Here is a 144,179-nt window from a genome sequence, read left to right as displayed (position 1 = left end):
GGAGACTTTCAAAATATACATAGTTTGTTAATCATTTAAGGGTTTTTGTCCTTGGCGGTAATAAAGTTATTTGAAGATTAAATCATATTTTTATTATTTATCGTAGATAAAGTTTTTGTTAAGCCTACTTAAAATTTCCACGCTTTAAAAAGATAACTGTTTTTTTTTTTAAGTAAAAACACTATAAAAAGTGAAAAAATATGCTAAAGTTTCATATTTTTTACCAAAGACAAATAATAAATTCTTTTTAAGGTAATAGGGAAGCTTCAATAGCTCTTCTCACAATTTCTGAAGACGCTTAATAATAAGAGGCAAAAATTTTTCCTTTGTATTTAGTTTTTATAAAACTATTTATGAAAATACTGACCACTCGATATATTTTAAACAAACAAAAATTTATCAACCACAATAATTTCTAATAATCTAGTTAATCTACTAGGACACTCCTTTTTGTTCCATTAAAATAACAATTACTATCTTTATAGTTCGGCACATGTCAATAAAAAATGTTCTGACCTGATACCCTACTGCCATCATGTCCAAACGATGCAGGGGGTAGAGTTTTTTCGACGACCCAAATATCTCAAAAATAATATGGGCAGACAAATTTTGAACGCAATGTTTTCTTACGTTTACCAATATTACTTTTAACATATTTGTATCTAGGAAAATAGGAAATCGCCAATGTGACAAATAATAGTAAGGAAAAGTAAACTTTCTGGTACTGTAGCCATTTAAAATATTATAAAAACAGATTTTCTGGCGTCAGAACGAGGCGCTACCTGAAAGTCGCTATTATTTAACAATTTCAAAAAAAAATTGTTTTCCGATTTAAAAAAACACACGCTTGAAACGGCAATAGATTATACTAACTCGTAGCTATATGTGGCTAAAAATAAGCTAGAGAAATTTACTTTCTTTTTATTTATAGGTAAATGTATTACAGATATGATATATAAATTCATACTGATCAAAATTAAACCTTAATATTATATCTCTAGCGTGTTTTTTTCTAAGCGGCCCATATTTAGACTGCAAGTCTATTTTTCGTGCCAAGTTACCACGATAAGCTTTAAAATGAGGTGTAAATCATAGAAATAGATAAAGTATTAAGGTCGATCTCACGATGTGACAGAAAAACAGATAAGAGAAAATAATATATAAGATCGACAATATTATTAATACAAACAGCTCTCTCCTGTATCGTTTTAACATGATTTCAAGTCGATCCCTTTTTTAATACAATGTGACGGTCTATATAATTTATAGATATTAGTTTATATTTTATAATTTATTATATTTTAAATTTTATTTTGTTGCAGGTGAGTTTTATATACAACGTCACGTCTACGTTTTATTCATTTAATTGATGGATATTTTATCGCTGTTACTTCTTGATGTGGACGTTCATGAATCGAGGGGAACTTTAACTGAAATGCGGTTTGTTTACATTGCATTCTTATTTATCTTTTAAAATGTTTACATAATTCAAGCTATTATTCTGATAAGGTAATCATTAAAATTTGTATACATAGGAAATACAAATTATTTTACATTGCATTTTCGACTAACTAAAATCTTAGTTGATCCTTTATATTACACATATCCCAGAAATTCAGAAGTTTTAAATTTTCAACTAACTTAAATGTGAGTTATCGAGATCTAATAATAACCAATGTCGATTAAAACAAAAGATATAAATGTTTTAATTTTAAAGATTAAGAATTAGATTCGTCATAAAAACTGAACTTAAAATTTATGCAAAATGACCAGAGAAAATATCGATAAAAAAGTTTTTATGTATAACAATTTTACCCGGATATGCTATAAATTTTACCGGCTATACTTCGATAAAAAATTTTTAATTAAAAAGTGCGTTTTCTATCAAAATCACTTCTTGCGTTAATTTTGGGGAAATCTTTAAAAGTTTTTTTCTCAATTGAGCATCTAAAATGAAAATTTATTTACCAGATTAATAAAATATTCAATTTACAAAAAACAAAAAAAAATATTAAAATATTTTCCAACCCAAAGGAAAGTGAAATTATCGCTTTGCTAATTTAAATTCTTTTCGTGTAAAAGTATTATAATTAGTGAATACATGAAAGTTGTGTAGATGCTTGCTCTTATCAAAGTTTTTATTGTAAATTAACCTTCAAAACAGCAATTTTGCTCATTTTTAAATTAAATAATAACTATACTATTACATACTTGTTCTGGGGCTATTGTGAAATACTTGCAAAATTAATTAGGTCATGTAAACTTTTTTTACAGTGTGTCAACAATTTAAAAAGAAAATGCAGCACATATAATAAACTTATCCATCAAGTTAGTTATTCCTTAAAAAGAGACTAAGAGGCTTTATAACCTGATCATCTTAGTCAAAAAAGTGGTCAACCTCGGAATCAAACGGAATAAGCTGAATTTTTGAACACACCTTTATTTTGATAGTACAAATGTCGTCTCAAAGGTCGCGAAAATCAATTTTTTTGTTAATATCTTGTTTCTTTTGTCTTCAATCGTATTAACATTCTATTAAAGTTGTAGAGGATAAGCTACAAATTTTGTTTGAAACTTTTTTTTGTATATTGAACCGTTTTTGAAAGAGAGGGCGCAGAAAATGGAGCGCTAAGCTTTACGTATCAGTGCTGGACCTTGTATTTATTGATTGAAATATCACTGAAGTACGTTAAGTTGAGCGACGGTCTGAAAATGAAGCTCGCCTTTACTCATCTGTGTGCTTCGTATTAAACTGCCTTTATACCAGGCATGGGCGAGATATTTTAAGTCGAAGTCACCATTGTTATAGGTTTATTGCGTGCCATAAAGTTTATTGAGTGCCTCTTTAAGCAAGTCCACATTGTTCAAAGAGGAGGAAGCGAGACGGGTACACGACTCTTCTACCTATCACAGTTTCTCTTATAGTAATGAGATAGGTAGGAAAAAAATGTTGTCTCTCTTTCTTACTCGTATTATTGGTTGACACTGGTTAGGGTATCACTGTATTACTCGTATGTTAGTTACAGAAGTCTGAATGGCTTCTCTAAGCCACGTTTGCCCATGCATGCTTTATACTACTTCGCAAGAGTGTGGAGGAAGCTTTTCTTAAATAACTGTGTCACTCAGTATAATGAATACATGTTTTCTGTGAATAAAACAAGGAAATTCTCTTAACAATGATGTTATAAAAGTTTTCCATTTTCTTACATTCTATTATTTTCTTTTCATTTGTCTAAATAACAAGTATGCAAATTTTTACCTGAAAATTGAAAACTTTTATACCATATACCTGCGAGAGAATTTTCTTTTAAGATAGATATAGATAATACAAGTGACTAAAAAATATAACTATATCGGATTATTAAAGAAAAATGTCAAGCTACCTTCTTTAAGTTATCCTTAGGATTTACAAGCAAAGATAGAATAGTAAACAGGGCGGTGCAAAGAAATATGCGACTTTGAAAACGATGTAAAAAGAAATACAAAGTAATAATTAATAATTAATATACAGAGAATTAATTGCGTTTTTAAAATAAATTTTCTTAATTAAGGATGTACGAGCACCATTGATTTTTTTTTTATGAAGTTGGACTAAGTCTAAATCAATTCTGAAAATTTAAAGAGGAGGGTTGCCCGATTATTTAAATAAATAAATGACTTCAAAAGTAGGCATATTTAACATTGATTTTATGATAAAACGGTGGATGGATGATATATTTTTATAGATTTCTCCAAAACTTTTCGGTGGAAATTTTTTTAATTTATAAATTTAAACTATTTAAATTATAGTTAAAGCCTTATTAAATTATTGAAAACAAAATAACGGTTTTGTCCGACTAATTAAGGATGTAGTGGAGACACAAATTAAAAAAACATATATTTTCAATTTGGATGGTGAATTCTGTTACTTGATAATATAAGACGAAAAGTCGGAATAAAATTTTTCGATGTCTGGAGTATTTTTTAAAATATCGAAAATTTTGTTTAATTATTTAGCTTTCGATTCTTAGGACCTTTTTTGTAGAGAATATCAATCAATAGTGTAGTAGTTATTGCAAAAAACAACTTTAAACCAAGATGGCGGCTTTGCCCCAAGGAGTACCATCCCGTCTTTTCAAATTTAAGCTTATCTTTGACCACCCTAACCGTAACCAAAAAAGTCGGGCTTTCCCCCAAAAATAAGATTTAAAAATCGGGTTGACTGTACTATAACATTACTTTCAAAGTCACATGACGGTATATTTATACTTTTGAAAAGACTTTTGAATGCCGTCAGAAGACAAACTTTTTTATCTGTTTAAAATGTCTATATCTATAAAGTTTATTTTTGAATATATATTTTTATATAAATAATTGATAAGCAAATAAAGTCTGCATATAACACTACAGTTACAGATTAAGTTATTGAAGCGTTCATATATGTTTGAATTCGAAAATGTCTGATACATATATTATGTTTCAACTAAATATTGACTGATTTCAAAATATCAGATGCGAATAGACAGTGAGTCTCATAAATAGATACCTACACTTGCAGTAGTTATAAAAGTTTCATAAGTAGTTATGCATTCCATTTTTTTTCATAACGTGGAGCAGATTAAAAAATTATTCAATCACTTTTCTTCAAATGTTGATGATGTTGCAAGAGGTTTAAGCCACCAAAGATGTTGTAATGTTGTTTTCCCTTTTAGCTACGAAACTTACACAACGATTTAAAAACTGAAAAAAAGGTTTAAAACTCAAGATTTTATAGATTATCGATGTCAAATGCTAAAAACGTAAACGTATACTAATCGTATACTAAAAGGGAAAATTTTTTAGTTTTTTTGTCAAATTTTCTCTAATATAATCGGAGAATTACCTACGGGTATAAAGTTTGCAAATATTTTTTGAATCTATTTACAAAAATTTGTATAAATGTTACCCATACAAATCTCAAGAGCGCCCCTGTCTTAAAAGAACGGCGGATGTTTTAAGTACAGATTTATAATCATATTTCAGTTTTTGAGATCAAAATGTATCTTAACACCATAGAAACAAAATAACAAACATTGTAAAAATATTATGCCTAGAGCACGTATAGCCTAGTTGGCTAGGGCACTTAGCGTGAATCCAAGGGACCAGAGGGTTCAACCCCTGGTTCGTGTGTATTTTTTCAATTCTCTTTAATCAAAGTTATTAACTCGGCGAGTTATTTGAACCTTAGATTTTACGCCATTGTATCATAAAAAAACATCAATTATAGTCGAAAGACTTTAAGAAAAAATGTGTATACAAGATTTAGTAAACAAACATGCATAAAAAAATTGATTCTGGTGGACAGCCCTATTGGATACTGTAATATTACTTATGCTAACATATATACTATAGTATATGTCTCTATAGCATACCAGCATTGTAGTAAACGCCATACATTTCTTACCGAGTATCTAATAAAGTCCTTGAACACCTTGTATGCATTCAATACAGTCTCTCTTGCGAGTTTAGAGATATTTTTTAAAATACTGTTTACACTTTTATCAAAAATGTTGTTATTTTATTTAAAATAAATTCTGTATGCATGAATCAATATTTACTATCACTTCACAAGGATAAAAATGAAACGTACAGCTTTCAATAGCAAATAGGATTATCTAAAACTAAATTCGATCGAAAAATTTGTTCATTTTAAATTTTTTTTAAATCATTAACAATTTTCTACACATAGTGTCTGCCTGTTTATACGCTAATTCTTTTTATGCCATGCAACGGATTTTGAAACAGTTTTCATCGTCATAAACATACAAGCATATTATGTTCCTACTTGACGGTAAAACGCGGGGTGCATACTTGGTAGTGAGTACTTGTTTGAGAGCTGTTTTCAAGGTCGTGTTTGAAATTTCTAAAACGAAAATTTTACCAATTTCGAACTTCTATTTCAGTGGGCATCTAAAAGTAAAATTCAATTTCAAAATTTAATGTAACAGTTTTCACTAGAACCATAGATATTATTGGGAACCGTGGCACAAGTAATCCTTAAAGTTTCATTCAAATAAAATATTTAGGCTCAAATGGTAGAACTGATTGAATATTTCAGACAAATACTGAAATTTATTTGCCATTTTCATTCAAGCATTTTTATAATTTTGTAAACATTTTCATTTGATAATGAAAAAATTTCATTATGGTAATGGAAATTTGTTTCTTTTTTCTCTACGTATACAAAAAAATTACATCATCGATAAAACCAAGTGAAAACAGACAATTGAATGAGTTAATTGTTGAAATACCATGTATAGACAGTGTTGATTACGCTATCGTTTGTTTTTTGACGACTCATAAGTAAAGAAAGATATCCACTCTTAGATAGCTACACACATGTAAGGGATATTCCCATATTATAAGTACATACTACAAAATGTGAACGTAATTTGCACCTTCAAAACAAAGTTGTTTATTTTTCGATAAGGGACATTTTTTATATTTAAACATTTGTTCTATCTCTAATGGTTTACATGATGGGCTCTACGGACCCAAGACCCAATTGACCTACGACGCTCATTTACGAACTCGACCTCACTTTTTAAATTTCAGCTTGATATCATTTTTCGTTTTTGAGTTATAATGTTGGCAGACAGACGGACAGACGACCGGAAATGGGTTAATTAGATGATTTTATGAAAACCTATACCAAAATTTTGTTGGCAGCATCAATATTTTTAAGCGTTACAAACTTGGGACTAAACTTTATATACTATGTATATTTCATATACATGGTATACAAATATCATGACTCAAAATAATAAATATTTGTATTTTTGAGAGTTTATATCTACATTTTATCATCTAGTAAGTAGACACATAGAAAAATATAATTTTTGTTTAAACTTTTTTCTGTATTGTATACCTATAGAAATAAATAAATTCCGAGTTTTCAATGGATATTCATTTCTTAAGGACACCTTACTTCATTGAAACTTTTTCATTGCAATTATAATTTATTTTTGCATCATACTTAGACCATCCTATAATCTAATGGGATCGATTCCTCATAAAATTTCATCAGTTAAAATTTTTGGGTAATTTATATCAAAAATTTCTGTTTTTACTACATTAAAACTTACTATTCTGTTCAAGAGATTGTAATCTATAAAAAAAAACATATTTCATACCTCATTAATTTTCATGAAAGAGTTTAATTTAAAAAATATATTCAACGTATAATCCTCGAGTAACGAAATGTGAATTTGCAGAAAACATTTTATTCCCAGGCATTTAAATTCCTAATTTTATGTTAAATATAAAGTGAATTCTTTAAAAACTGGATTCCATCGTAATGACTTCGTTATATGGTTTAAAAGGAAGTTACAAATACCGTGTGAAACTATAAGAAAACATTTTAACATATATATTTTAAGCAAGTAATTATTATTACAGAATTATAAATACGTGTATATAATTTTGTTGAGTGTTCGATGTCTTATATTTACAGGGTGTCAAATAAGTACAAATAGAAGAATGCCAGCTTCTAAATCGAATTTCCACCAAGAAATTCATTTTGCATTTTTGGGATCCGATGTACTATTAACGATAATTAATGAACCCATAACCAAAATCTAAAAAATCTGAAAAAATTTGAAATTTTATAAAAATTTGTTTGTAAAATTCATGTTTTATTTTATTTGATCATACGGTTTAACAAGTGGGTCAGTTTTTCCGGATTATCTTACTTACCTAGGAATAGTTTTGTCAAGTCACTCTAGCTTGTGTCTGTATTGATTGGCCACAAATTTTACAAGTGCGGATGGCAAATCACAAGCAAGGTATAAGGTGATAAAATTGGCCTTTTACATTTTTAATTTTAAATATAAACAAAACAGTATACGATATCAATATGATTTCTTTTTAATTACAGATATTAGATCCTGGAATTTTTTTCTCGGCAACAAAATGCTATTTTAGTTTAACCTGATTAATGAACTGCAATCTTAACTCCAAAGCACCAATTTTACATGTAATTTTTATCATCAATTCTTTAATGAATTCCCGTTTTTAAAGGTAAATATCAGCCAGTTTGGTTTGAGATTTTGTAATAGATGTACAATCTAAGAAACTCGCTTGTTTTTACCTCGCGGGGTAACATTCATATGCATAAAATCATTTTCAAGTAAAACTTTCATGATCCGATGTGTAAAATTTAAAAAAAAAAAAACCATATTGATATCCCATACCATTATATTTTTATTCCAATTTAAAAATGTATAACTCTTATCTGATCATTCCCCGAAAACGCTTATCCCTTATTTTAAAAAATATCTAAAGAAGCCTACTGTATAGTTAATTTTTCAACGTATATCATACCGTAGGTACATACCTAAATATTTTATATGATTTAGATAAAGGATATTTGCATCATTGGTTAATAACTTGACTAAACTAAACATTTGAATTTCTGTGAACTAAAAAACCCACAAAATACTCGTGCTTATAAGACCATAAACAATTACCTAATAAACTTTAATCTACATAGGTTTGATTGGTTACATTTATTTATTTGATTACAAATCTATCAAGAAAAAAAAGATATGTATCTACACGATCACCTCAATTATAAATAAAATTAGATAATGGAGTAAAAATTAAAAAGTTAAAACCGACTTCGCAAAAGTTAGAAACAAATAAAATTTAATAAAATTGATGGAAGGTTAAAAATAACATTAAAAATTTGTTTCCAAAAAGATGATACACTGAACGGATTTTATTATATTAGTTTTTTACTCGTTATTTATTCTATACTCGAACAAATCTAGATTTGCATCATGAAAAGGTACGGAAATTGGAAATCTCCCAAAATTTTCCGAATTGATTAAAAAAATCCGGTATATTTACCAAACTATGAGAGTAACTCGTAATTATGAAATGTATAAAACATGATTAATTGATAACCGACTGTTTCCCAGGGAAACCAATTTTTTCAACGTTTTTTATGATCCAGTATTCCAAATATTATTTGAAATATGGGATGTCACTCTTGTTTTAATGTCTCGTGTATCTTACTTTGTGATACATTCTGTACGTAATAATATTTAAAAGACATTTTCGATGATAAATATGGTTTACATAACAACCGCACGTCATAGAAAATTGATTCATATCTTACAGATGATTGATTTTACTTGTTATGAATAATATTTTTCCTCCATGTTGACATATTATAGATATTTCTATGATGTACGATCGAATATATAACTTTTTTGTTATTTTTATAATGTCAAGAAATACATACAGCATTTACTCGCCCGCTCCGCCAGACTATTCAAACTTTCCACAAAAATAATTATCAAAATAATGTAAAGAATGATTAGAGAAAACTATATGCCAAATAGATTTTCCCCTCTATATTTTCTCTGTAATTCTACATCATTCTACATGCAACACACACTTTTTTCTCTCATATATCTCTTTCATTTTGGCTTCAGTCTTCGACCTCAGAGTAGACAGGTAGAAGTACTTTCGCATTTGTAACATTGATTTAATTAAAAAATCTGAAGCTTTCTCCCACCCGATTTCACTTCTCTAGAGATTGTATTTTTTAAAACAAAGTAATCTTTGTTCACCCCTTCGATTTCATGGATATCTATGCTGAAATTTTAACCACATATTCTTTGAGTAAACGTCTGTCTATAAAAAAATTTTGAGCCTTTAAATCAAACATTGTTGTCATGCTCATACATCCTTAAGATGAATTATTCTTTCATTTTATACGAATTTGTGACCAAAAAAAAATTAATAAGTTCTCTATTGCATGAGCGTGTAAAACAACCTCATCACTTTTGATTTATATTTATGTCAGATTTTATGAGTATATTCTAGAACAGGGCTTCTTAAACTTTTGTAATTCACAAACCCATTTATAATTGCGAGTTTCTTGACGACCCCATACAAATATAAAAGAAAAATAAATTAATATTTTTTGATGATTTATTTATTAGGTAACAATATACATATACATATGAAAATATATAAGTTTAGAATTCGTTTTGAAACATACAAAAATCTAAAATTAAAAATTGCACAAAAAATTATAAAATTGTATTTATTATAGTTTCAAAAATAAAAGTGGATTCTGACCGTCTTAATTCTCTCGAATATATTTCAAGTAGTTGCGTGGTAAGTATTAAAATTAAAGTATAAGTTAAAAATTTAATGAGATGGATGTGCCTGTTTTTTGTTGCATACCAAATCAAATCTTGGTGGAATGTTTGAAACTGCTGGACGTAAGACCTCTTCAACATTTTTTATCGCTGAACGATATTGGGATTTAATATGTGTTAAAGCTGTTTCTTTAGCAATAATACCTAGAAATTTTGTTGATAATTATTTCTCGGGATTATTTTGGCTTTTAGAGATTGACAAAAATAACATTTCATAATTCATAGTAAATGTTACTCAAGTTATTATAATACTCTTAATAGAAATGCAGGTACAAACAATCTTTCCGAACTAGAAGATTTTATGATATATTTATCTACGATAATTGTTATTTTATCTTTATAACAATAATTTTACAAGTTAAAAAACATTTTCTGTTAAATTGTATTTTTACCTCTCGCGACCCCAGAATTTTGCTACGCGACCCCAAATGGGGTCGCGACCCATAGTTTAAGAAGCCCTGTTCTAGAAAATTAAAAAAATTTTCATCTTTTAAAAATAGTATATTGATAAATTTTATTTTCAGTAAAAAAAAAATTTAGATTTTTCTATTTTTGTTGTTATTGCCTTTAAAGTCAAATTAAATTGCTTGGAAATGTCTCTTTCAAAATGTCAGTTTAATATTAATTGGTCTAGACTTAAACGAAGACAATTTTCCAGTTGATTTGAATAATTCTCTTCTTCTTTTTATTATATACGGAAAATATCGTTCGCAATACTTAATAGAAAAATTCAAATTCTACAGGCTGGTTCATTATAAACGTAATGAAACAATATTGTAGAGTAAAAAAATTGTTCTCAACAAAGCATATAATGTTCAATGGGGGGCATCTTTTAGAAACCTTAAATTTTGGAAACCCTGGATCTTACTAAAAGTAAAGAAGAACACTTTAAATTAAAAAACCCTTACAAGAACCAAATTGGCAAAAAAGCAATGCGTTTGTCAAATATAAATATAAATATTTACAATAATTTACTTCTGCAGAAACATACATAGAAACAAACCTTAAAGTACGTAAAAGTTCATCGAATTGGAGATTATATCTAACAGTCTGTTTTTTTTTTTTTATGTTTCGCTGACTATTATAAGAGTTTAAGAGGAAATTTTCACTTTTTCTGGAAAATTGTATTACCCAAGAAAACAAACAAGCATAAAAAATCAAAATAAAGATGCTTAAGAATTATATGAATATGAGTATGAAGACTTCCTTCATACTCCGATTTTATTTCCTCATTTCTCTCTTTTTTAGGCCTGCTCAGAACCTACCTATATTTATACAGAATGTTGATATAATTTACTCTGTTAGTTGTAATAATTGTTGTTTAGGAAATTTCATTTATTTATTACGACGCATAAATTAGGTTGCTGATAAATCGAATTCATTCAATAAATGTTTTTAAACAATTTTTTATTTACACATTCTTTTCGATTAATAAGCATAAAAAATTATTATTGTGAACCGATTAAATTACATATTGCAAAAGTATATAGCATGAAATTGCTTATTAAAACATAATTAACAGAAAAAAACACATAAAAAGGGAAAGCAAACAATTGACTGAGTTAATTCTTGAAATACCATGTATAGACGTGTTGATTACTCTGTCATATTACACATACATACATTTCACACACATATAAGGACGTTCCCAACTAAGTGACGAAATTATTTGAGACTTCTAGCTGTTTAAAATTATCAAGGTGAATTCTATAAGATCTGGGCAAAATTAGGCGAAAATTAAGATAAAATTTGTTCGATATAAAACGATATCTTTCTAAATATCGATGTCTAAAGATTTAAAGGAAAATCACTTTTAGAAGAAATAACACACAAATGCCATTCATTTCATCATTTTTAAATGTATTTTATGAAAAAACAGTTCCTCTTGTTATAATTTTCTTTATAGGGAAATATTTGTAATTTTTTTTAACTAATCAATATTAATTTTCTAAACTAATCCTAAGAAAGTTTCCCTTGTAACATAATAAAACATCACTTAAAAAACATTCCAAGATAGGTTAAAAATGCAAACTTTAACAGCTTCAAGGTATAAATTTAGCACCGTAAGAGGTATTAAAATTTTATCTGCTTATAAAGGATATTAATGAGAATGCTTATACACGATTTAAAGATGATCCTAAGAAAACGTGATTTTTTTTGCCCTTCATTGCGAACGTCCTTAAAAAGTATGGTATACACTACTCATTGTGTTTAAAATATATATTTCTACTCTTTAAAATATTAGAGAAAGTTTATTTAATAACGATTTTCATATAGAAATGTAGAAAATTTATTGCTACTATTATAAATCATTCAGTAAAGTTTTTGGTATATTGTTTATTGTTGGACGAGTTGGTATTAAAAATATATTTTTAGTTATTGTATGAAATAAATAACATACAATTGACTGGATTCTAACTGGTAAAACGCATGCAAAAGCGGATGAGCGTTTTTTATTGTCTACACTTCCAGAGCAGAGTTTTCTCATTCGTTGAATAGGAGCTAGCTAAGCGAATTCCCTCAGAGATTGAAAACTAAATAACACATTTTTCTTATAATCGAATATTGCATTTTTTTTTTTTTTTTTAATTTATTTGCTGCACTTTCAACAGCTAGGGTCATTTGTACAGCTTGCATTTTTAATTTTTCAGAAATTTGTATTTCGAAAACTAAGCACGTCAAGAGAAAAAATCACAAGTGTAGGTACTTTTTTTCTTAAAACTGATCAAACAAATGAAATTTACAAAATTTAAAAACCCCTGACAAATGCGATTTATTCCTTGTAAACCGATTTTTGGAAACTTTGCTATAAAATGTTCTCAATCGAGTCGGTTCGGCCGTTTAGGGGCTATGATGCCACTAAGAAACACATAGACGCACAGATAAACACTTTAAACTTATAACACTCCTTCTTAAATCAATATCAAAGTGATGGTCAAGGACATCAGATGAGATGAAAAGGATACATAGAGAGCTATCATTTTTTGGGAAATATTTTAATTGAAATTGAAATATTTAAGTTGACTTTGTTCGTTTGAATTATTGTTTTGAATTACCTAATTATTTTACCATTTCACTTTTCGAAATGAATTGAGCCAGATTTATTTGACCATTCATTTCTATAGTAATTATTTATATGTTAAAATTATAGATCATGCCTTTTCCAAACTGAATCGATTTTGAAGATCTAAGCTAAGAACACTCTCCGTTAAATTGGCTTTCACAGACAGACAAACACACAGACACACACACATAGCGATTAAGCTTATAACACCCCTTTGTTAGTTCTGGGGTTAAAAATACAAAAATATTTTGAAAAAATTCAAAATTTTGTACTTTGCTGCCCCAGTAGCTTTCTACTGCCCCAAAATGGTGTCTCATCAGCTTTTGTATGCTCAATCGTGTTTAGTTCCTGATTTAAAGTATGCATTTTTCGTTATTTGAAATAAATAAAATATACCTACACAAAAATAAATATTTTACCGAATCGATTTACAAAAACTTTTTATCCTATTGTTTACATAATATCTATGATTTTCTTTTTTTAAAGACGAAGAAACAAATAGAGATTCGCTAAAATTTTAGAATTAAGATAAGAATATACGGGGATTGGGCTCAAGAGGGCTATTGTGAATAGCAACAAAAACTCAGAAAAACCATTTTTCTAATTTTCCGTTTCATTGTGAAAAATGAAATTTTTCGAACTTTTCTGTTTATTTGACTTTATTGGATTGATGAAAATCCCATCTTTTTGGCATGAATAGAGCAGAAAATTTTTATTTTTGGATAGTTTTTCGAGCGCTCTCTTAACAATTACCAGTCAAGCACTTAAAATTAAATTGGACCGAAAATTTTTTCGGGATGTTGTTAAGCTTTACATTAGATATAAAAATTGTACACATATATGGTACTGTTTGAGGAATAAAAATCGTAAAAATTGCGTCTTTTCAAATTTTACGAAATTTGAATTCGAAAATTGGAGAGTTTAGAGAAAAATGTGTAAGAACATGTTTTGTTTATTTTGACCCCAATTATATGATAAAATTGAATATTAATTATTTGCCTGAAAAAAAATTATTTCATCAATAACCTATCCGATTACCCATCACCAACCTTGGTACGTTCAGAAGCATTTTTAAAAACGGTATTCTGCAAAAAAATTTTACATGCGAAAATTATTCATGCTCAATGACGGATTTTGCCGTGTCTGCAATTAGTTTAAAAAAAATTAAATGTGAATTTAATACGAGTATCTTAATAATGATCTAAAAATACGTAATTATACAGCCATTCTAGTCTATCGAGTTAAATTGAGATAGAAATGAAGTCCGTATAATTTTTTATTATGGGAATTGCTTTATCAGCACGACATTTGAAAACATCACTTTTAATAATAATATGTTATATAGTCAGGGTTATTGCGCTTCAATTGCTTGCACATTTTGTCTCACATTTGTTATAAGCATTTTAATGATATTTGTATGACGTGTACATACTACAATGTGTCCTAAAAGTGTGGTGATATATCGTTAAATAATTTTTTGTTTTTCTAGAATGTTTCACAAAACCACTAGTTGAAGTTAACCTGAAAATAATCAACACACTTTTTTTATAGTTTTGGAGAAAATGGACACCAAAGGTTTTTCCTAAGTTTCGCCCTTACGGGTGGTAAACAATGATATTTACGAAAGAATGATTCAAATAAAAATTGTTAATTTTTTTATAAGGAATTATGCACAAATACTTTAGATAGAACTTTTAATTGAATTTATAACTTATTAAATCATTGTGCGTTTCAGCTTCTAAACTGTTTTTTTTTTTTTTTTAAATTGGCATAGAAATTTTTAACAGTGTAGACGAAATATAACGGTAGTAGGTACATAGTTATCAACTTTTAGTAAAATTAAAAATATGTTATTTATTCTAATGTCTCTGTAGAATTTTATAACACAAAACATAAAATGGGTATACCGAGTGGTTAAGAATTTATTACCACCTGAATTTTTCTCTAATCTATAAGTTTTCAACCTGAAAAAAGTTAATAAGCAACCGACTTGGTTTTTTCATGAGAGGGGGGGGGAGTTCATCTTAGAAGTAAAATGCAATTCACTAATAGTTGTAAATGACTTTCATAGTCATCTACAACTATTTAAAAGTAATCCTTGATAAGAGATAGAATCAAAACTTTTAATTGAAGAAATACGTTACAAAAAGTCTATTTTTCATAAACCAAATAATTTCACAGAAATTTAATGAAAAAATCTATGTAAATTTAAGAATCATTTCGCTCCAATAACTAATCATGATAAAATTGGCAGTACATAGTCGGTGAGGTACTCAAGTCGTGTGTGCGATCCCTGTAGTCCACACGACTAACTTCCCAGAAGGGGAAAAAACATTAAAAAAAAGGTCCTGTTGTCCTTCATAGATTATTCTTCGAACATGTGCTGAAGCTTATGCTGGAGCGATCATTATCTCCATAGGTAAATGATGACTTTTCAGATTCTGTTTATTCAGTTTTCTCCAGTTTTTTAAAAACTGGCTTAAAAACGGCTCAAATAACTCTTTCAGTTATTAAATACGCGATTACGCGTCGAATAAGCCCAGTCACATGTTAATGTCATAACTGGTTCGCGAGATAATCAATACGAAAGAATCCGAATGAACATACGCACATACGAACATACGTACACACACACACACACACACACAGAGACATCACATTGAGAAGGTTTGATTCGGATATTGCGGCCTTGAAACCGCGAAAATATGTGAAAATGTAGGTTTTCAAAATCGGCCCCATTACATTAACTTCTTCTGGAAGTTAATAAGGTATAAAGAAAAAGTTACAAAATTAATCTTTAAAAAATTAGAATTTTGGTTTTACATGATGCCGAATCTATTCGTTTGCCAACAAAAAGCTTCAAATAAAAAATATTTGTTTTTATTTGTTTTTTGAAATGAAAATTTCTTTAGCCCCGTTGAGTAATTTTATTATAATAGCTTCTTTTTTTTTGAATGGGTGAAGCTTCGAGTTTGGTGTTGACCATGGTTTGGATCATCAACTCGGAAGCGACATACCGCATGATATGCATATCACGTTGCAAACACCGACTCTCTGAAGTTAAACAACATTGGATATACTCAATACTTTGGTATACATTGAATAAACTTTGAATTTAAATAAATAAATGACTTCAAAAGTAGGCATATTTAACATTGGTCTTACTGGAAACGGTAGGTTGATGATGTTTTCATAGATTTCTCCAAAACTAATCCTGAGAAATTTAAAAAAAAAAAAAAAAAACTTTTTAAATTAAAGTTAAACCTTAATAAATACTTAAAAACAAAAAAAAAAAAACGTTGTGCCCGACTAATTAAGGATGCATGAGTACAGAAGTGGGGACAAAAATTTTTAAAAATATATATTTTCAGTTTTAATAGTGAATTATGTTATAACTTGACAATATAAAACGAAAAATAAGACTAAAATTTTTCAATATCTGAAATAATTTTCAAAATATCGCAAGTTTTGTTTAATTATTTAACTTTCGATATTTCGAAAACCAAGGCAGATACGGAAAAATTTTATTCTTATTTTTCAATTTCATTCATGAAGTTATAACAAAAGTCATCATCAAAGTTGAAAATAAGGTACAAATAATTTTAACTACAAGTCTAAACTTCCCCTGGCGCTCGTACTACCTTAAGGTGGTACTAGTCATTGAACCACTCGTTATTATGCTGATAAGCAAACTGTTCGTTTTAAACACCAATAACAATGGTTTCCATTATACGTTTTTTGTTATATGTTCACATATTGTTGTATAGAGTTTGTTATTCAGTTTGTTTGTTTGTTCATCAGTATATGTGTAGTGTATATACAATTGATTATATACACCAGAGTTACAATAATAATCTTGATAGTAACAGCCAGCCACAAAACTCTAAACAACGATTTCATCTAATAACAATAACAAATACAACAAAATCTCACACAGGTGTACAAAATGAATTTCAAAAAATTGAAACTGTGAAAATTGTTTTAATTTTCGAATAAAATGTTTGCTCAGTTAATGTTATTAAAATTTAATTTTGAGTATGAGGTTGCTCTGTTAACCAATTTTCGTTTTAGTAGCATATACCTTGACAAATTATAAACGTTATACAGTGTGTCAACTTAAGTTTGCTCCATATAGAAAACTTTTTTATTTTAAGATTCACGAAAAATATTATTCGTTACATCTGAAGTACGATGACATGGTTAATTAGGATAAGGGATAACGTGTTTTATAAGTAAGATTTGCAAAATTTAATTTAAAATTGAAGTGATTTAAACATTCCTAGCGTTAATCATTTACTCCTAAACAGTCATTCCTAAACAGTCTTATCAATCTTCAGTTCGTTTTTTTGCCTCAACGTAGCCACCTTTGCGTTCCATACATGTAAGTATAGTTAATCTCTCACTCCTACATATCTCGGGAACTTTTTTTCGTAAACCTTGTTTTAAAAAAGTTTTCATACGGAGCCAACTTAGGCACGCTGTACATATAAGGCTTAAATATAAAGTTAAAAGATCCCGAACTTTCCGTTTGATAAATAGGTTTCGATCAAACTTACTAAAACTGTAGAATTTAAAAATTTTTAAATTCAAAAATCTTCGTAGGAGCAAACATTCTATTTATCAAACAAAAAAGTCCTAAATATTTTGATATGTTCGTCTGGGTAATCGCAAAAAATAGACTCGGAGTATTGTTGTAATTACGAGTTGGTTGGGTTTTTTGTCGACTATAGAGGAGTTGGTTGGGTTCTGAAGTTTTTAGTCATTGTATTCTAAAATGGCACACTATTAAAGAAATTTTTTTTCGGTCTATTTTTTACTGTCTATTTTTTCCTAAATCCGTTCGCCTGTTATATCCATAAAATTTACAAATGACAATTTTTCTTTCTTAACAAATATTGTATGAGATATGGCAAATCGGGTAATTTTAAATAATATAATACAAATCTAGATGTAGATCCCGTCTCATGCAAAAATAACGCCAGGCGTAAGCTCAAATTTTACTCAAAACCAAATTTTAACAAAAGGAATAATACAAAATGTAACACGGGGATAACTCCACACAAATTTATTTGTAATTTGGACGCATTACCTATACCTGAAAACTTAGCTCTGACCTGAATAAGAAATAATTTTGTTAAATGGATTTTATTTTTACAAAAAAACTGGAATTTTATTTTGTGTATTTTATTTCGACTGATAATTTTTTTATGCATTGCAATTGGTTAATTTATTTTTTAATTTGAGTGTACCTTTCCTTTTCTATACATTCACTAGTTTTTTAACTTTATTTGCAACGGTGGTTTCTGCTGACTATTATAAGCTTAATTCCAGCCACATTTTATAAATATTGTTTTTTATTTTATTTTGTGTAAATTTTTTCAAAATTTTTTTGCTATATAACAACAAGTAGATACTTGTATTCTATATACTAGGTTACCGATTCGGATTGAAATAATTTTCAAAAATAATTTTGATCCAAAAATGCAAAAAAACGAATTCCAATTAATGAAAATTAAATTTTTGAGCTTTTCAAAATCTTAAAATCATCAATAGGGTTTCTAGCAACATCCGCGCGGGATGTTTATTTACCTATAAGCTTTTCTGAACAAGTATCAATTGTCAAAATACGGTCCCCGATTTTTGCACACTCAACTCTATCTAGCGCCTGCTCTATCAGATTTAAGTGATTTTTTTCAAGTAAAGTCAAATGTTTTCAAGTAGGCAACGAAAAAAAAGGTCTCTTTTTGTATAAAAAGTAGATAAAATTATTACTTATTCAAAAAATTCTAATAAACAGTGTATTTATGTAGCTCCCACCAAAAAATTGTTTAGATGCACAGTTGAAATTCCCACACGTTTCTGAAAATCGATTATATTAAAAAATTGACTCTTCGGTTAAGAAATAGATAACAAAATTGACAAACAAAGTGCCCAATTAACGCAGCACCATATGGAAAGATTTATTTCTGTTAAAAAGTTCTGCATGGCCTAAAACGCAATATGATATAATCAGATATCAATCGAGGTTTGTCGAAAAATGAAAATTTTCCACAGGAATAAAGTTCCTAAGAGGAAAGCTGATCCTAATTAAGAACTACAGTCAGATATACAATATTATCCATTTACCATGAAAAAAAAAGATTTTGTTATAGTTATTTAAATAGATACCACGACTTATTATTTCTATAACTATGTCTCAACTCTAAGTTAACAAAAATTCATCCTTATATAGATTTTGTTTTTTTTACTAACTCTTCTCTTTATTAACATTGATAATTTATGTTTACAGATTGACATTTAATCTAGGATGCACTTAAAAAACACATTAATTTTTGATAGAAAAGGCCAAAACGTTTGATTATATGTCGATTTGAAGACATAAATTATCAAGGCTAGTACACAGAAGAGTTAGGAAAAATAACAAATCGAATTTTTCATGGTCGATATGGATAATATCTGACTGTAGTTTTCGATTAGAATCAAAACAACACATATTATAACACACTTTATATCTGAACTAAATTTACAATTTTCGACAAACACGTAGGTATACGATTGCAAAAAAAATTACAGAACTTTCTATCGGGAATAACTATTTCTCATAAGACAAATTATAAGAGTCTTTTTCATATGGTGCCGGCTTAATTTGACACACAGTGTCAAAGTATAGATTGAATATTACGAAAAAAAAAACTTTGTTTTTATCTTATGAGACAAAAAAAAGTCTTCAAATAACAAAAGAGAAATCTGATGAAATAATTGATAACTCATTCACTCATAGAGAGTGATTTTTTCTTAAGCACTCTTTTCATGTTTCATGATCTTCTATTAAGCACTGTTTGAGCCTACGAAAGTAATTTTACAAGCTTTTCACCTTTCGAATTCACCATTTGGGAGTTTGAGTGATTTTATTAAGTAGTTATGAAGTATTTTACTGCTTTTTTAACATTTAGGTTGAATTAGATTTTGACCTTGAACTGGAAAATTATTCAAGTTAACTGGAGTTTGTAATTGATAAATGACTGAAGAACATATTAAATAAGAAAATAGTTAATAAAACTTATACAAATCTCTGAATCATAATTGCTCTCAGCCTCAACGGATAATTTTGATAATTTTCACTTGGAATTAATAAAAACAAATTAAAAAAAAAAAGAAAAGAAAAATAGAAAGTAAACATATAAGCAATGGCATAAAAAAAAAATCAAGTGTCTCCTCCATCCGTATAAGGGATGTAACAGCAGGGTAAATAAGGGTTGAACTTATTTTTATCTTATTTTCAACTTTGATGATGAATTTTGTTATAACTGCATGAATGTAGGCAAAAAATACGAATTAAAATTTTCGATATGTGCCTTGGTTTTCGAAATATCGAAAGCTGAATAATTAAACAAAACATTTAATTTTCGATATTTTGAAAATAACGCCAGATATCGAAAAATTTTATTCGTACTTTTCGTCTTATATCGTCAAGTTATAATATAATTTATTATCAAAATTGAAAATGTATATTTTTTAAATTTGTGTCCCAACTACCGTGCTTATACACTTCACTTAACTAACGTAGACACTTCATTCATAAAATAAAAATTTCTCATGAAAGCATCTAGAAAATTATTTAATGTCATACAATTAAATCATTAAATTATAATTAATAATTATATTTTATTAATAGACAGGATATTGGAACTAGTTTTTATTACTAAGAAAAAAAAAACGATATTTTTTTATATGAGACATTAAATTGTAGATTAAATAGAGTAAATCTGTGCAAAATATAAATACTCTTACTTTCTCATCAATAAATACAGATACGTTAGGTAGCTAATCCAGTTATATTTGATGAGAAATTACCTCATTTTCCACAGGGTGTTCAAAAAATATCGCATAAGTAGGTAGAGTGGAGTAATCATAGAGGATGAAATTCTATAAGAAGAAAGTTGCAATAAAGTTACACCAAAAAATTAGATTTGACAACGAAAAAATTCAAATAATATATTTTAAATGCTTAAATCCTTAATTTTAAGATATTTTATTTTTTACTTCTTTGTTTATTATAAAAAATCCCAACTTGACTAATATTAATAGAGCAATTATTAATATCACCAACGATATTGTCAAGAAAAATATATATTAAAAAAAAAAAACTTTTAACAAAAAGAAAACCGACTTCAAAAGAAAAACTTTTCCAAAACAAATTAATATACAGTTAAAAGTAAAAATATAACGATAATATAATTTAGTTAAAATTATTGTTATTTTTGGAGTCGGTGTCAGCCAAGGAAACAACTCTGACAGAACAGTTTGCTACATTAGCTTAGCTGACACCGACTTCAAAAATAACAATAATTTTAACTACATAAAATAATATTATTTTTTTACTTTTTAGTGCATATTAATTTGTTTTGGAATAGTTTTTCGTTTGAAGTTGGTTTTTTTTTTGTTAAAAGATTTTTTTATTTTGTGATTTTTAGTCAATCCGAAGTAGGCTGACTAATTTGTCACTAAAAAAAGAATCATCGAAATCGGTTGGCGTGATATTGAGTTATTAGTTCTCTTGTCGTGCATACTTAATGCAAATTTAAGACTTTTAGAAATTGACCAAAATGAAATGATTCTACACGGGAAGCACCAGCTTTCAAATAGATAAAGAATCATCAAAATCGGTTCACCCAGTCGAAAATTCTGAGGTAGCAAAAATACAGTCGAAGTGAGAACCTCCTTTTTTGTTTGAAGTCGGTTAAAAAGTAACTTTATTTGCTAATTATTTTACCCTTTTTAAATATTGAATTAAATTTGAATAATATGGGGCAGTAATTACAGGAAAACGAAAATGACTTTTCCTGCAGTTAATAAAATTAAATATGCATAATATTCTAATAATATCCGTTTCATTTATCATTAAAAAAATTCATTTTCTTACTTTTTAATACGTGTATACAGAGTATTTTTTTTTTAAGTTGACATATGTTTGAAACTCGATAAATAAATTTAATCAAGGAAAATGCTTCACACGAAAAATGTTAGTTCTAAAAGCATACACCTTATACCAGTATCGAATTCGATCTAACTTTTCAGGTTCAATTAAAGCCTCCATCTGATTCATAGCTGACAAACATTAGATGAACGCTTTAAATTCGCAAGTTTTTCTTTTTAAACACGCGAATTTTTTTGTAAACCGAATAGTTTAGAACGTAATTGATAGCAGAAATTTACCTTTTTGAGCGTTTATTCATTCAACTCGAACAAAAATAGTCTTTACAGAAAAACAAACCGAAGTTTTTTCGAAGTGAAAAAAAAAAAACAATTTTTGGGTAAAACTTTTCAGTCCGTTTCTGCCTAAACTGTACTGTTTGCGGGAAAATGTTTCGAACAAAAAATGTTACTTTTTTATTCAATAGCATCTTTCGAAATTTAAAGTGTTCATCTATCGATTATCAGTTATGGAGTAAATTGAGCTTAAAAACCTAGCTAACTTAAAAAAGAACCTTTCATAGGTTGTAACCGCTTTCAAATAACGTAACAATAGAAATAATAAAATTATAACTAGCAAAATTTAGGACAAGAAATATACTTTTTTTTGTTAACAACTTAATGAAATCGTTTTTGATTTATGTGAATCTATCTAATTGTTCATTACGTAGACATTTTAAGAATGAATTAAAGGATGATTCATCTGAATTTAATGATTTCATTTAAATAACGATATAACAACATCTTATAATAATAAATTGAACATAATTATATAGACATTGTAATATTTAATTGCAATTAATATTTCAAGGTCACGCGATTGTAATATTTTATTATTGACATTATTTAACGTGTTAACAATGTACGATAATACGTAAATGATTAGAACTATGCTCTTATAATGAAGGTACTCACTATGCGTACTTGAAACTTATAAGCTACCCAAAATTATATGTAAAACTGAAAATGGTATAACAACATACTTACCAACAGCTTCCAATACTTACCAATAGCTTGGAAATAGACATAGATAGTAATAGATATGCATCAAAATTTTTTACTCTTCACAAAAAAAAATTTATTTTTTAATTTATTCGATAACAAAGTCACTTTGACAATCAGTCTTTAGCCTACCTGCATTCTCATAAAATACTCTTATTTCAACATCTGTATATACAAAACAGATGATTCAAGATATATTTAAATAATCTCAATGAAAAGAATGTAACGTTAATTAATTTTTTCCTTAGAAAACTCGAACTTAGTCTTCCATTTTATTCATTGAGATTATACCTTGCGTTTTATTACATCAATTTGGATACTTACTGGTTCACGAACGTTGGACTAAATTAAAAACTTGTTTATTATTTATTAGGTGGCATTTTCAACAATTTTTAGATTATAACAGAGTTCTTAATTTTTTTATTGCACGGTATTTTGTAAATTAATTACTATTTTATAAAATTAATAATTACAAACAGAAGCAATAATACAGATATTTAGTTTAATTATGTAATAAATATTTCACATTATATTTCTGACATTTTAGAAAATTTTGCAAGAAAATTTTAAAAAAAATTTTGTTTTGTTTTGTGATAATATTTTTATTAAAATGATATTTTAAAACATTACAAAATATAAGTAGGTAATTATGATTTCTCTAAAATAATGACTTTTATATATCATAATAGTTTTTACAGTTTAATTGTAAAAATTTAATAAATTAATAAAATTAATAAATTAATTTCTTATAAATAATGTAATTTTATTAATTTTATTAATACGAACAAATTCGTTCATGGTACTAAATCTAAATCGATATTTCTCAAAAAAATAACTTCGATAACTAACTATACTTGAAATTGGAACTTTTATAAATTAACAGTTATCTAAATTTTTAAAATTTCACAAATTTTTTCAATTTTCTATTCATTCAAAATTCATTAAAATTTGCATAGGTACTTAATTTGGTGTCGTAAGTAAAATTCGAGTAAGGACTGCAGCGTAACTTCAATCTTACCGAATCGCGAATCTAACGAGAAAAAAAAAGAATGTAGTAGTGAGCTTAAGAATATAAAAAAAAAGAGACGAGAAAGCTAAAAACAGGAGTTCGGATATTACATACGACCAAATAAAGTAATAGGAAATAAATACAATATAAATTAAATGAACGATATTTCTTTAATTCAATTGTTTTTTCTAATATACTTAATAAAATGTCCATAATAGCGAAACAAAATGTAATCAATAAAATTGATATGACGTCAAGCGTGGACAATGAATTTAATATGAAAAGTAAGAAGTTATCATTATTAACTTCCTATAGAGTTCCTATAGAGAAGTTCTTATAAAGGGTAGGAAAATTTAAATCAAAATTTTCAATATATCTTTACGTTTCATAGTCAAGACAATAGGGTATTCCACTATTTTTGAAAAAGTACTTCAAAATGTTGATTTTGCTAATAAAAAGCCACCAAAAATTTATTTCGGAAAAATACACACGCTTTCTTGCCAAAAACTTAAATTAAATTTTAAAACTTTTTTAAACTGTCAAAAACGCGGGCAATCCAATTGAGAACTCTAAACGGTCTATAAAAGACGACGAAAACGGATACTAAGAAATGAATTTTGCTAAAATGCTAGAAATGCTTCCATCAAAGCATATGTTTGAAGGAAGAGTTTTACAGGCGAATACGTTGGGCAGCAAACTTGCGAGTGAGTAATAAATAACAAAATGGGCTATAATATATGCAAGCAGTTGGTACTATATTTATTACCTGCTGATAATAAATAATATTATATCGGATAAAAATTAAATTGATATGAAATTCTCTGCGTACTATCGATTATCTATTTTCAGGAAGAAAAAAAAAGTTATTATTAGAATCAATATAATATAACATCACGGCATATCATAACAAACGCAATGAAGCCTAACGACCGACAATATTCGTCAAATTTAATATTTTCCTTCCGTTACACATATTTTTCTTTCCTATCCTAAATAATATCAACATACGTAAATACATAAATTATTTATAGTCTGCAGTATAAATTCATTATCTACACCAGTTGAGTAAGTTAAGATTCTGGCATCTAGCTTCTATAGTTCTTTTGCAGTTAGGTTAATTTTGACGACTTATTCTAACAGACTGTTCATGTGAGTGCACCTCTTATGGTCCACAATATTAATTTCCCAGCTGACGAAAATAACTTTCCATAATGGGGAATACCATTGGTTTTACAATCAAGATAGAAGTCATCAATATTTGCTTGTATCTCTTTCTAGGAAAACAGAGATGACGTCAAGTACCAAATTCGATCTCTGTCTATTATCTGTCTACTTAGTAATTTATATCAGACGTATTTCTTGGCCAATTTTACTTTTAATTTCACTTTTTGTAATCTCTTTTACGGTATTTTCATATTTTGTTAAAAAGGGCGAAAAAAAAATCATCGATTTTCCCTATTGCCTTAAACACTGCAATATTAATTATTTTATCAAAACAAAAAAAAACGGAGCGCAGGAGCTGCGTTAGTGAATCCCCTCAAAAATCTAATATTACATTATTAGTGTTTGAAAAATTTACATTTCGAAAACTAAGCTTCTAGAGGAAAAATCACAATATTACTTTTTTTTAAAACTGATTAAAAAATACAAGAGAAAATTTTCTTTTGAAAAATTCAAAATTTTGTACTTTACGCAAATTGGCAAAATCGCAAGAAATCGTTAACGAAAAAAACATAAATCTAAAAGTTGTGTTTTATACATTGTTCTGACTAAACGTAAAAATATGTTGAATATTTCGATTTGAATTTTCTTAAACTTAAGGCCTCCGTGTTACAAATTTTTTTAGCTGAGTGCCATTTGCATTATCCCTCTAATCTATGTTATTAATATTATTATTATTATCTAATGGAATTTGAGAAAAAAGGTAAGAGACATTTCCCAACTTAAAATGACTCAAGAAATATATAACCGTTAAGGCTTAGACCTGTATTCATAGAACCGCCTGTATCTAAAATAAATTGGCAAATTATATTTTATAAAGGAAAAATTTCATTAAACAACTTTTTTCTATACTTTAACAAACAAAAAAAATAAGAAAAAGTATAAAATGAATAATTTTTTTAAACAATTTTTTTCTTAGTTTACGCTTCTTTTAACGAATTGCCGAAGAAAATGTAGCTATTTTGTACTGATGATGAAATTTTGAAAAAAAATTCTTCGAATATTGATTGATCCTACCTAATAGATGTCAAAAATGACTAGCTAATATATAAACATATGAATATACGTTGCAATTTAAGTCTGATTTGAATTAAATGTGGTATCAAGAAGGGTTTTCATATTTGAAAGGTCAGTTAATAAGAAAAATCGACAGATAGGGGGGGGCAACAAAACAAGGGGGAAACAAATTAAAATATTTGGAATTTTTTTCAAAATACAAAATATTTTTCTATTTTTTTATCAGTTTTAAGCAAAATAAAGTACTCTTGTGATTTTTTCTTTAAACGCTTAGTTTTTGAAATAAAAATACTTGAAAAATTAAAAATGCAATAATATTCGATTTCAAGAAAAATGTGTGATATTTTTTCAATCTCTGAGGGAATTCGTTTAGTTAACGCAGCTCCTGCGACACCGAATTTTTTTATACGTATATACCTACACAAAAAATGATACTTTTCTTAACAAGATTTCGTTATTTTTTAAGTTGATATAGTAAATTATTTTTTGTAGGTGAAAATATTTCGAGTTTTTCAAATAATGAGTACCTAAGTATAATTTAGTAGAGACAAATCGTATATTCCACTCAAGGTTATATTTTTATTACCCTAAATATGAAATATATCAGAGTATATTAAGTTTAGTCCCAAGTTTATAATGCTTACAAATATTGATACTACAAACACCTAATCACCTAATTAATTTGTCTGTTCTTCTGTTTTTAAGAAATTTTAAGCAGAAGATTAACCTTGAGAAATATAAATTTGCTCTATAAAGTATTCTTTTTTATCTTTATTAGAGTTTTTATTAAAATACACTTCTCAAACTTATTCCATACCCTTATTCCATCCAGCTCCTCAATTCAGATCTTATTATATAAATTCTTGTATATTAAATTTGCATTTCAAAATTTAATTAATAATTTATTAAATAATTACTGAGAATAACTTGCATATGGTTGTTAAAATTACATTGACTACATCATATTCATCCATCATCGATGGTAACTAGAAAATAGATCTAGAACAAGGATATACGGGCAATCGTTATACTTATAGGGTAATGTGTAGTACCTAGTTCATGAATAATGCCACCATAAGTCACATTACTCGTTTTGAACGGGACCTTTCTGGAGTCTCCCGATCAAATTTGGAGAGGTGAAAAAAACTAAATGAAGCCAAAGTTTACTTAAAATTTTGATTTTACTATTCGATTTTCTGCAAGAAGGCTATTGTGTTTTATTTTTTAAATCACGTTCTATCTAAATCTCTGGCATGTCAGTGCATATTATTTTATGTCATATTTCAGCATCATGTACCTTTGGTCAAATGACGTACTCCGCCACTGATCTATCATAGTAAAAACTCACAAAATTTTACAATTAATAGGAAATATCCATAACAGGAACTTGTAGTCTTTTTTTTTTGTAATGTGCCACTTATACGCATTGACATCTCCATTACCATGTTTTAAAAAATGGCATAAATATAAATATGGATCCCAGGTACTACGCTGTTCCCTCTTATTTAATGCAAAACTAGACATCAATAGCAGACATATTGACGTCTGTCTATAACATACAAACAACGGGATTATAATAAATTATTATGGTTATTTGAATCTATATGCATATAAAATACTATATCGGTTACCTGTCCGCTTCGATGGAGAATTAAACTTTAAAAACCAATACCGATTAGTGTACCGAGAAGGTGAGGTAACTCAAGGTGGCTGTTCATCCCCCTGAAAATACCATAGATTTTAACTTCCAAGTGTGTGCTTATGCCAAAATACAGTAGAATGGAATTTTTAGACCATAAACTTCTGATTTACCATCCCGCCCATAAAATCCAAAAATTCCTGTTTGCTCCTCATTGGACCAAATGTTAGATACGCACATGCCAATAGCACCCCATAATATTTTCCTTCGAATGAAAACTCCTTGTATACGTCTTGATCGTCGTCCCCAGAGATCGCTCCCCTTGGTGGTACCAAGTCAGAAACCTGCAAATTATTAAACTACTACTTATAAAGCTTTCAATAAAATTAAGATAGTACGAGCGCCAAGGCAAGTTTACACTTCTGTATTGAATGCTAAATAATTGAACAAAATTTTCAATTTTCAATATATTAAAAATTACTCTAGACATCGAAAAATTGTATTCTTACTTTTGGTCTTATATTGTCAAGTTTTAACATAATTCACCATCAAAATTGAAAATATATTTTTTTTTAATTGGTGTGCCCCATTACCGTGCTCATACACCCTTAATTAGTCCGGCACAACGGATTTTTTTATTTTCAATAATTTATTATGGTTTTAACTTTAATTTAAATAGTTTTTTTTTAATTTCTACCGACTAGTTTTGGAGAAATCTAAAAAAAATATCATCCATCTACCAATTTTCCAAAAAACCAATGCTGAATATGCCTTCTTTTGTAGTCATTTATTTATTTAAATAATCGGGCAACCCCCCTCCTAAAAATTTCAGAATTGATTTAGACTTTAATTTTTTTTTAAATCAAGACTTTTATCCAAAATTGTACTGGCGCTTGTACATCCTTAAGAAAACGTAATTGACATGATGTCCATTCAAGTATACACATTCTTTCAGGTGACCAAGTTATTAATTACATTCCGCAGTATTTAAATCCCCTATCGTCATTTCTGTTCTTTCAATGCTTTTACTGCTGGTGGCAGTAAAACATAGCCTATTCACAGTCTTTAAAAAATTAACCCGTATAATATTTAAATTATACTATAATGAATCAAAAATATTAAAGTTGTTCTTTTCGTTTTAATTTCAGAATGGCTGAAATGAATTCGAATACAATGTATTCAACAATTTCATGTCCAACATTAGAAAAGACTGCAACACTCTCTGTACATGGACGAATTAAACAAAATCCTGATTATGCGATCAGACAAATTTCACAAAAATATGATTCATATCAAGCATTAATTTATCATCATGCTGGTATACCACCACGACGTCGGCTATCATCCACTGGTGATGGCAGCGCAGGTGATTCCAGTACAACAGCTTCAGGCAGTAGTTATGGTGAACGTGAAGAAGGCAGTGAAGGTCCACCAGAATCTGATGAGGCTGATCGTGAAGAATCTGATACAATGTCACAATCAGGACATGTTACAGAAAACGAACGTTTACAAGTGGAAACATTTTTTAGAGGTTTAAAAACACAGGTAATTTTCAGTTCATACTTTTTGTCCCTTTCCAAAATGCAAAGCAATGTAAACACAAGTAGAAACCAGCCACTATGGAAAATGTAATTGACTATTGTGGTCCACATAAACGCCGATGGACAAAGCCCAAAACTATCTTAATCATTGCAATTCATATTGTTTTTCATTTGGCACGCTTCTTATTGCGACGCTCATTTTTGGAATTCTTATCTGATGAACCGCTTGTCGAATAATTTTTCGAGGAGATTTAATGAAACCTTTCCATGATTGCTATTACTCTTATGGAACAATTGAATGATTGTGGCCTTTGGGAAGGAGTCTTTGAACATTTTGGGTAGTTCGTCCTTCCTCAAACATATTTCGCTAGGTCTAATAGAGAATCACGTTGGTGTAACTATTTGAAACTTCGATCAGAATTGTACTTCCTCAAGCTTAGCCTGACTTTAGCAATTTTTTATTCTGCGACACCAGGAAAAGGGCAAAATAATATGATATGTGATCATGAGCATTAAAAATGTGGATACATTATTTTGGAACATCCTATACATTTCGACTTTATACATAACAATTCTTGTATCGATAAGCCCATTCACTCAGTTTTGAATTTTAACAGAATTGTGTGCTCATCTGCTCGTTTCTATTTCGTGAGCGAAGAAAGATGGGAAATAAATATTAACTAAAATGAACGGAGACATGGAAACTGTATTGATATTATTTCCAATAATTTGTTACCCATTTCCAGAACCTAATCTTAATTTTTATGGGTCTAATACGATATCCACCCATCTACTCTGGATTAGCAGAACATTTGTAATATGTTTGAAAGTTGCCTTGCTTTCTTAGAAAATCGGATAATTCATTCAGTAAAATGGGAAACGAATTTTTTTATATGTGTATAAGAATTCAATGTCTTTAGTTTTTCTGCTAAGATAATTAATGCCTAAGTTCCCAATTTTGACAATTTACATCAAAATTAATATCTCAAAAAAAAAACGGTATAGTGTTATTTTTTGTTTTTTGTAAAGCATTCCTTTCAACTCTCCTTCTTTTTTTCAATTCTGATAATTTTTTTTATCGTAAAAAATAGCTGGAAGGACAGTGAGTTTTACATGTCTTGAATGGGGAAATCGCTAACTTTGCAGATGATTATCTCGCAATCTAAACAACCAAAAATTCTGCAACTTCGGGATCTCAAAACTAACATTATTCTGAGTCTGTGAAATAAAATAGGCTAATCTGTCGACAAGTGATTACCATGCTGGTAATACCTTACACAAAAGAGGCAACATAATACGTAAAATATATCACTATCAGTACCCGTAAAAATATATTTTGTCATAATTTGACAGTAAATACAGTAACTTACTCAATTAGAAAATCGCCGAACCACTAAAGGTGATACTTACCCATGCTAAATTCTGCTAGTTGTTACCTATTATACTCAATAATTTATCACCGCACTTGAAGAATGTGTTTACATAATCTAGAGAAAAAATTAAATTTAATATAATTAATTTTTATTTTCAGGTATATGTCTGCAGTTCATTAGCAAACCTATATGTCGGCACAACAGCAAAAAATTCCGAATGGGAACTTCGTTACACAGGCATTCCAGTTGTGCTGTTAGACACAGGTGAAACACGATCACGTGATAAACGCCGTATACAAATCCTGTTAGCAGAACGTGGTACATGTTTTACATTATGGCGTGACACAATTGATAATTTAACCTCATACAAAGTATCTGGCCGAGCATTCCATACAATGTATTTATCATCTGATCATAGCCAATTAATTGGATTCAGTTTTGATACAGCACAAGCAGCACACGATATGTGGACACATATCGAACGTCTTGTATCTGATCCAGAAAATATATCACTATCAGTACCCGGTAGAAAGAAAAAGAAACAACCAAAATTACCAAAACCTGCACCTCTACCACCAAAATCACACATTTCTCAGCCATGTTGTTTTCAACATGTCACTTCTGTCGATGTAACCGATCGAAAACGTTATTTTTCAATGCAAGCTTTGGTGCCAATTATCAACGATGTGCAATCAAGGCAGTTACCGCCAACTGAAGAACAATACTAAATGTTCTTTTGTTTGTTTGTTTTTTTTTTAATAATAATATTTAATGACAGCGTAACAACTTCAAATGTAAAAAAATATTTTTAAAAGATTACAATCATGATGTAAGTAGAGACAGCTTAGCAATGCCATCAAAGATTAAGCATTCGTCAAGCTAATGTCGTAATAAGAAAAAAACTTTTAAAAGCAAAGAAATATACCATGAACTTTTAAGAGCATTCAAGAGATAAGCGACGTAAAACCCTGGTGTTGTGTTAGGTTACATTAGCCAATCAGAAGTATGTATGTTACGTAACGTTACAAGTAATGATATCTGATTGGTTAACGCTACTCAATGGAATAAGTATAACTGAAGCCTAATCGTTAGGGTAATTTACTTTTATTAAAACATAAGTAAAAAGGAACGAGAAGTGTCGTGGGACACCCAGTAAGAACTGGATGTTCTAACTATATTCCTTTCGTACCTTGGTGCATTATAAAAGTAGCGCTTACGTTTTTTAATTTCAAGGTATTTTCTGAAAATTTACGGTATTTTAGAAGTCAAATACTTGCTTGATTCGTTAGAAAATTTAATTTTATAGCTTTCTTATTTTTACTGTATGAATTAATTGTAGTGTTAATTAAAAAAAGACATTTGATTTAGTAGTCAACCCAATATGTGCGTACATTACGTTTGATTTGATCAGGATATTTATTATGACATAACATAAAAATTTCATTGTAATTACTTTAAATTATCTCTGTTAGTTTTAACTTCTGAAATTGACAGTTATAAAACTATTTTTGCATTTTCTCAATATTCATGGCGGGATCCTTATAGGTTTTTGGTGTCGCTTTTTTTTTTCTTTGTTGCACTTTTTTCGGTTTTACCTCTCAACCAGCAAACAAACCAGAACGAGAACGTGCGTTAAGGAACATAATTCCAAAAACGAGAATTCAAAAAATTAAATCCCATATACATAATTATAAAGATTCAGACACAAAAAAATGTGGGAAGGTATACGCTGGAAATTAGGACACCATTTCTACTTACATCATGATTACAACGTAGTTTTAAAATAATTATCTTGAAAATTTTTAATAGGAATATTTAATAATAAAAAAAAAACCTTTATTTTTAATTGAAAATTGTAAACATATTTTTCTAAAATTGTAGGGAAGATTTAAAATTGTCTTTTTTAATTCAGCTGTCGTTCGTTTTGTTTATTGCTAAATCCATGTTTACATTGATAACTTTAGTACGTTTACATTGAAAGTTTAACTGTGAAAAATTAACTCTAATCTAAGCGGCATTATACGATTTAAAGAATTAAAGGAAACAATTTTTCTGTTATTATCTTTACTTTTAAAACCAAAAATCGTCTTCTTATAACCATTTTTCACAAAAACCGATATAAACTTTGAAATCTACTCTCTATTTTATCATTTGTAATATAATATCTTTGTTTTAAAATCCTGTATTGGTTAGAATAAAATTTGTTTATTAGCAAAAACATTGTCGATTTCAGCAGGAATTACGGAGAGGGGCTAAAACTTAATGTAAATAATGCATTATATTGTGTAAAATTTAATTAATGTAAATTAACCTTTATAAAAAGAAATTAGTGTAAACATGGCTTTATGTATAAAACGTTTTATTAAGTGCTGCTTACTTAAATCATTGAACGAATTTTGTTCAGTGACAATGAATGTATTTTATACGATTTTCTCGAAAGATAAGAGAATTTTCAGGTAAAATTTAATATCTCGAATTCACATAGGTACTTTATATTTGAGCCTGAAATTAGTGGATAGACATCCAATAAAAATATTTTGTTCATGTAAAAACATTTCAATAGTACCACTCAACGTAACTTCTAAATAAACTTTTTAATATTTTCACTTTTTTTTATTTCAAATTTTTGGTTTATGAAAATTTTGAAAACACTATATTCTGATCACGAATTTTTATGGTGTGATCGTATTTTTTGGATTCTTTTATCAAATTCGTCTGTGGACACTAAGTCAGTATAGTGTAAAACAAAATAAATAGACAAACCAGAAGAAAATGGTACAAAAAGTTTTATTGTTTTAATAGCTTCATTTGTAGAACAATAACACTATCCTAGGGTTTTCCTCCATCCCCGAGGGGTTTGTGCTAAAGTGAAAAGGAGTATTTATGCGGTTTTAGGGTTATATATCCTAAAGGACTTAGAATATCGAAAACATGGTCAGTATAAAAATTTAAGAACACTAAATTCTAGAAAAGTTTGACCAGTTTTCCACATTAATGAAAAATTGTCGTTTTAATTTTTATTGTAGAATGAGCGACTTTTTTTGAAAATAAAAGTTTATATTATTTGCTGATAATAAAGAATTCTATGGATGTAATCATTTTCAAAATCGGTTCAGTAGTTGCGAATCAAAAATGACGGATTTTTATACTAACTTTCATCACTTTTAGGAGTTAAATTTCCACAAATCCTTTCTTAGGGAGCGTCTACATCGCGAAATGAGTAGCTTTGCTCAATTTCAAATCAATCGGGTGTATAGTTTCAGATATCAGTGAGTGGTATTGTGCCTAGGATAGTGTAATTGGGCTACAAATGAAGCCATTAAAACAATAAAACCTTTTGTAGCAATTACAGTCAAGCCTGGGTAAGTGAGAACTGGATAAGTGCGAAAACTCTATAAGTGAGAGTAATAGCCAGGACCCGTCATTTTAAACTCCCAAAACCTCTATTAGCGAGAAACAGAAACCTCTGTAAGAGAGAGTCGTTCCCTCATGGACCTCCGTAAGTGAGACTGCTACTTACTATATCTATACCTCTATAAGCGAAAGTTTGCGACTAATTTTTGCTTTGTTTTTGTAAGCATCTTGATACCTACCCTTATAAAGTATGTAAATCATATTACATATTTACTACATTCGTACTTGCTGTGACTTGTTATTGCTGCGTACCTCTATAAGAGAGAAACGCTACCCATGTACCTGCATTAGTGAGAAACTCGGGTTAGTGAGAAACCTCTATAAGCGAGAATGAGATTGTGCTCCCTTAAACTCTCGCTTTTCCAGGTTTGACTGTATTTCCTTTTTCCGGTTTAAATTTAAATCTACTGGCTTACACAGAGTACCTATATTCAAAACTATTAAAATGTTTTTCAATTTTTTCTTCCTTTAAATTTTTCAAGAAATTGTGTATATTTATTATTTTAATTATAATATTATTTCTATTATTAAATTAATACTTAAAAAAGCAACACTAAAGCTAAGTATGTAGTAGATTCCGTTTTTTTTTTCTTTTTTTGTAAAACATTTCTTTTTTAATATTTTTATCAAATAGTTATTAATTATTTTTAATAAAATAAACTTTAATTGTAAGAAAATGATTCGTATAAAACAAAACACGTAGAATTTATTATTATACTTATTAATTATATAAAATAATATAAAAAAAAAAAGAATGTTACTTATTTTTCGCTGGGATTTATATGCAATTATTTTGTACATACAATTTATAAAAATTGACGCTTTAGAATAATCATTTCGTATTTATACTATTTTTATTCAATTAGTACAGTAAAAATTAATGTCTAGGTAGTTAAATGATTTTTGAAAATTCAGATTTTAATCCAAAAAAAAAATTACAATAAATCGACTGTTTTTAGATTGTATATGTCGCAGTTAACTAGCTTAATTAGCCGTTCAGTTAACAGCCTAGCCGTTTTACTAAACAGTGCCGTTAAAATAGCGGCCTGAATGGTATTCAGCGTGTAATACAACATTCAATGAACTAGCTAGCATCCACAAAGAACTTTGTTTTTAAAATAAGCACATCTTTTATTTTTAGAATGCCTGGCCACCAGATAGCAGAAAATGGAACTAATTTTAAATGACTAAGCTAGACAAATAGTTAAGTGTTATCAATCCCAGTCATTTGCCTAGCTATTTGATTGAATAGTAAATGGCTAGGATGTTAATTGAACGGCTATTTAAACTAGTTGGCTGCAACATATATATCATCAAATTTGAATCTTTAATAAAAAAAACCAATTTTATTTCGCATAAAACATCCTTATTTTATGAAATTGAAGAAATAAAAACATTTTAAACATTTTAAAAACGAATTAAAATTCATTTTTTTTAATGATAAACTGCTTTTTTACTGTTTATTAAATAAAATATTACATAATAATTATGTGCCAGATTTATTAGGCGATAATAGTTTTAATAAATATTCCACCTAAAATATAGTTTTTTAGAATTTAAGTTATAAACATTTCAATTTTTTCCATTCCTTGCTAACTTTAAAACAACTGTTTTTAATTATTGTTAAATTTTTGTATCATCTTTTACTTAATCTTTTTTTAAGCAACGAAAGGGGTTCTCTAGAACCCTATACGTTCTTGCACAATATTTTGTAAGAATATGCACATAAATCTCAGCTTTCTTACATTTTAAATATCTTTTGTATGTGAAATAAGTTACCATTTTATTTACGTAAATCCTTTTCTCTCTAAAAAATAGCCTTTTTAATAATTATGGACATGAGGTTATAGAGGGTGTCAAAAAAGTTCGAACCCCTCTGAAGTTTAGAAAATAATGATTGAAAAAAACCAAGGCAAAAGTTGTAAGATTTAAATTATTAAGACCAAAAGCTGGGTACGCCCAGCCCCTAATATACGCCCCTAATGCAATTATTGGAATACTTAATTAATTAAAAAATCAAACATACAGAAGATATTTTTCTTTAATCATAATATCATAATTAATTATTTAGATTTTCATTTATTCAATCAATAACTATCGAAAACATTCCATATCCGAAAATTGGTAGATACATATACTATGAACTGTAGAGATAAGTAACACAATCTCTTATAGTTGGTTGAATCAAAAAGTGTCCACGAAATAGCATTAAATAAAGGGGCTATAATGGCGCTAGTGTAGCAAAGGATATTTATATCATGGACAAAGTAAAAGAAGGTACGGAGTGTAATTGTACCAGAGAGTGAGAGAGTATTATACAACTTTATACTCCGTCCCTACTTTTACTATGCCTATGATGTATTGCATGGTACCAATGCTACACTAATGCCATCTTAATATAATGCAATCTTAGGGTCACTTCTTTAGCACAGAGGTTGTGTTACTTATCTCTACATTCCATAACATATACGGCGACTCAAATAGCAGCCCTTACGATTTTTAATTAGTACCAACCTTCAAACGATACACTTCTACCACTTGTTTTGGAGATATTGAAGTTTTAGTTACTTTAATCTTGCACCCAGCAACTATTACTTACCTGTTCGAAAATCTTGAAAGCATAAGCATAGGGGTAGTATCACCAATATTGTTTCAACGTTAGCAGTGTTGCCAACACTTTAATTTTTACCCCCCCCCCCCCCAAGATTAAAGTAAAACCCTAAAATATCGTCCTTCTATACTTTGGTGTACTTTTGATAATTATTTTGTCAGTTTATTTCTTCAGGTGTGGTAATTAATAATTTGAAAAATGCATGAAGAAAAAAATTTATAAAACCTTAAAGTGGTTTTTTTTAAGTTGTTTTAAAATATCAGCTATTTTTTGGGTATTTATCAAAAATTTTTCCCCAAAAAATCTTTAGGGGAAATCCTAACAAGACTGACCAGTTGTTACCACAAAGATAATAAAGGTATTGGGCCCGCCACATTGGTACTAAGCATTTGTCAAGCCCAGTGATACCTTCTTATGTGGAAATTGTTGAATGTAACAGTGTCTCATTTTCCTTGATTATCTCCATGATTGTTTCTATCTGAAAATCGTATACATATGCTATAAGAGTCGCCATTTATACGTCAGCTCCGGAACTTTTCGAACCATCTATTACCAATTGGTATCTTTGTGCTGAAAAAAATATATCTATACTTACCGATAAATACGATAATTATTGTATGATTAAATGAAAACGTATTTTATTTAAGAGAAGAAATATAATTAAATTTGTACACTTTAATTTCTATAATTTAAGTGCTATGTATCTGTGATATACAATTTATTTTATAAAATAATTTAATTATTGAAGAAAAAAAAATATTTACTAGGTAATATTATTACATAAAATGTTGTGTGCAAATTATGTAAAACACACATACAAATTATAGTGGACTGAATTCATAACAAGTGGAAAAAAAAATTTGTAATTTTAAAAAATTATTATTATTATATCAATATCAATAAATAATATTCAATGTCAACAAATAAATAAAAAAAATATGTATATGAATATTTTTGAAGTTTTATTTCTTGATGAAGAACAAAGTAGAACCTGAAATAAAAGCTATAAGTTAAATTCAATCCTCCTTCAACTCAGGTGCAATTTTAGACGATCCGTATAAATGACCTTCATCTTCACCAACAGTTTTACAAAATAAAAAGGTTCATTCAAATCGATATGAAAATTGACCGAAGTAGTTTTTTTGTTTTTACTTGATGCCGTCATCAATATTTTGCTACGTTTTTTTTTTTTTTTTGTAAATCGTTTATCAGCTAGATCGATTTTTCGCTCCTGAAACCCCCTGCATACTTAATTTCATAAAATTGATTCTAGCCGTTTTCAAGATAAAATTTTTCCGAGATAAAAAGACGTTTTTTTTTAAATGAAAGCTTGCTAGATCGATTTTTCGCTCCAAAAACCCCTGCATACTAAATTTCATGAAAATCATTGGATCCGTTTCCGAAATTCCTGATAAATATATACAAGAATTGCTGCTCATTTAAATATATAAGATTAAATATGTGATCCAACTAATTTGTATATTTAGAGAATTACTCCAATAAAAGGCTGTATTTGTACCACTTTGAAATTTATCAAGGCCTTTTGTCAATGCCAACTTTTCAGCCCATTTTATCGCTTTTTTATGTAGATATAGCATGTTTTCAAAAACTGGAGGAATAGACATAAATCCCATTCAATAAAAACCATCTTTCAAAGCAGAGACTTGACTTACTTTTTTTTCCGCCCCTTTGATACTATCGACTCTTTCGCCCTTTATTTTTAGTCTTCGTAAATTTGCTTGAAAACTCCTATCTCTTTTTTTTTAGCCTTCGTAAATCTTCCTATCTTCTCCATACGAGCCTTTTGTCGTATGGAAGCTCACATCCTAAAACCTTGTTCGCATCCTTCCCTTTTTTCCTTATTAGAGAAAATTATACTTTCATAATTAAAAAAATATTCTCAACAATTTTTTAAAAAAAATTTGGATCCCCTGGACAAAAATGATGCAAATAGGGGATAATCCTGATGTCGAATTGGCCATATTACCCATAAAAATGTAAAACTAGACTTGATACACTGACAAAATTTGAAAGTGAAAGTTAAATTGATTAAAAAACGAAGAAGTTATAAGCAATCACAGATTGCATTCAAAGGTTGCCCATCTCCTTTTAGCAAAACAAAGTTGTATATGTAATCTCTATATCTCTATAGGTAATCGATACCCACATATGACGTCACTAGTGGATATCTGCCTCTTTGTTTAATTAAGAATTTAAAACTTTCATATCTTGCATATAGTCGTTCTATCAAACCAAAGTGGCACTAAGCAAGAGAGAGTGTAGATATGAGTACACATACATATTTATTCTCTTTCTCAGTGCCACTTCAGTTTGATAGAATTCTACTAGTAGAGATTTTTAAAAACCAACTTCGCTTTTCTATTTGAAAAGTGAGAATTCTTCATCTGAAGTGATTAAAAAAATTTAGTCCAATACCCTATTGTTTTCAGACTTCTTTACTTGTTTAAAAATGTCAAATTTTGTACTAAATTACGTAAAAATTAAATAAAACACATAGACACTTTTAAACCTTAAATTTATTTCATTTCGGTTTAATACAAATCAAACTTTATGTTTTCTGTATAAATAATATTTTTGAAATAAGACATTTGTAGTGGAATGAGGTTTCAACAGAGAAAATACTACACAAAATTTTATACACAATATGTAAGCCGATTCCACATGGACGATCGATATCCAAATTGCTAAATCGCCTGAAAGTATGTTTTTAGAATCAATCAGAAATTGTTTAAAACACAAAAAATGTTTATTGCTTTTGTTTAAACTACTCCCATCAAATTAGGTGTTTATTTGAAGTTGAAGTGCAGTCACCTATGCCAATTTTTAGCTTTTTACCTGTAGAATAAAAATTTTCAAAAGCGTAGGAAAAAGAGTGATTCCGGAAAAATCAACGATTTTCCACAATTTTTTGCGTATTTAATAATTACGGGACGTAAAATTTCCGATCAATTTTTTATGTATAAATTTTTTCTTATCTAAGATATTTTTAGAAAAATTTACATCAATGTACAATTTTCCGTGTTTTAGGGAAAAAATTCTTTGAATGCAAGTTGTTGAACATAAAATTTCTTACCAATCTGTTGATTGTTCCCTATCTTTCGCATTTTCGAAAAAATCGTTACTTAAACTTTGAACTGACCTATTTTTTCTTTAAAATGCATGTTTTTCGAGTTAATTACAAAAAATTGTGAAAAATCGTTGATTTTTCCGAAATTTTTTTTTTTTCTGCACATTTGAAAATTTTTATTCTACACGTTTAAAGCTAAAAGTAAATGGTGGATTGCCGCACCCAAAACTTCAGTGAATCATATGAAATCTAATTTAATTTGATGGGAGTATGCTTGACGAAAATCCATTATGAATGTAAAATCAAATCAAATGTTTTAGTTTTTCTTAAAATTTGATCGATCCATTCACTGCCAGAAAGTGTGTTTCCTTTACATAGGTGGACAGGAACGAAGAAATAAAATAACCGAATAATTAATTCTGCAAAATTCATTCAATTTTCAAAATAAATGTTATCTATTCTTACCAGTTTTGAAATTTAGTTGAAGTTTAAATGATTCAAAGCTCAAAATTAAAAAATATGGTCATTTTCCATAATTTCCCAAATTTCTGAAATCAGATCAGATCAGGTGCGATTCTTTTCGATTTACAATAATTTCAAAAATAAATTCAATAAATATATAGGCGAATCGGATACTTTTTTGCCGTTAGAAAATCGAAGGGACCAGTTTACTGTCTATTTTTGTATAAAACAATTCAAAACAAACAATTGACTAAGTTAATTGTTGAAATACCATGTATAGACGCAATCACTTGATGTAAATTTAAAATATATATAATACCAGTATACATACCTACTATATAATGTTTCTGACCTTATTTTCGCCCTCACGGGTAAACAGTGACGTTTACGAAGAAATATTCCAAACAAAAGTTATTTATTTTTTTATAACGAACATTTTTTTTACATTTTAACTTTTGTTCTATCTCTTACAAGACCCAATTGATCTATGTTGCTCATTTACGAACTGGACCTCACTTGTTACGTCCTAAGCACGCTTTAAAGCACATTTTCAGCTTCATAACTCTTTTCGTTTTTGAGTTATCGTGTTCACAAACAGACAGACAGACAGATAGGTAGCCGAAAATGAACTAGCAGTCCATAAAACTAAGACTGCACTTTGATTAGTAAAACCGTCATCCAAACTTTATCACTTTCCCATTTTAACCAGTTTCCATAACGATTACGTCTATACATTATAACATTCTCGATAAACAAAAATATACAAATTTCGGAGAGAATCGAACCCACAACTTCTGGCATTTGAGACAATACCTTTGAGCCACGATATAACGTGTACATTTCATTATTGTTTGTATAAACTGTACCTACTAATTATACCGTGGTAAAATATCGTCATGTGTGTCAGCCTTAAAATATGAAAAATGCTAGGGTTTTTGTTTTCTAAAATAAATGTATTATATAAAATTAAATTAAAGCTGTTCTATACACATTTTTGATTGGCGTCAAACTTTATAATTTTTTTAAGAATCCTCTGAAATATTCATTGGTTGAAAAAAAAGATTTACAAAGAAAAGCAGTTTTCCAGATAAGAATGATTAAAGTTACAAATGAATTTCAAGCACTGCGATTATACCCTTTACTTTATCGATTTGAAATTTGGACATGCTACCACTACCTACCCTGAGTAATTTTATTTTTCGAAAATCCTGTTAATTTTCCCAATTTTTCATTGTTTATACGCAGGTACAGTGGAATAAGAAAAAGTACCCGGATGTCAACAATGAAAATTGGGAAAACTAATAGGATTTTCCAAAAATAAAAGTACCCAGAGTAGGTAGGATATGAATACCTACTTATAAAATATCTAAATTTGAAATCGATAAGGCAAGGGTATAATAGCAGTGCTTGAAATTCAATTGTAACTTTAAAAATTCTTATTTTGAAAACTGCTTTTCTTTATAAATTTTTTTTTCCACCAATGAATATTTAAGAGAATTTTTAAAAAAATTATAAAATTTTACGCCAATCAAAGAATGATTTTCAATCAAAAATATGTATAGAACGTCTTAAAAAAAATAATTATTCCATGTCTGCAGTAAATAAAATTCGAAATATAGAATACAAATTTTAAATTCGTAATAAGATTAGTTTAAATAAAAAATTATAATTTCAAATCGAACGTATAATTTAAAAAATTTTAAAAACTGATTTCATTTTTTTTTTTGTTTTTTTTTGTTTTTTTTTTTGTTTTTTAAATACCAATTTCAGTTATATAAATTACACCATACGCAAGGAAAAATTGTATGGAAATATTCTGACTAATTCGTTAAAAAATATAAATTTATTTAAGCATTTAAATAATTTGATATTGAATTTTGTATTTACTGAGGTAGAAATGGTCATTAAAACTTTCCACAAAATGTAAACAACATCAGAACTATTTCATGACTTAAAGATCGAATTATTGCGAAACATGATTATCAACTACAATATATTAGTCCACTTAATACGCCGGAAAGTCTGGAAAGTGGTGGAACAGCTTCGAGTTTAAAAATTATTGTTTATACGTGTTTTTTAGACCTTAAGGGACATTCATCACCATTAACCTGTTCATTACTATGAAAATGGGAGAATTATAGTATTTTTCCCACCCCAAAGTACCCCAAATAGTAACAGTGATAAAAAAATTTGATTGAATTTGTAATCAGCGACCCTGAAAACTCACAGGAGAGGAATTCCCAGGCGAAATGAAGAATTTCCAGAATTTTTTTATCACTGTTACTTGTAAGGGCGGCTTTAATGGGGTTACTACCATTCTTAGTTGTCCCGGGTTCGCGATCAGCGATCCCGAAAGACTATTTCCTTTTTAAAGAGGTAAAATTTATAATTTTCAAAAATTTTTGATCACTGTCACTTCTACGGATAGTTTTAATGGATTAGCAACCAACCTCAGTTGCTTTTTGACCTCGGATTCGTTATAAGCGGCTTCTAAAACCCCCGAGAGTTTATTTTCGAAGTGAATTATTTATTTATTTTATTACTGTTACGATTTGGAATGCTTTGTGGTGGGAAAACTACTCTAATTTTCTCAGTTTTCATAGAAATTCAGAGGTTAGTGGTGATGAATGTTCCTGAAAGTCTAAGGAACACGTAGAAACAAAAATTTTTGAAATCGAAACTGTTTCACCCCTTTCCAGATTTTACAGTATTTTCCAGCTTATTTACTGTACCATATTTTCCCGCTATGATGGGGGTGAATTCCCTACATATTTTATCTTAGCTTAAGGTATTATTTTAAGCATTATCGAAAGCTATAAACAATTCTTTTAAGATATCGTTCATAATTTGAATAAAAATTTTTTTTTTAAATACAATGATTCCTTCGTATGATTGTATTTATTTTTGAATGAAAAAATTTTTCCATGGTTCAAATAGAATGTTACACGAAACACAGACGTCTATATTAAAACTTTATCACTCACATAACTAAAGAAATTTCAAAAATTTTTTATTATCCTTGGTCGGATGAGATCAATGGAGGCGGAATATCTGAAGTGATAATGTGCTTTTATCGTCAAATGTTGGGAGGTGCTTTCAGTACATAGATGTTACATACCAAGCTATCCAAAACCGTGTTGCCAAAGACACCGAATTCAATGTTTAAATATTAACTTATGTTTAACGTATAAAGTTTTTAACATGGATTTGGAGCTACGAGGATTAAGCTTGCGTCGTTTATAAGTCTTATCGAATTTATGGAACTATTGAGCTCTTACCATTTGTGGTTTTATAAGAAATTGTCCTCGTTTTAACTTGGTTTAACCCTGTCTGTCTCAATTCCTTATAATACTACATTCAGCCAACTTAACCTAGTCATAGGAGGGTATAAGGCCCCAGCGGGGGGCATATGTAGCCCAAAATTTTTTGAAATGTTTGTTTTGGTTTAAAATTGTTATCCAGTAGGTATTTTTGGTCGGTGAATACGATATCTCTCACGTATTCCGAAAATCGTGCCATTTTTGGGCAAGAATTTTACTTTTTTTGACACACGCATTTTGACGAAGAAATACTAAATTTTACATTTGCACAATTATATCAAAGTATAAGAAGCTTCTAGAGACTATATTCAGGAAAAAATATTTAATTTTTAATTACTGGCAAAAATGGCACGATTTTCGGAAGACGATCCACCTATAATCATCATTTTGAACCATAAATTAAAGATTTCTGTAAAAATTTAAAAAAAGGTAAACGTCAAATTAAATTTAACTTTATTATTTTTTTTAATATATCTTTATAAATTATAGTTCATGTGTTATTCTGATATATCAGCTATATTGTTGTACAGTTTCTTCATTAGAAATCATTCGCTAGTTTTAGCGTGAAAGTGCAACAAACATGCTTACTTTAACATTTATAATATACTAGAGTGATACCCACCCGCTTCGCTGGGTTTAAAAATAAAGATTGATAAAGATTGCTCTCGCTTATCCCCTTCCCTCTATAACATGCGAAATAATCGTAAGGATTGTTTTACACAGGGAAAATATATGTATGGTTTTCTATTTTTTTAAATGTATAATATTCGTAATTATTCATTGAGTATATCAGATAAGATGGCCGTGAAATATTTTATGGTAATATCAAATGACTACTTTTACAGAAATCTATAATTTATGGTAATGTCAAATTAAATTAATTTTTAAATTTTTTAAAATTTTTTATTAATATATCTTTATAAATTATATCTCATGTGTTATTCTGATATATCAGCTATATTGCTGTTCAGTTTCATTAAAAACCATTCGCTAATTTTAGCGACAAAGCGTAACAAACAAACATGCTTACTTTCGCATTTATGATATATAGAGATAGAGATAGGGATAGGAATGTCAATTTTAAGCCAAAATAAAATGAATTTCACAAATAGCCCAAATCAAAGTTATGGAATTTTTTATCATGAACAATGCAACTGACCCCTTTTAATATACCTACCGCGACCTCAACCTTACCTTAGTTTATAGCTTAATTGCAATTCCATTTCAGCATATCTTTGCATGTTTTTACCATCTAATCAATTAAAAAATTTCGCGTATATCCTCTGTCTACCTATGCCTCACGTTGGTAAGGATTTTAATATTGAGCTTTTAATGTAGCTGTTCAGCTCAACATGGCAGCAAAGACTTCAAAAATAGAAAGCAATAAAACTGATCACAAAAAATGAAAATTTATTTCCCAATTATTTTCTTTGGAATTAGATATTTATAAAAAAAAACATAGCGGCAAAAACTGACATAAGATTGTATTACTTTTTAGATGATCTCTTTATTTAAAAATTATTACCGAAAATTTTATAAATAACTTAAAACTTTTTTTACTCCTTGCCTCAAATTTTCCTTTTTTTAATAAAAATAATTGAGTACATAAGTTTGATAATTAAAAATAATTATAAATTATAATATCAGGTTTTGTTACAAAATCTTAACGGAACTTTTAGTCACCTAAAGAATTTTACAACCACCGAATCAAGAAAGGAAGCCGAAGTTTATGCGTGTATTAAAAATATTACGAAATCGTTTACGCTCTTTGCGAGGCCCAAGCAAAATTTTTTATAAGTGTAACTATTAAAAAGGCCTATAACGGAATATTTAAAAAAAAAATGCTCTCTGCAAATTATCCTTCAAACAAATAATTTCGAATATTGCTCTCAACTTTCGAGATTTTTATGTTGAAATAACATATTATTTAAATCGAGTTTTAATTTTCAAATTCGAAACAGAATCGATTTCTGTTTAAATATTCGACAGTTCAACATCGATTACAACTTTCAAAAATCGATTTTTGTATACAGAACATGCAAAGCATGCAAAGATATGCTAAAACAATAATTTTGGTTTTAGAAACGAATATGGATTTTAAAAAAACAACAGTTTTTAAAAATGACGAGCTGATATATTTCATCGAACACGATTCTTGAGACAAATTTTTGTATTCCAAAGCAACACTTATATATCATCTTGTTGGTGGTTGTAATATTCTTTTAAGTCATCTAGATTTAATATAGACCATCTATGACACGGAATTAATAAAGATAATAATTAAAAACATGATTTTTGTAACACTGTTTTGTTATTTAGTTTGATATCAAATTCATACTGAATTATGAAAAACCACTGAATAAAAATCGATATAATTACAATATTGTCTGTTTTATTTTTTGTTTAAGTAACTCATATATACGTGTCTGAAAATTAAAAATTGTAATATTCTATTATTTAAAGAGAGAAGGTCTTTCAAAAAGAAAAAAAAAAACTTCTAGTACAATTAATAAACCACGATTTTAGTCAAAATTTGGAAAAATTTTTCCGTCAAACGTAGAGAGTTGTGATTTTTTGCATTCAATAGAGAAAAGTATTCTAAGAAAGTCTCTATGGTTTCAAGTGTCCAAAATTCAATTCAATAAAAACATAGTGTAAATATTGAAAACTTTGAAAGCGTTTTTCTTCTTCTTTGAAAACTTGTCTACACTTGAAACCATAGTGAATTTATTTTAAATGTTCTCTACTATATGCAAAAAGGCGCAACTATATACATTTAGTGTAAAACAAGTTCCAAGTAAAAACGTTCATTTACTGTACTTTTTTAAAATAAAAATTAAACATATTACTTAATTCACGATACTTTTTTATGTCTTTGACAATACGCTTTATACGTCTCTTCATTTAAATTCCAACCAGATAATTTAGCACACCCTACATGTGAACTTAATCCACAGTTTCGCACTAAACACGATACATTCGCACCACGTTTCTGACATTGTTCACAAACAACACTACAACAACTCCATACGGCACCCTCAAGTCCCACAATACGTGGACCGGCTAAATATACACCAGGTCCCCATACAATACAATCCTCATGTGCCCATATTTCATATTTGCTTGCACTTGATTCAAGCATACCTTCTAAGGATGCACTTGAATGACACTCAGGTGTAACATCATGTATACCAGAACCAGTCCACGATTGTAGATGTCGTTTCTTCGCTTTTTTATTAAAAAATTTCCCCGTTGAATTTCCACTCGGTGATGTTTCAGGTTGAAGAGATAATTTCATTTTTAGTTCACTGATTTGTTCTAAGCTTTCTTGATATTCAGGACAATTGGATGTTATAATGTAAGGTCCAAATAAATCACCTGAACTATAACCCGCTATTGACATATTACCTGAAGATGGTCCAGCTTGGTGATTATTTGGATAGCTTGTGGTATGTGGCCCTCGTTTACAAAAGACACATATCCAACTTGTATCCGTGGTATGTGCATCATATTTAATACTTAGCGTACTACTATGAAGTCCTTTTGATCGCACTTTGTTACGATATTCACTGTCATCATGGAATGACTTCTTCGCTTTCGTTCGTTGAGTTTTCTCAGCATCATCTTCGGTTGACGGTGTATTTACAATATTTACACTGATTGGAGAATCTCGAGGTCCACGTATCTGGATAAATGGACCCCGGGACCGTATTGAACTTGTATTACTTCCTGAATCGTACGCATAAATATCTTTTTGTACATTGTCATTTGGTTTTTTCATTTTCTGAGGTATACTTTTATCGAACACTTTTGTTTTTTGATTGAGTTTAACCGATACTTTCGGTGAAAATCGATTTATCGAATTTGTAGATAATGGATCTTTTGTTGGAGTTTTTTTCGTTGGTGTAGTTTCACTCGAATTACCTTCACTGGGTCTACGTATATTGGAATTTATACCACCTCGAAAGCGTGCACTTTTCTTTCGAGTGGTTTTATTAAAATCACCAACTTCAGATGATGTAGACGTTACTCGTTCTCGATCTATAGGTAAATTTGACGGTTCATCGTGCTTTACAGTATTTTCGTTAGTATCCATTTCTTCTAATCCAGCGAACATTTTCTCTAATTGATTTTCGACTTCAACAAAATTAGTTGTTTGAGGTGATTTTTGATTATCAGTTACCTCATGATTAAGTACGGTTTTATTTTGTTCAGCATTTGTAGGGATTTCTTCTTTCTGTTGCACTTGCAATTCAGGTTGAATATCTACAACTGGTTGCTCGATTTCATTTTTCGTATTATTTTCTTGCGAAGAAACATCAGGTGGTGGACTTGCTAACATATTTTCTAAATTTACTTTTGAATCTGTAAATTCGGGTTTCGGGTTTGCTTCCAAATTCGTTTTATCTTTATCTTCATCATGTTCAGTAGATGCAATCATAGCAGCAATATTTTCAATTGTTTCAGATTCCGATAAAGTTTTTCGGCGTGTTTTAGGTGGTTCGATGATTGGATTCTCCTGAACAGGTTCACTATTCGATTGGCATGTTACTATTACTGGCTGCTGAACAATTTGCGGTGGTGGTTGTTTTTCTGGCGGTACGGAATCTGTTTTAACTATCGTTACAACTTCGGGTTCTTTTGGAACTTCGTCAGATTTGTCATTTGTTAAATCAATGCTTGGATTCGAATCGGTTTTCGTTAAATTTAAAAGTGGTTCATCTGTTTGTGTTTTCTCTTCATCGGAATGTTTTTCATCTTTAGACATTCGAATCGTTTTTAACGGTTTTCGTTTTCGTCTAGATTTTGCGCTGTCTAACGAATCTTCATTGCTAGCAGGTGATAATACTTCTTCTTCCCTAGTTAACGGAGATGATGATGCAATTACACCAGGCTGACTACTATTGCTACTTTCATCGTGCGAACTATGTGCAGCCGTTACAATTACGGAACCAGGCCCAGTGTTTAATCTTTCCAAAATAGAGTCAACTCGTTTTGGTCGTTTTGGATTCACTAATTCTTGAAACGATTGTCGTCGTTCTGCCAAACTATTGATTTGTTTTGCATCGCGTACAGATAAACTAATCGGTGAGCTCGAACTAGATTCTCCATTTTGATTGGTATTATTCCCATTTCGAGGTGAATGTGTTGATCTAGGAGGTAATGATAAATCTACAGTAGCTGCTGATGGACGGGGATATGCAAGAGCCACCGCTCGATCGGTTCCCAACATTTGTTGTAAACTGAACAGAGGTGTTACTGCATCCGTACTTGGAGTGTGCCATGTTGGAGGTCGAGGTGCTAATAGATGGTGGTCCGACGACATGTGAGCATGCTGAGGTTGTCGTCCGGCGTAGAAGGAGGACACCTAACAAACAATAATACAATCAAATGATGCCTCAAAAACAAAAAATTTATTCTAGTCAGATCACATTATGTGAAAAATATGGATAAATTTAACTAGGTAAATCGATCTCAAATGAAAAGTAATGAATTAGATCTTCAGAACCCTGTCTGAGGATATTTTTTATCAATTTCCATAATGAACCCCTACCAATTCATTGTTACCACCTGAATCTTAATTCCTTGGAATGTCCTCATGTCTTCAAAATTTTCTAGATCATTCGCTATCCTACCCTGAATTATGATTTTTGGTGTGCAAAAAATTAGAATTTCAAAAATTTGGAGGCTTCAATTTTCCGCGGCTACGCAATTGGACGATGATATTTTATCAAACACGCCAAAATAAATCATGTAATTTTTCTGTTTTTAATTTGATTTTCAAATGTTTAATTTGATAATTAGTGACTATAGTCCTGTCAATAAATCTGAAAAAGCTTCACAAATATTCGTGTCACCTTTGTGGCAGCCCAAATAAGTATCAAAAACGACTGCGGATGCAATTTTAAATCGATGTCAAATTGCGGAAATCGAAATCGATGACAAATTGCGGAAATTGTAATCTTTCTAAGATAAAAAACTCTTCTTTGAAAGATAAAAACCTTGAAATGATATTTCTGTTTTAATCTGATACCGTAGATATTGTTTATTTAATTAATACGGTTTCTAACCATCAAATATCCATTTTTTAAGAAAATGAAGAAAAACGAATTAAGGTATATTTATGTACTCTATACCAAATTGAAGCTTATTTTAAAAAGTAAAAACAATAAATAAAATTACCTGTAAATGATTCCAACCCGGTGGTCCAGGTTGTGCCACAGGTGGAGGTCTGCCATGTTGTGAATGTGGCCCACCAGGCATATTGGGTTCTGGAGCTACTTGCAATACGGTACTTCCACCAGGTGTAATTACTAAAGGTGAAACCCTGGCACCTGGACCTCCTGGCACGACTGTTGATAAGGGGACGTTACCCCAATCGTGTTGCTGCGAATGCGCAGCAGACCCCACTGCTATACCATGATGATAAGTCGTGTCGCCCTTCCCCAAAACATCACTACCTTCTGGGGAATCCACACCTGGTACGTTCGTCAACAAAGTTACAGAAATACCACTGAAACGCGAAAAACACGCATTTCTTATTTAAAAACTTAGTAATTAAATTTTTTTTTATTTAAATTATTCATACAAGTAAATTGATGACATCGACTACACATAACCTGTATAATGTATACGATTTCTACACAATAAAAATATTTACAACGAATAATGTTTCTTACAAATTTATTTAAATAATAAAAAAAAAATTAACTCGCATAGAAAAATAAATATATACACAAATCAAAATGGACTCATTTGTATAAGAAATTGCACATTTACACAGCCGGTAAAACAAATATTCTTCGGCATATTTCAAAAAAAAATTCACTTTATATACAAATTAACACTGTCCGATTGTTTAAATTTAAAAATATTTTTCATTGATGAGAAAACATTTTTCTGAATTAAATATTTATGTTCAACGCATTTTGACTATGCCAAAATTTCATGGTCAGGAACATGGTCAGTACTCAGTACCATCACAAATATTAAATTATCAAAAAATTACTCAACTCTATTTTCAAAGCACTTTTTATTTCATCAATATGTACACAATTTTTAAAATAAATACTTCATTTTGAAAAACATACCTAGAACGTTTTATAAAAACAAATAACTATAGAAAAAATTCTAAACAGCAGGCATTATTTTATTACCAATTAAATTCTACTTCTTTTTTATGCAACCGAACATAAATGGAAAGGAAGTTTAATTACAATGGATGTGGCGCCATTTTTAAAAATTATTTTTATTCTTCGTATACAAATAAACTAAAAACTAACATAATTACGAAATGATAATTTTATTATAAAAAAAAGCTTATTTAGTTAATAAATATTTCGAATACGATGTATTATTTTTTTCTTCTGAAGATAATAAATCCCATTTACTTCTTAAACTAATATACGACTGGAATATATGTTTATCCTTTGGTTTAACAAATGTAATTATATCTAAAAAAATTATTCATTTTTTTATTTAAATTAGATCTTATGTTCCAAAAATTAAGCGTAGTAAGCTTTTCCTGATAACACTTAAGTTTTAAGTTTTTTAAATAATTCATTTTGACGGTTTTCAAAATAAATCCTCCTAGACGTCTTCAAATAACAAAATAAGATCTAAAACTGGGTACTTGTTAAAAAAATATCACTTTCAGTACAACTGTTAACGAATATCCGTGTAACATCTAAATCTAACAATTAATTTTAATCACAATCTTTTAAACTGAATTTTAGTTTAAAAATGTAGACTAGACATTTTTCTAAACAAAATGCTACTGAAATGTTTGGAAACAAATTACGTCTTTTGTTTTTTAAATGATGGAAAATAGAAAGTATTACCCATGTTTTAAAATCATTGACTTCAATTCATTGACAAAGCATTTATCAGGTGATTCTCGAAATAATATTGTCTTTCCCGATTTCGGATTTCAAATTAAGCTCCTGACTTACTTGAGGTGAATTTGGGATTAGGTTGAAATACTGGTGTAATTAAAAAACTTTGGCATTAAAACTCAGGCCTGTAAAAGAAGTCGAGGTTGATATTTGAACGATACTATTTTTGATACATACAACGGTATAAAACCATCTTTCATTTCAAGTTTGGCCGCTACATGTGTTTGTGTCTGTCTGTCTGTCTGTGGTATCATAGCTCCTAATCGGATAAACCGATTTTTATTTTTTGTTTGAAAGTTAATTTAATGTAGAGTGTTCTTAGCTAAGTTTCAAGAAAATCGGATTAGTTTGAAGAGAGCTATAAGGAAAAAACCGCAATTGTCGAGGGTTTTTTTAATTTTTTTTTCTCTTGTTTCTCTTAAGGTTGATTTATGCATTTTAGTAACCGTACGGCAACTTCAGTGAAAATCTCCTATCTATTTTGTGTTGGATTTTAATACTAAAAAAGACTCTAGCGATAGAAAATTAACTATAGTTTGCAACGCCCATAGATACATAATATTTAACGGAAATGTTTGTTTACAATCTTGTAAACGATGGGCACTTATCATACACATATAAAAGAGTACAGCACATTTAAATGTATAATAAAATAGATATGTTTTGCCTTTTCATTCAATGAAAAAATCAGCTGAACTGTAGGTATAAATTTTTTTTTTACTCGTGGCGCTGACATCTTAGGGTTAAAATTCAATAGAAATTCCTGAAGAGTACTGAAATGACGGATCATCACTTTGTCAGATGTGTGTATGGAACGTATCTATTGTTTGATTACTTAATAAAACATTAGTTCCGATATTTCAATCACTGAACTGAGAATCTCACCCGGTAACTGAAAGAATAGATCGGTCATGAAAAATAGTGTTTTATTTTGAATTTAACAACTCAATAACAGTTATCTCATCCTATATAAATCCCAACGACTTTCGAGTACTGCGAAAAATATATAATAAAATAACAAATAAACTTTAGCGGTATCAATAAAAGCTTACTTCGATCAGCTCTTCTAATCGTAATACATTTTCAGTAACTCACCATTTAAATACTCTTCGCTTTCTGTTACGTTGCTCAAAGTATCATGTATACCTTCGATTAAATTAAAAATTTCAGTTTGTTGTTTATACGTTAAAATCGTTGTATGAAAGAGTTGAATTTTATCGGGTGTTAAATTTTTTGCAATCTAAATTAACAAAAATGATTTTAATACTTAATAATAAAATAATAAAATATACAGGGTGGCCTAACTGAAGAACAAACCTTTTGAACTATGTTCACAGCCGTTTTATTAGATGTTGATGATTTCGGTGAATCATTGCTTAAGCTTTTTGAACCTTCATAATCCATATTATTTGGTATGATAGTTATTTTTCTCTTTTTATGAGGATTCATTTCAGGACTTTTATTAGTATCGAATACTTTCTTTTCTTGTTTCAACTCACAATTTTTTGGCTCAGGCTGTCTATAATCTTGTAATCTAAAATTCGTAGACGATGTAACTGTTTTATCCATGTCTAGTACGGAAAAGATACTTTTCTTTTTTGGTAATTCAGTACTTGCATTTTCTTTATAATCCTCTAATATTGTCGAATCAGCTAAAAAAATTTATTCAATAAGTCAAAATTTTAAGAAACGAAATCGTGATAAAAATTATTAAGGAATTTGTCTGAGCTGTTCGCATCACTACTGCTTTTATGATCGAAGACATTCAAATATTGCAAAAATGCTTAGAATGAGGGACAAAATACGAGAGTATTATAAATTTGTGGTACTATTGCGACTTTTTTAACACATCCGTTTAATCATCCTTCGATTTCAACACGGCGCTTAGATCTTCTTATTTTGTTCTTTTAATAATTATGTAATTCGAGTCGAATTTTAATTGCAATAGGTCCAAGTTGAAATCGAGGAAAATGTGTTTACTATTTTAGTCTACTTTTCTTTAAAATATCTAATTCAGAAAAAACGCCAAATTAATTGTGCTATTTTCCAAACGGATAGGAATGTATTTGTATTCTGGTATTATTTACATATATCAGTTTGCATTACTTTACGTCTGTAAAGAAATATTTAACCAAACATTTTCCTTAAAAATCAATATCACGATTTTAGACTTGATTTTCAACGAACGTATCACAGTTGATTTTAAAATCCGTTTTGGTTCCATACTTGAAACAGAACCAAAAGCAGTTTCGTTTTTCATGTATTTCAAACTATTATCCGGTTCATTTTCGACCATTTTTTCGGAAATTTTATTACTTTTAGTTGGAAACTGTAAAAAAAAAAATATAAATAATATTACCTACATTGTTACACTATTATCATATTATCTTATCGAGTGCTTTCCATCGATTATAAAAATATACCTTTATATTCGCCTCATAGAAAAATTTCGTAACACCCGCTATTGCTTGAGCAAATGTATTAGTTTTTTGAATATATCCTCGAAGCCAAGCGGATAAATCATTTTTTAAATTTGGATTATCAAAGCGATAATCACACAGTAAAATTACTCCATAATCATTTTTATGTCTAATGACTCGACCAATAGCCTGATTAACTGCTCTAATTGCTTCTAACGTATACCATTTTTGCCCATTTGCCATCTAAAAAATACAAATAAGTCAAAACAAACAAACGAATATTACTAACATTTTAATTAACCTGATTTTCTCGGGTCGCATGTCGATCTAAATATTGTTTTTTTAATATAACTCGAGGATCTCTTAAAGGTGGAAACGGAAGACCTGTAATAATTACTCCTCGACCATTTTCATCAGCAAAATCTAAACCTTCGGATACTTTCCCTCTGCATACAGCAAAAAAGCACGCTCCTTTACTACCTTCTTCTTTGATTTTTGCATAGTATTCAAATATTATATTATTGAAATCATCTTTATTTCTAGGTTCTGTAAAAATTGGCTAAAAATAAATCATAAATAATTAAAATAAACTAAAATTATGTTTTTTAATTTCATCTACCTTAACTTTGCAAATATCATGCCAAATACCAGAATTTTGCCAAAATTCTGAACAAGAATTTAAAATTGTATACGACGGGAAAAATACCAATAAACCATCGGGTATCATATTTACAAATGATTTGATTGTTCTTCCAAGTGCTTCCACATAAGCATGATTTTCCCTTAAAATTTAATGAGAAAAATTGGTAGCTTATTCGAAGTCGGTGTCTAGTTCGAAAAAGGATCATTTATCACTCCTATTGTTGAAAGTCTTTCAAACAATTTTATCCCAGCTCGATAATTTTTACTCACGGTAAAACGAAACTTTTGCAAGTTCTACGTCGATAAGATTTCGATGGTTTTGCCTTAACTACAATGCCATTTATAAACATCAACGTTTTATTGGCATCCTTTCCCTGATTTTCGGAATGAGGTAGAATGATTGTTCAAATGGGGGCAACAATTATCACATGAATTATAGTGAAACGATCCTTTTTTTAATTAGCTACCAGTCTAAAAGTAAATTGCAAATATACCTATTTTTATAACTGGAATCTAATTGGATATTTCGATAACCATTACTGACTATTTTTACAAGTATTTGATTGTTAGATATGATGTGCGGATTTTCTAATCGAATTGGGACATCTAGCCCCAATTCTGAAATAAGTGGTTTTAAAGGCGACAAAGTTCCACTAGTTAATATTATATTTCGTACGCCGTGTTTCATTAAAGCTTCCATTCTAGAAATCCAAAAAATTATTATTATTTAATAATGTTTCTTTATTCATTAAATTATACAACGTTACGTAATATTAACATCGTCAGCCATGCATTAAATAACTCTCAATTCGGACCGAACACTTAAAGTAAAATTTTCTTATTTCTTTTACTTTCTTAGTTTAAATTCAATAAGCTCATATTATACAGAGTGTCCCGTGATGCGTTGATCAAAGCTTAAGAGCGTATTTTTTGGACAATTTTAAGTCAAAAGAGTCTTATATACTTTTGTCCAAAATACAATAGCTCAAGAGTTATGGGCAATTTTTAATTTAACCGATAAAGTCATTGTTGAGCAAAGTAGTTTTTGATTAAAATTTTTCATACAAAAGCTATAGCTGATGTAATTCTGCACATTTTCGTTTTTTATTCAACTTTCTAGCATCAAAATTGACTGAGATATGTCACTTTTTACAATAAGTACTTAACTTTTCATTAAAACTAGTTTATTCAACAATGTCTTTATAGGTTAAATTCAATAGTGCCCATAACTCCTGAACTATTGAGTTTTGGACAAAAGTTCAAAAGGCACCTTCTACTAAAAATTGTTCAGAGAATACACATTTAAGCTATAACCATCGAGTCACGGGCACCCTGTATAAAGGGTATAACACAACTACATTTGAATGAACGCTTATGTGAATCTGGACTTAGAAGATGACGATAATGTAACTTACCCAAAACTAGGTGTAAAACACCAGTAGTTAATAACTTTTTGTACTTTATTTTTATTTTTTTTAATCCAACTACTATTATTTTTGCCTTTATTTAAAACTTCCTCTTGTATAAAAACTCGAAAACATTTTTTCACTTTTTCCTTTAATTCTTCTGTATTATTCTCATAGATTACAACAAGTAAATCTTTTAATTTTTGTAAATGTTGACCATTACGATTGAACGCTTCATTTCTAGTAGTAGTCATATACTGAACTAATTTATCCAATACATTAACGACATACTGAGCATTAGAAAATTCTATCTAAAATAATAGACAATGATAACTCTCTACTCGCAAAAGTAAAACTTCAGTCCAATAAAAAAACAATCTTCAGTTATAATTATTGAAATAAATACCACGATAATGGAAATAAAATTGTATATTAAGAAATTCTACTTAAAAAATAGAATTATAAAACATACAACAGACTTACATTTTGCTAAATATCGATATTTCGATTGCAACGCAATCATCGCCAGTTTAGCGAAATGTAAGTCTGTTGTATGTTTTTAATTGTATTTTTTAAATATAATTTCTTAATATACAATTGTATTTCGAGTATCGTGGTATTTATTTCAATAACTATGTCTCAAATCGAAGTCAACAAAAATTCATCCTTATACTCTTCAGCTATATTACCCCTGCTTTTTCAATAAGTCGGTGTAAATATTGTCCATCGTAGGTATCACCGTCCGATGATTTAATTTGAATTTCGGTAACAACTTTTTCAAATTCTAAGAGTAAACTTTTAATAACAACTAAATCATCTAACGTAAAATCTTTTTGTGCATCGCCTTCAAGCATAATATGATCATTTTCCATTGCCTTCATGATAACTGTCAATTCATCAATGGCCATGGCTATATCTGTAGATGTTATAGTTATTGATGCAGATTCTTCACATGTTGTCTCTATATTATGTGCTTCATCCAGAATAACAACAGTGTTAGCTAAATCAACACCTAGAAAACAAATAATTGCTTAATTTTTATGAAATCCCCCTTGAATTCTTTTAAACTTCCTTTATTTTAACGCAAATAGGTTGTTTTTATACCCTGTACACATGAAATATATATCAAAGTATACTAATTTTAGTCCCAAGTTTGTAACGCTTAAAAATATTGATGATATGAACAAAATTTTGGTATAGGTGTTCATAAAATCACCTAATTAGTCCATTTCCGGCTGTTCGTCTGTCTATCAACACAATAACTAAAAAAACGTAAAGAGATATCAAGCAAAAATTTTCATAGCGGGCTCAGAACGTTAGAAGTGAGTTTGAGTTCATAATTGAGCACATAGGTCAATTAGGTCTTGGGGCTGATTTTATAAAGCGTTACAAATGTACCTTATAAGGAATAAACAACTTTTGTTTGCGACATTTTTTTGTAAACATCACGGTTTACCCGTTATTATTATTATTATAATTAAGACAAAACTTTGTGAACATTTTCTCCAAAATTATAAAAGATACAGAGTCGAAAGTTTGCAGGTAGCTTCGGCTAGTGGTCTTGGAAACATTCTCGAAAAACGAAATAAATTCTAAAAAAATACTTTCAAAAATTATCGAAAACCAAATAAATAACGACCGAAAGGCCGCCATAATTATGTTGGTTTTTTAAATTCTTCTAATTAATTAAAAATAATACAAGCACTGACATTCAACTCTTTCTATACTGAGTATTTCATCAATTAACTCAATCAATTTTTTGTTTTCACTTTTTTTTTTGGAAAACAACTTCTGAAATATCTAAAAGAAACTTAACTAATTACGAGAAAATTTGATCCAAGCCGCTAAATATATTCCGTCAATAATATTGCTTCAATAGTAGTAAAGCTATGATGCAGATCATTAGTAAATCTTTTAAATTCATAAAAGCTACAATAAATTACTTTGAAAATACGATGTTCACTACAGTCAAGGCAAGACCGAACTAATATTGCGCAATAATTCCTATTGACAAAGCAATATTAAGAGATTATACAATAAAAATCGACTTTTTTTTATTGCCTCGAAAAGAGGCAATATATTGCGCAATCGGGTAAAATGTTGCGCAATTATATCTCAAAATATTGACGACAATTTCAGTCGTGTAGTCATCATACAAACACACTCACACTTTTAATAAGAGCAAAAATATTTACCAAATGATTTTCTGGCATTCGGATCTAACAAATAATTATATGGCATAAACGTAAGATCAGCATTTTGTTTTAATTCTCGAGCCATATAATACGGACAAAAATGATGTTTTTTACCCAAACCAACTAATTCTTCAATATCCAATATATTCATTTTAGATACAATCGGATCTAAACACTTTTCAACGCCATGATAATATGAACAACCTCGACTTTTTATAAGGCCTCGGCAAATGTTTACTTGAAGTGGTACAGATCGTTCTTCTAATACTTCTTTTTTCAAACACAATTGATCTCTAGAACCTATAATTGACGACTTTACAAAATCCTTATAAATGGTATTTTTTAACTCTTGTAACGCTTGTCCAAGCTGGGAATGTGTTCGTGATGAATAAATGATTTTCGGTGGTCTCATGGACATCACATTTTTTAGTATGTCTTCAACACTTTCGCCGCCGTAATTATTATCAGATGGATACGCTGAAGCTGTTTTCATTTTTTCTGTCATTAACCAAGCGAGCGATGAACATAGTAATGATAAAGTCTTTCCAGTACCAGTTGGTGATTCAAGGATCGCATTTGATGAATTTTGTAAGCTCTCTATTACTTTACTCATATAATCCTTTTGGATTTCATATGGTTCATATGGAAACGTAACTTTTATGCCTCTTATTTCAACGGATGACATGTTTAAATCGTTTTATTTTACCCTTTTTTACATAATCACAAAAGGTTTAGTTATCAATTTTTGACCTAAGTGTCAAATATGTGAATTTTATAGCGCGATTTTTTGGCGCTACTAATATTTGATAAGCAGTTTTGCCAATGTTATAAAATTAAAAAAGATTGTTATTTTTGTTCAATAATTGTATATATCATCTAAGAATGAGTCCGATTTGGATCCGAAAAACGAAGACATCATTAACCAAGCGAGCGATGAGCATAGTAATGATAAAGTCTTTATAATCTGATAAAAGGAGCATTTTTAGGTTTTCATGCTGACATTTGACGGTGAGTTTGAGTGTCAAATTATGATTTTGGCAGTACTGGCTAAACAAATTTATATTCAACTATCCAACTAACCCACAAGCCACAATTGATAATCATTTTTGTATGTATATCTCGAGATATCGACTTTTGATAAATAGATTTTTTTGTTGCTTATTTTTACAATTTGATGTTTGCTTTTAGCGTCAAATTAGGGTTCTACCTTGCTGAAAAAATTAGAGTAATATTGAAAGTCAATATCCCGATATACACACTAATTCCCTAAAAGTAGCTGACCACATGATCTTATTGTATTTGTATGTAGTAAAAAAAAACAAAAAAACTTAACAATAAAAATTCGTATACAGTATTTGAGTATAGACAGTTCATTTTCGCTACAAGTTCGCTACAATCTAATTTGACGCTCAAATTCAGCATCAAGCGTCAGGATGAGAAATTGAAAATACACCTTTTAGATTAATGATGTTCGTTTGTCGGAACCAAATCGGAATCATTGAAGTCAAAAAATAACAATTTGTTTTATATTGGCAAATGGCAATAAAAATCAAATAAGCTGAGTAGGTAGACATTAGGTGCTTGAAGTTAAAAACTCGCTCTTGGTCAAATCTTCTAAAATTTTTGTATTTTTATCACATTATACTCAAAGGACATAATTCTTCGATTATAATTTCCTTAGAAACATAATTTGGCAATCAATTAAGTTCTTTCTTATAGTTTTCGATATATCGAAGCAAGAAAATGAAAATTTAGTACCTACTAGTTATAGGTATTATTAGAAATTAAACAGACAAATCTTATGACGTCACAAATGCATTTGCTTTTGTTTCTATAAATTATTATAATTTCAAGAGGGAAATTGAAAATAATATTAGAAAGATCTAGAACATTTTAGTTAGTAAATGATTTCAAATTTGTTTTCAACAAGTCATTTACTATCATTTTTATCGAAAAAAGAATACTGCAAATAATAAAATTGAAATCAAACGACAGCTATTGTTATACAAATATTCTATTGTTATACTTTATTAATGTCATGAACTGACAAGGTCATAAAATTTTGTACACGCTAAGATCAAAGTTTGATACATTTGGTACTTAAACAATTTATTCTTTAGGAAATCAATTTTGTGGACGTCGAATTTAAAAGAAATTTTTCTCATATTCTTTGGCTATCGTCATTTGAATATGAAGTGAGTTTCAAAATGAATTAAATGCGAAGGAGTTTCATCAATTTATTTTATCTGTCAAATTGCTGTATAATATATAACATGGCATCAGCAAAAAATAATGTACGTGGTGTATCTCGAGTTTTAACAAAACTCGAAGCATCCGTAAGTTCTGGCAACTATTATGAAGCACATCAAATGTACAGAACTTTATACTTTCGGTAAATTGTTCAAATTTTAATAAAAAATTCTAAAATATCTAACCTCTTTATTTATGTACTATCTTGCAGCTATTTAGGACAGAAAAAATACTCAGAGGCCTTAGATTTATTATATAATGGGGCACACATTTTATTACAACATGGACAGGTATTTTTTTTTTTTATTATCCTTAATTTTTTGTTCAAGATTTAATATGTATTTGTTTATTTTAGTTAGGTAGTGGTGCAGACTTAGCCATTTTATACGTAGATGTTCTTATACAATCAGATACACCTGTTTTAGAAGAAATATTTGAACGAATAGCAAAATTATTTGCAGCTATTGGCCCAACAATCCCTGAACGTGATACATTTTTAACAAATGCTATTAAATGGTCACAGCAGAACAATAAACGAGGCCATGCAAAATTGCACCAGGTTAGTAAAAACGCAAAAAATTGAATATTTAATAATATAATTTGCTTTTGATAATATTATGTGTATGTATAAGCTTCATGGGAAGTGTACCTTTCTTTTCAAAAAAATTGAAGCTTTGTATTTTAGGTCCCTTGTTTTTCATATTTGTGTAATCAAAAACTAAAAAACAAAACAATATTTTTTCATTTAGTTTGATAATTAATCCACACACGAATTGCTAGAGATGTATTTATTCATTACAATGCATGTTCATGGGCACCAGAACTATTTTACCTACCCATTTTGAAGAAACTTAACTTTTTTAGAAAGCAGTCAGTATAAGGGACTTTTCTATCGTGTAAAAGAAAATCGTATGGATTTATTTAAGACAAGGATAAGGATATTCGGACATTAACGGCTATCTAACGTTAACGCTATCTTTAGTGAATTTTCTTTAAAAAGCTCTTAGAACATTAGGTAAACAAGTGAAAACAAACAATTTACTGAGTTAATTGATGAAATACCATGCATAAATAGTGTTGATTACTCTATCACATTGCACATACATATACAATTTATATAATACATACTATACAATTTACGCCCTCACGGGTAAACAGTGATGTTTACGAAAAAATGTTTCAAATAAAAGTTGTTTATTTTTTGATAAGGAACATTTTTTACATTTAAACTTTTGTTCTATCTCTAACGGTTTACATGATGGGTCCTACTGACCCATAGGTCAAGTCCCAATTGACCTATGTTGCTCATTTACGAACTCGACCTCACGTTTTACGTCCTGATTACGCTTTAAAAATTACCACCTATACCAAAATTTTGTTCTAAGCATCAATATTTTTAAGCGTTACAAACTTGGGACTAAACTTAGTATACCTTGCATATTACATATATGCATGGTATAAAAACAAGAAACTTTTCTTTAAGGGAAATAATTAAAAATATTCACTGGAAATAGAAGTTATTTTTCGTAATTAAAAATAAATAAATGGGTTAAGTTAATTAAAAATAGGTTGTTAAATATCTTATTTATTATTAAATATGCTTAAAATGTACAAAAAAAGTTAAATATCGCGATAAATGAATATTTAAAAATCACTTAATTTGAAATTATGGAGTCCATTTTAAAGCATCTTGAATCTTCTTTCACTTGAAGAATTCATTTACTGATCCACGGACGGCCATGTCTTAATAGAGTCGAGTTAGCACGGGTTTGCAGTTTTTTTTGTTAAACTTATGATTGCCTCTCACTGATCCCTGGGGTGGTCATGCCTCTAATGGGGTCTAGTTAGTACGGGTCTGTGGGTTTTTGGCCCTTACGTTCACCCTGTGATCCAAGAATTTTTGAATGCATTTCAACATAAGTGCAAAAATTGTTATTCACAGTTCAATGAAAAATAAACGTTTTCATTCACGCTTAATTAAATCTGAGAAAAGCTCAAAAACTTAGATTGTTCACGCTAACCATTTATTCCAAATTATCTTAACGTGAGACTCACGCTAAGCACATGGTAGTGTCCGGAAAGCCTCAGCCTAAAAAGAAAACAAAGAAGTAAGAGAATTTGGAAATAAATTTTTTTTAATCGATTTTTGAAAATATTTTTTATTTATTTTATAAATGTTGTGTGTGTATTGAAAATATGTACAGATACTACGTCAAAGTATTGAACAGCAGGGCCTGACAGTGTGTCACGACTACTGCATGTCTCATCTTCTCTGTCACTCTCCACCTCTTACCCCGAAGAGATGGATTTACTTGAGCCAGCCTTTCTTTGATGACCTCAAGTCTGTTGACGTCAAACCATTCCGGATGTTCTTAAACAGCTCCAAATGCTTCATAGAGTAGTGGCCAGAGATGGGCAAATTCTTTTTCGGTATCACAACGGACCCTATGGGCTAAGTGAGTCCCACTCCAGGACAACCACTCTAATATAACGTCTAAGTATTATGTAGAGTACCATGATTGTTGTCAAAAATAGTGACCATATATATGATATATTTTTTGTAAACTTGACTATAATGGACATAAAACCTTAAAAAATTTTGTTTTAATTTTGCAGAAATTTGCAGACATATTTTGGAAAGAGGAGAACTATGTAATGTCTAGACATCATTTCCTATATTCATCAGATGGACGAGGCTGTGCACACATGTTAATTGAATTACATAGAACACGTGGCTATTTGTGTGAAACAGATTTATTTATTGCTCAGGCCGTATTACAGTACTTGTGTTTAAATAATAAGTTAACTGCCACAGAAGTTTTTAAAACGTATACAGAAGTACATCCTAATATAAAAACAAAACAACCACCATATGCTTTACCGTTACTCAATTTTTTAGCATTTTTACTACAAGCTGTTGAAAGGTAATTTTTTTTTCTAATTTTGCAACTCCAGGCGTTAAGTAAATTGATATAGAGCAACGCATAGTATTTGACAAGCATTTTAGAACGAATGGATATTTTTGAGAGAGTTTTGTCAAGGTTGTTCCACAAAATCCGGATATAAACCAAAAATTCGATATAGTGAAATTAATCTAACTGTATCCCTAAATCATATTATTTGTACGATATAAAGATGTTCAGAATTCGAATTAATCTGAATATGATAAAAAAACCAAAAAATCTTTTTATTTACTGGAACCGAACAACACAGTCAGGCTGATCTGGGTACCGGGCCACTCTGGCGTTTCAAACGCCCCTTTCACCTGAGCCTGCCATTCTCATAGCAAGATGCTCCGTAATTTACCGAATCTAAGAATGGCTACGACAAAGCCCATCTTGATTACTGGGACTTTGCACAGGGCATGCGACTTGCCAAACTATATATAACCACAGCTAGACCATTCGACTGTGTTCGTCTGAAACTTACTAGAGCACAGTTGCGAAGGGTGGCGAGACTCTTGACGGGATATTGTCGATTGAACTAACATCTTCATAACATGGGGATCTCTGATGATCTCACTTGTAGGGCATGTATGGAGGACGATAAAACCTTCAAACATGTTATTTGCACATGCAGAAATCTGCAAGGTCCGAAATCTAGAATCCATCAATCCTGGGAGAGAAGCACGCGGAATATCCTCATTCTGCGTGGCGCCTGGCTTCGACAGAATCCTATAGCTTCATCTGATTAAAACAGCATCTCTCACCCGAAGACGTTTCTCCTTCGGGTGACAGATTGTTCTCAAGGAACCCCTCTTATGGTTTATAATGATTATGTTGTTATCGAGAGTCGAGAGAAATTAAACGATTTTTGGAATCTTTCGATCAAATATTTAGAGTTGTAACTCTAATTTTTAAGTGTACTAAGTTCGAATAGAATTAGATTGAAAGATTCAAAAAAATAAATGTGGAAAAAAATGTTCATATTTAAATTTAATATTTTTCAGTAAAAACCTGGCTGCATACACAATATTATGTGAAAAATATCAACCGTCCTTAAATAGAGATCCTAGTTATGCAAAATATTTAGACAAAATTGGTCAATTATATTTGGGTGTACCACCTCCTAGACAACGTGCAAATGGTTTATTTGGTAATTTAATACAAAATTTATTAAGTGGTTTGGATATGGATTCAGATGATGATGGTGATCATCCTGGTACATTTTCACGGCCGTCTACATCCTCATTCTTAGCATTTACTGGTATGGGTTCTTCCAGTCTTGACTAAAACATAGTAATTTAAATTCTAGTCATTTCATCATTTTTAATTTTGTTTAAATGAATCGCGATAGTAAAAAAAAAACCAACAAACAATTAACTTAAGTCACCCACATCATCATTTAACCTGCAACAAGTTATTTGCATTTTTTTTATATTCTTACAAAACAAAAAATGTTTTATTACGTTTAATATTTATTACTAATTGTTTTAAATCCTATTTTTTTTAAAGAATATAACCTTGGCACAAACTAAAGGATATTTGATATTGCTGATTGATTTAGAAAAGGGAAGTAACTCCAAACAAAAAATATATTTTGTATGAATACACCGAAAATAATTTCAAATCTCGATAAAATGTGATATAGACTACAAGTTCATAAAATACGAATAAAGCTCAAATTTTTGGACCTCCATTTCAAGATAAATCCTTAGACTGAGGATGGTCCCTTATCTTAAACACATGTTTTTGATAAAACTGCCTTAACGTGACCTCTAACATTTTGAGACAAACTCAATGTAAAGACCGTGATGCACCAGCTGCTGTAAGCAAAATAGTTAAGCAATTGAGGCATAGAAAATATAACCAGAACACCACAAATTATCAGTCCATATATCCTATTTTGTCTGGGGTTTCTACTAAAAACCAAAATAAGATTTTAAGATGAAAACTTCACTTATCTCCATGCGTTCAAAAAGGTTATTCTTCAAAGGAAAAAATAGGGTATCACATTTGTAATTAAAAATTTGTGAAAATTTTTGTTAATTTGCGTAGTTTTTATCATTTATTATTTTTAAAATTACGAATCTGCGTGATTGACGTAATTTCAATCTTTCCTCTTTTTTTTTTTTGCTTTTGAAATTATAAATAGGTTGTGCTTTTTGTTTCGATAATTTATCAAACGATCTCGAAGATATGACAATTTGATGTACATTATACCGTAATATAACTGTAGAAACCGCCAAACTTGATACAGTTTGAATTCTATTTTGTTTACATGATGCATGAAATAATGTGTTCGTTAAAGATATCCTTTAAAGTAAACAAACCATTAATAGTTTGTTAGTTTTGAGATTCGAATCTACAACAAAACTGTTCACAAAAACTGGAATATTTAAATGTTTTTATACCTTTATTTAAATATCGAAATGCTCTTTACTTAAAACGACAGTAAATCATAAGCGATACCTAAAAAAAATCCTTAAAACTGCCATTATTTACTATGGATGCTCTTATTCTATCGTGAATATGATTAGGGGCCCAAGCAAACCTGTAATAGGTAGCGAGCACTAGAAGAAATTATAGAAACTAAGTTCTGGCATCAAAGTTAATTGCATTAATTGACCACCCTCTAATCACACCTTAAAAAAAGTTGTACATCACCCATTGTTGTCTTTAAAGATCATTTGAAAAAAAATTCTAAATATATTAATTTATTCTACTTAAAAAAATATTGTTTATAGAATTGTAGATTTCTTAATTATAAAAAAACGTTCAAGAAATTCTTGAGTAGCTTTCGAATATCAGCGATTTTATAAACGAATGATGTTATTAATTCCAAATATAATTTATATAATCCAAGCTTGTCAAAATATTCAACACATTTGAAGAAGATTTTACGAAAATCGGTAGCTTTTATATTTGTTTTAATAAATTTGATGAATTTTTGTTTTTTTATCATGCAGATAAGTTGGAAAACAAAAACTATAAAACAAACAAATAATTAGTGTTTAGATCATTAATTTAAATAAGTAAGCATTATTTAAAATAACAATTTTATGGGGGGATAATTATTTTATATTATATTAATAAATTATTAATGATGAACAATTAACTTAAAAAAAATTTGTAAGATTGGATTTTTATTTTTTTAATTTGTGTACATGTAATTTCTATTGTACGTAATATTTTAAACATTATTATTCAGGATAATAATTGTAAATAGTTAAATTTAGTTTTATAATTATGCATAGATTCCCAAACGTAAATTTTGGAGAAGAGAGAAATATAATCGAAAATTACAAAATTAACCAATAAAATACCAAATTATTTCCTGTTTAATAATCTTTCTCAAAATTATGCTCCTATGGCTAGATAGAAAATCCTCCCAAATTTTGATTTGATGGCTTTTATGCTATAATAATTGTGGCTTTCTCAGAATGGAAATCAACTGTGAAAGGTAGGGGAATTTTGGGATTCCGAAAAAATCAGGGAATTTTTCCTACGGTCAGTAAAAATGATTAAGAATATATTTTTTGAGCCTAGAATTGAATTCTGAAGACTTGACTCATCATCGATATCTCGGCATGTGTATATAATCCGCATCAATTTTATCACTAAATCTTTTTTGTGATTGATTTACCTTCGGTAATGTTTTCTATCTGATTATGTCACAAATCTATAAAAGAATAATTTCGAATTATGTGACTTGAAAAACGGTCAGGTAATAATTTTTGCTATAATTATGGATTTAATAATTTTGCTGAAGTCAGGTAATTTCATTGCAAATAATTCGATGAAGTAAATTAACAGTCGACTTACTCTAATTTCGTATTTTATAGAAACGACATGTACTAATTTATAAAAAACAGAATCGATAAAAAAATCTATAGTTTTATAGTTTAAAAAAAATCAAAAAAGTAATCAATTGTGTATTGTAATTTAAAAAACATAATTTGGCTTAATGCACAAAATAAATTTAATGTAAAGAAAAACAATTAATTATAAAAATAAAGGAGTTTAAAAAAGTCTATGATCAATAGACATTTAAAATAAAGTTTCGATTATTATACAGAATGTAAAAAAAATATTTAGCGGATTATGCCGTACCAGATTTTACACATAAGAGCAAGGGCATAAAATTTTTAGTAACCTTTTTTCCATTTCGGTTTAGTCTAGCTGTAATCCACTGTTTTGTTTTTGTAGAAAAAAGGTAATACTTCATAAACATTTCAAGCCATTCTCATTAAGCTTATTAAATCTCGTTACAGTATATCTCTAAAGTAACTTAAATTTTGTGCAAGTTCCCAAAATTTGTAGGAAGAAACTACCAAATCGGAAAAAAAAAATTATTAAAGATTCTTTTATTTATTTTTATGTGTAGAATCTGGTACTGAATATCCCGCTACGTATTTTTGTAACATCCTGTAATTGATGTACAAAATTAATTTATTTATGTACTAAAACATTTTTTTTTTAAGTATCATTTATGACTGAACAAACAACATAATAAAATAACAATGATCTATTTTGTTCAAAAATATTTTTTCATAAACTGTAAATAATCTCTTGTCTTTTAAATTAAAAATGAATATTAAAATTATATCCATAATAACATTTTGTCAAGCTCTTCATGTGCAAAAATAAAAATCAAATCAATTGTTTATTCAGTGTTTTTATTATTTTAGCAAGAGAAGAAGTTTCTAATTACACATTATATGAACTTATTTGCTTGTATTTCAGTTAGAACGCATTTAAAATAGTGCCGTGCAATTTCTGAAACAGCCTATATAAAATACTCATGAACCAAGTTCAATTATCATCTGAGATCATATTCTCCTCTCGCTATATAATTTTTATTCAAATGAGATTTTTTGTCTTCATACTTTTGAAGGAGCAGATGGTAACAGCAGAAAGAAAGTTTGGAACGTAATGAAAATTTCTTTTCATTAAAAAAAAAATTAGGGAAAGTCTTTTCGATTTTTGAATGGAATTTTCTAGGTTACTGAAAACTCATAGTTTTTTTTTTTAATTTAAATTTTTATTGTTTTTAAAATATAAATGCCTTAAAAATTGTATATACAAATTATTTCCGGAGATTTACTTTACAAAAATGAGAAAAAACAAGACAAGCATAAATAAAAAAATTTTAATAATCGACATACCCTGGAAGTGGAAAATCTTTACTGAAATTTTCCACTCGCTCTCTTAATTGACTTACTTTCGCTACAATAGCAGGATCATTCTCTAATACACGATTATAATCAACCAATTTGGGTCCGGATATCACTTGTATTTCTTTAGCTAATTTTATAGCTTCATCAATGAAGGCAGCAACTTGGTCGATATCATCTTCTTTCAAACCTCTGGTCGTTAAAGCTGGTGTTCCTAATCGAAGTCCTGATGGATTGAATGCACTTTTATCACCAGGGACAGTGTTTTTATTGCCAGCAATCGAAACAGCATCCAAGATTTTTTCTGCTTTTCCACCAGTAACACCTGTTCCTCGGAAATCAACGAGAATTAAATGAACATCTGTTCCACCCGTCACAATTTTGTATCCTCTTTTTGTTAATCCTTCAGCTAAACGTTTTGCATTTAATATTACCTGAAAATAATGAAGAAAATAAATAATGGTTTGATTTTTTGTTAAAATTTTTATAAGCAAGGTTGGCATTTAGATTTTTTAAGCGAACCAATTGGTAATTCGCAATTAACAAGATAATCGAATAATAACTGAAAAAATAATGAAAATAATATACGTAACATCGGAAACTATTTCAAAAAAATAAAAACGTGACACTTTTTGTTTCGTCAATTTTTAATTTTTTCGAGTAAGAGAACATTTATTAGGTCAAAATGTGATATTCAGTAACTATTTTTCAATAAAATTAATTATATAAGATACAGAAAAAAACTTTTCCAAAACTGCACATCGACCTCTTCACCGCAATATATTATTAAGAGAAGTTAAATCGTATAGTTGATGTTCAGATATTGTCAAAGTTGAAAAGGAACGTTCATTCGTAGCTATTGTCTCAGGTAAAACTGCAAGAACGTGAAGCCATTGGATTGTCATTTGGAAACGTATCTTCATTGTAAATATCAAATGCTTCAATTAAAATTTTTGACGTCATATTGGCTATAATGCGTTTTAGCCAAAGTTTAACTTCGTCGACCCAAATCTCACGGAAATCATCGTGTAAAATTAAAGAGTATGGTTCAGAAAATTTAAGCGTTTCCTCTTCTTTCAATGAAAATCTGTTTTGCAGCATTAGCCAGTTCGATAACCTCGCTAAGATTCTAGTTTTCTGTTCGAAGTACTGGATTCAAAGTCAAAAAATGTACCGAGCTCAAAATGTGCATGAATATATTTACAGGACTATATTGTTAGTTCAAATTTATGTGGAAAGATCCCCTAAGGGGGTGGGGTTGATTCACCAAGATCTCTCCCACTTTTGATTTCAAATATAAGTTTTAATTCCGGTTTAAACATTTCGTCTGCATGGACACTGAAAACTGTTTGTACCTTCTTGTACCACTAGCATCGACATAAACAATACTAACTTCAGGAAAATGTTGCGTTAAATAAAAATCTGTGTTTTCTACCAAAATAGCTTCTTGCGTAAATTTCAAAAAAATTATCAAAGTAATTATTTTTATCTAAAAAGTTTTCTAATCTGGGATATCCGATATTATTAAAAATTTTTATTTTTATTCAGATAAATAAAAGTATTAAATTTTATTTAAAAAAATTTTTGATAAAAACATTATCTTTTACGCTTCATAAAGTTGTTTATTTTGTTATCAACTTCATGGGGGTCGAGCTTATCTATAAATGCAACGATCAATATGTTAAAAAAATAATTAAAATAAAACGTACTTGTTTTTGATACTGAACAAATTCTGGTTGTTGAGCTTGTAGCATGGCTGTTGCAATAGCACCGATTGCATGATTATGTGGTCCTCCCTGTAATCCAGGAAATACTGCTTGGTTTATTTTATTTTCGTAATCGTAGTATATTTTTTCTCCTTTTGCGTTTACACCTTTAACACCTTTACGGAAGAAAATCATTCCAGCACGTGGACCACGAAGGGTTTTATGTGTCGTTGTACTCACAATATCACTGTAGTCAAAGGGACTTGGAATAACACCTAAGAAAAATTACTAATTAATATAGAAACAAGAGAGATGTACAAACTAAATTTCTAAATTTCCTACGGGTTCCCGATTTCCCAGTAAAATTAATCAAACTTTTTTCAAGAGAAATTACGTCAAGTTTAGAAATAAACTTCAAGTTTAGAAAAATGAGAATGTAAAATTTTAGTATCCAACAAACTTTCAGCATTTCAGGCGATACCTCGAAAACTGTAAAATAATCGTAATCGTGTTTTTGGGCAATTTATTTATTTCCATTATTTATATTATTCATTTTTTATCTAAATCGAAAGTATAATTAGATTTTCTAAAATAATTAGTTCCCAAAAGTGGAAAAAATTCAATTAATTTGACAATTAAACAAATATTCTCTACGAGAGCGCCTGAAATCGATCCGAGAAATCGGCCTTTGTATGGTATTTTCAATAAAATCTCAGAAACTAGGCGTGATAAACTAAGTTTTATCGAAATTGGAGACAAAATATTTTTCTATTTTTCTCGATTTTTCGCAGTTTTCTTAAAGCTTTTTGAAAAAAATTCAAAAATTCAAGAACAATTTTTTTGTTTCCACAATATGATAAAACTCGGCATATGGTAATTTTGATCCAAAAAATACAAAAATCGAGCTTATTTGATGATTGGTCGCGTAATTTCCAAGATATCGCCAAAAATCATATCTATTCTAAATCGAATCCCCGATTGGTTGGAAACTCGTCATACGCAAAACCCAGTGTGCGTTTAGTCTCTTTCTAATTACATCTAAAAAGGGAATATACAAATTATTTCTAAATATAACATACCGGCAGCAACAAGTCCAGATACGTGAGCCATATCCGAGAATAATATTGCTCCATTTTGATCAGCAATATCCCTGAAACGTTTATAATCCAAACATCTTGAATAACAACTGATTCCAGCAATAATCAAAGTTGGTTTAAATAATTTTGCCGTTCTTTCTAATTCATCATAATCTATGATTCCAGTTTCGGGATGAACTTTATATGGCATTGATTCGAAGAAAATTGACGTAGATGAAATGCGTTTGGTTGCTGTTCTGTATCCATGAGTTAAATGTCCACCATCTGGTAAATCCAAACCCATAATTCTGCCATGTGGCTCGACAACAGCTGTATAAACTGCTAAATTAGCTGGTGAACCAGAATATGGCTGTACATTAACACCCCATTCTTCTGGATTCAAGTTAAATGCGGCTAATGCTCGTTTTTGCGCTAATATTTCAATTTGATCGATGTATTCGTTACCTCCATAATACCTGTGCAAAATATTAGCAAATTAATATTATATCAAATAATACAACTCGATTATATCAACTCGATTAATATTATATCAACTCGATTATTTGAGCCCACGATAATCCGAACGCATTTGGTGTACAAATATGAATTTTTTGGTCAAATAAGATGAAAACTGTAAACTTATTTCGGTTAATGTTCTATAAATTTTCCTCAATTTGGAGGTGCTCAAACTAGACATAAAAATACTATTCAAATCTTTTTGAAAAACTTTGAAAAATAATAGTTTTAATTAAAAAAAGAAGTCTTACCGTGCTCCTGGTAAACCTTCTGAATATTTGTTATGTAGACACGTGCTTAAACATTGTAATACTGATAAAGATGTGAAATTTTCTGATGCAATCATTTCCAAGCCATTAGTTTGTCGTTTTTTCTCTTTTTGTATTAATGCAAAAAGTTCAGGATCTGATTCTTGTAATGTTGTATTCATCAATTTAAATGATGTATCTCCGTTTGAAACCATTCTGACTGTCTGTTTTAACAAGAAACAATAATTTTTATTTCTATACAGTTTTTTAAAAATGTTTGCCATAACTTTTTAGGATAATTTGTTCCAAAAATATCTTTACGTAAGTCCAGATTGAAAAAAATTAAACTTATAATTTTGTATCAATCAAACAATTTATCTAAGTTTAAATATTTAGAAATAAAATTATCAAAATATTTAAAACCAAATAAGTAAACTATGAAAAATATTAATTAAATTAATTTAAAAGTTTTGAAATGTTTATTCAAAAACAATCAAAATACTAAGGTCATATTCTTGTCCCTGGGTATTAGTAAACAATTGTCTAAAATAAACTCTTCATTGATTCAATAACTTAAATAAATTATATAATAAAGGAACTGGTTTCGACGATTTAGTCTAAGATCCCAATTAGGATCGACCTTCACCCATCTGTTTACCGGATGAAAGTTATTTTTTATGAAATATAAAATGTTAACAAATATCCCTGCAATGGGTTGCCTATAAAAATGTGGTCCAGACTACTTTTAGTGAAAATATCAAGAGTAAAATTTTTAGAAATTTTTCACTGACTTGCATATCTTACGAATTTTGATCTACTCGAAAGTAAAAGCCATAAAGAATATGCAGCAGCTATGTTGTTTGCCTTTTTTCGTTCACTATTATCGCATTTATACAAGTTGAAAATAGTAATTACGTGCATCTGTTAATTCATTGACTCGCATATCTAAATAAAGATAATTTTGTTACAATTACGGTGGCATATGATTGGCCACAAAATATTGGTCAAAAATAATGTTTACAAGCTTTCCAAGTTTTGATATTTATATTAAAAATGGTCTGGACCATATTTTTTAAGGCAACCCGTTACAGGAATATTTGTTAATATTTTACATTTCATAAAAAATAACTTTCATTCGGTAAACAGATGGGTGAAGGTCGACCCTAATTCGGATCTTGTACTAATTATTCAATCAAAGAAAACATTGTAAATAATTTTGCAAAAATTAATAGCTAACTAAACTCAATCTAAAAGAAGCATAATCCAATATTTAATTTTAAAATTGTACAACGTGCCATTTGCCAAATATTCTAGTTTTAAAAAAATATTTCTGCACTATCAAAAGTAAATTGCAAAATTTGTATTTAAAAAAGTAAACAAAAATTATCCAATAAGGTTGTTGATGCCGTAAAGATTCTTAATGATTTTGGTGTAATCTGATTTTAAAACTTCATTCCCGCATATAGAACTGGGACTTCAAATTAGCCACGCTAAATTTATGAGTGATTTAAAAAATAAGCTCGTGCTAGCCGAATTCGTGTTAATCCTAACTTAGTTGAATTGAGTTAATATGGGTTAACCTTTTTGAGGTAAATCGCATTAGAAATATTCAATAAATATTGATAAATTAAAATGACTATCATCCACAAACAATAGAAAAACCTATAATGTTAAAAAACAAGAAAGATACTTGGTCAAATGATTTTTTACACATTTTTTTAAATCAATATGAGAGCAAAGAGTGGGAAAAGACTTTAACAAAAATAATTATATAAAAGACCTGTTGATTAATTTGAAATATAAAAATAACCTCCTTAATAATTTAAACTGATTATACATAACAAGGGAATTTTTTAAGGTGATTATTCAATTAATATTTAATTAAATAAAACTTTATAAAATCGATCAAAATCAATTGATATCTCAATACAGATATTTAAAAAATAAAAAATGGGTGTCAAATTAACAGCCTGGTTTAAAAGATTAAAAAAAAAAAGAGACCATAAAAAAATTGCTCGAAGCATTTAATAATAAGTAACATATAATTAAGTTACAATTTTTATCGAATATTTCTTGGAAAAAAAAATCAGAAACCTCAATTATTAAAGCTTATTTACCCGCCTTTTTATGTACTTAATTTAAACTTACTTAAATAATTTATGATTAAAAATAAATATTAAATATGAATTTCTCTAAAATACACACAACAAACACTTGTTATCAATTCGACAGTAATAATTTAAATAATTAGTAACTCAATGAATTTATCACTCTTTATAATAAATATTTGAGCAGGCTTATTATCTCGATCAAGTTCATTAATTTATTGATAACCTTGCTTATGTAGGTCTTAAATGAATCGAATAACAGAATACAAAATATGTTTTTATATTATTATTGTTGAAAAATTTAATAATAGTTGTTTATTAGTAAAAATTATATTAGTTTTAGATAAATAAAATTTTTTTAAACACTTACCGTAGCGTGCAACAGGTGTCTGAAACTGGTGATTGTGCGCTCACGGAACAAAACTTTTGAAACAAATTTAAGTGAGAGCGGCATAGTTGAATCAGTTGCTGCGCAGATTTATTACAGTACTAGTTCAAAAAATAATTAATATATTTTATCATTATTCTCTTATTAATCAATTTCTTAATAAGACTTATTATAAATTATAAATTATCACATTTATTTTTTTATGCAAGTTTTCTGAATCTTTTATCATTTGGTCTCTTAGTAACCGAACCCTGGAAGCATGAAACTTTAAAAGTATTATACAATGTTAATATTGTAGGGGCTTATTCAATCGTTAAATAAATTAAATTTTTGTATTTTTTGGATGCTATTAATTCGCACCAAAAATTACAAAATTTTGGATATAATCAGTAAATTAATAGTTTCGGAGATATCACCTGAAACTGATTAAAAACATCTGTCTTGCAAGTATCCTCGAGCGATATGTCGGAAACTATTCGTTCAATCGTCAAGTGAATACAATATTAGATTAACACTCTTTTCTTCAAAAACCGGATTTTAGACCCGTTGCTTTTTCCTAATTTTTCCCTTTCAAAAACTTATGTACATTTATATTATACGATTATATATTTGACTATATTAAAAAATACCCTATTTGATTTATTAAGGATTGAGATTTGCTTTGTCGACTTTTTGGTAAGTATAGTTCAATATATACACGAACTTCTTAAAAAATCTTTTCCGAGCTATAAATAAAGTTGTCTAAAACAATGTTTAAATAAATTGTATGTCTTATATTGCGCTGAAGTTCCAATTCTAGACAATTGGATAAATGACTGATATCGAATTTGCTACATTACCCATAAAAATATAAAAGTATATAGGCTTGATACCTTAGAAAAATTTGAAAATTAAATTTAAAATTGATTAAAAAAAAAGAAAGTTATAAGCATTCAAAGATTGTGGCCCTTCTCTTTCTTTGTTTAATCAGGAGTTTTAAACATTCATATTTTGCATACTTCTAAAGATTTTCAAAAACCAACTTTTCAGCCCGTGCAGTGAAAATTCTTAACCTGAAGTGATAAAAAATTGAATGAACGTAATGAATTTTTACCTATCGATATATAGGCATTTCTAAATTAATTTTTTTAGAGTTGTGTTACATAATAATTATTGAAACTTCATATTATTTTTTTTATTTTAGTTAAAATAAAACCAACAAAAAATAAATAATATGAACTTTTATTTGCGTCATAATATAGTACGAAATAATATTTTTCTTTAATAACTTTGCGTTATTTATTTATTTTTTCTTAAAATTGATTATAAATGATGTTTTATTGACTTCGTTTTGAGACTATATATGTTTACTGATATAGTCTCTGCTATATGTAACAGGTTGGCTGATAAGTCCCCGGTCTGACACATAAATGGCGTCGCTAGTATTAAATGCATATTATTTTTATATAGTACCAACCTTCAAATGATTCGTGTCAAAATTTGACGTCTGTAAGTCAATTAGTTTGTGAGATAGAGCGTCTTTTGTGAAGCAACTTTTGTTATTGTGAAAAAAATGGAAAAAATGGAATTTCGTGTTTTGATAAAATACTGTTTTCTGAAGGGAAAAAATACAGAGTCCGGAAACTCATTATCAAGCCAAGTTTTTGCTTCCACTGTATTTTTTCCCTTCAGAAAACAGTATTTTATCAAAACACGAAATTCCTTTTTTTCCATTTTTTTCACAATAACAAAAGTTGCTTCACAAAAGACGCTCTATCTCACAAACTAATTGACTTACAGACGTCAAATTTTGACACGAATCATTTGAAGGTTGGTACTATATAAAAATAATATGCATTTAATACTAGCGACGCCATTTATGTGTCAGACCGGGGACATATCAGCCAACCTATTATATAAGTTTAAACAAAAAAACAAGTAATTCTTTATAGCTGAAATCGAACACAGATTTTATCTCAAAACTATGATGCAATTTTTGTTTTTCGATTAAAAAATTTTCTTATCAATATATCCGGAGATTAATGTTTTATTCCAAAAATTTTTATAAATTCATTGTTAAAAAATTGATAGCTATCACAACTTGCCAAATTCCAGATTTTAAAGCACATTTCCGGTTGTCTGTCCGTTTTTCGGACACGATAACTCAAAAACGAAAATAGATATCAAGCTGAAATATTTATAGCGTGTTCTCTTGTTCAGAACGTTAACAGTGAGTTTGAGTTTGTAAATGAGCAACATAGGTCATTGGGTGTTGGATTCGTAGAACCCATCTTATAAACCGTAAAAAAATGGAACATGAGTTTATATATAAAAAATGTTCCTTATAAAAAAATTAACAATTTTTGTTTGAAACATTTTTTCGTAAACATCACGGTTTTACCCTCGAGGACGCAAATTAGGATAAAACTTTGGTGTCCATTTTCTCCAAAACTACAAAATATAGGGAGTTGAAAATTTGCTAGTAGTTTCACTAGTGGTCTTGTGACACATTCTCGAAAAACGAAATAAAATTCTAGACAATACTTTCGAAAATCACATAACGCTGGTTCTTTTAAGCTCTTCTAATTTATACAAAATAATTCAAGCATTTACATTCAACACTTTCTATACAGGGAGGGTATCTCGACAATTAACTCAGTCAATTGTTTGTTTCATTTGTTTTTTTAAGCTTTTAAGCCAGCGGCAACAATGAGCGTTTCGAATACATTATGATATTATATTGTACCATATGTTCGGTCTTGGCCATAGGCAATTGTATCTGGTACAAACCGTATATTTACAAACAAAAATTATTTTAAAAGGTTCTTTAAAAGCTTATAGCGCGTGAAAGTATTATTATTAATTGCAAAACAAACTAAAATGGCAACCGCTACAAAGCGTAATATAGTTGTGCCCTATCCACAAATATTATAATGTATACAATTTAGGTCTTTTATTAGCTAATAAAGCCTCTTTGCTACTAATTTTGTACTATTCCGAACAGAAAAATTGAGCTTTCCAACTTTTCAATTAAAATTAGTAGGTATCTATTTGAAATAACTTAAGCTTGTAAAAATAAGTAAATCACGCAATTATAGGGATAAATAAAAACTCTTTGGAAAAAACTCATGATTAATTAGTAATTAATTCATTTCCAGATAATTTCTGAATATTTTGTGTATGTGTATTATAATATATTTCAATGTATTATAAATATTAAATATACTATAATTTTACTTGCATTCCATTGCATTAAAATTAACCTAGAAATGAAAATATTTAAATCTAATTATCAAATAATTACTAGTTAATTTTAAAGAATATTAATTTAAAAATATATAAATCTATGCTATAATTATTAATTATGTCTTAAATTATAAAAAATACCATTATTTATAATAATTTTAAAATAGTACGCCACTGCACTCTACTCAAGTACACAAATGTTTACAAATTATTTAACACTTGTTTTGAATTAAGTTGAGTGATGGGAAGAAAATTAAAATAAATGTTTAATTAAAATCTTGATTTAAAGTAAAAAATCTGAGTACAATGTCAGACGATTCAGAACTTGACGACGAACAACCCCAGTATGATATTTATCAAAAAAAGTACCAATTATTATTAGAACGATGTGATGTTTTGCAGCAGGATAACGAACGATTAGTAAATAGGTTAGTTTTCATAAAAAAATCTCTTTTTTCCTCTCTTTGTAATAAGTATTTCCGATATTTTAGATTGTATTATATCAAAAAAATGGTTAAAAGACGAAAAGTAGAATGTAAATTCATAATGGATAGGTTAGATTCGCATGGGGATGATTGGAGAAATGCACCAGCCCCTGAACAGGATATTAAACCAGATATTAGTAATTTAATAAAACCACCAACAATAAAAGTTGAAAAAGGTTACTTTTCATGATTTCTTATCACTTACGATTGAACGTTTTATAAATAAAAAATTTTCTTAGGTATAGGAAGTAATTCAAAAGTAATAACAGATAAATCAAAGAAAAAAGTGAAAAAGAAACCAACAAAATCAGAAAAACCAGAACGAGATCCAAATGCACCAAAAAGACCAGCAAATCCATTCTTTCAATTTTGTCAAGAGCAACGAACTATTGTTATGGAACGATTAAATTCTGAGTTAAAACCAGGTGAACCTGAACCGTCAAAACAAGAACTTACTAGACAATTAGCAATTAAGTGGAAAACATTAACTTCTGAAGATAAACAAGTAAGCTTGGATACCATTTTTATACTTACTTTGGAATTGGTAAAATACCATTTATATCCAATAAAAAAGCGAGAGGTGGAGATTAATTGGTAGATTATTATCACTTGAACTGTGAAGTATGATATTTTAACCAGATAACATGTCTAGAATTTAGTCTAATAAAATTGGTGCCAAAACATTTTTAATATCATGTTTATAGGCAATATGTAGTACACCAATGTAAAACTTGTGCATTAATCTACTCCGTTTATGTCTGCCGAAATGTAGATGTCTCCAAGATGGATTTTTGACCATTTACTCAAAAGATTTACAGGAAACTGGACGTGCATCGATTATTATATTGGGTTAGAGTTGCTTTCCTGAGGTGGGACACACTTAGACCATAGTATCCGTTGTGATACCGAAATAGGGTTGGCCTATTACCGAACACCTACTCCATAAACCATGTCATATAAAAGAAAGGTTGGCTCAAATGATTCCATCTGCTCATACCAAGAGCTGGATAGTCACAGAGAAGATGAGATATCGTCTCTTTCTCCTTCCCTCTGTCACAGCTCCTGCAATAGTCGTGGTACACTGTCAGGCCCAGGCGTTCAACATGTCTGTCGCCTAGCCAGTGTAATGTAATAGCCGAAAAAATTTTACCAATAGAGGGCTTTGGAAGAGATTCATGATCTTCGAAACGCCAGGATTGTACTCAGACCATATCTGTCTAGAGGGTCGCCAGTACGTTCCAACTAAGATTGGTCTTTTTAAAAAAGTCCTCTTTAAGAAGTAGTTTGCAAACGCACCTATCGGGTGCCTATTGATGTATCTGTCTGGCAGCATTGTGCATTTTTCTAGCAAGCTTGTAGACTTGACAATTCCCTGGAATGTCTTTTTCTTCTGTTACCCATATCAGGTTTACATTTATTTGTTCCACCAGCTCATTTAAAGACTTTGGACAGTCCTGTACTACCTTTGAGGATTATTATACTGCTTACTTTATTAAAATTCCAATACACGCCATCGAAAATAAGCTCTCACACAGGCACGATTTACTTAGATTTGACAAATGTAGGTGTAGAAATAACGTTTGAAGAAAAATTTGAAAAATTAGAAACTAAAATCTCTTTTTTTTTATAGGTTTACGTAGATATGTACGAACGTTCAAAAGAAAAATATGCTATCGAAATGGATGCATATAATTGTAAAAATTAAATCAAATACAATTAATATCAATTAACAAGAAAACAAAATATAATTAATAATTAATTAACAATTAGATGTATAAAATAATTTTTTATCATTTAAAAAAAAGAAAGATGTATTGTGGAATTTTTGTGTGTACATAATTTATTATTAAATAAAATTCATGTGTTTTTATTTATTTACTTAAAAGTATCTTTTTCTTTACGAAGTGCATGCATCACATCAACTAAATTCTCTTTTTGTGTATGTTGTTGAACGCTAGAAATACCAACTCTCATAAATGGATTTATTAATTTCTCTATCCCAATTGTAGAAGGTACCTAAAAAAAAAAAATTCGTAAAAAATAGAGATCCATCAGTAAGAAAATAACTTGGCGGATATTAGCGTTTCAAGATGCCCAAAAGTTATCGACTTGTTAAAGTAAACCCGACACTTAAAAAAAACCACAACAAAATTGGAATCAAATAGTGCAACTACATCGACAACAGAAATTTTCACAACTACAATGTTATTTGCCATAGCCCCATTTGAACGATAATGTTTTCTGACTCTGAAGTGTTCGATATTTATATAATACAAGCGGATCCGGTAGACGTTGTTCTCTCCAACATTAACTTGCCTGCTATTAACGGGTTCAGTAAATGCTTTTTCAACCGTGTTTAATTGCGAATCTCAATCATCTAGGGACCTACTCTGAACACATACCTACACAAAATTTCATCAAAACCGGTCCAGCCTTTCACGGATGAGTTTAGTGACAAACACGTACAGAAGAATTATGTATATAAAGATATATTAGGTATTTTTGATCAAATATATATTTTTTTTTCGAAAATCGAACATTAATGAAATTCTTACCGTTGGTTCTCCATTTTCACGTTTTTCTCTACACCATTCAATACGTTGTTGAATATCAACATTATTTGGTTCAACATGCTTTGCGTAACGTAAGTTTTGTAAGGTATATTCGTGACCACAAAATACTTTTGTATCATCTGGTAGTTTACCTAATACTTCAATTAGATTTCGAAACATTTGTTCTGCTGTACCTTCGAAGAAACGACCACAACCTGCACTAAATAATGTATCCCCTACAAAAAAATTTAAAGGTTGTTAATTTGAAATTGAAAATTTTCATTCATTTTCTAGATTGCCATTTTTATTCAAGTTCACCATCCCAACCAATAATGTACTAAACACTTCTAGCGGCAAAACCAGTAATGAAAATGCCTAATTGGAATTGTCAAAATTTTTATCACTTCAGGTGAAGAATTCTGACTGCACGGGCAGAAAAATAAAAGTTGGTTTTTGGAAATCTCACAAATTATGCCTTTACAAATTTTTTGAGAAATCAATAGTTTACAAGATACAGCTAAAAAAATGTTTCCACCCCTTTTTTCAGGATGGCGGGCGGGGGACAAAGGCGCCAACCCCACAAACTTGGGGTTAAGGTTGTATTGACCCCCCCCCCCCTACATGTTCCACAAATAAAATCGCGTCCTCTATAAAATGTTCAGTTTGGCCCTAAAATTGTAACATTTCAATGGACTATGTAAAATAATTAAAAACTACTCGATTTTCCCAAATGAAAAAATTGGTAACAAAAATAATTATGGAGAATTATATGAAAAAAAAAATTCCAAATTAAAATACTAATAAATTAAATAATATCATTTGATAGGATAATACATGTTGTTTGATCCTATGTATCGTATATTATTTACATTTTGAAATGTTTAAAATAAACTTCAATTAGTCATACTAATATTATTATTATATTTATATTGTATATTAGTCATTTTTATTAACTAATTAAATATTCAACTATACAAAATTTTATCTTTTTTGAATGCTTTGTGTTTTGATTAGTTTTATTATTATTAGCAAAAAGTTAATTTTAAAATTTAGTTGATTGCGTGAATTGGTCGATTCAGGTTTTGTGAAATTAAAAATATTTAAAACATCCTGACAATATTAATTGTTTATTTTGATTAAAATAAACAAATATTTACATAGATTAAATTTTTTTTAATACAAAAATTTTAATTAAAAGGTATTTATTTAGTTTTTTAATTAAAAAAATTATCGTCACTACACTAAACAGTAAAAAATTTATAATACCTAATAATACACAATAAGCTACTAATCTAAAATGGGTAAAATACAAAATAAAAACAAATTGTTTATAGAAAAAAAATTCCTCAAACAGGTCCTGAATAGTGTTAGCGAATTTTCTTAAAATGGAAATAATTACTATAATAATTAAAATATTATTTTTTAGTTACCATGATAATAATAATTCTAATTTAACATTGAAATCATTAAAAATGACTGATCTTACTTTTGGTGGAAAAGGTGAAAAATTATTTTACCTGTGAATACGGAAGAACTATCACCGCCATCGTCTAACACATAACAAATATGACCAGTTGTATGGCATGGCGTAAACAAACATTCCACATTAATTTTTCCAATCGTGAATTTATCGCCCATCTTAACTTTATGTGTTAAGGCACCAATTCGATCATCACCACCATACACCTCTAAATCGGGTACTTTTTTCACCATATCTTCATTTCCTCCAGCGTGATCCCTTAATAAATTAAAAAAAAGATTTTTATTAGCTGTTTTTGAATCCGTAAATTTTCTTTATAGCATTCTATAAAAATACAGTGCTTCATTTTTTAAACAAAGGAGCTGATTGTCTCTTAAAAGAGTTTTTGGAAAAATTGATGATATGCAGAGACGAATTGTCTTATGATGTCTAAATTGTAACTTTTCAAATAAAAAAAATTAAACTTTTAAAACTTTTTGGATTGGAATGGATTTGATTGAAATTTTCAGCTACCTTGAGATTATAATAGTTAGAAATATGGATCGCACAAAAAATTTTAAAAGAAACGGTTATACAAGATGGACTATTTTAATCTATAATGGCTAATAGCTCGTTTTGTAGTTAACCAAAAAATAACTTAAACAAAAGTTATCATCAGCTTTCGGAGAAAATGAGACTTAAAAATATGTCATTTTTGCACTTAATCGAAAGAAAAACATGCTAACTTCGGAAAAATCCTTTAGCCAAAAGTTGCCAAGAGCAATAGGGGACATTCGCTTGTGTCCATGACTTTGACCTGCAATTATCGTATATTTTGTTTCGATTATATTTAATAATGACATATTTTTAAGTCGCATTTCTTCCGAACTGAGACATAGTTATTGTTTAAGTTATTTTTTGATTGGTTAGCTACAAAACGAGTTATTAGCCATTATTGATTAAAATGGTGCACTCTGTATATCTCAAACTTTCATTTCAACAATTTTGATTTGAAAGATAAGTGTTATCTTTTATGTATGAATATGTGGTTAAATTATTGACCGCAATTAAGGTATATCCTCTCATAGATAAAACTAAAATTCTCTCATAGATAAAACTAAAAGTAAAATTATAGGTATCTATTGTAACATCACGGAAACAAATTTCCTTAAGTAGAAAAATCCCAAAAATTACCAATGATGATGTGTGGTTAGAATTTTTTTCAATTTAACATTTTCCTCTTGAACAGCTTTTAAAACAGTTTCAGGAGCAACAGGATCAACAATAGCGGCTTCCCTTGTATCTTCGTCAATAATCTTAAATAATTATTAATTTATTATTCGAAATTCACATAAATTAAAAAAAAATACTTACAAGATACATATAATTATCACTTAATGCCGGTAATAGTTTTATTTTCATTTTCGGTAAAATTTCTGTTGCACTTTGACTGTGAGCACCGTTAAAACCAAAATTTTTCCACTGTATAACTGAAAATTTCGAAAAATTCTTCAATAATTTAAACATAAGAATCGTTTAAAATTAAATATTTTTGAGTTAAATAATTATCATTAAGCTAAAAATAGTCAATAAATAAAACTGAGATATGACTTGACTAAACTGACAAGAAACATGATTACGGAAAAAAACAACAAAATAATTGTATAACCTTTAAAATAAGTTTGTGTACATTTTTGCAACACAATATCAGGTAAATACTTAGAAGCTATACTAAACATTAGAACTAATTTAAAATTTATTGTTTTAAGTAAATCTGCTGAATTCCACATGTATGAATATTCTTTCTAAAATATTTTCAGTATTTTTACGTTATATGAGAAATACTAACTTGTTAACAACAACAACTTACCGAATATCGACACTTGTCGCTTTTCACCTTGAAAGTTACACAATTATACGCAATTCGGTTGTTTTCGAAGTTAGTTAAATTTCGGTAACTGAGAAATATATGCGCATTAGGCAATTTGTTTTAAATTTTTTTTTTTTTTAAATATACTTTTATTTTACAATCAAATATGCCTAATAAATTAGTTGGAGCCTTTTAATCTACTTACGTATTTCGATAATACTTTTCCATCTAAAAAGTTAAAAGATTACGTGGTTCGGGTTCTTATCGAAGATAGGTAATTAATTCAAATAAGTCAACTTCGAAAACTGAGAAACTGAACGTGAAGCGACTTTTTCAATTTGTGGGTATATATGGCAACGTAAGATTGTTATTTTCTTCCGATTGTAAACGGGTTACCAAAAACCACTCCAACTATTGTTAACTCAACACCTCTTAACGAAAATCCACTCATTGCGTTATGTTTAGTTGGCCTGGATCGAGTAAGCACAGGTTGGGGTGAAATATACAATTATACGTCGACATATACTTTTCAAGTACGTTATCGAAAGATAAAAAGCCTAATAAAAATAAGTTTTCAAACTTTTAAGATTCAGGGAACAATTCAATTTTATTAATTTTGATGGATTATTATAACAGTATTAGAAAATCTGACATCGTATTGATTGGCATAGGTTTAGTATACACAGTGTCTCAAAAATGCGAACCACATTTTGGAAGTATAAAATGAGTAATTGTGGTTGAATTGAAATTTGAAAGCGTAATAGACACGTGAGCGCGATTTCGAAGCAGTATTCGAATTGATCACAATGCGCAAGTGTGTGTAAAGCAAATAGAACCAATTTTTGGAGTCCAAAAATGCGATTCTAAAAAATGCCTATTTTTCGACACAACAAAAAATTTTCAAATTTTATATCCAGGGGCTTATTCAAATATAAAATGATTTGAATTTTTGTATTTTTTTGAGCGCTCAAACAGCAAACCAACTTTTTGTTAAATTTTAATAATTTTATTATATCGGTTTTTTTGCTATTTTTTCGATATCTGTTAGTAATAGATAACAACAAATTAAAAATAAAATGATCTCTATTCTTTCTATGGAAAATTTCAATTTAACAAGAAATTGCAAAAATTTAATTTCATTTGACGGCTGGATAAATACTTTTCGAGCTATCACTTAAAGTTATTCTTAAAATCGCTCCATTAAGTGATCGCTTTATCGTGTACAATTTTAACCGATATTTCTCAAATTATTCATCTAATTATTAAATGAATTCCATTTTAGATTTTTTGGGTCAAAATTACCCTATAAACTGAGTTATACATCAAATTGAAAATAAATAAAAATCAGGAAAATTATTTTGTCTCCAATTTTGATATTTTTTTATTATCTAAAATTTAGTTAAAAACGTATTCGTTTGATGATTGAATGATTAGTTTCTGAGATATCGTATATGATCGAGTGATTCTTCAGAGACAATTTCATAGAAAATATTTGTCAAATCAACTGAATTTTCAAGACTTCTGGGTCATATTTACATTTGGAATTTTTAATGTTTATGAATTAAATTACGAAATTCTATGTGTTTTTTTGTATCTCAAAAATTACTCATGAAAACTAATAGAAAATATATCAATTCGAAAGTACAAATTTACATGAAACCTGATTTTTATAAAGTTTGTATAGAATCAACCACTTAGAGAATCGTCACATTTTCATTACCATCTTTTTTAATAATGATGAAAATTAATTTTTATATTACAATCAAATATTTTTACAAAAATTTAACTATCTCTATATAGACAAAAATTTTGTTCAGTAAACAAATTTTATCAGTTATACGACATTGTTAATTAACCTTTTATTTTAAAAAAATGACCCCTCATATTGATAAAATATGATAAATAATATAAATTTAATAAAGGTCCTACAATTAATTACTTTGCTGGGGGCCCCATGCAAATCAAAACAATTGATAAGAATTTTCCCCTTTATTATCGCACATAATAATATACAAAACTATTAGCCTAATTGCATAATAAAATATTCCATTGAAGCAAAAATTTTTTCAATAAGTTAAATAAATCAGTTTTTTTTTCTTGTTATAGAAATTCGAAAATAATTATTGTATTTCGAATCAGCTGTTCGAAATTAAATTTCACTTTTATATATATATACGAGTGTTGCAATCATGTATTTTCATTCAAGATATGTATAGTCTCGTCGGATATATTCGGAAAATCAATAAAATGAAAAGTCCTTGTGTGTGTAGGCGCGGATAAAAGGACTGAGAAAAGATATGTTTAGAATGACGAACAATAAAAATTTTGTGATATAAAAAAACAGCACAAATTTTTATCGAAAGACAAATTTTTATTGAAAATAAAAATGATTTAAAATTAAATTTTTGTAAAAAAAAAAAATAAATTCGTTAAAAATGCCAATTTCAACAATTATCAAAAAAGCTTCAAGTTATATCCTGGGGTATGGTGATATTATCAGTGAAGAATCCTCCCAAAAACAGTATGAAGATAATGAAATATTATTTTGTAAAAATAATGTCTGCGTTCATCCACCGGCGATGGCTCGACAAGAGTATGACATCATTCATCATCCTGGATACTTAACAATCACAACAAAAACGTTTGTCGATCAATACAATGATGCAAAACGACCAACATTGTTCCTAAATTGGATACCAAATAGTACCCTAAGAAAATGCCCAAATACATTAGAAATTTCAACAGATGTTTTAAAACAGAATGGTTTTAATAAAGAAACATATTTTGATAACGCCTCAACGAAATTCATTCGACGTAATAGCACTGAATCGTTAATATCGAGTGATTCACGTTCTTTGGATACTCCGAAAAATTGTACAAATCCATTTTTGACGGAATACGATCCACGCAATCGTAGTGAAGATTTAACATCGAATGTCAGTGATTGTTCACGTTCAATAAGTCCTGATGAATTGATGAAAGATGAAAATAGTGATTTACGTATTAATATAAATGTAGAAATAGCAAATCCACAAATTGAAATTATCACCACCCCAGATAGTGTTAAGGATGTTACTGAAAGTTATCACCATCAAAAAGCATTCACATTTTCACGATCTGAATCGATTATATCGTATGATGAGACCACTCAGCCATGGATGACAACACCAGAATTATTAGCGTTACAACACAATCTTACGTTTCCGGAGAGTGCAACAGCATCACCGGTGCTCAGTTATATGTCACGAATGCAACATAAATGCAGACGTTTTAGTGTGGATTTAAGTCAAATGCGTTCGTTACGATTATTTTTTAGTGATAGTAATTGTACATGTGGTCAATTAGTTGTGGCCTCACGTGAATCTCAATATAAAATTTTACATTTTCATCATGGCGGTTTGGATCATTTAGCACAAGTTTTACATCAATGGCATTCGCTGTTACATAATATTAAATTAACTAAAGGTGCGTATCACATTGTCCATGTTTTATTTATATTTAGACCAATAAAACTTATAAACAGTTTGTATTCTTTGAGTGCAGAACGGAATTAGTTGGCCAGAGGCAGCAAATTTAGTAACTTCATACAATCAAAAATTACAAGCCCGTGCACAGGAATCATCCAACAGGGGTTTCAAACTTTTGTTAATGTTAGGTCATAAAGTCTCAATAAAAACAAAGGATCGTTCACTCGTCGCTGTTGTGACAAAAATTGCCAGAACGCGAAGCATTTGGTAGTTTTTCCGGTTATGCTTTCGCTAAAGTTGAATTTCGTCGACCGAGATGTCACGGGAACCATCGTGCAAAATTGAACTGTCATTTAGTTCAAAAAACTGTGTGCAAGAGTCTTTATCAAAATTTTTTATTTTGTTGAGAAAGAAACAAGCAAAATTTGTGAAAATATTGTGATGATACTTTCAAACAAATTCTGTTTCACAGCATCAGTCAGTCCGATTGCTTCGCCAGGATTCAGGTTTTCTTTTTGAAGTAGTCGACTCAAACACAAAGTCAAAGAATGTACCGAGTGGCATATTCTGTTTGATAAATGGAAGCATTTATAGGATTATATTGTTAGTTTAAATTTATATGGAGAGATTCTCAATGGGGAAAGTTTGACCCCCGCCCCCGTGCACCCGGGCCTGAAAAATAATTCTCATTTATAAAAACTACAGGCAATACTATCACATAAATAATAAAATTATTGTGTAAAAACTCATAGTTTTTAGAATATTCGAATCTATAAAAATAATTTAATAATTTTTTTAACGCTAAATATAATTACAATTAAATGTAATAATTACAACAATATAAAAAAAAATTACAAAATTCTATTTGAATAATGCACTAATAAAAGATATTGGGATATTATTTAAATAAAAATTATTAATAATTTGCATAAAATTTCGCAATAGAAACTATCTACTTTGAATATTCAAAAGGGGAGATTTTGCCATTCTATTTCTTCAGTTTAAATCCGCTCGATCTACTATATCATTTTATTCAAATTCAAAAATAAATTATTATGTATATGGTATATACCGCTTATAAATATCATTTTTGCATGTCAAGTTCGATACAGAATGTTCAATAGTGAACGCATATTCTAACGACAAACAACGTGGTCTTATAATAAAATTAGCGCCACTCGCGATTAGCGAATGAAATGTCCAAGGATATTCTGTGAATTAAGATTAATGATTGAAAAATCTATGGTGATGAAGCGACGTCAAAAGCTGGCGTTAAACAGTAAGAAGCCACCATTTCCTTATGTCGCGTAAACGTCGAAATGGAGTTAATAGGGATCCTTATTAGTATGCAGATCTTCCTCTTTTAATCTTAATTTTATGATGTAGGTACACGGCTACTTACAAAATTATTTCGTTTTCTAAAGAAATGTAAAATATTGAATACTTTAATATTACGAAAAATAATTTTTTGACATAATAAAAATTGTTGTTTTTTTATAGGTGGAGACGATAATTTACCATATCGACATTTTATGGTTTGTCGTCCTGAAGTTACTAGCCAAGAATTACACCCTGAAGAAGGTCGTGTACCACGATTAACTGCTGATGCATTCCGTAGTTTATTAAATGAAAGTGGCCAGCTAGAGGATGATTTAGCCTTAAGAAGATCCGTATTTTTTGGTGGAATTGAAAGAGGTTTACGTAGTACCGTTTGGCCTTTCTTATTACATGTTTATCCATATCAAAGTACATACGAGGAACGAATACAAATATCAGAGTTTAGAAGACAGGAATATGAAGAAATAACTCGTCGTCGTTTACATGAAATGACCGATGCAGAACAAGAAAAATTCTGTCGAACCATACAATGTGTTGTTGAGAAGGATGTAATTCGTACAGATCGAGGTAATCCATATTTTGCTGGCGAGGGAAATCCAAATATTGATACCATGAAGAATATTTTGCTCAATTATGCATTTTATAATCCTAGTTTAGGGTAAGTGTAGACATAATGCAATTTTTTTAAATAAATTATTGTCAGTAAGAATGTCTATAAGGTTAAGTTTTACTAACGTAGGTGGCAAAAGTTGACTTTTTTAATATGTCTGAACATTTTCCTGATATTTATAGTTAATATGAAGAAATACTGGTACCGATGGTTTAGAGGTTGAATGTTGGCTTGAAATGCCAAAGGGTGTGGGTTCGATTCCCATAATTGATTACAGGAATGTTAATTGAAATTTTACTAAGATTATTTTGAAACTGAAACTTATTTTTGTTCGGTTAGATATACTCAAGGTATGAGTGACTTACTAGCCCCGGTTTTATGTGAAATCGGCGATGAAGCTGCGACATTTTGGTGCTTCGTTGGATTAATGCAAAGAGCAGTTTTTGTTGCGACACCAACCGATAACGATATGGAGCGAAATTTGAAATATTTACGTGAATTAATACGAATAATGGTGCCTCATTTTTACGCCCATTTAGAGCGACATGAAGATGCTTTGGAGTTACTATTTTGCCATCGTTGGATATTACTGTAAGTTTTATTTTAGGCTAACAGTATTTTTTAAATTAACTTGTTATTTCTTCTCTAGATGTTTTAAGCGTGAGTTTACAGAAGCTGTTGCATTGCAAATGTGGGAGGCTTGTTGGGCCAACTATTTAACTGACTATTTTCATTTATTCTTATGCTTGGCAATAATTTGTGTGTATGCTGATGATGTAATTGCTCAAGATTTAAGAGCTGACGAAATGTTATTGCACTTTAGCTCATTAGGTAACATAAACAATTTTTTTAACTTAGAAACAAACTGTTTATAGATTTATAGATTATTAAAAAATACTAGAATGAAAAAATACTCTAATTTAGCCATTTAGAACTTTTATCACTTTCTCATTTCAATAAAAAAATTTATTAAAATTTTTTTCAGCCATGTATATGGAAGGCCACGTGATTTTACGCAAAGCACGTGGATTACTCCATCAATATCGACAAAGAACACGAATTCCATGTACATTACGTGAATTATGTACAAGATGCGGACCAGGACAATGGGATAGTACACATAGTCCAGTGGTTGAATGTGTTGGCACAAATGATTGCCCGTGTCGTGTAAATGAACTTGAATGAAATTCGGAGATACCTCTTGTAAAATATTTATTTGAAGCTATAATTTTAAAGTAAAATTGAAATTTTTGGTTTAAAAAAAGTCTAGCAAATTTCAAAAAACAAATGGCTTCTTATATTGAATGTATATCGAAAACACCTGCGGTGTTAGGTTGAAATTTAAATTAGAATTTGTTGGAAGTTTTTTAAACTAATTTAAATAATATAGGTTTTTATTCATAATTCTTATAGGCTAGCCAACAAGCATCATTTTAGGAAGAACCTGATCTAGTTCTCGAAAAATTATGATCAAGATGTCATTTGATCGGTATTATGTTTAGAAACTTTTCGTACACAAATGGAGAGGTTGTGATAAAATCTTTAACGAGCAGGAAAGTTGCTTAAAAAATTATTAGCAATTCATAAACATATCCATTTTTTCAAATAAATAACTTTAGCAACAATACTCACAATAATTAAATACGTTTTTAGCGCTATTTTCACCTACCAAACTATGAATGTTGGTATCTGTGGTCCGGAAAGCAGAACTTTTATAGTTTCCGAGATATTTGCAAAAAACCAAACTCCCTCTTTTTTGCTTATTAATATTGCTTATAAGTTTTGTAATTTTTTCCACAGCCTCTTCTTTTGTGTACGAAAATTTACTAAACATAATTCCGAATCAAATGATACCTTCATCATAATTTCCCGAGAACTAGATCAGGTACGTCTATAAAATGGGGCTTGTTGACTAGACTATTATAAATTTTTGAAAAATGTTATGTGGCATACTCAAATTTTTTCAATTAAATGTTTTTTCGTGTGATGTTTTATTTGCAATAAGAATACATACTTTGTCAATTTATGAAAAGAAAAATTTATAAGCTAGGTCCCAAATAGAAATTATTTTAGGTTTTTTAAAAAAGTTAATTTTTTCAATTGCTTAATTAATATTTTAAAGTTGTTATTCGTTTTTTAAAATATGATACACGCTTTTACTACTGAAAATGAAAAATTAAAGGCCTTTCGATATAGGGGAAATTAGATATCAATGTTACATTTATTGAACATAGAACCACTGCATATAGTTGTAGGACTAGGACAATTTAGAAACGAAAGATATTCAAAAGTACCCTAATGGTTCAAGATGGCGAATATAAGTGTCTTGAAATAAGAAAAACCGAAATTGAACAATTTTCAGTAGTAGTTAAATTGATTAATGAATTGACTTTTTACGAATGACTGAATATAAAATTTACTTTAATGAAATTCGACTGGATCAAGTTACTAAATGCGATCTCAATAATTTAATTAAAAAAAAAGATTTAATTTTAACCATTAAATCTGTCATATTATCTCGTTAGGAAAAAGAAAACTTCATTTTTCAAATTATCTTAAGAATTGGGGGGAATTTTTCTAAACAATGTAGGCAATAATTATTACATTTATAATAGCTCGTTTTGTAGTTAACCAATAAAAAATAACTTAAACAAAAATTGTAGAGTTTGATGGGGGGAATCATGTTCTGACCAGATTGGATCTAGTTCTCCGGGTAGCTTTAATAGCTAATTTAGATTATAAACGGTAAGAGGTAGAATAACACTTTAAATTAGAAAGTTGATCATTAAATTCTGCAAATTTATTTTTCTGCAAGTTATTTTTTGATTGGTTAATTACAAAACGAGCTATTAGCCATTATATAGATTTAAATGACCCACCCTGTATATCATAGCATGTGAATAACACAGTAATTCGTTTTTTGTCTATTGAGATGCGGATTTTTGTAATTACTTGATAATAACTCATTTTAGACTATATTTAATGACCACAAGAAGCCACTGAAATATACATAAAAATAAAAATAAGTTTCTTGTTTCGAGAGACGTACGAGAGTAAGAGCGAGGTAGAAAAAATATTTTGCAAGATGGATATATAACAGTTAATTTTGAGATAATATGACAGTTCTAGTTATAAATTCCTAACATAATTAACAAGTGTATTTATTATTAAAAAAAATTTGAAAATGTATATTGGGCCTATAAAATAGTTTTTTTTTTTTTATTTGTAAATAATCATATAATATAAACAAAAAAAATCGTATATAAATATTGTATAATGCAATTGCCTTGAAATATTAGTAGTTCAGAATTAATTATATTTTTGTATGGTGTAATCGCGATTATCTAGAGAAAAAAAAATGATCTGTCTTTGAAAATATATCATAGACTTTTTATTTTCAAAATTGGTTATGTAGATATTTTCATTTTGTAATTCATTACAATTTCAAAATTTATGTTGTTTTCTAGTGAATTAAAAATATTGTTTTGTTGTTGAATATATATGGATAGTCGGGTTATACTATAATTCTAAAATTTGGAATGTAAATGTGCATTTCAAATGAAATTTAAAAAAAATCATTAATACAATTTGTATATTTAGAGCAAGCTTTAAAGAGATATCTCAAATATTATGTTATATTACAAAAAAAAAAATACAATGTAAAAGTTTAAAGTGGCCATAATAATAAAATTGTTTAAATGTTTACTTATTGTATACTTTATTAGTCACTAGCAGTTACTAACAAGCTTATAATTCAACTTTAATCTAACTTTAAATCAACACAACAAGCCCCTGCAAACTGAGGGGATCTGGATCTTGGCGAGGCTATCGAACTTACTGATGCTGCAAAACATATTTTGATTGAAACAAGAGGAAACGCTGAAGAGGAGTTCAGAAAAATTTTCAAAATCGCGAACGAAATCTGCGAAAAATAGGACATGGAACTGAGAAACAGACTCAACGCTCGAATGTAGAGACTGATTCAGTTGTAGGTTATTTCCGGATCAAAATCTACATACCGTACATCGATTTGTTTCTGACAAATTTACAGGAACGATTTTTTGAACCATACTCTAAAAAATTTGAAAACGCATTGCCAGACAGGATTTAGGAAATTCATTCGATATTTGCAATGAAATTGAGTTTCCAAATTGCAATCCAATGACTTCGCATTCTGGCAGTTTTACTTGTGGCAACAGCGACGAATGAACGCTTCTTTTCAACTTTGCATCGTCTTAAAACATACCTTAGATCGACAATGTCTGAAGATCGGTCAAACGATTTAGCTTCGTTCAATATATACCCCGATGTAGAGGTCAATCACAGCAGCACCTCGCAGATTTAACTTATTGAAAAATAGTTACTGAATATCACATTTTGATTGTTCTTTTACTCGAAAAAAAAGTTTCTTGTTTTCATTGGCTTTATGACCCAACATGATGAACAAAAGTTTGAATCCTTCTCCTGGATGCTTCGCTTTAACCCACTTGTCCCCGCCCTCTAAACTCCAACTTTACTTCCATACCTTGGACAAATAGACAACCTTCGGCCACGGAGCACACTGCGTTTTCAATTAAGTACATGTATTATCGTAGCAAGATAAATTATAACCTATGCCCTATTCTGATGTATAAGCTATAATAATGTGAATTTTCATCAAAGTTCGTCCAGTGGATTTTGCGTGAAAGCGTCACAAATATTTATTCATACATCCTCATAAACTTATTAGCTAGAACTATTACTTCAAATAACAACAAATTTTCAACAACAAAATTATTTATTTAAAATAAAATTAAAAAATAAAATATTTGGAATGCAATAACAATAATATTGCTACATTTTTAACAACTAAAATACTACACAAAATATACAAATAAAATTCATTTTAGGAATTTTATGTCGGGGCTGCGTTCGTTATTTAACATTATGGTACTATATTACGATATATTACCATATCGTAATGGTATGTATCATGATGTTATTAAATAACGAACACAACCTTGATTCTTTTTTAAAAGCTGTACAAAAAAATTACATAAAAAAATATTGCACTAGCATAAAAATTTAGAGTATTTGTCATATTACATATTATTGGCGTTAAACTTTGTGATATTAAAAAAAACTTACTTATATATGAAAAATTGAGCTTCAAATACTTTGTACGTCCTTTTCGTTGTAAACTAAAGTATCATGATTGAGGAAAAAATTCTCTGATTGCTTTTGAAATTTCATTACTTGAAATTCTTCTATTCGAAAAATGCAAAAATCTCGATTTGCGTCATATTCTGATAAAAAAATTTCACTCAGGTAATTCAAAACCAAAACCGGAGATTTTGTGGTTAAAATTAATGTAGAATATATAAATTCCGAGATATCGCTGAAGAATCGGTTCTTCGGTATTCCACTCCAGAATATCCAAATCTTCGAAATTTTCAGGTTTTCTAAGTCGATCGCCACCCTTAATACATTTATTTGTAGATTGAGAAGTTTTAAACCCCTTTGCTGCGAATATTTATTTTGGATACACTCATTTTGGACATTTACCCGCTGGCAGTACGCTATCGATCACGTTTTTGTCAATGCGAGGTGGATAATAGTCTTTCATACGAAACTAATTATTAGAAGAATCGGGTATGCAATAACGACTGGAGTTATCAAACAAAACTGGTGTCAGAATCCTCAAAAGATGGGGGATCAAAAATGACAATTACTCCGGGGAATACACTGTAAAACCAATGCAATGTTTTAGAATCTCGAGATAAATTCTTCAAAATGAAGAAAATCGATATAATAATAAGGTTTGCTAAATGCTGAACTGGCACTGCCGATCTAGCCCTTCAATCTAACTTAATTTAACCTTGCCGTCGACATACATGTTTCAGGTATATGCTCGGTTATTGCTCACCCTTTGTTTAATTTGGAAGATTTTCGTCATTATTTATAGACGTAAATCGTATTTTTGAATTTATATCGAGAATACAAATATAAAATCTCAACAGTACATTTAAATTTTTTTTAAAATATTCTTAATATCTTTACAAAATAATTTGTTATTTTATTTATAATTTATTCAATGAATCACAGATACGTTTTTTTATATTAGTCATCAATTTTTTCTTGATAATGATGACTATATTTTACTGGAATGTATGAAGTAATAGTCCAAGAGATAATTACTTAGAAATCTTTGTATCAAAATGGACCTATATTCAAAGTGAAGACCTAGGCACGAATATCAAAAAGAAAATTACGCAGTTTATATGCCCTTTTACCGCATATGGAGACAAACGGATGAAAATCCCCTACTTCTTCCAGAAATAACCAAAAGTATCTTGTATTGATAACTAATTTAAAAAGTGATTAAGTGAAAATTAAATTTTATAAGCATAAAGACGACTTGCTTACACCTAGCATCTCATAAGCTCTTTACTCTTTTTACATCTAGATCAAACTCAAATAAAGTAAATTATTCATGTACTCGATACATAGATTTTCGAAGGATCGTCTCTTGGTCTATAAAAGTAATTGTATTCAATATTTATTTTATTATTATGTTGAATTATTCAACTTGTGACTTTTCGATTTTTCTGGAAGATATTTTGTAACTGTAGGTTGAATAGTTTTCCAAACATTAGCTAGCTGAAAATTAAAAAAATTATACGTTTAACAATAACTCAAGAAAGTTTTAAAATCTTCAGAGTCTTAGAGAGTAAAAAAAAGAAGAGTATTTAAAAAAAGTTGTTTAACGGAATTTTATGAATTTTCGATGAACTCACCTCTGTATGAGATTGAATTTGAACTGACACCATGGAATTAAATACAGACGCCAACAATTCTAAATATACATGAACCAATTGTGTTTCCATTCGTACACAATACAAACTAAATGCATTTCGTAATTCCATATCCGAAATAACATTTACTTGTTGCATCATTTTCGACTCTAATTGATCAACACTTTCCGCCTGCAAGAATAAAACATATTGAATTTGCGCTTTGAATTTACTATTTTAAAACTGACATACATCAGTGCCTTTAATAACTCCTTGAATCTGTTTCTTCTTAAGATTAAGCATTTGAGAAAGAGCTCTTTGATGATCGCTTAATACACCTTTTTCTAACCGTTCGCATAGCGAGACATGCGCAGCTAGGATATCTGATAATAAGTTAAGTCTCTCACAAACAGTGTCTTCTTCACGATTTGCTGTATGCATGGCACTAGTCGAGAGTGAAGAAAATTCTCTAGAAAAAAAATAAAATAAATTTATATTTTAAGAAAAAATGAAGAAATTAGTTTATTTACTTGTAAATAATACCAAATCCTTTTTTGATATCAGTCCAAATAGTATTACCACCAGTTCCCCATTGACTATGATCATGGGACTCTGCTGCTAATTCTCTTAAATATCCACTTAAATCTTGAGCATCTTGAGCTAAGGCTCGTCCTCGTCCAACACCGCGTTCACATATGTACAATAATTTTCGAACACCGCACCAAATATTGTTTATTTGTTCCCGGGATGCGGCAAATTGTAAATTTGTGTCTGATGGTAGTAGCTCCTAAAAAACGTTAATAGCGATTACTGTTATATTGTTCCTACTACCGACGCGGTAATATCTTCTATGAAACGTTAACAAGGAAAGTTGTTTGTTATTTTGTTTTTGAAATATTCAAGCAAGCGATGGGAAAAATGCTATTTCAAAATAACTGCCGAATGTTCTTAAATAAGCTGGCGGAACAAATGAATGTAAACCTGGTATGGGTACCGAGACACAGGGACGTTTAAGGGAATTGTGAAGCCAACGAGATTGCTAGAAATGGCCCAAGGCTGCCGAACAGAAGTATCCGGGAGTTCTGTTTGCAAACTGCAAGCTGCTCCTGAATGAGGATAGCTAAAGAAAGGCCAATCACAAGACAGATATGGTCTGAGTACATCGTAGGCGTTCCAAAGATCTGACATGGATACTGGCTAGGCGGTAGACTCGCTGAACGCCTGTACCTAACAGTGTATCACGATTATTGCAAGAGCTGTCACAGTGGGGAGGAGGAAGAAACGTTGTCTTATCTTCTCCGTCACTGTCTAGCTTTTGCCATGAGGAGGTGGACTCAATTGAGCTAGCCTTTCTTTGGCGATCTTTGCAACTTTAAGTACGTTGACATCAAAGCACTTCTGCTGTATTTAAACAGCTCCAAATGATTCATGGAGTAGTGGCCGGGGATGGACCAACTCTTTTTTCGGTATCACAACAGACCCTTTGGTCTAAGTGTGTCCCATCCAAGGACAGCCACTCTAACCTTACCTAATCATGGCTTTAAGGTAATTGTGGACTCGTTTTCATTGCAAAAAGTTAATAACCTTATTTTTTCAATCTTAATTTGATTACAACCATATCTAAAAAAATTTTATTTTTATAAATACCTTTGCTTTAGCTGCTAAATCCGATGTAGCAAATTCATCTGGTTGACTTTTAAACGTTTCTTTAATTTTTTGTTGATGTTCTGGACTTGTGTCGGATAAAAAAAATATTAATAATGAACTTGATGAAATGATGGGATGTCGTGCTACCAATGTTAACCATCTTTGTAAAGCACGTCGTCTAGATTCTAAAAAATGTGAATCTGATACAATTTTTTTGGGGGGTAATCGTGGTATTAATCTAGGAAAATAATGAAAATGAATTAAAAATAAATTTTAAATGAATTTAATTAAATCTAGTTTACAGAGATATAGATAGACCTATAAAATTCAGAGAGTTTGAAATAATAATAATTATTAAAGCTAGTTTTGGAGAAGACGATCTAAACTAGACATCTTCAGGCGACATCTTAGTTTGAGAATTTCGGTTTGCAATTACTCCTTGCAGTTAACAAAAACGTTAGATATAAAAATATAAAGGGTACGATCGTTCTCTCTGTGAATAGGGTATATAATTACCTGTATGGAAATCGTACAATTAATAATTCATGAAATGTGACAAAATCATTATAGCGTCGTTTCACTGTTGTATTTAATTTCCTCGATGACACTAAATATTCTGAATGTTTAATGAATATCCCTTTCTTTTCGGGAACTAAATCGATAGTTATGGTATCCAGTCGCATTATGTCGCTATAACTTATATTTAAACCATTTTTCGACATGATATTTACGTTTAAAGTATTGTATGTACTTTTTAAAGATGGTACGTCTCCTAAATTTGGAACAGGGAATTCTGGAACAAAAATTAAAAAGATTATGTATTGTTGCTAGTATTATTATTATTTTGATAATTTAATACCAAGGAGAATTTGGTTCAAATTCAGATGAATCCCACTATTTTGGAAACCATAAAAACTCTCAAAGTTTTGAGAGATTCCGTAATATGCATAAAAAAAAAATGAAAAGCCTCATAATTATTCATAAAAAGGCGCAGGCTAGAATTAGCCTGTCTTATGAAATTCATGTAATCGCGTTTTAAAAAAATTTTCTATACCTTTGCCATTATAATTTTCAAGTAAAGTTTCACTTGGTGTTTTTCCATTTTGTGCAAATGCAATACACGCTAATACTTTATACAAGCATGTTCTATTTATTCCAGAATTTTGTTCAATTCCGCACATATCCCATATTTGTTTCAATGTTTGTTGTGAAATTTCTGTTTGTTGACTGAGTACATATTTAAATAATTCTTTATCTATTGGTTCCCCATCTACAGATAAAATGTCATATATCTCTCTATAAAATGATGGCACCGATGCTGAAAAATAATAATTCAAAATTAGGTAACACAAAACTGATCTTAGCAAATTAATTGCATTAAGTCCAAATTATTCCCTAAAAAATTGGAACATATTAACCTACTTAAGCTTAGTTTGTTAGATTGCTGGTACAGAATTTCAGAGATCGTGGGTTCGATTCCAGCACTTGTTTGTTTTTAAACATGTCATAAATTTATAGGAATATTAATTATTAATGTCAAAGTAAGTAAACGTTGGTCACTCGCTAGTAAAGGTGTATAATTGTAAGAAATTTACTAATAAACAAGTGAAAACAAACAATTGACTGAGTTAATTGTTGAAATACCGTGCATAGACAGTGTTGTTGATTATGAGATTAGTCTATCACATTACACATACATACATGTCACACATAATATATAACTAATATAACTGATAATCCCATATAATACCTATTATAAAATTTATGACTAATTTGCGCCCTCACGGGTAAACAGTGATGTGGAACATTTTTTACATTTAAACTTTTATTCTATCTCTAACGGTTTACAAGATGAGTCCTACGGACCCAAGACCCAATTGACCTATGTAGGTCATTTACGAGCTCGACTCCACTTTTTACGTCCTGAGTACGCTATAAAAATTTCATCTTGATATCTCTTTTCGTTTTCGAGTTATCGTGTTGACAGACAGACGGGCAGACAACCGAAAATGGATCTGAACACCTATACCACAACATGGTACAGGATAAAAAATGCGCTGAATACATATACAGGATATAAAAATGCACTAAATACGAGGGTGACAAGAAAAAATTTGTAAAACCACGGCTTCATTGTTAAAAATTATGTATTTTAGCGGCAATTTCCATTGTTTTGATGTTTTTCGATTTAGGAAAACGATGCGCCAGAAAAATTAAGATTTTAGCCAAATACGTCGAACGTCGCTAAGACTAGTTGCAATCTTTTATCTTTGACCGTTCAATTGTAATGAACAACTTCGCTTTATCTTTAACGTAAAAACGATTGAACCTATGAAAAATGTCAAAAAAATCTATTTTATTGTTATACGCCCCTTAAAAATTAAAGTTACTTTTCAAGTAATCAAAATAAATGTTTCCAGTTCAAGTTTAGTTTGGTGCATAGACACCCGAAATTTGTGCTAATTTTTTTTATAAATTTCAGTCTAGTTTTACTGGACTATACGTAAATTATTACGTAAACAAATAAATATTTGGTTATTTGACACGTTGCTTAAATCATTTCAATAAACATAATCTTTAATTTTAATTAAAACTTAAATTAATAATTTATTAATAATTATTTAAAATTATAAAATATTGATCGTAAATCTTAAATCATTTGCATGATCTACATTCCCATAAATAAATCGATATTTACATACCAAATGTCAAATCAGTTGTCATTCTCTTGATAAACTTTTAATGAATATGAAATTAAATTAAATTATAAATTAAATTTGCCAGTTTTAAATCCCAATCTGTATCAATTTCAAAACTGTCAATTTCATTGATTTCCACTATTCCACATCTGTGATTAAAAAATGTTTTATAAAAAATCTTAACTTGAGTAACAAAAAAAATTGTACTTAAAAGTGGTGGGTGGTTTTTTAGATTCATTTACATTTATCTAAACACTGCATAAACCGGATAAAATGAGTGTTTTTGTAAAATAATAGTTTTCCTATCTACTTTTACGAGAGAAATATTTTTATTATGTATACGATAAGTGTGTTACATATTTTAAATATTTATATGTACTGTACATATTAAATTATTTATTTATAGAGTTCGGATAATCATGCTGTATATTATGTCCTTTTGTATTTTTTGTTACGAAATTTTTGTGGGAAATCACGTTTTATTCACAAAGACTATTAAAATTTCTCTACTTGAGGCTATATTAAATAATTTGGTAAATATATATTTGGGTTTTTATGCTAACAAATGTTTTATAAACATTTTTTCGATGGAGCTCAGCTAATATGCTAAACTCCCCCCCCCCCATACCATTTTTATTATGAACATTGAATCTAATAACTCTTTCTTAATCTTATACAAATATTTTACTCGAAACACCTTACTTTTTTGTTTGAAGAAATCCATTGTTAATTATATGCGTTTTAGCAAAATAAAACATTCCATTTTCTATAAATTCTCCATTCCAATCTTGTCTTCTGGGTCGTTTTTCTATATTAAAATTCAACGGTACAAAATTATCTTGTATTTTTTGCCATCTTAATTTAAAACTTCTAAAAAACCACACAAAAAATTTATTTACCACCGTCTCTAATTGGAAAATTCTACTGAATGCAAATTGCAAAAATCATAATGTTTCAGAGCATTTTTTGGAGGTAGCTAGCTGAGGATGCAATGTATGATGCACGAAATCTGTTGACCGATTTTGTCTCAGCAAAACAAAAGCACATATGGGCAGATTACAAAATTACTGTAATTACATACCCGCACTTTTCATGGAGTTGTAACGAAATGATTCTGATCGATCTAAATATTTGTTGTTAATGTTGAATGTTGTTAATATTGTTCCTATTCGTACCGTGTGTGAGTTTTATTGGAGGCGTTTCCATGGTAACGATACACTACTTTAATTATAGAATTGTATGGATGCATATATAATTGTATGGATTGCATTTATGACTTACATTGAAAATTTAATATTATTGTCACACATATTTAAATAAATAATTATGATAATTAGCATTTGAAAAATAATATTTGTGCAATTTGATTTCTTATTTTCACAATTTTTAATGCATTAAGTTTAATTAATTAGTGTTTTTCAATAATTTTATTTTGACATTTTCTATAGCATTAACATGTAGAGAATTGCAAATTAGTCATAACAGCCTCATTTATCGCTAAAATTTTACACTGGAAGCGCTGACATCGATTTTATTGTCCTTACCATGACTACGCACACAACGAATATATATAATTTAGTGCCAACATTGACCCATATTAGAGGGTTGGGGAATTGTGAGTGTGGATAGATAAAATTTATAATTGTAAAGTGTAGAAAATAAAAATTAAAAAAAATAAAATCCGAAGGGTTAGCGATAATGAAAAAAGATGTAAAATCCTGCAGGACGTTTATGGACGTCCTCAGTATCAATTTTTGCAATAAAACTGATATTTATGAAGCATCGTCGTGGAAGGTTGCTACACTAATCCAATTTGATCAGATTCGAGAATTCGTAGTGGAAATTCAATAATTCATTTCATCTGCCAACACGGTTTTTGGTTTATTCGTTTTTCAAACTTTACATTCTTAGCTATATCCAGGATTTATCCTTTTTGCTAATATATATAATACCTTGTAACAGAAAAAACACATTCTAATTTTGGATTTCCATAAAATTGATGAATCGCCTCAATTAAATATTGTTTTTTAATAAACGGTGAAGTACATTGAATTAACCCAACAACATCGATTTCTGGATGGTAACGAATAAATTCTTGAACGGCAATTAATGAACTTGCTTCGTCTGTGGCTGTATATTCAGATCGCCAATGGACTTGTGTTTTAACTAGTAAAAATGTGAATCAAATTAGACATGTCTCTAGCTCGAAAAATCGAACGGGACTGATGTGAGGCCACTCGCATCAATTGTTAGAATCCCTAAAAAAATAATTCTAGTCTACTTCTAGATCAGATGGTGTCTAGATCAGACTACCGATCTATTTTTCGACTTTGAGGATGGTCCGAATTTTTACATAGAGGATGTTGATTTCGTAATAAAATCAAATAAACTTACGTTTATTAACTTCAGAAGCAATTAAATTATTATCTGTTGAAACCCAAATTGAATTAAAATTTCGTACTTCTTTAATATGTTGCAATGCGTTACTTATTAGTGAACTGTTGCTGAATTTTGCTAAATTTTTTAATGGAATTCCTTTAGAACCTCCTCTTGCTAATATTAATGCAGTAATATGAAGTGGATCAGTAAATGGATTCCTGTTAATTAATGATCATGTTAATTATACCATTTTGTTTGTATATTTGATAGTTTTAAGTCTATTTTTATGACACTACTCGTTACGGAATCGAGAAAAATTGGTTTTTACAGCCATCTTTTAGTGTACTTAGACATCAAAAAGAGTTTGTAAACTGCGCAAAGAAAGAAAAAACACTTAGGCACTAATCAATATCTAAGCACGGTCAAAAAACGCGAGTTGCTTTATTCAGCAATCATTTACTCAAAATTCCGTCATTCGGTAATGTCCGTCATTGAGCATGAATAATTTTTGAAGTATCCACAACATAACCTCCCGGAAAATCGGAAAAACGGGGGGGTTTGCGTTGTAGAATATGCAATTTTTCGAACTTTTCTGTTAAGTTGATTTTATTTTGAGTCGATTGGTGAAAATCTCATCTTTTTATGATGTATTGAATAGAAAATCGTTATTTTTGGGTGGTTTTTCGCGCACTTTCTCAACATAACAATCAAGATTTTAAAATGCAATTAGGCCAAAAATTTTTGCGGGATGTTCAATGTTGTTGAGGAAGCTTTACACTATAGAAATAAAAATTTTCTACATATTATATAAAAAATTTGATTTTTTCATATACTTTTTGAGGGATATAAATTGTAAAAATCGCATTTTTCATATTTTACGAATTTTTTACTCGAGGGTTTAGAGAAAAATGTTTAGGAACATTTTTTGTTTGATCAAAATTATATGATATAATTTTTTCGCAGCGATTCGGTCAATATTATTTACTTGTTTAAAAAAAATTAATTTAAATAAGATTCTACCGGGTTACCCACCGGCAACCATGCACTTTAACGTTCAAGAGCATTTTAAACGTAATGCTGAAAAAATTTATACCATGCTTGTAAGTCGTACTTCCTTACATATAATAAAGAATAGAATAAATGTTAATAATTAAAAATTATACATTTACCATTGATTATTTGCACAATAATATGTATGATTTAAACAATTACACTGTATTATCAATAATAATATTATTAGAATATGTAAAATTAATAACAATGTTAACATATCACTTATAATTTTACAAATAACTATTATTTTTTATTATTATTGTTTTATTTAAATATAGTCTGGAATATAACAAACAAACATGAATAATAATAATAATAATAATATTTATTAGATCTAAAATATAAATTAAGTAAATTTATCAGTGTTGTGTTGTTATGTATACAATATTATTCCCTAGGTCAAAAAGGAAATATTCAACAACGTTTAATGACGTCTAATTTAATTAATTTATTAACGCTTATATTATATTAAATTGTTGAATATATATATATTTTTTTTAAATCTCAGATTTCATTTAAACAAAAACATAGTACAGACGTGAATCCAGAACTTAATTTTGGAAAGGGTTCCAGACTTAAATTATAATTATAATCATGGTTTTTATACCATGTATATGAAATATATACAAGGTATATTAAGTTTAGTCCCAAATTTGTAACGCTTGAAAATATTGATGCTACCAAAAAAATTTTGGTACAGGTGTTCATAAAATCACCTAATTAGTCCGTTTTCGGTTGTCTGTCTGTCAACACGATAACACAAAAACGAAAAGAGATGTGATGTTGAAATTATAGCGTGTTCAGGACATAAAAAGTGAGGTCGAGCTCGTAAATGAGCAACATAGGTCAATTGGATCCTGGGTCTTGGGTCCGTAACCCATTTTGTAAACCGTTAGAAATAGAACTAAAGTTTAAAAGTAAAAAATGTTCCTTATATACAAATATAAACAACTTTTGTTTGAAAAATATTGTATAAACATCACTGTTTACTCGCGAGGGCGCATATTAGGTACAAATTAGGTGTGGCTATCTAAGAGTGGATGATATCTTTCTTTAATTACGTGACGTAAAAAAATAAACGATTGGGTCATCAACACTGTGTATACATGGTATTTCAACAATTAACTCAGTCAATTGTTTGTTTTCACTTGTTATCTATAACTTATTTCTTCTCAAGAAACTATATATTTGTTTCCCCCAACTTATGGGCATCTACAACGATTCTCTTTAGTTAAAATGAGCTGAAATATGATATGCATAGTTTTTTACTAGATGAATCGGTAATATGTTTAGTTCGTTTCAACAATTTGGGCGGAAATTCCTAAGAGATCTCCAGGGAATCCTCAGAAGGAAAACTTTTTCAACGTCTGCATGGATTTTAATGTCTAGTTCTACCATGGATTTTATTGTCTGTATAACCATTACAAATTGCATACCTCCACTGCATCTTCTGCAAACCAAGAGGAGTTTCATTGCTATGTAATGTTGAGATGTTAAATTGCCAACGATGTACAGAAATGAATTTATAATAAGGCACACTGGCCTAGGGCATCATAACGCTGAGAGGACATCGGTTATTAAAAAACAGCAAGTTACAAACCAATCGTCAATTTTATCAGTGATTCCGTGATTAAAAAAAATCAAGTAAACAGTATTTCAGCTACTAAAACTAAAAGTATACTTTAAAAATTGTAGCTATTTTACTTCAAATTAAAAACCAATATAGAATGAAAAACTAGGGTATCATTTGCTATAAAACCAAGGACACCAAAAAGTGCGCTACGAGGACGTGCTTGGGGTTAGAAACATCTCTGATTTTTTATTTTTTTATACAACAAGATCATGTTTTTCAACAGTTTTGTTTGAAGACCTTGTTTTTTACAAAAGATAAAAATCCTATTTTAATAAAAAGCATCTAACTTCAGTAAGAAACTTTAACTGAGTGGGTAATATGACTTTATTGATGGAGCTCTGACATGTTTACGAGTTTTTCAATCTGCAAATAATATAAGTTGCATAAACGATCATAAGTTTATTTTTTGGGGAAATAATTATATTTTTTCCCCAGTAAAAAAAAATTATTATTTCTATAAATTCTATTTTTATAATAAAAATGAGTTCATAAAAACATGGGAAAGTTTACTTTCATAGTTAATGATATATATAATAAATAATTTAATATGGCATTATTTACCCAACCTAAGGCTTATTGATTCAAGGTAAGCTAGACAGTACAAACGATTACATAATATGTCGAGGATAGTTTTTAAATAAAATTTTCCATTAAAAATGTAAAAATTTCATGTTTAAAACATTTGAATCAATTATTGATCGAATTGTTTTTATAATTTTTTTCTGTGCTGCAATATGAAGCAAAAATTAAAAAATCTGAAGTAAAAATTTTTTTAATGCGATTCACATACAGCTTACTGTCGAATATAGTGTCGTGGTGCCATTTAAATTGACGACCGAAAAATTTTGCTATGTGTAAAAGATCCACAATGAAGCGATGTATGCCCTAATTTTAAAGATACGGGCCTTAAAACCGTGTTCACCAAATCTTTTTATAATCGGGCTGAACAATAAAATTTTACAAAATAAACTTATTGTGATATTTGATTTTCTTATTATGGTTTTTTGAATTATAAAAACAAATTAGAATGGTTCTTTTTTTTTTTTTTTAATTTGTAATTATGGTATAAATTAGTGTAACTTATGTAGTAGGTACATAAAAATATAAAATAGCAATGAAAATACGCTATAAAAAATAGAATAAGTAGAGGTACACAGTTTACAAATATAGAAATCTTTATTCCAATTTTAAATTTTCAATTTCTTTTAATTTAGCAGCAATTTGTTGGTGTATAACATCTCTGTAAGGTTTATCTTGTCCTAACTGTCGCATTTCTTCTAGCCAGTCAATTCTTTCTTGAATTTCTGCTTTTACTACAAATCAAAATATATTATTTAGAAAAGTTTCACAGTGAAATTTTTGAACAAGGGCACGCATCAAAAAAATCGAATAATTTTACAGAAAAGCTGACCATTCTTCTATACATATACTCAAATCTCAGAAACAGAAATCACACGATCAGTCAGCAATTTAGGATAATTTTGGCGGAGCTCAAAATTTAATACATTTGTGAAAAAAAATTAGTTTGCAGTCACATATATTGATAAATAGGTCCGGTAATTAAACCATTTTTTTTAAAGATATCCAAGACTGATAACCCTGCTCTAATTTTGATAAGCCTGACTATTTTTTGCTTTATTTCAATTCATAATTAAAACATTGTTAAATGTACAGGGCCCCGAAATTAACGGGGATCCGACCGAAATTATCCGAGGATCCTCAAAAAACATTTTTTTGCTGCTGGCGTTCCATTCTTCGTATTAATGATTGATTTAATTGATTTGCAATGCGATTGTCGAAGATTCTAGCCCCAAATTTGTGAATTATTAGTATTATGTTTCCGCCATATTACCACGTTTGAGAATACTACTTTTGCTTAAATTCATTCGATTTTTTGAAACGGTCTTTTGGTTCATTTCCTACGTTTAACTTACATTCATCAAAACGTGTTACATATTTTGGTTCTTCTGTTTTTTCTTTTTTATCACCTGAACCATGTTGTTTTGCTTTTGTCTTTTGTTTCAATGCTTCTTTTCCATGTTCCATAAGTTCTTGAAGTTTTAATTTAGCCTCCTCACGATTAATAATCGGTGTATTTGGTGTAAATTTATCTCGTTCATATGCACCAGAATTAATTATAGTGGTTTGTGAGCGTAACTGAGATTGTGTATTTGTTAAAACAATCCTTGGTTGTTTATCAAATTTGGTAACACTTCGAGAACGGGTATTTGTAGGAAATGGTTCACCAGTTCTTAAGTGATAATTAAATTTGTTACGTTGTTGCATTGTTAATTTAGATTCTTCCATTAATTCTAAAATTTTTGTTGTTTTTAGAAGACCCAGTGAAATTATACTTTGGCTAGGTTGCAATATTCGATGTTAGTACTGTAGTTCATTTCAATTTTTAATTAAATTAACTCTAGCTAGCCCTAACTTTGAATGATGCAACTCAGTCCAATTAGAACTAAACAATCTCCAACAAAAATAATTTTGTTGGAGATTTTGCCTTATCTTTTACGTGCTAAGAGAGATCAATTTTATGAGCTATAATTTACCGCATAATGATTTTTCTGGAAAAAAGATATTTGTAAAAGGTTCCACCAAAGTTCAGAATGATGTTAATTTTAAAAAGTTTTTTTCTGGGTTATACCAAAATTACAAAAAATATTGTTATGATATCATACCGTTTAAAAATTTATGAGTTTCTGGACTGTACTTTTCAACTTTTGCCGGTTGTAATAAACCACCGCGTGGTATACGCTTACTAGGCCACCAATCCTCGGACATTTTAATAATTATAAAATATATTAATTCGAATATAAATGAAAAATAAATTATTTTAAAAGTTCTACTAAAAGAAATATTGTAAATAAATATACGGAGTAAATAAATTAAAAGCAGATATTACCATGGCAACGGGTAAATAAAGGGTGACCAACAGATACACTTTACTTAATTTTAAACAAAATAATTTAGATACATGTGTAAATTTTGATTTATAAAGTATGAAATGTTGCTTCAAAAATCAATAAAGTTTGTTTGGTCTAATAATAATATAATCTATTTATTATCCGGCTTACCTGATGGCTACCAGCCTTTAGCTAGTTCACTTTTAACAAAGTAGGAGGTATCATATTTGTTTCTGATATTTTAGTTCCAAATTGTTTGCTAATGCTATTTTGTTTAAAAAAGCGACAGTATCTTCTAGGACAGTCGAGAGAGCTCTTCTAGAGCATTTAAGCAAATCCCCATCATATATGGAACCAAAGGCGGATTATCCGTAAAGTCAAACTAGGCACGTGATTAGGGAAGCGAAAATACAAAGAGACGTGCGCGTGAAAATTTAAACAAAGAAACAGTAGTTATTATATAAGTACTAGTTAAAATTTATAAAAAAATTCCGCTAAAGGGGGTCCTGAAGTATTTGCCTAAGGCGTTCTCGACATTTAACCCGTCTCTGTATGGAACGAATTCTACTCTCATTATTTTGACAAAAATGATGCTTCACTTAACATCACAGCACATACGTTATATTTCACAAGGTAAATTTTGGAGCGCTTTTTGAGCAATTTTTAGAAATTTTTTTACAGCTTGGTAAGCTATGGTAAGTATCCGAATATTTTATGCTTTAATAAAACAGAGAAGTCATTAACAAAAATCGCATTAGAGTTTCTAACATATCTAGTTTTGTGTTTAGTTTTCTGAAGTATGCCTGGAGTTGTTGAGAAAACAATTAACATCTTAGATCAGGTGTTGTGGAGCTCGTCAATGCTAGGGAATTATTCATGAACCTTTGAGGATATGAATAATTTTTCCAATCTGAAGTACTAAGGCGAGTTTATCGGGTTATTAAGTAAATTCTTCTTCGAGGAGTTCCCCGAGTGTTACATAGCTTGGAATGTTGCTTTCACGAGACAGGTTTGACGAGAAGAGCTTTCATCACCCATCATAGAATTAAAAATTTGGTATGTTTGATCTCCGCGTTGCATCTTCAGAATAATTTGTTCTTATTTATTTCTTTTCTTCGATTGTAGCAGAGGCCATAGAAATGTCACATTGACGCAAATTAGTTGTCAAGGCAACAAAAGGTATCAGTAGAACTTTAAAATTTTAGTATTATTAAACAATGTTTTTCCCCCAAGCTTCGTAAAAAAAAATCTATAAAATCATAAAAACTTTTACAAAAATGTCGCTAGATACCTTTAAAAAAAATTTAGAACTAGACGCAGAGCGTCGCACGCGAGATCGAAATATCCGCAAAGAAAAATCAGAAACATTTAACAAACGTGGTAATCGAGCATTTCGTGAAGGTGATTTAGGTAAAGCATTAACTTACTACAATCAATCCATAGAGCAGATCAAAGATAATTCTCTGGTGTATACAGCACGTGCAATGGCTTACATGAATATGAATCGTTTTGAAAATGCTGAAGAAGATTGTAAATTAGCCTTAAAACATGATCCAAATTCCATTCGAGCTGGCTTATATATGATTAAATGCTACATTTACTTAAATGATCGATCGTATGAGAGTTTAATTCGAGAACTCAAATATAAAAATCCTGATCAAAGTGCGCTAATTGATGAATATGTACGTGAAGTAAAGGGTAGTTTGCATGCTCAACTAAAATTAGAACACGTTGAAGAACATATTAATTCAATGCCAAAACGTGAAAAGAAAAAACCAAAAGTAAAAGAAGTGAGTCGTGTTACTAAACGTGAAATGAAACGTGAATGACATTGGCAAAAACCAATATTATTATTGGTAGTGAAGTAATTTATTGTTGTAAAATTATTTATGTTTTACTGAAAATGTTTTGTCCATATCGTTTAATAATTTTCAACCACGAATTATTAAATCAGAAGTAAATCTATCGGGAAGAAGGGAATGGCGATAACATTCCCAATTTTTATGTTGGAAGTATTTGTACAGTATTTTATTATAGTTTTGTGTAACCTAGAATTTTGTAATAAATTGTAAAGCAGATATTTAACAAAATATGTTTTTGAAGTTATTACCTCTTTAAGCGTGTTATGAAAAAATGATGAGTGTGAATTTTTATAATGCGCGCGCACAGGGTGACGCGAAAACTACATGTTGAAGTTAGGGACAATTTTTTAACACTATGAAGTTAGTGGATAAATATAAAATCATTCACAATAAACAAGGATAGATAGATGACAGATTAAGTATCATCTATGAGCAGTACAATAATATATAGATTAACTTTAGTATGTATTATTTGTTTACATGATTTTTAAATTATTATATTTGTTATTATCGAAGAAGTATAACTTCTTATATTATTTGATAATTTCAACTTTTCATAACTTTTCGAATATTTACCAAATTAATTCAAACAAATTTTAGCTCGTCAATTTTGTGTTAGGAGTAAACAGTGTTTAAGCTTAATAGTACATGTAGTCAGGAGCATATTAAGGAGAGTGCAGGCCAGAGAAGTTTTCCCCCTGAACCTGAACTTCCTATAGTTCTCCTTCCATCCTTTTCGTCGTCGAAAATTTTTCCCCTCGGTTTTTTTTTTTTGATTTTTTCGCGCCTATAAACTTTACTACAATCTCCCCAAATTTCCCAGCCCCTTTCTTCTTTTTTATGTCGAAATATTACGTTTTTTCGTGGTTTTTGTGGCTTTAAACTTCAGTACACCCTCCCCAAATTTGCCTAGATGGTTGAAAATCAGTATATAGATGTTAACATTCTCAGTTTTCCTTATCACTCTGTTATGCAGATATTGTATGTTTTCAAAAACTGGAAAATAACATAAATCCCATTTCAAAAAAGTATCTTTGTATCATGTATACAACTTTTACAAGAGCTTCGGGGTTTGATTTTCCGGACAGTATAATTTTTTGCATTTCTTTACTCTAAAAATGTATTCTTCAAATGAATCTTATAAGCACAATTTGCAAGATAATCAATTTTCGGTAATTAAAACAGAAAAATTAAGTAGGTCAAGTAGTAATTAAGTTGGTGTTAAAATTCGAATATTCTTATCTCTATGTATCGAAACGTATATAATTTGAACTCATTAAACGATTCTATTCTTGGGAAAGTCATGGGTATGCATATAAAATAGGGAAGAATGCTGTACCTTGCCTTCCTTATCGAAAGCCATTTGAAAAAATATAACAGTGGAAATAGTCTCTCATTTAGCACCATTATTCCTACACATTAGATACTTTTTTGTAATTAATTCTCATTAAACTGCTGCTGATTAAAAAGCTATTACTAATGTGTCGATTTACGACTTCGAAACCAAGCAATTCAACTGTATGATAAATTTATAAGTCGCAAAACAATTCTATAATGGAAGGGGTGGTTCGAGGTTTGTAACTACAGTAGACAAGTTTTTATTAAATATTTGTCTATATTCGTTAGACAAAGTGTTACTTTGAGCCTTAGACACGATTTTTCTTTCGTTTGAAATTTATACATAAGAACTTATTGTTGTTAGGTGACTTACAAATTGCTTTGCAAATAGAGAAGTTGTATGTTTTTCAATTTTTTTTCGAAAGTTAACTAAATATTACCAAGAAAAATTTAGTTTTTTAAATTGATTTTTCATGTAATTTTACAATTGAAAATGGTTTTTCTAAACCATAAAATCAAACACCAGTGACGTCACCCCATCGTTTTAGCAACGCCACCACACGGAGAAATGATAAAATAACATGCAGAATGATAAATTGTTTGTCTAATTAAACGTAATTTTCCATAGAAACCTATACTGAAAAATGTAAATTTAGCGAGATTCCGATTGGCTCACAGCCTCCGCGGATGTACATGCGTCACTACCGTTTTTTTTATTCAAAAATATAACTCTTTTTAATTAATAATTAATAACAAAGTGATAAATATACTTTAGATGAATTATTCTTTCATTTATATATATATATGAATTTGAGAGAAAAAAAAAATTAATGTATATATGTTTTTTTTATAAGTACTTTATTAATAAGGATTTTTATCCTTTTAATATTTGACTTCTCAGTTGAATTGATAATAAATAGTACATTGAAATCTAAATTATATCAGTTTTATTATTATAAACTTTTTTTTTTTTTTTTTTGTCAGAAATCTATTCAACTGAGAAAATCGTTTAGTTTGACTTATGTAATTTACAGTTTAGAATTTTATGTACTTCATCTAAGTATTCTTAACCGAATCACTCCATTAGTAATACTCGGGAGGCATTTGGTCTTTAATATCAGGTGCCGGCTATCCTACCTATGGTTTTCCATTAGGTTTGCTCAAAGGTTAATAGTTCCAAACTAAGCCAGTCATAGTTGCATACCTCTCCTTCCTTTCATTTTTCCTATCTCGTTTTATGACATGTTCTGTACAATGTATTGTTTAAAAAAAGCTGAATAAATTGAATTAAACATCTTTCAAGAAACTTAAAGGCGATCCAAGATTCATCTCCTCTAGGGTGCAACCCTTTACCTTAGTATATGTTTATATTCCAGTATTGATTTTCTGCCATTTAGGACACATAAGTATATTTGTGTATCTTTATTATTAGAAAACACAAATTCTAAATTTATATCATAATGTAAAAAAAATTAGAATTTTTTATTCCAAAATTTTTATTTAAGAAAATTTATAAACAAATTTTGCATTTAATTTTATTAACAAATGTTTTAAAGTAATTACTTACAATTTAATTTTATGAAATAAAATAATAATTAATTTTATTATTTATCAAACAAAATAATTGAAACAAATTAAAAATGGATACGGAAAATTTATTTGATAAACGTTCAAATAAATGTTGTTATATTTTTACATGGAGACAAGCAACAATACTTAATGGAATTATTCAATCGGTATGTTTTGCATCACTGGTTTATCTATAATTGAATATTATTTCAAATGGATTAATTGTTTTTAGACATTCCATTTAATTTTAACAATTTTAATGGTTTTAACATTAAAAATCACGTTATTAATGCGTGAAAAACAATTGGCCGATTTACGGGATCATGGTGCCGATACTGATAATATTATTCGACGTGAAGATTTACCAGAAACAAATGATTTAATGAAATTATGGGATGCTAAAATTCATAATGACGGTAAAAAATGTTTTTATATAACCTGAAACACTCTGTAATATAACAACAAAGAGAAATTGTAATAGCAAAAAACTTATTAAGATATAGGCAAATATTATTACACATTTGAAATTGTTGTAGCACACATTTATCATTCATAAAATGAAGTTATACGAGTAGAGTTTTTCATTGGATTCTATTGAGATAGTTCCATAAAATATTTTTATCATAAACTTCTAAGAAATAAAACGTCTATGATTTATACAATCAACATTTTCCTGAAAATTGGTAATTCTCACTAATCTTCAACTTGGAGTCAAAACTACTAAACATATAGTATTTAAATCTAATTGATTTCCAATCAACTCCTCCCACCCAATAAAAGTTCCAAGGTTGTAGGTCTTATGAAATCGGAAGTATGGTATCCTCTTCATAGAGATATCATAGAGCTGCATAGTCGCCGCCAAACGGTTGATCGCAGTAGAGTGAGGCCAGATAAAGTATACGCGTATACCTGTAGAGAGACAGATAAAATAGGCGAATATAGCTGTATTCGTCTCTCTTATACGCCTACAACGTCGGTTTCTTTCTATCTTCCTCACTGCGGCCTGGGCTCACTTGGGCCTGACGTTTTTTGACGTCTGACGTTGACTTCAAATCTCTACATGGTTCATAGAATAGTGGATATAGATATTAGATCATCCCTTTTTTAGGCAGCACAACGGATTTTACGGTTTAAATGTACTTTACTCTGGGACAATCATTGTCACCTAACCTAAAATTAAAATGATTCTAAGCTTACTATTTGGCAATCATTTTAAAACGCCTGGAAATTACAGAGGCTACTGTTAAGGCTGTGCCTAAAAACTTTTTCCGGCACGAAATTTGTTCTTAACGAACAAAATAATTTTTGCATACTTTCATTCAATTTTCTTCTTATTTGAATGCCATCCCCAACGAATATTCATAAATTTTAAGAAAAAGACCGCAGCTTCGAAAAATTTAAGGTTGTTGCACAATAAAGATGAAAATCGCATTGAAAAATAATTAGTTTACAAACAGAGTTTCACCTTGGAAATATTACTTGAAAAGTTTATATATCTTATTTTTACAGTGAAAATTGATATAACAACATTCTGTGTTATTTTTAACACATTTTACGCAATGTCATGCTTCACATCAGTGTATGGAGCGATTGTTCGATGTAGACGTATTATTTTGATCAGTGGAATATGTTGTTTTGTTGCGTTGTTAGCATTAGGTTTCATCATATTTTTTGGAACGTATTTCTACACTGGTACATATGTCTTTCAAATTAAAGAGGAAGGTATTAAAGTTACAGGACGAAATGATTGTTATCAAACGACTGTTGCATGGTCAATACGTAAGTATTTCAAAAATTTATCTATTTGAAATATTTTAGTTGAGTTTAAACAAAAATCTTATCTTGGTCAAAAATTTCTGGAGATGACTCTTTCAAACTTTCACAAGCATCTGCTCGAGCTGATCAGCGAGTGTCAAATGGATTTTAAATAATTTCCTTTTTATTCATTATCTAGGAGCAGGATATATATTTGTTTCTTTCTTTAATTAAAAACTTCCGTACCCTTTGTAACCTCGTCGTTACCCTTATGGGTAACCTGCCTCTGTTCTTCTTGTTACACATTTTCCTCTAAAAAAGGCAAAAAGCCGCTAAAGTAAGCGCATAGTCATCCGAGATCATCATAACCCAGGAGAAACCTGTCGTTTGTACTAACATACTTGTATAATGTAGTGTAATGTAGTGTATAGCGCAACATGGGATAATTTCAGCGCAACATGGGATAATAAAGCTCTTTGCAATTTTGTTAAACGAGACTTTCAAATTTTCTTTTTAAGTTAGATCTCATTTATTTTTTTAAAGTTTATTTTTGTATTCAGTTGCAGGGACAGTGGCATATTCGTTTTTAGCCGCATGCGGTCATAATGCTGCAATCAAGTATTACTTTGAATTGGTTGAAAATCCGTCTTTATCAACATGTGGCAGTATGAATAGTAGTATCAATGAAATCACTGATAACAATGAATACACTTCAAAACGTTCATGGACATTAAATCCAATTAAAGCAGTCGTCCAGTCCATAAAATATATGCACTCCAAATTTGAGTTAACTAAACCTACTGTGGTTTAATTCAATTCCTGTTCAAAATTTAGATTTGTGTATTAAAAAAGGAGTCTCTCTCTGTATGTTGTAAAATGCCTAAAAATGAAACCTATAGACGCTTTTTTTTCAATTATAATTTTTATATCAAAATTTTGAAAACAAATAGCAATATAAACAATTCAGACATATAAATTGGTAAAGTAACAGGGTCGTAGCCAAGATTTTACTTAATTTGGTCAAGCAATATTTAATTTTGGATTTAAATTTTTTTTGCCAAACATTTGGTAGAATTTGATTTAATTAAAATTTAATGGCTAATAACATGAGCCAATGCCTAAAGTACAGACGAGTGTGGAGTAAAAGATTAGATAAGTTTTAAAAGTCGAATTAAAAATTAATAAACTTTTTACAAGTTTATTGGATTGTGAGGTTTATAAGTCGAGAGTCAGGCGTCGTATTTGACAATTATTTCATAACAGCTGCAAATTTGTGAAGCTGCTGCCAAGATTGTTCCGCGGCAAGATTCAAATTGATGAATATGAAGTATTTTTAACACCATATAAACAAAATAACAAAAATTGAAAATTGTTATTAATTTGGGCAGTGAATATTCATCAATTTTAAGCTTGCCACGCAATTGGACATTTTCCAGACCTCCTGATAGAGGAGTCCGGTCTTTGACAACAGCCATTTCAATTTTTTCGTTATTTTGAAATAACTGTCAAATACTAGGTCTGACCTTACATTGATTGGATGAGACATAGAATTGAGAAAAAATTTAAAGTAGGATATTTGTCTAGAGTTAACCTTATTTTTCTTTATTTTAAAATTCATAAATCTATCTTATCCGTTTTAAACTAGATAAACAATACATTGCTGCCATCTACTTGATTTTAATAAATAAATATCGAAAAATTGTTTTAACGAAGTAATTTTAATCAGTAAAAAAATTCGATAAAGAAATCCTTGATTAGGAATAAATTTTACAAAACATTTATAATAGATGCCCAAAATTTTGTATTTTTCAAAGTATTAAAAAATAAATTGTATCTTTGCACTTATTTAGAAACAAAACATAGAAATTATTCTTTATAAAATTTACGTGAGTTATGTTTGAAAACGATTAATGATATGTAAAACCTCTATCGTAAATTCAACATTCTAACCAAATCGATTTTGTTTCTTTTTGTATAAAAAATCGCCGAAATTCGTAATTATTTTCCTTTAAAACATAATCCATTTCCAAGGTATTAAAATTATACCTTGCCTTGGATATATCTAAAATGTACTTTTTGGGTACGTTTTTATGTCTCTTTATTTTCTGAAGTAGTTTTTTCAAGGTAGCCGTACCGCCATTTATCAGAGTGAACATAATATTGAATTTTCAAAATTATTTTGTCTACTAGATTAATTTTTTCTTCGAAATTACCTGAAATCGAATCGAGAAATTGCACTTTGTATGGGGTTTTAATTAAACTAAGTTCCCAATAATCAAATAAACACGATTTTTGCATTTTTAGGGTCAAAATTACTTTATGTAATGATTTTCATCGAAAATGGAGTCACAAATTTGTCCTCGAAAAAAAAATCGTGAAAAATCTTAAAAGTACTTTTTGCCTCGGATTTTGATAAAATTCGGTATATATGATTATTTGGACCTTAAAAATACAAAAAACGAGTTCATTTCACAATTGGCCGGACATTTTTTATGGTATCGGATATAAATAAATCTTATATGAAGTCATTTTTTCAGAAAACAAGCCGTCTAGTCAACAAAAAAACCTAACTCTTGTGGTGTTTGCGGTCTTCTCTACGCTATACATACGTACTAAAAAAAGTGAAAAATGTGACAACACAAATTTTGAACATACCTAAGCCGCAAATTCAGATATTTATAAAATCCAAAATATCATAAAAAGTTTGCAATTTCAAAATCGTTTCAGCGACAGTTTCAATGGTTTTCCTAATCTTCATAATGATTCCCGGTCAATTCCCCCGATAATTATCGATTTTTCTCATTATAAGTCGATAGAGGCACAACATATCAATTTAAAATTTTAAATGTCACTAAATTGAAGTACTTTAGTTTATAGTAAAACACTTTTTAAATTTGTACACACTACGAAACAAAATTAAATTTTTCACTTAAGTATGGTATTAATTGTATTAATAAAAAAAAAACAGTACCAGAAAATACAGGTATAACTTATGTTAACAATCAAAAATACACAGCCTAATTTCATATCTGTCTCAAATTAAACCCTTGGGCCTACAAAATATTTTATATACCAAAATACAAGAAAACAATTTTAATAAAAATTTGCCTTTTAGATTACGCTATAAAAAGTATTTTAAAATATTTCCGTCATATATAACATTATATATTGAGTGTAATCAATATAATCATTTTTTGGTAGATCAATAATAGGATCTTTTTCAAAATTTCCAAAAAAATTTTGTTTGAATTGTTTTGTGTAATCGATAAGTTTTAATAAAAAATGATTATACAAATTATTTCCAGAATGGAAACGACATCGAGTTAGTTAGACGGTAATGATATCACTCTTTTAACCCTTCAGATTGGTCTTTCGTACCATAATCATTACCTTACGATCAGAGAAAATCTCACGCTAGTACGCAAGCGCCAATAGTACATAGTACATTTTATTGTATGTAATCTGTCATTGAAAACAAATCGTATCTACGGAGACAGCCGAAGTATAACGAAGCCATCCCAACTGCGGTTTTTTCAACCGACATTACTGAAGTTATAAATAAAAAATTTTTATTCGGTATCCTATAAAGCATTGAAATTTGGAAAAAAAAAATGGTTTAATATAAGCTTGAGAGAATCTCTATCTCTAGCAACCGTTCTGAATAATTAAAGATCCCAAAAATATTTAGTCCAATTGTGTTAAATAAAAACGTCCTTTTAAATGTTAAGACATCATTAAAGAAAAATAAATTTTAAATTTTTTATTATTAAAATAATAAAATATTAAATTAAATGAAAAAAAAAAATAGATAAATTTTATTGTATTTAAATAAAATATTGGACAATTAAAAAGAAATCAAATAAAGTAACCCAAGCAAAACTAACAAAAGTTGTTTTAATCACCTTTTCGCTTTTTTCCCATTCAAGAGTATTTTTTTGTTTCCATAAAAAGAGAACGTTTTTTATTTGTTACGTCCATCCGTCCTTATCGTCTTATATATAAAATAAAAAGTTTTCTGCCTTTATTAAAATTAAATAAATTAGATTATCCTTTCGAGGAAATAAAAACATCTACAGTGCTGGACTGCTCCTTAAATCAAGGTGGTTAAAGGAAGCGACGTGGATTAACTATCAAAAAATTATGAAATAAAGGAAGCGAAGTTTAACGTCATTAGGTAAATTTTCCCACCCCTTAAAAAATTGAGAAAATTCCAAACAACATGTTTCGGAATTTGATAAACCTTGGTAAAAGGAAAATTTTGACCCGAAAAATACTAAAATCATGTTCATTTCATGATTGGTCGAATATTTTATAATATCGCCTAAAATCCATTAATTAGGGGAGATTTTCGGTCGTACCTAAAGAACAAGCAGGCTCAAATCGATTAAATTTTTGTTTTTTTAAGATTTTTGTAAAAATGAAAAAAATTATAAAAAGTTTGTGGTTCGAATAAAAATCATAGTCTATAAAGTAAAAAAAATAAAACACCTAAAAATTTATTTTATTGTTAGTTCCTTAGATTTTCTGATAGAAACCTTAGATTACCCTGTTTTTCATCATAATTTTATTATCAATTAAATTTCTTGCTCATATTCCCTGAGTTTTTGTCATTCTGCGGTTTCAAAAAAGAATCGCACAATATGCTTATTAACTTTTCACGTACACAATAGTTTTTAAATTTTAACTTACAAATACCAATTATTTTCTTTCCCTTGTTAGTTCAAACTTACTTTTCAAATTATTTCTTTAAAATTATTTAACTCAAATAAATAATAAAATAATTAACTCAAAAACAAATCTATATTTTATTACAGACAATTTTTTTTATACAAATCAAAGTATTTTCAATACGTGAAAATGATATAATAATTAAAGTCCATGTGATTGAATTTTAAAAATACACAAATTAATTAATATTAATTAAACATAATTAAATAGTACAATATGATACGATGGGAATAAGGTCCGGTTTCACTTCCTCTGGTTAACTTTAACCAAGGATTTCTTTTTTTAACATACAGTTGAAAGTTGACCGTTTTTGTCACCCCTCATACCTAAAATTTAAACTATCAAATCAACCTGCGCAGTTGCTAGAAATGCTCTAGCTAGAGAGCAATTTAAATACTAATTAGTAGAAATCAGATAAAAAATGAATTAAATCGAATAGAAAATAAAATTTAGATGCAGAAAATTTCAAGGCTTATTCTATACAGCGCGGTGTGCAGGCATCTTACTTTAGTTAATCATCACAAATAAAAACCAATAAATCAATTAAGGTAGTATAAGTATCGAGAAGGGAAACAGTTTAGTCAAATCGGCAATCATTTTTGAATTATTTTTTTACAACGCGCAGTACAAATTACACAACGCAATTAGACCTCGCCCAGGTGAGCGCCTTTTTTCCTGCTACCCTCTCCTCTCGAGTTTCACGTTCTTATTATATGCGTTCGTGATCTGTTGATTAAATTCATAAACTTTTCGTCTCCTGAGGGAAGTAGTACTTTAAGTAAATCAGGAAACAAAATTATATTGATTTGTAATCTCTCGCACAATTAAAATGATATTTTATTGGTCGATGTAGGGAAAGTAAGCTTTAATGATTAAAATTAACCAATGGTGGTGGAATCGGCCTTTCATGAATGACATTTTATTTATTTAGAGTCAAACTAAAAAAAAAAAAAAATATATATATATATATATAACTAAATTTTCTTTTCTTTCATCACAGTATTTTTTTTCAACGTTTTGTTATTTTTATATTTTCAATAGTATTAACAAATGATATTTTTGTTTAGTTATTCAGTTGTGTAATAATTTAAAGAGTGTGTTATTATTCTACTGTTTTAAAGGGGGTGGAAGAGGTAAGGAAGAATTTTAATATAACATAAAAAAAATTAAATCATCACGCTAGCATTTGTATAAACTTGACGTTTAACTCAGAAGAATCAAAGCACTATTTCACTATTTTTTATTGGAGTTGAAAAGTTTTTTTTAAAGTAAAAAAATTGAGTTTTTGATAAATGATTTTTTTAATTATAAAAAAAAAAAAAAACGAAAAGAAACAGAAAGAAATACCTTTTATAAACGAATGTCAGTCATTTCTAAAAACTGAGCACTGATATCCAATGCACATTCACCTTTGTTATTAAAACCAAATTTGTAATAGTTTCCATCGGCACATATCACTAGAAAAATAAAATAATTGAATTTATTTTTTTGTTTATTTAAAACGATTATTATGAAACTGCTATAAATATATTATATACTACCCCGTAAAAAAAGGCGCACTGAAAAAAACGGGCATATTTCAACGAAAAATGATTGGATCCGAATGAAATACATACCATCCGATAGATTGTGCTTTCTAGCTTTTGAACCAATATATCAAACATTTTTATCATAAATAAATAAATATATATATATATACCGCTGGGTTGAATTGCTGAGAAAATTTATTTTTTAATTTTATATTAATTTGAAAAGCGTGTACGAAGTGCATAAGTTATTTCTCTTTAAAATGCGCGTATATTGATCCTTATACGAGCTTCTCAGACCAATTTATTGACCGACTAAGCAAAATAGACACTTTTCACATTAAACTGTCGTATCTTCTCAAATTATGACCTTATAAAAATAATCCTCAACTCATTCATTTTGTTGTAAATAGAGACATTTTATCATTGTTTAGAAATGTTTTTTATTGATAAATCCATATTTTAGATTTATTGTTATTTTTTAGCAATTTTTATTAGACAATGAATAACTTAGCCAAGAAAGCTCGTCCTAGGTTGAATAGTAACGAGTTTTAAAGAGAAATGGCAAAGCTTTCGAGTATTTTATTGAATTTTTTTTATAAAAAAAAAAAATTTTAAAGGAAAATTTTTACCTTCATTTCAACTTTCGTGAAAAAGCGATAAGGTATGATGAATTTTTTAGTTTTTGTTTGCAGAGAAGTATTTCTTTGAACAATGTTTCTAACAAAAATTTCAAGGATTAAAGAAAATTGAAAAAAATACACACATACCAGAAGTCCAACCCCGGTCTCTTGGATTCATGCCAAAAGTTTCAAGGGTCACAAAAATCTATCTAGGAAGCATATTAGTGTGGCCTCGAAATGACTATGGAAGACCGTATGAAGCTCAAAATTTCAAATATAAACTCCCATTTTTTTGTTATCGAATCGTGGTATAAAAAAAAATATATTTTAGTTACGGAACAAATCGAATGCGACATTCTAAATACAAAGCTACAGAACATATCGATATTCTGTTAGACGTGCCATTTTTTTTTTAAAGCTAAGGCTATTCTTATGCAAATTTATAACAAGTTTCGGTCAATTTTTTTTGAAGGTTGAGTTCCTCTTTATAGAAGTTATAAAAACTTAATTTTTTAAATGAATTATAAATACTCACCAATAACTGAATTATTATCAGGACCGAATGCACAAATACAAGGTGGCCCATTTGGTACGGTAAATTTACAAAATGACCAATTAGATGAAAAATATTTTGGTAAAAATGTTGCATTCGCTAATGATGATTGTTTATTTAATTTTGGATCGTCCAGTGAGAATATATGAACGGTACCATGGTCAGATGCAACACACAATGATGTTGATGTGTGATTAAAATTAATACAATAAATGGTGGCCTAAAATAAAAATTTTAACATGTTAACAAAAGCGAAAATGGGTTGCCAAATAAATAAAGAAACTTACTTGATGGGCTCCTCTCCGAAGTTCAGTAATTTTTTGTCCATTTGATGTGTCAAAAACACGTATTAGAGTACCTTTTTCAGAGGCAGTTGCTAATCGTGTACCTTGTAAATTTAATGCAATACAACTAAGTGGTGCTTCATGAGCAATTATATCCAATGGAGCTTTTTCCGTATTTGCCAAATCAACTACCTATGCACAAATTTTGTTTTAGATAGATTGAATTAAAATTATTTCGGAATATTTTCAAACGTTTTTACCTGTACTTGTCCAGTTTTTCGCCCTGGAAACGCTAGTAATGAGTTATTGCTATTCGGACATAGAACACATAATCCTTTTAAATTTGGACTCGTTTCAAAAACATGTAATTGTTGTGGAGTTTGAGTGAATGTATATACTTTAATAATACCCTCTAGAAAATTCAAGAAAACTTATATATTTGGTTAATTAATTATACTCCGTAAAAATAAAAAATCCTCCCTTGATAAAGCTTTAAAAAAATTAGCACTAAGCTAAAATTCTGGAGAGATGGATTGTCGATTTACGAGGTATCGATGCTAACTGGGCGCTCGCAAGCACTCAGTTTGGAAAAAACGTAGACAATCATATTTTATCAAATACTAACCTAACACTACAACAATACGATCTCGTCGTAACCGTACAGCATGAACTTGCTGTGAAAATATTAAATGTATCGCCGGTTCCTTCTTCAAATCATCCCAAATAATGACCTTATTTGTAGGATATTGAGGTTGTTTTCCACCACCAACCAGCGCTAAATAATTACATCGAAATAACATTTCAACATAACCAAGACCGCCATCTTCGAATAGTTTTTGTTCTTTCAGTTTTAATGGATCACAATTATATACACGGAATCCATTTTCCGTTGCACAAGCAAAACATCCTATAAAAATTCATGAAAGAAAATTACGAACTACAGAAAATCAGAGGTTAGAAATTTAGATAATCAACGAAATGTTTATATTTTCATTTTCAAAATTCAAATTTGTGGGTTATTATACAGGTGGCTTCTAGAAACTTTAGGTGACATATCTTAAATATACGATATGTGATTTTGTATTAGAAATCTTAAATAAAAATTAATCCCGGAAGCCATTGTCAAAAGAGAAAATACGGATATTGTTGCAACTTTCCAAATTAAGTATTCAATGAAAAGAAATAAAAATATTAAATAAATTTTTACCTTGATCTTGATTAAAGCCGGCGAAAAGTAATCCATTTCCGTAAGGATTTAAAGAAGCTAAATTAATAGACATATTTTTTTAAATAAACTAATTGTATTATGATCGTTTGTATATCATATTTTTATAAAATATCACTACACGATATATTTTTATAAATTGGATAAAATTGCTATGAACAATAACATAACCGCTCAAATACGTATATTAAATTTTTCATAACAATTAATGGAAAATCATAGTGAAAATAGAACTTTCAATAATTATCACGGTTCATCATAAAGTACAAAAATATTTTCAATAACAAATGTGTGCAAACTGCAATCAACTCTTTTTATCTCACTTTTGACATTCCATTCTGATTTATGAAGGAATAATGCATATTTGTAATTGTCATGATAGAAGTGAATATCCTTTGTATAGTGATGCGACAAATTCATATATTTGGATGTTTTCATTTTCAAAATATTAATTTCAAATTATTATTTCATTATCAAGGTATGTTAAGTTTAACGCTTAAAAATATTGGTGTTACCAACAAAATTTTGGTATAGATGTTCATAAAATCACCTAAATAGTCCATTTTCGGTTGTCTGTCCTTCTGCCTGTCAACACGATAACGTAGGTCAATTAGGTCTTGAGTCCGTAGAAATCATCTTGTAAACCGTTAGAAATATAACAAAAATTTAAATATAAAAAATGTTCCTTATAAAAAAATAAATTCTTTTGTTTGAAACATTTTTTCGTAAACATCACTGTTTACCTGTGAGGGTGCAAATTATATAGTATGTATTATATGGGGTTTATCAATTATACGTGTGTGATATGTAGGCATGTGTGGCTACCTAAGAGTGGCTCTTTCTTTACTTACATGACGTTAATTAAGTTTGTTTTCACTTGTTTATATACATTTTTAATATTGACCATGAAGTATTTTGTGGTTATTCGTTGCGTACAGAAACGTTCTTAAACCTCTCGCGGAAATTCTTATAGCTCCCATATCGTCTCATTATTTTATTCAGTTTTTTCACACAATGATTTCATCATTAATATAAAAACATTGCCTGTATTTATAAATAAATAATATTATTATTATTTATCAATATAGGCAGTATTATTATTACATTGTTACATTAAGAAATTAGCATCCATATAATGGAACGATATAGAAATTATAAATATTTCCGCTAGTGTTTACTAACAAGTTGGCTAATCGCAAAAGTTAACAGGATGACTTTATTAAAAAAATTTAAGTCACTTTAAGATCGTGAATAACCAAAATAGGTCTAACCCGACTTTTACATAAAACTCAACCTTTGATTAACTGTAAAAGATAGGAAAAAAATGTTTAAAAACAAACAAACTTTGTTTTATTTGAAATCATTTTAATACAGTATTAAGTACGTTGTAATATTTCTTGCTAAGAATCTGTTACATCACTAGTTCCAAGTAAAAAATGACAGCCATGAAACTGACAATTAAAAACAAATTATTATTGCATCAAATATCATCAACAATTTTTTATAAGGTATCTAATTTTTCAACAATTAAAAGAATAATATCATTTCGTTAACATGATAACGCTTTCATAGGGTTAAGTTTAACGACCAAATTCGAAAAGACGATTTATGAATTTTACGTTTTCAAAACAACCTTGTACGTGTGACATATGTAGAAAATCCTTTCGTCTAAAAAATTAAAAATACATATTAATTAATCACGAACGTACTTACAAAACGAAAAACCACATTCATGTTCCACTTGTGGTAAATCATTTTCTTACGTTAGTAATTTACTTTTACACGGGCGTATTCAATCAAATCAAATATATTCATGTTCAATTTGTGGAAAATCATTTCATTAAAAAGGTACATTAACGGTACATAATTCGTCTCATATGGTTGAGAAACCATATTCGTGTAAAATTTGTAAATCAAACTAATTTAAATGTACATAATATAAGTCGTATGTACAAATTTATGGTTAAAATCACCATTAAAAAAAATAAATTAAAAAATCTGACTGCGTTGAATAAAAACTGAAAAGAAAAAAATAAGTCCATTAATTTATATAGCGACTTTGACAGTCGGACCCATGAAAATCCAGATCGGTTAAAATCTTCCCAATAATGGGTCCCGACTGTTCAAGTCGCTATGTAAACTACTGGACTTGTTTATTTCTTTTTAGTTTTTATTTAACGCAGCCGGGTTTTTGGATTTTTACTGGCTCACTATTGGCCATAGTTAAGTAAATAAACATATTCACAAAATTAATTCCACCGGGAAAGATCTCTGAATATTTTGCCATGAACAGGAGGCAACTGGAATACACATTGTGTGTGAATGCGAAAGCATCTTTCTCTCAAACGACAACCATCACTTGGAATGGACTGTTCTCCATTTAGGAGAAATAAAATGAAATGTCGCCCAGGAACATCCTAAAGTTTATTAAAGCTGTAGAGCTTCTGGACCACCTTTGAAGAAAAATAAATACAAACTTGACCACGTTACAAATATCTTCTAAAACCTACTACTTACTCAAACCTACCTAATCTAATCTAAATATATAAAATTGGAAAGAAATCGCTTCCTGGTGTAACTATCTCTAAATCTCAGACTTATATTCCAATTTAAAAACTGACTTGTTTGACACGGTGATGTCATTTTTTTCTAAAATTTATGGTGCTGATTCTGGTGGGTTCATCGGGGACGATGGGATGGGACGTTCATAATCATACCTACCATAAAAACTCAAAATATTTATATAAAAAATTCTGAAATTTTCGAATTTTTTGCAAATATTATGAAAAACTTGATATCTCTCATTTGATTACCTTATAAAGAAATATTGGTATAAATGAAATAAAAAAACTGAATGCATGCTATACATTGAATATATTTACAAATTGTTTTTATAAAATTGAAAGTTATTTTACAATACATCATTTTAATAATATCTATTTAGTTAATTTACATACATTTTTATGATTTATATTCAGTCATATATATATTATATATTTATATAAATGTTTTTAGCATTTGGCTAAAAACTGTTTATTTAAATCTTTTTATGTAAACAGAAATCAATTCGAAATCAAGAGTTAAAACAAGCACGAAAGCTGTAGCAAACAACATTTTCAATTCAAATGTCTCTTTGAATTTTGAAACTTGTTTGATATTTTATTTGTACAAAAAGTCTGTTTTCATTTGATGGGAAAAACTGTTAAATTTGTTCCTAAAATTTAAGAAGGCTGACTCTTGTCCAGGGTTCGAATTAAAATTAAATCAGTTAAAAGATCATTAATCTACACACGAAGATTATCTTTTTTCGCACATCGTAACTGGCGGAAAAGTTAAAGCTGGGCTAAAATTTATTTTTATTAAAAATTTTGTAATTTTTCTATCTTCAGGTTTATGTTTTTAAAAACCCGATTTTATTAATAAGAAAAAATTTTCATGAGATTATTTTTTCGAGAAATAGAGATATTCACCTATGCGTTAAGGAACAAGAAACCAGCGTTCTTATGTATTATTAATTGACCTAAGCGATTTCGTACGTATCACTTAAACGTAATATTTAGAGAGCCTTAAACCCTCAAAGAACGCGGTTCAAGACTACTATGAACCCTAAAAGAAGATATGTAAAAATATAATTTTAAAATCATTCTATTTACATAATTAGATCTGTACATAAAAAATATGTATATATATATTAATATTAAATAATCGATACTGGCCATAATACTACAAGTACTTAGGTACATTTACAAAAAAATAAAAAGAAATAAATATATTTTAACAATAAAGTAGGCCATTCACATTATTAACTTTAATGAAACACATTTTTTTTAATTACATTTATACACAAAATAAAACACATCGAATTGCTTTTTTACTTAAAAACTAATATAACAAAAATTATGTCAATTTCATTTTGGTTTTTTTTAAAAATATCGCTGTACGTTGATTTATTTTTTATTCTTTTTTGCCATATTTGTAAATTTTCAAGGATGTTGTGGCTTAAGATTGAAAAAATAGTGAAGCATCGAATAAAGGTGACTATTCTACACATGTTTATGCAAACTCGAGAAGTTTTGTACGATCAAACAAACAAACTTGAATGTCTGCAGGGAAATTTTGCGCAATAATTTTAACTTTACAAGTCACTTGAGTATTGATTAATATACTCAAACGAAATAATGCAAACTTGTATAAATTTTCAATGCACAAACCTAACTGAACGTGTGTACCTTAAAAGGGATACGGAAAACAATTAAATCAGTAGTGATTACTAGTTAGTGATTTCTTACAAACCTGGTCTTTCAAATATTAAAAGAACATCAGGTATCAAATGAATTTATCGAAAGCTTTCAAATTATACTGGACTTTTTTAAAACTTAGTATAATTTTTACTATGCTTTTCCTTGTACTCGTTTGCTTCATTATGTTCTCAATCGTTGAATAATATAATTAATTAATAACAACCTAAATTGAGATGAATTCACGGATATGATTGTTATTTAAACAAATTAATGTTTATTTAAAATAACACGTTATGAAATAGGTCGATATCAATTTTAATCACAATTTTATTAATTCATGACAAATCTCTTTTGATTAAAAATTGAAAACTTTACATGTCGAAATTCATAATTAATAAATCGGTGATAATTTGTATCGATAATTAAGAATTTTTGAGGAATAGAATAATTAAAAAATACGAAACTAAATAATTATTAATTTTATCACAAAATACACTTTTAAACTACTCAGAAGATAAGAAAATTTAATTTAAAATTTGCATACCTAATAAACTTTCTGGTGAAGGTTTTTTTTAACAAGACTGAAAGTGTTTCTTTTTTAATATTTTTTAATTTAGTGACGCCTCAAAAATTTATAATTATGACTTATGTGAAAATTTGATTGAAATAGAATTTCTGTTTTAAAATAGAGTCGACATAATTTTGTTAAAATGTTACATAAACTTTGGCGATTGATATTTTCTAGTTGTTAGCATGGCTAAATCAAACTTAGAAAAGAAAATGATTATTTACTAAAATCATTTTCTAGGCTGTTTTTTTTTTTTTTAAATTTTTTCATTATATTTTTAACATATTTACATTAAATTTATTCATGATAAATACTTTGTACAATTATTGAAATACTTTTTCTTAAATTTTTATTCTAAATTTTAAAAACAATAACATTTTAAATGAATTTTAAAATACAATATAATGATTAAAAATTTCAGCAATCATTTTTATTCAGAACATATAAAAAAAATTAATAAATTTTCACGGAAAATATCAAAATGCTAGACGATAAAATACCGATAATATGGCGTTTCATTTACAGTATCAAGAAAAATTAAAAAAAAAAAACATTTTTAATATTAAAATTTATTTTTGTTTCATATTATATATATTATGTTTCTGATAAGTAAGCTTGGAAGAAAATAATTTATAATTGTATATAAAATTTATTTTGAAATGTTCTTGCTTAAAAAATTTTCGATATAAAAACTATGATCTGATTTTTCGAGAAAAATATAATCAACAATTTATTTTTAAACAAAAAATATTTATTTTGATACACAGTAATATACAAAACTTATTTTTTTAATCTACACTTTACCACAAAAGCTGTTCTTGAAAGAGTTTAGACATCGTTAAGCTTAATAAAATGACTACATTTATTATTTTTAGTGGTATTAGTGATGGTGACTGAATTCGATTATTATAAATACTTTCGTTAAAAAATGCATCATTATTTTCTTTTAATGTGCGTTTTTTATTTTGGCAATAAAACAAAATCCTAAACGAGTTTTGTCACTATTCGGATCGAAATAAGGTATTTACCCAAATTGTGTTAATAGGTAGAATAATTTTTTAAATCTCTAACCTAGATAGCAATACTTGCATATGACGTCATATGTATTTCTGAACTCAGAAAAATGGAGGTCTGAAATATATTCCTTTTTATAAATTAGCCTGCTATACGGGAAAATGTTTTGCTACATAAATTTTGTCATACGCCATTACAAGCGCCTTTTTTATAAGTTCACCGCGTTTGGCTATTATTAATTAAAAATCATACTTTTTGGTTTTCTTTTTAATTTAAAGGTTTTTGTTGCTTAGTTTATTGGTACAAAAATTATAATATACGCTTAATTCTTAAGTCTCTCAATTGTTTATTGCGAGATGTTCCTGTTTGATTCCCAGAAATTGTATATAATTTCTTACAATTCAGTTATTCTTATTCTTTCAAAAGCAATTGTCATATTTAATAGTATTATGCTGTCTCAACACTTGAAAAGGTATGTGTTTGTATTTTAGCTCTACTTGCATAAACTAATAATCTTTAATGAAGTTCGATTTATTTATATATTTATTTTGAATAAATATAAAATATATCTATTTCAGGAAAATTTTTTTTCAGACCTTGTCCTGCTTTGAGAATGTTTTAATCGTTCTCAAAAGATTCGTATTTTACGATCGGTTTATTTTGAATTATTTGATCTAACTAAAGTGACAAAACTCGATTTACATTTTTATATTTCTAATACTTAAAGAAACAGTTTGGTTAGTTCTTTTTTTTTTAATTATCTTACGTAATTATGAAACATAAAAACCTAATTACTGTATTTTTTTAAATGTTTTCTATTTTTTTTGTTTTGTACATTATAAAATTTTTCACATTTTCACTCACACAAAATATAAAACCAAACGGACAATTTTCAAACAACCATTCAATTAAATTATACAAACGAATATTTCCCATTGGGAAAATACGACTTAAAAAATGAATCACCTATTACTCCATCGACGTGTGTTAAACAATCGATCGTTATCTTGTAATGTTTTTCGAAATATTCGACGATATGGATTTAAATGTGAATTCGTTGAATAATATTTACTATTAATTCGTTCACTTGTTGTTTCTGGACTTTGAGATGAGTATATTGGATTATACCAGAATATGTTTCGATCACGACTTCGATGATTATATTCTGGTGTTTTAACTAATTGTTGATTCTCTAAAATGGCAGGTGGAATTAAACTACTACTAAGTGTTGGTATTGGAAAATTGATTTTAACAATTTCCTTTTCAGGTTGTTGATCAACAACTGTTGTTTCTTCTGGACTAGTTAAATTTTTTGTTTTGGCATTATCACTACTGTCGTTCCAACGTAAATGGAAAAATTGATTTTTAAAGTCCCCATTATGTGGAAACGTATTTCGAATTAAATCAAATTCCTCGAATGTTGATGTTTCTGATGTGCTTGAAATTGATTCTGTACTCACAGAAACATCACTTTCATAGGAATCATCTTCTGATGTTGGTATATCTTCTGTAGTTGTTTTTGCATCGTCGAAATCCGTTGTTGTTGTTGAATTAATTTCCGTGGTCGTTGAAACGCTTTCTGTTGTTGAAGTTAGTTCATCTTGATTAACTGTGGTACGATTATTTGACGATGTTGAATTTGGGAGTGCGTGGAATAAAATTATAATTGTTTCAGGATCATTTAAATTAAAATTATCGCTTTTATTTTGTGATGTATTCTCAACAGATTTATTTTCGTTGGATGTAGAAGGAACTTTAGTGTTTTCATCAACAGTTTGAGTTTCTCTTTCGATGGTTGGTGCCGGTTGATCATTTTGAAGAAAATCGTCGAGTAATGATAACACTGTTTCGTTACGTTCTAATGGTTTTACTTTGACCTCTGTTGTTAAATTTTTTAACAATTCTTTTGTTAACGAGATGATATTTAGTGTATTGTTGATACTGGTTAAATTCATTGACAAATCTGGAAAAGAAAATTCAAACATAAAGATTTTGATCTAATAATTAAATCGTGAAAGAACTACTTTTTAATATACTGATTTTATAAGTTTCAGAATCTTTTCGGTTTCTTGGCAAAATTATGAAGAGTTAATATATATAACAAAATTTTCTAGGTATCTTTTTGGGTGTTATGAAAACATGAAGAGAGTTTCTTTACTAAAATTTTTGAGTGAATCAAAATTGCATGAATTGTGCTTCGGAGGGCTTCCGCATCCACCGTATTCTCCAGATCAGGCCCCAGCCACTTCTTGCTGTTCTCAAAGTTCAAGAGAATGCTCGCTGGAAAGAGGTTTAGCGCCGATGAAGAGATAATCTTCGAAATTGAAACCTATTTTTAGGTCAGACAAATTGAATTATAAAAATGATATCGAAAATTGTATGGCCGCTATAATCGCTGTATTCGAAGGCAACTATGTTGAACAATAAAATCAAATTTTACCAAAAAAATGTGTATTACTATGTTAGCTTACAAACTTTTCAGCCCAACTAGCGTTGCGTAAGCCAAACAGCATTCTCAGAATTTCAAAAAGGCCGAAAGGACAAAGTGTAGGTACCATATAAATCTATTAAAAGAAAACTTACCATTTACAGGTGCAACCACAACCGTAAAATTTCCAGTATCATCATTACTAACATCACTCTCCATACTCTTCTCAATCGGTATATTTATTTGAAAAGGTCCCGTTGTTGGTGTATCAACCTCCTCATCCAAATCTTCATAATCGCTCGGATCGAATGAATTTTGTGAATTTAATTTCTGCACCAAAAATTCATAATGTGCATTTTGATCAATCTTCGTGACACATCGACCCATTGCATCTGATTGATATCCTTCGGCACACGGTGGCATTACAGTACTATGTGGTCGTACCGTAAATATTGACTTGGGTGTAATCTTACCAAATTTTGGTCGATTACTATCATGTATTAATAATAATGCCTCCCATTCTAAATCGCCGGCAGGTTGATCTAATGATTTCGATGGTCGCAATTCAACAAGTAATGTTTGTATAGAAAAAATTAATAAAATTAATGATATTCGTATATTCATTTTTTGTTATTTATACACGGCTTGTGAATGTTGTGTTGAGTGTTTGGCTCTTGGTTATAATAATTTCTTGATGTTGGAATCCGGTTACTTTTCAAGGTAACATTATTACACTCCCTCGAAATTTTTCATTATTTTGGATTTGTAAACGTGTTCTTTTAATTTCTTTATCATTGAATCTGAAACAAAAGAAAATTATTATTAGAAAATTAATTTTAGAATAAATTTATATCTTGATTATCGTTTTTATTGAATCGTTAGAAAAGCCTTTTCTTTGAAAATGGAAATGAGTTAGTCAGTGTCTTCCCGTTTAGATAAGCAGTGGAAATTTAATAGTGATGGCGCCTAAAGCTCCAACGAAATCTATAATACTATATATAGCCCAACTCGAGGCTGACTCAACTATACAAATTCTAAGGGACTACTAGACACGATAGAAAAATTTTTGCTTTTCAACGGGGAATTACTTGAAACCTAAGGGAAAAATCGAAAAGGCCCAACTTTTTCATTGCAACCCCCCGGAAAATGGGAATTATTCAAAATTATGTTTTCCGTTCTATACATATTTATTTTTTAGCGGAAAATTTGTTGCCGATATTAAAATTCATTTATGTTATTTTCCGTGACGCGAAGGCCTTTTCGAGTAAAGCGAGTTTACACTTATATACATCAACAGTTTTCGATAATGATTTTAACAGCAAAAATAAAATTTTTATGTTTTTGGCGCTCCTTGAATGTTGTAGGTTTCATATGCCTAAGCCTAATCTGCCACTAAAGATAAGTTGATTGTTTATATTTCATGAGTTAAATAACAATATTTATGACATTTAACCGCAAAAACTTGGTGAAAAATATTTGCGACATCATTGTAGATATAATTTGTTTTTGTTTCGAACAAGAAAGTAGAGAAATAGTCGGATATGTCTCATGAAATTCCTTGACTTTCCCTTGAATATTCTAACGTTTCCTTAAAAATTCTTCGATTGTATCTTAATTATTTCAAAAATATTCGTGATAATTTTTACGTTTTGCTTTACTTGAGTTGCGTAAACAAAATACTCTTCTAGATATTTCAGACTTCAGTTGTTTATAACAAAAACAGAATAATTCTTACATGTGGCTTAACCATATAAAACAATTATTCAATGATCATAACAATTATCTCATTGACCCTGTGCAAACAGCCGACTATAGCTCATTATTTATTCTACGCCAGTTACTGTCTAGTGGCTAGTCGGCACTGTGTAAGCTAGCCTTGGAGGAAGTCGGAACAAGACGTAGAGGTTGTTTCTTATACTTTTTGTTACTCTTACACCAATATATTTGGGTTTATTGGTAGGAAGGGGACTAAATTGCTTTAGACCAAGTGGCATTTGTTTTAGTAGATAACATTGGCGCAAAGACTATCTATCATCTATTAGTGCACTTCCGGTGTAATTGAAGTTTAAGGTAGCCAATGATGTGTTACCGTTAACTGTTAGTTGAAGATTCAGAACTCAATTTAATATCATTTTAAATCTTCTTCATACAGGGTGGGCCAGATTGAATCTAGGTCTTCGGGTTTCTTTAATAGCCAATATGGTTCCTAAACGGTAAGAGATAGAATAATAATTTAAATTAGAAAATTGATCTTCATAAAAAAAAGCTAACAATTTTTGCATTTTCGTAGGAAATGCGACTTAAAGATATGCCATTATTGCATTTAATGGAAAGAAAGCACGCTAAGTACGGAAAAATGCTTTAGTTAAAAGTTGTCAAGGGCAATAGAGGACATTCGCCTGTGACTTTGACCTAGAATTATCGATAAACTTTAAGCGTTTTTTTTTTCGATTAAATGCAATAATGACATATTTCTAATAAAGAAATCCAAAAATTAACTCTAACCTGATGTCAGAACATTATGCCCTCCACCAACTTTTGCCCTGTACAACTTTTGTGCAAGTTTTTTTTTTTTTTTTTTATTGATTAACTACAAGACGAGATATTTAAGTGTATAGATTAATGGTCCACTCTGTATATTCGAACAGTTAAGGGTTTTGGGGTAAATTTAACAAATTTTTTTCACGTAATTTTTGAGCTCCAAATGTTTCTTTTCTGTGCTATAACAGTTGTCTTATGTTCATATCCTGAATTTACTAAATCAAACATGTATAGAATTGGAAAATTAATTTTTCCAATTCCTTTAGGCAATTTCACCGATAAAAATCTATATGAATTCTCTCAAATTTATAATGCTCATATAATTTCTTATTTAAAGGAAAAACTTAATTACTAATTAATGTGTTAATTTTAGAAATGAAATAACATAAAAAAAATTGCGCATCTTATATAAAGTATTTCAACAGAATTTATTTGTCGCTTCAAGTGATCATCCCAAGTAGGAAATTATTCTTCGCGTACGGTATTCTCAAAAGATAAGATCTCGAAAAACAATTAATTTATTGTAGCATTCACATTCAGTTGTTTGTTCGGCATCAATTAAATAAATTAGTAAAAAATTATCTGACAAAAATATCTGTGTATCATACATAACCTATTAAATATAGTTTGAAGAATTAATAATTAATTATACCATTGTTTAGGATCAATTAATATTAATAAAAACATATATAACTGATTTAATTATATCAATATTTTTGTTATGTTTGAAGTCTTTGAAAAGAAAACATCTGGAGTTTTCTATTTAAAAAAAGTTTACGCTGTGGGTGAGTTCAAATTAAGGCTTAGTCTTCCCCAGGGCCCAGACGCCCGCGCAGTAGCCCGGTAACGGAATTGAAGAGCACGCCCGGAGACGCGAATACAGAGAGTTTTGTTCGTAGTTCCTTCTTGTTTAAACTCAACCAACTCTGATAAAAACCGAGTAAAAGGGACACGAGGCACAAATGCAAGTATAAGTGAACTTTTAATCTGTTCTCTCGTCGATGGCTTTTATAGTAATTTTAGGTTTTGAGGTTATGTTACCATCAACTTTATTTATACATATAATAATTACATACACGACTGTTTTTTTACCAATATTACGTCACCAAAATGGCTGACAGCGTTTTTGCGAGAATAAAACAGGTTTAAAATTTAATTTAATTTTATGGTAAGAAAGCGTGTTTAGTTTGCAGAAATATATTATTTTGTGACTTTTTATAAGGAAAATCAACGTTTTGAAGTACTTTTTCAAACATAGTAGAATACCCTATTACGAAATATCGCATCTCGGTAGAGTAAATGTTTTCAGCTTTACAGGTTGTTGTACAATAAGAAAGAATAAATATCATTGATAAAAGTATGATGTGCTTTGCTTAGCTTACACGGGCGTAACGATTTTCCTCAGCAAAAATAATAATTCTAAATATTGTGTTACAACAAGTATCCTATTAATTTATTTAATATTCAATCAAATTACCAAAATATAAAAAAGATCTTAATGTGATTTCTTAGAAAAACATATCTGTACTTGAATTGAAATAGTAGCGGTTTTCATCAAAAGTAATCCTCCAGGTAAAATTTTTGATTAATATCTATCTCTATCTCTAATAATTCACTAATAAATTTTATAATCAAAATTGCGTATCTCTTTTAATTCATTTCCTTATTATAAAATAAAAATATAAAATGTATATAATTATTATTCTTAAATTATTAATTTATAAAACACATCATATTTTAATAATTCATGTATTTTATTTTAATTATTTATTTTGAGTGCATATTATTTTTTTTTTTACAGAATATATACAACTTGTAATAAAATTGCCTTGAAGATGTGGTTATTTTGCAAAATATTTTATTTTATTGTATTTTGATTATGTAGTTTTCTATTATTTTATTTGTTAATAACTCAATCTTTTTTAGATTGTAGGTAATTTTTGTCACTGTTGTAAGTGATGAACAAAAGACATGGCCTACTGACGAAAAAAAATGAGATTTAGGCGTCCACTTGTAAGCTGTAGCCTCGTCAACAACCAAACTGCCGTACACCACGTGATAAGATACACATACTTTTCGCCTGACCGACTTTTAATGTTTTCCAAGAGGATACTGTGGGGGGGATTAATGGGTAGATAAATTTGGGTGATTTTCATAGCCAAAAGTTAAATAAACTAAGCCTTCTGTTAATTCTAAACAATTATGTACTGCTGAAATGCGAACCCATAACCTCCTAGTTCAAATAAACGCCCATTTTATAATCTTAATAAACTACAATACGTTTAATAAACATAACCACTTTTACCCTCAATTAATCGTAATTTGTTTATATTAAAGTAAGAATGCATCTTTTCTATATATTTATGTATATATGAAATATACATAGTAAGAATATTAAGTTTAGTCCCAAGTTTGTAACGCTTTAAGATATTGATACTACCAACAAAATTTTGGTATAAGTGTTAATAAAATCACCTAATTAGTCCATTTCCGTTTGTCTGCCTGTCCGTCTGACAACACGATAACTCAAAAACGAAAAAAGATATCAAGCGGAAATTTATAGCGTGTTAAGGATGTAAAAAGTGAGGTCGATTTCGTAAATGAGCAACATAGGTCAACTCTTCCATCTTGTAAACCGTTAGAAATAGAATAAAAGTTTAAATGTTCCGTATAAAAAAATAAACAACTTTTGTTTGAAACATTTTTTCTTAAACATCACTGTTTACCCGTGAGAATTCAAATTAGGTGCAAATTATACAGTTCGTGTTATATGGGAATGTCAGTTATATGTGTGTGACATGTATCTATGTGTGGCTACCTTTCTTTACTTACATGACGTAAAAATCAAACGATTCCGTAATCAACACTATCTATACATGGTATTTCAACAATTAACTCAGTCAATTGTTTGTTTTCACTTTTTTTTTTAAATATATTTCATCTTGAACTTCATCAGACAAATCTTAAAGAGATAAAAAATCTGTTAAGTTATTTAGATCCTGGTTCATAAAACAATACTTAAATTTCTTTCTATAAAGAGTGAAAGTTTACTATGATCATTAAAAAAAACACAGATATATAGATGCATTATTGTAATTTGAGAGGTAAACATAAAATTATACTTTACACCCGTGACTAATAGATAAATGGGACATTGAACTTTTGTAAAATATATACAAACAAGTCCCTATATAGTAATTATTATTTGTTAGCTTAGTTAGTTTAGCTTTGTGTATTATATTATTATAACACCATTACAACGTTAGCTGCATCAATAATGATTATATAAAAAGTGTTATACTTACATAACAAAAGCATGATGTATATAAACAGTTAAGACTTAATGGAGGAGAAAAAATATATGAACTCTATTTTCTTGCGAATTCTAAAAAAGAAAATGAAGAGGTTTGCTAAGACATACTCGTAAATACTCGTTTCGAGAAACAATAAGTATATTTGATTTTTTTTTACCAAACGCGATATATTAATCTTTATTTTTAACCCCGGAACCAAAAAAAAGGGGTGTAATAAGTTTGACCGCTATGTGTGTCTACTGTCTGTCTGTGGCATCGCATCGTCTAAACAGATTTGTACCACAAAAATTTTATGGGGGTGCTTTAAAATTTTGTAAAGATCACTTATTTAGAAACACATTGAAATGCGCGAATTGTCGCGGCGAATGTTGAAACCAGTTTTTTTTTTTAGGAAATCGAAATTTCAATTCCACTAATGCATACCATAGCATAATAATCTTGTTAACAAATGAAAACAAACAATTGACTGAGTTAATTGTGGAATACCCTGTATAGAAAGTGTTGAATATCAGTGGTTCCATTATTTTTTTTTTTTATAAATTAGAAGAGTTTAAAAAACCAACACAATTATGGCCTTTGGCCGTCATTTATTTGGTTTTCTAGAATTTTTTTTCGTTTTTCGAAAATGTTTCACAAGATCACTAGTTGAAGCTACCTACAAATTTTCAACTCCTATATCTTTCCTTGCCTTAGAGTTTTGGAGAAAACGAACACCTAAGTTTTGTTCTAATTTGCGCCATCACGGGTAAATAGTGATGTTTACGAAAAATTGTTTATTTTTTTATAACGAACATTTTTTATGTTTCCACTTTTTTCTATCTCTAATGATTTTACAAGACCCAATTGACCTATGTTGCTCATTTACGAACTCAGCTTCACTTTTTACGTCCTGGGCACGCTCTAAAAATGTCAGCTTGAAAACTCTTATCGATTCTGAGTTATCGTGCTGACAGACAGACGGACAGACCGACAACCGCAAATGGTTTAATTAGGTGATTTTATGATCATCTATATCAATATTTTGTTCATAGCTTCAATATTTTTAAGCGTTATAAATTTGGAACTAAACTTAGTATACCTTGATATATATATATTATATATATAATAGGGTATAAAAAAGAAAACTGTTAATAATAGTGGCAAGATATTTTATTAAATTATTTCAATAACAAATAGGAAAAGGAAATACATACAAAACGAAAAAACAAAAATGAAAGAATGATATCGAAAAAAAAACAATATATTAAGCACTATAATTATAACATTCTGGATCTTTTTCATCACGTGACAAATAAGCTTTTTCAATTAATGTCTCAATTGATGATTTAATTAAATTAATTGTCGGTGAAAATTGTGCTTTACATTTTATCTTAAATATTTCCTCAATTAACGCATTATGTTTTAATTGTTTATGCATTTTCATAATACGCACAATAGCCGCTTGTAAATAAACTTGACGATCTTTTTCAACCGATGCACAAACTTCTAAATCGGATCCTTCTCCAATCCTTGTTTGTGGATTTACGGTTAATTTTTGTGTTATCGGTGATATCCGTAATTTTGTACGTTTATGTGAAAAATTTAAATTTAAAATTAATTTTGTATCAGTTGAAATTTCTGTGTGATTATTTTCAAGTAATAATAGTTTTAAATCGAGTAATCCATTTAAGTGTCGTTTAAAAATATCGTCAAATGTCATTGCTGTATTCGATAAGATATCGTTAACAGTTAAATGATCAATTGTCTCAAATTGATGTAAGATAATTAAATGTGGCGTGGATAAAGTTAGATAATATGTTTGTTTTAAATAATTTAATTTTACATCAACCATACTTAAATTAAATAACCATTGTAACTTTTTTCCACTGTAATTTTTACTATAAAATTGTTCAAATACTTGAATACATTTTTGAAATTCTGTACAACTAACGTAATTTTGATTATCAAAAATGCTTTGTAAGGGCCAAGCACCCGATTGTAAAATATTCATATGACAATCAATCAAATAAATCTTTTTCGACATTAAATATAAACTAAATTTAAAATTTAAATCGGAACTTAAACAAATATCTGTATACATGCGATGTAACTTATTAATAAAATCATATCCACATACATTTTTTAATTTGTTTATCATTAATTCTTCGATATTCATATCACTCTGTTTGTAGATTAAACGTTTCGCTAATAAACGACTATAAAATTTATGAAAATAATCTTTATCATCTAAATATCGGAATATTATAATAATTCTATCTAACTTGATTGTAAATTCTATTTCATCATGTTCTGTTGAAATCGCTGATTTCTTTATTAAATTATCACAATATTTTGCAAGAAATCCAGCTGATTTACAAATTGTTTTTGGATCATTTTTATAGTTAATTATATGTGCACATGCGCGATCTAATATTCGATGAAAGTCTTTATCATTATTAAAAATTCGTACAATTATATTCGAATATTTCTCATGTAATTTTAATACATTTTCAACAAATTGAGTGTAATTGTTCTTTTTTATTAACGTCAAACCATCATCTATGATAAATTCATAGAGAATATCTAGTAATTTTACTAAACCGTTATTCACACGTTTAAGGAGGGGATAAATTTCTTTAAATTCTTCAATATTATTCTTAATTATTTTTGTACATTCTTTATTAATGTAAGGTAAATGATTTTCAATCATTTCAGACAAAATAATCTGTGTGATTTTATTATCGCTACTAGGATCTAAATATTTTTGCGATCGTAAACTTTCTTCTCCTAATTTACGTGTTACTTCGTTTAAATAAGAGATAATATCACCGGTTTTAATTACGTTTTTCGATAGATTTTTGAAATGTTTCGCACATACTTGCATGTAGTGTTCTTCAAACAGATCCTTGTAAATTGAGTTATTTTGATGATATTCATCGATTATTTTAAAACTGTGTATGCAACCATGAATTATATATGCATCAGTATATTTATTGTAATATTTGGGCTGTTCACGATCATTTTTCAAGCATTGAATGATTAACGATATTAATTGATTAATGATTTCAGGTGTTAAGATAATTTTTCTCCACAAACGTATTCCCAATTCACCAATTTCATATTTATCTAAATTTTCGTTGCTATCATTGGGAATACAAAATGAATTGTATATAGATTGGATTTCTTTTTTTATATATAGTTGGTTCAAATGAATGAATAGCGTTTGGAGGTGTTTCATACCTACAGTTTGAAAATGTTGATATTAGATGAAACATGTCATGTCATAAATTTATTAAAATATTAAAGTAAAATACAAGTGGGCTAAGCAGGATCCGTTATAGCTATTTAGGCGCACCGGGCAAAAAAAATATTTGCCGCTCTTTACAATCATACCATATACAGGATGATTTTATAAGTTGACATATACATGAGACTCGAAATAAATTTAATCGAGGAAAATTTTTCAAACGAAAAATATTAGTTTCAAAGGGACATATCTTAAACCGGCATCGAATTCGATACGAAGTTTTCAAATTCAATTAAAACCTCACTCAGGTTCATTTAAAACATAACTGACAAACATTATATGAACGCTTTAAATTAGAAAGTTGTTCTTTATAAATACGCAAACATTTTTTTGTAAACCGAAGAGTTTAGATAGTAATCAAGTTGAATAAAATTCAAGTTGAAAAAAAATAGTCTTTAAAGAAAAACAAACCACTTTTATTGGATTTATTGGAAAATTTTTTTCGAAAAGTGCCTAGATTTCGCAGAAAAAATTTTGATACGAAAAAACAATTTTGGGTAAAACTTTTTAGCCCGTTTTTGCCTAACCTCTACGGTTTCGAACAAAAAATGCTACTTTTTTAATAAGTAATAACTTTCTAATTTAAAGTGTTAATCTATCGATTACCAATTATGGATTAGAGTGATCTTGAAAATCTATGTCACGTTTAATGTCTGCGTAAGATTTGCGCCTACACACCCAACATTTTTCACTTGAAGTATTTTTATAGATAAAAGTTATTTTTCGAGTTTCAAGCAGACGTCAACATAGAAAAGGACTCCCTGTACACGGTATATGTATTATAAGTACAGTATCGCTTAAACACAACATTCAGAGTTTTTTAAGCGTTTAATTGTAGATAATGAATTTTGCCATATAATCCCAGTTTTCGGAATAGCTCTGGTAATATTTGTTAGAAAAATTACCTACTATAACATCACGATTATATTAGTAGTAGTAGTCTGTTTTTACTTTCTGTTGCTATGCGAAAACTAACATATATATATATATAATCATTCTAAAAAACTCAAATCCTGTAACGTGTGTCAAGATTCATTTATAAAATAAAACAAAATATAATTTAGAACTGTCCGATTATTTTTTCATTAGGAGTCCCGATTATTGACATAACTGTATACCATATTTTAAGAATTTTCCGCCCCACACTTATGCCGCTCCGGTCGGTTGCCCGGCTCGTCCTCCCTGAATAGGGCCCTGGGACTAACCAAAGGAAATTGTAAGTTTTTAATTCAAATACAAAAAAAAAAAAAAGTTTTATACCTCCATTAAACTTCTCCCATTTTGTATAATACTGAAACAATAATTGCTCATTTATTTTCGATAGAATTTTTTTTCGTAAATCTTGTAGAAACGTTTTAAGGAATTTGTTTGTTTCCTGGTATAGACGTTGTGCATGGCATTCAGGAAATGCTGTACATAATGTGTAAATTTGTAAAAAACAATCATTCCATATATCCTTTTCAATTTTCTTCGACGTTAATATTTGTGTAATTGTATGATTAATTTTTTGCCAATTTTCTTCAAAATTGTTTTGTTTTGGTTGTAACGACATAATATTGCTTTTTATAATTTTTAATAGTTTATGACATTTATCTTAGCAAATAGATAATTTTTTTTTGTAATGAAAATTTTAAAACAAACGAGTGTTGTTTTTATTTCCAAGGAGATTTAAATTTTGATGCATTTTAAGTACTGCCCTCTAACAGTTTTAATGAAATTTATTAATTGGCTCTTAATTTAAATTTTTTATCTTTAAAAATATTTCAGAAAAATTTTCTTACGAAAAATTCACTAGACAAAAACTTAAGGTTTATAATTTCGCTCATTTGCGGACTTGTCTAAGAATATTTTCTTGGTAATTTTGAAATAGGCACTTAATTTTATTTAAATAAATTGGTTATTTTTCAAATTTTTGTTTGAATTAAAGTATTTGTATATTATACCTCAGTGGTTGTCCTTGATTATAATTCTAAAGAAAAAAACATAATGGTTTGGTCCCAAATAAAATTTGATAAAGATGACCTTGTGCTTTTATTCTTATTGCTTGATTGATCTCAGCAAAAATTGAATACCATTGAGGGTAAGTAAATAATTTAATTTGTTTTCGATAATACTTAAAAATACGTGTTTTACTTGACCCAAGAATGAATTAAAAATTCTTTTTTTTCCCATTTTAAAAATTTAAATAAATTTTTTGTTTTTTTGTGTTCATGGTTTGTGAACTGTGAATTTATTGTTGATGATAATATTTTGAATTATTCACAAAAAAAAGAACCGTCAAGTGCGTGTGATTTTATAAAAAACAGAAGGTGTCGTTGCGGTTTTTCGTTTG

General features: G+C 29.0%; 16 protein-coding genes across 22 annotated transcripts; 6 read left to right on the top strand and 10 right to left on the bottom strand.

Moving 5' to 3' along the window:
* The first annotated feature begins 29,252 nt into the window (after nt 1-29,252).
* LOC123295424 lies at nt 29,253-32,288 on the top strand. Its single transcript, XM_044876770.1, has 2 exons — nt 29,253-29,663; nt 31,191-32,288. The coding sequence occupies exons 1-2, from the start codon at nt 29,268-29,270 to the stop codon at nt 31,758-31,760; spliced, it is 966 nt and encodes a 321-aa protein (XP_044732705.1). The 5' UTR covers nt 29,253-29,267; the 3' UTR covers nt 31,761-32,288.
* Nucleotides 32,289-46,404: 14,116 nt separating this feature from the next.
* Nucleotides 46,405-50,602, bottom strand: LOC123295268 (uncharacterized protein CG5098). Its single transcript, XM_044876542.1, has 3 exons — nt 50,517-50,602; nt 50,111-50,441; nt 46,405-49,295 (listed from the first exon to the last, which is right to left on the bottom strand). Exons 1-3 carry the CDS (start codon nt 50,531-50,533, stop codon nt 46,782-46,784), a joined length of 2,862 nt encoding a protein of 953 aa, XP_044732477.1. The 5' UTR covers nt 50,534-50,602; the 3' UTR covers nt 46,405-46,781.
* A 675-nt stretch (nt 50,603-51,277) lies between these two features.
* On the bottom strand, nt 51,278-59,236 carry LOC123296219 (regulator of telomere elongation helicase 1 homolog; the record flags this gene model as incomplete). The annotated part of the gene is made up of 11 exons (XM_044877681.1): nt 58,486-59,236; nt 56,980-57,302; nt 56,300-56,601; nt 55,379-55,585; nt 54,862-55,024; nt 54,544-54,801; nt 54,246-54,485; nt 54,010-54,151; nt 53,140-53,474; nt 52,918-53,062; nt 51,278-51,381 (listed from the first exon to the last, which is right to left on the bottom strand). Coding segments are annotated over exons 1-11 (2,904 nt in total), but the record flags the coding sequence as incomplete, so codon positions are not given.
* A 1,358-nt stretch (nt 59,237-60,594) lies between these two features.
* LOC123294590 (Golgi to ER traffic protein 4 homolog) lies at nt 60,595-65,222 on the top strand. The gene is made up of 5 exons (XM_044875666.1): nt 60,595-60,877; nt 60,947-61,025; nt 61,091-61,294; nt 63,352-63,659; nt 64,685-65,222. The coding sequence occupies exons 1-5, from the start codon at nt 60,702-60,704 to the stop codon at nt 64,965-64,967; spliced, it is 1,050 nt and encodes a 349-aa protein (XP_044731601.1). The 5' UTR covers nt 60,595-60,701; the 3' UTR covers nt 64,968-65,222.
* Nucleotides 65,223-68,775: 3,553 nt separating this feature from the next.
* On the bottom strand, nt 68,776-74,994 carry LOC123296551 (serine hydroxymethyltransferase). 2 transcript variants are annotated; one of them, XM_044878068.1, is made up of 5 exons: nt 74,876-74,994; nt 72,401-72,621; nt 71,637-72,109; nt 70,561-70,832; nt 68,776-69,285 (listed from the first exon to the last, which is right to left on the bottom strand). In XM_044878068.1, exons 1-5 carry the CDS (start codon nt 74,957-74,959, stop codon nt 68,827-68,829), a joined length of 1,509 nt encoding a protein of 502 aa, XP_044734003.1. In that variant the 5' UTR covers nt 74,960-74,994; the 3' UTR covers nt 68,776-68,826. The 2 variants fall into 2 exon arrangements, with proteins under 2 accessions (XP_044734003.1, XP_044734004.1); XM_044878069.1 differs by lacking the exon at nt 74,876-74,994 and adding an exon at nt 74,546-74,634 and having other exon boundaries at nt 68,777-69,285.
* A 3,313-nt stretch (nt 74,995-78,307) lies between these two features.
* Nucleotides 78,308-80,355, top strand: LOC123296554 (HMG1/2-like protein). The gene is made up of 4 exons (XM_044878073.1): nt 78,308-78,546; nt 78,610-78,779; nt 78,843-79,108; nt 80,234-80,355. The coding sequence occupies exons 1-4, from the start codon at nt 78,425-78,427 to the stop codon at nt 80,306-80,308; spliced, it is 633 nt and encodes a 210-aa protein (XP_044734008.1). The 5' UTR covers nt 78,308-78,424; the 3' UTR covers nt 80,309-80,355.
* A 47-nt stretch (nt 80,356-80,402) lies between these two features.
* On the bottom strand, nt 80,403-84,577 carry LOC123296552 (hydroxyacylglutathione hydrolase, mitochondrial). 3 transcript variants are annotated; one of them, XM_044878071.1, is made up of 6 exons: nt 84,485-84,577; nt 83,989-84,104; nt 83,809-83,930; nt 82,673-82,893; nt 81,159-81,391; nt 80,403-80,619 (listed from the first exon to the last, which is right to left on the bottom strand). In XM_044878071.1, the coding sequence occupies exons 2-6, from the start codon at nt 84,034-84,036 to the stop codon at nt 80,479-80,481; spliced, it is 765 nt and encodes a 254-aa protein (XP_044734006.1). In that variant the 5' UTR covers nt 84,037-84,104; nt 84,485-84,577; the 3' UTR covers nt 80,403-80,478. The 3 variants fall into 3 exon arrangements, with proteins under 3 accessions (XP_044734006.1, XP_044734007.1, XP_044734005.1); XM_044878072.1 differs by having other exon boundaries at nt 84,464-84,498; XM_044878070.1 differs by lacking the exon at nt 84,485-84,577 and adding an exon at nt 84,284-84,456.
* Nucleotides 84,578-86,881: 2,304 nt separating this feature from the next.
* Nucleotides 86,882-91,958, top strand: LOC123296550 (TBC1 domain family member 16). Its single transcript, XM_044878067.1, has 5 exons — nt 86,882-87,949; nt 89,452-89,947; nt 90,239-90,490; nt 90,549-90,730; nt 90,885-91,958. Exons 1-5 carry the CDS (start codon nt 86,920-86,922, stop codon nt 91,082-91,084), a joined length of 2,160 nt encoding a protein of 719 aa, XP_044734002.1. The 5' UTR covers nt 86,882-86,919; the 3' UTR covers nt 91,085-91,958.
* A 3,741-nt stretch (nt 91,959-95,699) lies between these two features.
* On the bottom strand, nt 95,700-101,201 carry LOC123295715 (sorting nexin-8-like). Its single transcript, XM_044877147.1, has 8 exons — nt 101,022-101,201; nt 99,374-99,637; nt 98,836-99,112; nt 98,320-98,557; nt 97,203-97,459; nt 96,925-97,141; nt 96,676-96,864; nt 95,700-96,538 (listed from the first exon to the last, which is right to left on the bottom strand). Exons 1-8 carry the CDS (start codon nt 101,041-101,043, stop codon nt 96,449-96,451), a joined length of 1,554 nt encoding a protein of 517 aa, XP_044733082.1. The 5' UTR covers nt 101,044-101,201; the 3' UTR covers nt 95,700-96,448.
* LOC123296218 (N-acylneuraminate cytidylyltransferase) lies at nt 101,074-103,731 on the bottom strand. Its single transcript, XM_044877680.1, has 4 exons — nt 103,694-103,731; nt 103,413-103,615; nt 102,971-103,184; nt 101,074-101,167 (listed from the first exon to the last, which is right to left on the bottom strand). The coding sequence occupies exons 1-4, from the start codon at nt 103,729-103,731 to the stop codon at nt 101,074-101,076; spliced, it is 549 nt and encodes a 182-aa protein (XP_044733615.1).
* A 3,528-nt stretch (nt 103,732-107,259) lies between these two features.
* Nucleotides 107,260-108,881, bottom strand: LOC123296217 (UPF0193 protein EVG1 homolog). Its single transcript, XM_044877678.1, has 3 exons — nt 108,768-108,881; nt 108,018-108,395; nt 107,260-107,396 (listed from the first exon to the last, which is right to left on the bottom strand). Exons 1-3 carry the CDS (start codon nt 108,868-108,870, stop codon nt 107,260-107,262), a joined length of 618 nt encoding a protein of 205 aa, XP_044733613.1. The 5' UTR covers nt 108,871-108,881.
* A 698-nt stretch (nt 108,882-109,579) lies between these two features.
* On the top strand, nt 109,580-110,973 carry LOC123296216 (tetratricopeptide repeat protein 12-like). The gene is made up of 2 exons (XM_044877677.1): nt 109,580-109,625; nt 110,301-110,973. The coding sequence occupies exons 1-2, from the start codon at nt 109,580-109,582 to the stop codon at nt 110,819-110,821; spliced, it is 567 nt and encodes a 188-aa protein (XP_044733612.1). The 3' UTR covers nt 110,822-110,973.
* Nucleotides 110,974-113,624: 2,651 nt separating this feature from the next.
* LOC123294795 (WD repeat domain phosphoinositide-interacting protein 3) lies at nt 113,625-124,681 on the bottom strand. Of its 4 annotated transcripts, XR_006535119.1 has the most exons (8): nt 124,438-124,681; nt 123,856-124,137; nt 123,491-123,642; nt 123,234-123,422; nt 122,929-123,166; nt 121,592-121,701; nt 120,861-121,182; nt 113,625-113,636 (listed from the first exon to the last, which is right to left on the bottom strand). XR_006535119.1 is itself a non-coding variant. In XM_044875944.1 (7 exons), exons 1-6 carry the CDS (start codon nt 124,508-124,510, stop codon nt 121,595-121,597), a joined length of 1,041 nt encoding a protein of 346 aa, XP_044731879.1. In that variant the 5' UTR covers nt 124,511-124,681; the 3' UTR covers nt 120,401-121,182; nt 121,592-121,594. The 4 variants fall into 4 exon arrangements, 3 of the variants coding, with proteins under 3 accessions (XP_044731879.1, XP_044731880.1, XP_044731881.1); XM_044875944.1 differs by lacking the exon at nt 113,625-113,636 and having other exon boundaries at nt 120,401-121,182; XM_044875945.1 differs by lacking the exon at nt 113,625-113,636 and having other exon boundaries at nt 120,401-121,016.
* LOC123294796 lies at nt 113,847-117,259 on the top strand. The gene is made up of 4 exons (XM_044875948.1): nt 113,847-113,928; nt 113,994-114,177; nt 115,271-115,540; nt 116,077-117,259. Exons 2-4 carry the CDS (start codon nt 114,021-114,023, stop codon nt 116,325-116,327), a joined length of 678 nt encoding a protein of 225 aa, XP_044731883.1. The 5' UTR covers nt 113,847-113,928; nt 113,994-114,020; the 3' UTR covers nt 116,328-117,259.
* A 6,441-nt stretch (nt 124,682-131,122) lies between the features above and the next one.
* LOC123295404 lies at nt 131,123-133,490 on the bottom strand. The gene is made up of 2 exons (XM_044876744.1): nt 132,862-133,490; nt 131,123-132,241 (listed from the first exon to the last, which is right to left on the bottom strand). The coding sequence occupies exons 1-2, from the start codon at nt 133,328-133,330 to the stop codon at nt 131,241-131,243; spliced, it is 1,470 nt and encodes a 489-aa protein (XP_044732679.1). The 5' UTR covers nt 133,331-133,490; the 3' UTR covers nt 131,123-131,240.
* A 6,314-nt stretch (nt 133,491-139,804) lies between these two features.
* On the bottom strand, nt 139,805-141,424 carry LOC123296215 (cullin-2-like). Its single transcript, XM_044877676.1, has 3 exons — nt 141,214-141,424; nt 140,678-140,985; nt 139,805-140,305 (listed from the first exon to the last, which is right to left on the bottom strand). Exons 1-3 carry the CDS (start codon nt 141,422-141,424, stop codon nt 139,805-139,807), a joined length of 1,020 nt encoding a protein of 339 aa, XP_044733611.1.
* Nucleotides 141,425-144,179: the final 2,755 nt, after the last annotated feature.

Source organism: Chrysoperla carnea, chromosome 3, assembly GCF_905475395.1.
Source record: "Chrysoperla carnea chromosome 3, inChrCarn1.1, whole genome shotgun sequence".
In the NCBI taxonomy this organism is placed as follows: Eukaryota; Metazoa; Arthropoda; class Insecta; order Neuroptera; family Chrysopidae; genus Chrysoperla; species Chrysoperla carnea.
Note: the sequence above shows the minus strand (reverse complement) of the source record. Positions and strands in the feature narration are given on the sequence as shown.

Coding starts and splice junctions, on each gene's coding strand:
- LOC123295424 (XM_044876770.1), top strand. CDS start 29,268: ATGGCTGAAATGAATTCGAATACAATGTATTCAACAATTTCATGTCCA. Junction 29,664..31,190: donor TTAGAGGTTTAAAAACACAG/GTAATTTTCAGT, acceptor TTTTATTTTCAG/GTATATGTCTGCAGTTCATT.
- LOC123295268 (XM_044876542.1), bottom strand. Junction 49,296..50,110: donor CGGGTTGGAATCATTTACAG/GTAATTTTATTT, acceptor ATTGTTTGTTAG/GTGTCCTCCTTCTACGCCGG.
- LOC123294590 (XM_044875666.1), top strand. CDS start 60,702: ATGCGAAGGAGTTTCATCAATTTATTTTATCTGTCAAATTGCTGTATA. Junction 61,026..61,090: donor TTTTATTACAACATGGACAG/GTATTTTTTTTT, acceptor TGTTTATTTTAG/TTAGGTAGTGGTGCAGACTT. Junction 61,295..63,351: donor GCCATGCAAAATTGCACCAG/GTTAGTAAAAAC, acceptor TTAATTTTGCAG/AAATTTGCAGACATATTTTG.
- LOC123296551 (XM_044878068.1), bottom strand. CDS start 74,959: ATGCCGCTCTCACTTAAATTTGTTTCAAAAGTTTTGTTCCGTGAGCGC. Junction 72,110..72,400: donor GAAGGTTTACCAGGAGCACG/GTAAGACTTCTT, acceptor TATTTTGCACAG/GTATTATGGAGGTAACGAAT. Junction 70,833..71,636: donor ATCTGGACTTGTTGCTGCCG/GTATGTTATATT, acceptor AATTTTTCTTAG/GTGTTATTCCAAGTCCCTTT.
- LOC123296554 (XM_044878073.1), top strand. CDS start 78,425: ATGTCAGACGATTCAGAACTTGACGACGAACAACCCCAGTATGATATT. Junction 78,547..78,609: donor AACGAACGATTAGTAAATAG/GTTAGTTTTCAT, acceptor CCGATATTTTAG/ATTGTATTATATCAAAAAAA. Junction 78,780..78,842: donor AACAATAAAAGTTGAAAAAG/GTTACTTTTCAT, acceptor AAATTTTCTTAG/GTATAGGAAGTAATTCAAAA.
- LOC123296552 (XM_044878070.1), bottom strand. CDS start 84,404: ATGTGGAATTCAGCAGATTTACTTAAAACAATAAATTTTAAATTAGTT. Junction 83,931..83,988: donor GTGATAATTATATGTATCTT/GTAAGTATTTTT, acceptor TAATTATTTAAG/ATTATTGACGAAGATACAAG. Junction 81,392..82,672: donor TAGTTCTTCCGTATTCACAG/GTAAAATAATTT, acceptor ATTTTTTTGTAG/GGGATACATTATTTAGTGCA.
- LOC123296550 (XM_044878067.1), top strand. CDS start 86,920: ATGCCAATTTCAACAATTATCAAAAAAGCTTCAAGTTATATCCTGGGG. Junction 87,950..89,451: donor TAATATTAAATTAACTAAAG/GTGCGTATCACA, acceptor GTTTTTTTATAG/GTGGAGACGATAATTTACCA. Junction 89,948..90,238: donor TTTTATAATCCTAGTTTAGG/GTAAGTGTAGAC, acceptor TTGTTCGGTTAG/ATATACTCAAGGTATGAGTG.
- LOC123295715 (XM_044877147.1), bottom strand. CDS start 101,043: ATGACAACTGATTTGACATTTG. Junction 99,638..101,021: donor GACAACTGATTTGACATTTG/GTATGTAAATAT, acceptor ATTATTTTTCAG/CATCGGTGCCATCATTTTAT. Junction 96,539..96,675: donor AAATTCAATCTCATACAGAG/GTGAGTTCATCG, acceptor TTTAATTTTCAG/CTAGCTAATGTTTGGAAAAC.
- LOC123296218 (XM_044877680.1), bottom strand. CDS start 103,731: ATGGCTGTAAAAACCAATTTTTCTCGATTCCGTAACGA. Junction 103,616..103,693: donor TTTTCTCGATTCCGTAACGA/GTAGTGTCATAA, acceptor ATTAATTAACAG/GAATCCATTTACTGATCCAC. Junction 101,168..102,970: donor TGTGTTTTTTCTGTTACAAG/GTATTATATATA, acceptor TTTTAATCACAG/ATGTGGAATAGTGGAAATCA.
- LOC123296217 (XM_044877678.1), bottom strand. CDS start 108,870: ATGTCCGAGGATTGGTGGCCTAGTAAGCGTATACCACGCGGTGGTTTA. Junction 108,396..108,767: donor AACTCATAAATTTTTAAACG/GTATGATATCAT, acceptor CAAAAATTTTAG/AATTAATGGAAGAATCTAAA. Junction 107,397..108,017: donor TGTAACACGTTTTGATGAAT/GTAAGTTAAACG, acceptor TTTGATTTGTAG/TAAAAGCAGAAATTCAAGAA.
- LOC123296216 (XM_044877677.1), top strand. CDS start 109,580: ATGATGCTTCACTTAACATCACAGCACATACGTTATATTTCACAAG. Junction 109,626..110,300: donor CATACGTTATATTTCACAAG/GTAAATTTTGGA, acceptor AAAAAAATTTAG/AACTAGACGCAGAGCGTCGC.
- LOC123294796 (XM_044875948.1), top strand. CDS start 114,021: ATGGTTTTAACATTAAAAATCACGTTATTAATGCGTGAAAAACAATTG. Junction 114,178..115,270: donor TGCTAAAATTCATAATGACG/GTAAAAAATGTT, acceptor TTATTTTTACAG/TGAAAATTGATATAACAACA. Junction 115,541..116,076: donor GACTGTTGCATGGTCAATAC/GTAAGTATTTCA, acceptor TTTTGTATTCAG/TTGCAGGGACAGTGGCATAT.
- LOC123294795 (XM_044875944.1), bottom strand. CDS start 124,510: ATGTCTATTAATTTAGCTTCTTTAAATCCTTACGGAAATGGATTACTT. Junction 123,643..123,855: donor TCGTATTGTTGTAGTGTTAG/GTTAGTATTTGA, acceptor TGAATTTTCTAG/AGGGTATTATTAAAGTATAT. Junction 123,167..123,233: donor TTCGGAGAGGAGCCCATCAA/GTAAGTTTCTTT, acceptor TTTTTATTTTAG/GCCACCATTTATTGTATTAA.
- LOC123295404 (XM_044876744.1), bottom strand. CDS start 133,330: ATGAATATACGAATATCATTAATTTTATTAATTTTTTCTATACAAACA. Junction 132,242..132,861: donor TGTGGTTGCACCTGTAAATG/GTAAGTTTTCTT, acceptor TTTCTTTTCCAG/ATTTGTCAATGAATTTAACC.
- LOC123296215 (XM_044877676.1), bottom strand. CDS start 141,424: ATGCAAGTATGTGCGAAACATTTCAAAAATCTATCGAAAAACGTAATT. Junction 140,986..141,213: donor ACCTTACATTAATAAAGAAT/GTACAAAAATAA, acceptor ATAATGATAAAG/ACTTTCATCGAATATTAGAT. Junction 140,306..140,677: donor TGATAAACAAATTAAAAAAT/GTATGTGGATAT, acceptor CATCAATTTGAG/ACAATTGATCATTTAACTGT.